This window comes from Tamandua tetradactyla, chromosome 4 (assembly GCF_023851605.1).
Source record: "Tamandua tetradactyla isolate mTamTet1 chromosome 4, mTamTet1.pri, whole genome shotgun sequence".
Lineage (NCBI taxonomy): Eukaryota > Metazoa > Chordata > Mammalia > Pilosa > Myrmecophagidae > Tamandua > Tamandua tetradactyla.
The window spans coordinates 12,853,825-12,993,132 of record NC_135330.1 but is presented as its reverse complement, the minus strand read 5'-3'; the positions used below and the strand labels follow the sequence as shown (position 1 = coordinate 12,993,132).

The 139,308-nt window shown below is 48.6% G+C and overlaps 5 protein-coding genes and 1 long non-coding RNA gene across 14 annotated transcripts; 5 read left to right on the top strand and 1 right to left on the bottom strand.

The window, feature by feature from the left end:
* The first annotated feature begins 42,258 nt into the window (after positions 1-42,258).
* SLAMF9 (SLAM family member 9) lies at positions 42,259-47,233 on the top strand. The gene is made up of 4 exons (XM_077155727.1): positions 42,259-42,401; positions 42,854-43,195; positions 44,061-44,333; positions 44,860-47,233. The coding sequence occupies exons 1-4, from the start codon at positions 42,356-42,358 to the stop codon at positions 45,063-45,065; spliced, it is 867 nt and encodes a 288-aa protein (XP_077011842.1). The 5' UTR covers positions 42,259-42,355; the 3' UTR covers positions 45,066-47,233.
* Positions 47,234-49,381: 2,148 nt separating this feature from the next.
* On the top strand, positions 49,382-68,672 carry IGSF9 (immunoglobulin superfamily member 9). 4 transcript variants are annotated; one of them, XM_077156607.1, is made up of 21 exons: positions 49,382-49,491; positions 51,971-52,230; positions 52,474-52,662; positions 57,777-57,929; positions 58,640-58,794; positions 58,994-59,111; positions 60,731-60,872; positions 60,967-61,112; positions 61,193-61,335; positions 62,617-62,757; positions 63,300-63,416; positions 63,624-63,774; positions 63,967-64,090; positions 64,347-64,522; positions 64,772-65,022; positions 65,184-65,268; positions 65,386-65,562; positions 65,810-65,852; positions 66,140-67,003; positions 67,229-67,356; positions 68,276-68,672. In XM_077156607.1, exons 2-21 carry the CDS (start codon positions 52,173-52,175, stop codon positions 68,455-68,457), a joined length of 3,543 nt encoding a protein of 1,180 aa, XP_077012722.1. In that variant the 5' UTR covers positions 49,382-49,491; positions 51,971-52,172; the 3' UTR covers positions 68,458-68,672. The 4 variants fall into 4 exon arrangements, with proteins under 4 accessions (XP_077012722.1, XP_077012720.1, XP_077012721.1 ...); XM_077156605.1 differs by lacking the exon at positions 49,382-49,491 and adding an exon at positions 49,882-50,086; XM_077156606.1 differs by lacking the exon at positions 49,382-49,491 and having other exon boundaries at positions 51,565-52,230.
* Positions 68,673-70,732: 2,060 nt separating this feature from the next.
* On the top strand, positions 70,733-78,408 carry TAGLN2 (transgelin 2). Of its 3 annotated transcripts, none has more exons than XM_077156602.1 (5): positions 70,733-70,865; positions 76,058-76,256; positions 76,712-76,886; positions 77,174-77,276; positions 77,600-78,408. In XM_077156602.1, the coding sequence occupies exons 2-5, from the start codon at positions 76,077-76,079 to the stop codon at positions 77,739-77,741; spliced, it is 600 nt and encodes a 199-aa protein (XP_077012717.1). In that variant the 5' UTR covers positions 70,733-70,865; positions 76,058-76,076; the 3' UTR covers positions 77,742-78,408. The 3 variants fall into 3 exon arrangements, with proteins under 3 accessions (XP_077012717.1, XP_077012718.1, XP_077012719.1); XM_077156603.1 differs by lacking the exon at positions 70,733-70,865 and adding an exon at positions 71,241-71,371; XM_077156604.1 differs by lacking the exon at positions 70,733-70,865 and adding an exon at positions 73,330-73,449.
* Positions 78,409-81,351: 2,943 nt separating this feature from the next.
* CFAP45 (cilia and flagella associated protein 45) lies at positions 81,352-116,438 on the top strand. 4 transcript variants are annotated; one of them, XM_077156598.1, is made up of 13 exons: positions 91,785-91,863; positions 94,388-94,500; positions 97,036-97,161; positions 99,369-99,511; positions 101,465-101,609; positions 101,976-102,146; positions 103,297-103,475; positions 105,240-105,369; positions 108,988-109,134; positions 111,634-111,747; positions 112,334-112,527; positions 115,671-115,895; positions 116,225-116,437. In XM_077156598.1, the coding sequence occupies exons 3-13, from the start codon at positions 97,156-97,158 to the stop codon at positions 116,301-116,303; spliced, it is 1,533 nt and encodes a 510-aa protein (XP_077012713.1). In that variant the 5' UTR covers positions 91,785-91,863; positions 94,388-94,500; positions 97,036-97,155; the 3' UTR covers positions 116,304-116,437. The 4 variants fall into 4 exon arrangements, with proteins under 4 accessions (XP_077012712.1, XP_077012711.1, XP_077012714.1 ...); XM_077156597.1 differs by lacking the exons at positions 91,785-91,863; positions 94,388-94,500 and adding an exon at positions 81,352-81,453; XM_077156596.1 differs by lacking the exon at positions 94,388-94,500 and having other exon boundaries at positions 91,753-91,863.
* Positions 116,439-126,347: 9,909 nt separating this feature from the next.
* VSIG8 (V-set and immunoglobulin domain containing 8) lies at positions 126,348-134,034 on the top strand. Its single transcript, XM_077156601.1, has 7 exons — positions 126,348-126,762; positions 130,328-130,503; positions 130,945-131,146; positions 131,268-131,489; positions 132,283-132,411; positions 132,668-132,875; positions 133,752-134,034. The coding sequence occupies exons 1-7, from the start codon at positions 126,714-126,716 to the stop codon at positions 134,032-134,034; spliced, it is 1,269 nt and encodes a 422-aa protein (XP_077012716.1). The 5' UTR covers positions 126,348-126,713.
* LOC143680029 (uncharacterized) lies at positions 127,580-133,939 on the bottom strand. Its single transcript, XR_013174020.1, has 4 exons — positions 133,810-133,939; positions 130,378-130,572; positions 128,297-128,440; positions 127,580-128,105 (listed from the first exon to the last, which is right to left on the bottom strand). It is a non-coding gene; the product is annotated as an uncharacterized LOC143680029 (long non-coding RNA).
* Positions 134,035-139,308: the final 5,274 nt, after the last annotated feature.

The window sequence follows — 139,308 nt, the reverse complement described above, 5'->3', positions numbered from 1 at the left end:
AGCTGTACGTAGATCAGGGACTGGGGTTTGCAGACCTGTGAAGAGTCCCGAGCCCTTGAAGCTTGCCTGTGTTATTTTCGCTACTTTTGTCATATGGCTGTAATAATTGGGGGTAAAGCCTTTAATATGGGGTGGACTGTGTACTTGTCTTTAGGACAGTGAGACAGAAGGGAGCTGGGAGGTTTTTTTCTGGTCTAGGGCCTCTGTTAGGAAGAGAATGGATGGGCCGTGCTAGAGAAGAAAGAAAAGCGAGCTGAGTTCCTGAGGCTCTGGGGGCGAAACACTCGTTGGAACCATGCAGTTTCCAGACCGAGTTAGAGTTCCTGTTCAAAAGAGTCACCCAAGTGGTAGAATTTCAAACACTGTGGCAGGCTGCGGGGTAAACATTTTGGAGCAGAAGACAAGGATTGAAAAGCAAAACAAAAAACAGTCTCTGGTGTAGAGGGTACAGGTGCTGCTGGGCCAGGGTGTGGGAGGGTGAAGCTTCCAGCTCACTGAAAGGAGAAATTAGCAATTACTCCCTCCTGTCCTGGTCCGGAACCAGTATTGTGTTTGAGGCCAACTGAATTTACTTGGTCAGGTTAGCTGTCTCTGTTGGTCAAGAATTAAAGTTGCTCCCACGGATGACCCTTGGCCAGCATCACGGAGGAAGCAAACACATCAGCATCACAGCAAAGAGGGAGCAGATGAGTTCTAGGGGTAACTGGAAAAGTTGTAGACACTTCCTCTCTACTGTTCCACTCAGGAAACATTCAGCGACTCCAAGGCAATGCTGTCTAGTAGAAATATAATGCAAGCCACATACGCAATTTAAAATTTTCTAGTAGCCATTTTAAAAAAGGTAAAAGGAAACAGGGATGGTGCTATGGTAGTTCAGTGGCAAAGTTCTCGCCTGCCATGTCAGAGACTCGTGTTCGATTCCCAGAACCTGCCCATGCCAAAAAAAAAGGAAACAGAAGAAATCAATTTTAATAATATGTTTATCAAATCTGATCGATCAAAACTATTATCACTTCAACATACAATCAACATAAAAATTATTGAGCTGGTTTACTTTTTTTTGTACTAGTTCTTCAAAATTTGACGTGTGATTTAATTTATAGCACACCTTTATTCAGGCTTACCATATCTCAATAGCTATGGCTTGTTGCTACCGTGTTGGACATTGCAGCTCTAAGAGAGCCAAGGATAATGATGAGTGAACATTCATTCAACGATTATTGTTACATACATCAAATAATTTAAACCTCATGTAATACTCTGAGATAATTGCTAACTACTATCATCCTTATTTCATATATGTGGAACTGAGACGCAGAGAATCTCAGTAACTTGCCCAAGGTGGCACAGCTAGTAAGTTGAGTGGCTAAGTCAGGCTTAAACTAAATGGTTTGGCTCCTAACCATCACCCTCTCAGGCCTTCACAGCTTCCCTCTACAGCTGTTTGCAAGGTGTGTTGTGTACTTCTTTTATTCTCCTGGGGAAGGGGGTCAATAGTTTTCTTAAAATGGGTCTGGATCCCACCAGGAATCACAACTGTATAGAGTAGTAACTTCCCCTTCTCCCTCAAACAGATTATAGCTTTCAGCATTTTAATCAGTGATATTCTGCATTTTGATCAAAATGCTTCTTTACTATAATGCTTTCAAAGTCCATAGGAGCAAAGGATTTCAGAAGGTGTGAGAAGGTGATTTAGACAGGAGGAAATTTTAAGAGGACTCAATCAATCACTTGCTTGCTTGCTTGCTAAAGTACTCAGAAGCCTGACTGTTGGGACTTTAGAAGGTTGTAATTATTTCCTATTGCTTCTGTAACAAATTACCACAAACACAGTAGTTTAAGACAGCACAAAATTATTCTCTTACAATTCTTGAGTTCAAAAGTTCAAAATGAGTCTTAGGGAACCAAAGTCAAGTTGTGAGCAGGGCTGGTTCTTTCTGGAAGCTCCAGGGAAGCTTCCTGCTGTTTTTAGCTTCTAGAAGCTCCCTGCTATTTTTAGCTTCTAGAAGCCACCTGTATTCTTTGGCTTGTGGCCCCTTTCTCCACCTTTAAGCCAGTGCCATAGCGTCTTCTATCCCTGATACTACTTTTCTCTGCATCCTTCATTGCGTGGCCTCTTCTGACTCTGATTCCTCTTGAATTCCTTTTGTAGTGATTCTTGTGGCTACATCAGGTGCACCCGATAATCCAGGATAATCTCCCCATCTCAAGATCCTTAATTTAGTCACATCTGCAAAGTCCCTTTTGCTACATAAATAACGTTCACAGGCTCAGGGATTAGGGTGTGGACATTGTTTTGGTGTGTATGTGGGGGGGGGGAGGCATTATCAGTTATTACAAAAGTTGATTTTATTTTCTTAATCAGGCAAGGAAAATTCTCAGCTGAGACCGTAGATTCTTTCCACTTCCCCCTCTCCTCCTCATTCCACTCAGCTCACCCTTCTCCTAGAAGACTGCATCTTCTTGCTGCATCAAATGGACGCGCCATCTCCTGCATCTTATGTCCTTCCCCCTACCCCGATCCTTTGCTGCCAAAGATGATTCTGCTGGGAATTGCATGTGCCTGTTTCACTGACAGAGCTAGGAGTGTGTGAAGAGCCCTTCTTCTTACTTTACGCTTCTCATATTGGAGGAAAGGGGAAGGGGGCTGGGCAGAACCATTGACTTTTTAGAGTCACCAGGTAGAAGGGAACTGAAAAGGCCATTTAGTCTTGCCACCATGATTAACTGCACTCTACAGTGTCCTGTCAATATGGACTGTCAGTCTAAGCTAGGCCCCTACAGGAAGTTGCTTTATTCCTATTATCTTTTATGAGACTTTAAGTGTTTTATTGCAAGTAATAGAAACCATCTTAAATTAAAGCAAAGAAGTGGCTCAGAAAAACCTCTCCTTGAGGAGATCTGATCTCTTGCTTTTCTTGGTGACTCAAGGACCCCTTCTACCCTCAGGAAAGGGGAACCTTCCCTGTCTTCCTCTAACTCCCAACACATATTCATGATGGTTATACTTCAGTCTAGGGCTTCTCGAATACCTACCTGTCATACGTGCTTCATCCCACCTGAGGAATGGAGAATCACAGACCTCTGATAGGACCTGGGGGACAGAGATTGGGGGTGAGGCTGAATGGATAAGAGAGGGGCATTGTCAGGGAACTGATGACTGACAAAGATATTGGTACAGAAGCTAGAAACTTTATTTTAATGTTCTTGTATGTAATATACGTGTGTGCGTGCTTGTGTGTGTATACACAAATACATACATATAATTATACTTAATATTACACGAAATTTGAGTACCTGCTATGTGCCAGATCTTGTGCTAGTGTTGGGAATACAGAAATGAATTTTTTTCTACCCTAAAAGTTTCCCTCAGAGACTGCAAGACACTTTGATAAATGCCATATAAGATATAAATACTGAGCACAAAAATAGCACTGAGAGGCATGATTTTCTCTGTTCAGAAAATTTTATACAGAAGAAATCTCGAAGTGGGTCTTAATAGAAATTCAAAGATTACTAGGAGAGGCGTGTATGAGGAGAAGACAGAAGGTACCAGAAGGATGTTCCTGGAAGAAGGAATTATGTGGGCAGTGGCCCGGAGTGTAAAAAGCACAGCTAGTTCTGTATGGCTGTCAGGAAGGGGACTGGGATGGGGACAGGGCAGATATGGAAGTGGACAGCTGAGTAGAGGCTGAGTCTGAAGACACGTAAGTTTTAAAATTTTATCCCATATGAGTGATCAGAAGTCTTAGGATGAATGAAAGCAGAGAGTATGACAAGGTACGATTTGGGTTTTAGAGAAAGAGGACACTAGCATGTAAAAAATGGGTTGAAGGGAGGTGAACCAGGGTACAGTGAGATCAATTGTGTCAATTAGGGTCCTTAGAAAAGCAGATGTCAACACAACATTAGACATGCAAGATACTTACCTGTAAAAGATAAGGAAAAAGAAACAGAAGTAGGTGAGGGGTGTTTTCAGACCATAATGCAGGTCTGACATCTGTGAAAGGAGAGAGGGCAGTAAAGAGGCTAGGTAGGAAGGGTCTCGGACTGCAGTGCAGCTCAGAAAATCTCCGTCAGGCAGATGGGGTGTGCCGGAACACAGATTGCCTATTAGAAAAGTCTCATGCCAGGCAGAAATGGCCTGGCTCTAGTACCCATGCTGTGCAAAATCGTTGGCTGGGAGCAGCCTGGGGAGAGTGTGGCCTCAGTGCAAACACCATGATGCATCCGGAGGTACAGCAGCTGGAGCCTATCAGTCAACTCTGCTCCTCACAGCAGGTTCTCTTGAAGGAAAACCTGAGCATACCTCCATGGCCACCGTGAAAATGGATGCAGCAGCCCAATCTGAATTAAGGCCGTAACAGTGCGAATGGAAAAAAGTTTTTGCTTAGTCTGCCAAGGCTGCTATGACAAATACCACACAATGGGTTGATCGAACAAAAGCATTTACTGTCTCACAGTTGTGAAGGCTATAAGTCCAAAATCAAGATGATGGCAAGATCTCCTTTCCCCTGGAGCTGGTAGCATTCTGGTGATGGCAGCCCTCCAAAATTTGGCAAACTCTCTCTCCCCTCTGGCTTCTTCTGACTTCTAGCTTCTACTGGTTTCTGGGTTCTGCTGACTATGGCCAAATTTCTTTATGAAGCCCCCATTATACAGATTAGGGCCCACCCGGATTCAATTTGGCCACACTTAAACATGATCTTCACAGATTCTATGCCCAAAAAGATTGCACGTCTCAACTGATGATAACACCTTCAAAGGTCCTGTTTACAAATGGATCCACACCCACAGGAAGGTGAAGACTCGAGCATGTCCTTTGTGGAGGGAATGATTCATCTGTGAATAAGAAGTTAAAGAGAAATTTACCTCTTTAGCACCCCCTGACCTAGGAAGGCTGTTTTCTGCCAACACCCTGGAGGTGCTTAAGCTGATTTTCCCTGTCTGTGTGGTTGCTGTCTTTCTCTCCTTTAATCTGTTTGGGGCTGGAAGTTCTTCTCTGCTTTTCTTGAGTGCACCCCAGCCTTGGTAAACTTCTTCACTCCTCATTGGCCTGTGATAGGTCATTTGACTAGAGCCTTTCAATTTTTTCTTCCTTATACTTTAGGATTTTTCCGAATGCCCAGTTTCTGTTTTCCTTTTCCATTAATCTCTTTGTACTGCTTGATCAGCTTTTGCTTTTAATTCCATTCTTTTCCACATTCTTGAATACCTGTTCTATCAATTATTCAGAATCTCTCATGCCTCCACTGTTTGCAGATGTGCTTGGGGCTACTACTCCATGATTAAAAATATTCAAACTTGTATACATTTTTTTAGTTAGTAAGCTGCCAGATTGCAATATACCAGAACTGGAAAGGCTTTTAAAAAGGGGAATTTATTAAGTTGCAAGTTTATAGTTCTAAGGCTGTGAAAATGTCCAAATTAAGTCAAGGCTAAAAAAGTGTCCAAATTAAGGCATCCAGGAAAAGTTACCTTGACTCAAGAAGGCTGACTGGTCCAGAACACCTCAGGTGGAAAGGGACATGGCAATGTCTGCTAGCTTTCACTTAGCTCCCAGCTTCTTATTTCTCACATGAAACTCCTTGGGGATATTTTCCTTCTTTATCTCCAAAGGTCTTGTGCTGTGTGGGCTCTGTTGGCCCTTTTCAAAATGGTTCCCTGTTAAAGGGTTCCAATAAGCAACCCCACCTTGAATGGGTGGAGACACATCTCCATGGAAACCATCTAATCAAAAGTTACCACCCACAGTTGGGTAATTTACATTCATGGACACAATAAAAAAGATCCCGCCCAGCAATGTATATATATATATATAGTTTTTAAAGAGGATTTGTGTCTTTCCATTTATTCTTCAATCATTCATTTATAACAGTGTGCATTCACGTGTATTTATTTTATATTTTGGGTTATAGTCTAAAGGTATGTTACTTGTTTTGTATCCCAAGCTGTTCCAGCTTTGGCCATTGGTAGCTTTTTCAGGTTGGCTCCTATATCCCTTTGACTTTCCCCAAGGCTTTTGTTTTCTGAGTACTTCCTTGCCTTCTACAACTGCAAGATGCTCTTGGGTCAACTTGTATTTTCCTGCCTTTGCCAGAGAATCAGCCATTTCTCCATATGTAATCAGTTATTCACAGTATCATCACATAGTTGTATATTCATCATCATGATCATTTCTTAGAAAATTTGCATCAATTCGGAAAAAGAAATTAAAAGAAAACAGAAAAAAATAATACATAATATACCCCTTACCCCTTCCATTGATCACTAGCATTTCAATCTACCTAACTTTATTTTAACATTTGTTCCCCCTATTATACATTTATTTTGATCCATATGTTTTACTCATCTATCCATAAGGTAGATAAAAGAACCATCAGACATAAGGTTTTCACAATCACACAGTCACATTGTGAAAGCTATATCATTATACAATCATCTTCAAGAAACATGGCTACTGGAACACAGCTTACATTTTCAGGTATTTCCCTCCAGTGTCTCCATTATATCTTAACTAAAAAGGTGATATCTATTTAATGTGTAAGAATAGCCTCTGGGATAACCTTTTGACTCTGTTTGGAATCTCTTAGCCATTGACACTTTATTTTGTCTCATTTCTCTCTTGCCATTTTTGTCTAGAGGGTTTTCTCAATCCTCTAGAGAAATGCTGAGTCCCAGCTCATTCTAAGATTTCTGTCCCACATTGCCAGGAAGGTCCACACCCTTGGGAGATATGTCCCATGTAGAGAGGGGGAGGGCAGTGAGTTTGCTTGTCATGTTGGCTGAGAGACAGAGGCCACATCTGAGCAACAAAAGAGGTTCTCTTGGGGGTGACTCTTAGGCCTAATTTTAAGTAGGTTTAGCCTATCCTTTGTGGGATTAAGTTTCATGTGAACAAACCTCAAGATTGGGGGCTCAGCTTTTTGCTTTGGTTGTCCCCACTGCTTGTGAGAATATCAAGAATTCTCCACTTGGAGAAGTTGAATTTTCCCCCTTCCTCACCATTCCCCCCAAGGGGACTTTGCAAATACTATTTTATTCACTGTTCAAATCACTTTGGGATTTATAGGGCATCACTCTAGATAAACCTACAAAATCTTATGCCCTACTCCAGGTTCCATGTACTTATGATATTCAATTAAGCTGTCCACATAAGCTATATCAGGAAATGCACTAGTCAAAATATAAATTTTGTACCAAATAAACATTTTTTGCTTTAGTCTCACACATATTTTAAGTTTTAAAATATTAATTACCATTTTCAACACCCTGCAGTATTGACATTCCTTTGTTCTTCCTCATGCAAACACGTTTTTAAATTTGCACATTTACTCACTCTCATTATATACTCTAGGCATTCCTATATTATAGCATCTCAGTCTTTATCTTTCCTTCTGATTTCATTTGTGCCCCTAGGCCTCCTACCTCTATCATTCTCACATTCAGCTTCATTCAGTGATCTGACATTTTTGTATTACAGTTAGGTAGTTTTATGCTATTCATTTCTGAATTTTTATAATCAGTCCCGCTGCACAATCTGTATTCCTTCAGTTCCAAATACCCTTTATCTACCCAATTTCTAGCTCCTGATGACCTCTGTTCTTATCTGAAATTCTCCAAGTTCATTCATTAATGTTAGTTCATATCAGCGAGACCATGCAGTATTTGTCCTTTTGTTTTTGGCTAAGCTCACTCAGCACAATGTCCTTAAGATCCATCCATGTTGTTACATACTTCATAACTTTGTTCTGTCTTACAGCTGCATAATATTCCATCATATGTATTTATACCACAGCTTGTTTAGCCACTTGTCTGTTGATGGACATTTTGGCTGTTTCCATCTCTTCGCAATTGTAAATAATGCTGCTATAAACATTGGTGTGTAAATGTCTGTTTGTGTCTTTGCCCTTTTGTCCTCTTGAGTAGATACCTAGCAATGGTATTGCCGGGTCATATGGCAATTCTATACTTAGCTTCCTGAGGAACTGCCAAACTGCCTTCCATAGCATTTGTACCATTTGACATTTCCACCAACAGTGGATAAGTGTGCCTCTTTCTCCACATCTTCTCTAGCACTTGTTATTTTCTGTTTTATTGATAACGGCCATTCTGGTGGGTGTGAGATGATATCTCATTGTGGTTTTGATTTGCATTTCCCTAATAGCCAGGAAAGTTGAGCATCTCTTTGTATGCCTTTTGGCCATTTATATTTCCTTTTCTGAGAAGTGTCTGTTCTTTTGGCCACTTTGTAATTGGGTTGTCTGCCTTTTTGTTGTTGAGTTGAACAATCTCTTTATATATTCTGGATACTAGACCTTTACCTGATATATCATTTCCAAATATTGTCTCCCATTGTGTAGGCTGTCTTTTTACTTTCTTCACAAAGTTCTTTGATGTACAAAAAGTGTTTAATTTTGAGGAGTTCCCATTTAGTTCTTTCTCTCTTCAATGCTCATACTTTAGGTGTAAGGTCTAGAAAACTGCCTCCTAGTATAACATTTGTAAGATATTTTCCTACATTTTCTTCTAACAATTTTATGGTCTTAGATCTAATGTTTAGGTCTTTGATCCATTTTGAGTTAATTTTTGTATAGGGTGTGAGATATGGATCCTCTTTCATTCTTTTGCATGTGGATATCCAGTTCTCTAGGCACCATTTAATGAAGAGACCGTTCTGTCCCAGGTGAGTTGGCTTGACTGCCTTATCAAAGATTAATTGTCCCTAGATGAGAGGGTCTATATCTGAACACTCTATTCTATTCCATTGGTCAGTTTATCTATCTTTATGCCAATGCCATACTGTTTTGACCACTGTAGCTTCATAATACACATTAAAGTCAGGTAGCAATGAGACCTCCGACTTCATTTTCTTTCTCAGGATACTTTTAGCTATTTGGGGTACCCTCCTCTTCCAGAAAAATTTGGTTATTGATTTTTCTATATCTGAAAAGTAAGTTGTTGGGATTTTAATTGATATTTTTGAATCTGTAAATCAATTTAGGTAAAATTGACATCTTAACTATATTTAGTCTTCCAATCCATGAACACGGTATGCCCTTCCATCTATTTAGGTCTTCTGTGATTTCTTTTAACAATTTATTGTAGTTTTCTTTATATAGGTCTTTTGTCTCTTTAGTTAAATTTATTCCTAAATATTTATTCTTTTGATTGCAATTGTAAATGGAATTTTTTTCTTGGTTTCCCCTTCACATTGTTCAGTACTAGTGTATAGAAACACTACAGATTTTTGAGCATTGATCTTGTAACCTACCACTTTACTGTACTCATTTATTAGCTCTAGTAGTTTTGCTGTGGATTTTTCAGGGTTTTCGACATATAGTATCATATCATCTGCAAACAGTGAGAGTTTTACTTCTTCTTTTCCAATTTTGATTTAGAACTTCCAACACAGTGGTGAATAACAATGGTGATAGTGGGCATTCTTGTCTTGTTCCTGATCTTAGGGGGAAAGTCTTCAGTTTTTCCCCATTGAGGATGATGTTAGCTGTGGGTTTTTCATATAGTCTCTTTATCACGTTGAGGTAGTTCCCTTCTATTCCTATCCTTTGAAGTGTTTTCAACAAGAAAGGATGTTGAATTTTGTCAAATGCCTTTTCTGCATCAATTGAGATGATCATGTAGTTTTTCTTCTTTGAATTGTTGATATGGTGTATTATATTAATTGATTTTCTTATGTTGAACCATCCTTGCATACCTGGAATGAATCCTACTTGGTCATGGTGTATACTTCTTTTGTGCTGCTGGATTCAATTTGCTAGAATTTTGTTGAGGATTTTTGCATCTATATTCATTAGAGAGATTGGTCTGTAGTTTTCTTTTTTGTAGTGTCTTTGTCTGGTATGAAGATGATGATGGCTTCGTAGAATGAGTGAGGTAGCTCTCCCTCCTCTTCAATTTTTTTGAAGAGTTTGAGCAGGATTGGTACTAATTCTTTCTTGAATGTTTGGTAGAATTCATACGTGAAGCCATCTGGTCCTGGACTTTCCTTTTTTGGGAAGCTTCTTAATGACTGATTCAATTTCTTTTCTTGTGATTGGTTTGTTGATTTTCCCTATTTCTTCTCATGTCAAAGTTGGTTGTTCATGCCTTTCTAGGAAGTTGTCCATTTCATATACATTGTCATATTTATTAGCATAAAGTTGTTTATAGTATCCTCTCATTACTTCCTTTATTTCTGTGGGGTCAGTGATTATGTCTCCTCTTCCATTTCTGACCTTATTTATTTGCATTCTCTATTCTTCTTTTTTTCAACCTCGCTAAGGGTCCTTCAATCTTACTGATTTTTTCAAAGAGCCAACTTATGGTTTTGTTGATTTTCTCAATTGTTTTCATGTTCCCAATTTCATTTAGTTCCGCTCTAATCGTCACTATTTCTTTCCTTTTGCTTTCTTTGGGGTTAGTTTGCTGTTCTTTCTCTAGTTCTTCCAAGTGGACAGTTAATTCCTCGATTTTTGTTCTTTCTTATTTTTTAATGTAGGCATTTAGGGCAATAAATTTCCCTCTTAGCACTGCCTTTGCTGCATCCCATAAACTTTGATATGTTGTGTTTTCATTTTCATTTGCCTTGAGGTATTTACTGATTTCTCTTGTAATTTATTCCTTGACCCACTGGTTGTTTAAGAGTGTTGTTGAACCTCCATATATTTGTGAATTTTCTGGCATTCTGCTTATTATTGATTTCCAACTCCATTCCTTTATGATCTGAGAAAGTGTTTTCTATGATTTCAATCTTTTTAAGTTTATTGAGATTTGCTTTGTGACCCAGCTATATGGTCTATACTTGAGAACGACCCATGAGCACTTGAGAAAAAGGTATATGCTGCTGTTGTGGGGTGTAATGTTCTATAAATGTCTGTTAAGTCTAGCTTATTTATTGTGTTATTCAAATTCCCTGTTTCTTTATTGACTCTCTGTCTAGATGTTCTGTCCATTGATAAGAGTGGGGAATGGAAGTCTCCAACTATTATGGTAGATGTGTCTATTTCTCTTTTCAGTGTAACCTCAACAAAAGCTCCTACTTACAATGGATTCACACCCACAGGAATGAATCAGATTTAAGAACATGTTTTTGTTTTGTTTTGCACGGGCAGGCACCGGGAACTGAACCTGGGTTTCCGGCATGGCAAGTAAGAACTCTGCCTGCTGAGCCACTGTGGGCCACCTGAACATGTTTTTGTGTTTTTTTTTTTCTCCTATGGGGGTACATGCAGCTTCAAACCATCCAAACTTACTTTAACTACCAGTCTTCAGGAGTCTTTGTTTCTTAGTAGTGGGATAAATGGGCAGACATTTGGTCCATGAGGTTGGGTACCTTTCTATCACTAGTCAGTTTCAAGAGGGAATATATGTAGTTATGAGATGAAGATACCAAAAGAGGTGAAATACCAAGGCTGGTGATGAGGAATCAGGGGAATTGGCCACTAGGAAGGGTGGCTGAAGGAGGAATACTGAGCTAGATGAGAAGGTGCGTCTTCCCGACTATGAATAGAACCAAGGACCTAGCTCATTGTGGAAAGGAGTCTGCATCCCAGAAGTCCTTCCTGGGAATGTGCCCGGTAATCAGTGTTCCATCGGTTGGTTGGGGATGAGCTCTCAGCAGAAGAAGAAATTGGGAAAGAAAGGAAGGCACGCTGATTGGCCCTAAACTTCCTTTGCCTTGGTCTTGCTCAGAGGGTCCCCATATTCTCTCTCATTCTTATCTTCCATTAACTTAACAGGCATAACCCGTGCTCCATCCAGAATTGATCATATGATGTTCCTAAAACACTTTGTGTTGTTTTAGGCACATATTTTGTGCCTTTGTCCATGCCAGTTCCTTCATCTACAGTTGCTATTTTACTTACCGATGTCTCCAAATCCCTTTTTGGTGACAATCTGGAGTCCTCCAGCTGAATGGGATTGCTCCCTTCTCTGAACTCTCACAGAGTTCTGGCACTCTGCTTTGTGTCTCCATATGTATCTTGACCTATATGGCTAGAATGTCTCTGAACAAGGACTGTTTTACGTAATGTGTGTCCACACTTTCACCAGGTACTGTGCCTTAAATGTAATAGCATTGAATTGAAGGAGAAAAAGATTACTTTATGTTATTGTCTCTGGGTTGTGGTAGAGTCCCATGAGGGACTCTTCCAGTCAGGAAGATGTTTTTTGGACCCTTGGCTCTGCCTTTTGAAGCTTAGATTGATAAAACACATGTGCATGTGCACGCACGCACGCACGCACACACACACACACACACACACACACAAAACCCTTTAAATGCTTAGGCTTGCACATTTACCAAAATTAGCTCATAGCATCTTGCTTATCCAGGGAGATTTACATTTTTTTCCAGATCATTTACAAGCATCTTAGAACAGTTTCTAAACAGAGATATGATGTGTTTTCCTTTCATCTTCCTATCAGTATTTGCATATTAAAAGAAGAACTTGGAGAAGGTAGTGAAAACCAAAAAGAAATCAGTGAAATTTCATGTTTGGGTGTGGAGGTGGAGTTCTAGAGAGATGAGAGTGAGAGGGGCTTTTTAGAAACAACTCAAATCATACCATCTAAGTAACCTTCTACCCCTCCTATTTTGTAGCCAATATTACGACGTCCTCTGACCCACACCAGTTTTACAAGGTTTTCTACTCATAGTCATGCTGTGAGTCACATGCATGTGAACATGACTAAATAAAATTTAAAATAAAATAATACCGACAGCCTTAATGAGGCAAGTTTAATTATGTACAAGGCTAATGTAGTGCCTTGTGATAAATAGGCGTATATGGATCACCTATCCTCCCAACCAAAAGAATCTGTGTTTTCACACAAATTAGTATTTCTGGTGTCAGCTTAGGGAAAAGATAGTACAGGGAAGAGAAGCTCTCTCTTCTATAAGAGGAAAGAGCCAGTTCCTGTTCTAACTACATGTTTGCAATACTGCCCGCTTTAAAAGGGACAAAGCTCAGAACCACCCGACTTGGTCCTGGAACAAGAATCTCCTGATGGGAGGGCGGCTGACCACATACACCTGATGTGTTTAAGACCTTCCCTTGGGATCTCCCCTTGATTACCACTGCCAAAGTCTACCAGGCTAGACTTGGAGGAACTCTGCTTCCCATTAACACACAACTGAGAAAGCAAGATGGAAACTTCAAAAAGGACTATTTTCTGTAAGATATTGTTTATGCATCTTTAGCTGCCTTCCTGCTCCTGGCCTGTCTGGATGCCATCCTAGTTTCTGTCACTAAGGGGACTATCATTGTCCATTTAGCTCCTTCAAGTTGGATTCAAGCCAACTAGAGGTTAGCAGATCTTTCCACAGGCTTGAGACCCACCTCATCAGATCTGGTGTCATATCTAAAGATCCAACATTTCCCTAATAATTGACATGAAAGTTTAGTTCTCTAGTATGAAATTTCTTGTTCGCCTTGGGGCTTGTCCTGCCTGCTGCATCATAGAAGGATGAGGTGGTGGTCATTTAAGTCTCATTTGTCATCCTTGACTTGTTCCTCCTGAAGCAGGGAGTAAAGTGAGTGGGGAGAGATATGCCATGAGCTGACTCCATGGTGACCCTAAAACCAGGATGGCCAGATGCTATACAGGTATGTTTGTGGGAAACTTGTCAGGAATTATGCCAGGGTGGAGTGTGGGAGTGGTGGAGCTGGCACTCTTCAGCCCTGTAAGAAGAGGAACTGAGGGAGCACACATCCTTTTATAGCCACACTTCCCGTATTTGGGCCACTCTTTTTGTCAAGAAGTCCTTCTTATTGTCCAATCTAATCTGCATCACTCTTCTCCATTGCAGGCTCTGTGATGGGAAGTTTGGTGAGTCTTTAACTTCGTTTTTCCACATGTTTCTTGTGTCTGTCTGTGTTCATGTTCCATTCTAATCACCCAGGTTATGTGGAAATGTCTGAAGGGATGGCTGGCTGACTAAGGCCATTAAAGGCCCTGAGTCTGAATCAGTCAGTAAGGCTGGCTCCATTTTATTGAGCTGAGGCTTTTGTGCTGGTCTGTGCAGGGTTGTATCCCTGATCTGAAGCAGAGAGAGATCTCAGGCTCTCTTTCCTCCTTCAAAGAACCTTGAGTCTCCCTAGTGTACCTGGGGACCAACAGTTGCTTCTGTGCACATTCTGCTTTTCTTGCTCAGTCATATTCATATCAGACCTTCCTAGTCCTAACAGCAGTAATTGTAAGATGCTGGGACTATTAGGAGTTAATCATACTGAAACACAACTCATCTCTTCCATACCTAGTAAGAGATGAGGGAGCAAGAGTGAGAGCGAGAGAGACAGAGAGAGAGAGAGAGGAAGGAGAATCCTCAGAGATGCCAGAACAAACCTTAGAAAAAAACTTTCTTTTTCTCCCTGAATAAAGATGACATCTGCTAACCTCAAATGGCTTCCAATACTACCTGAGACCACCATCCCGTAACTCCAAGCGAATCAGCCCAGCCATGTTTTTACTCTCTCTCATCTTCGCCCACCAACAAAAATGCAAGTCCTCAGCCTTCTCATCTACTCACCCTACATTCTCTATGCTACAATTGCTTGAATTCTTGATTCTATCTTTTATATTTCACTTCTTCCCAACTGTCCCCATTGGGTGCTGAGAAACTCAATTCCTTAGGATCTTCAACTGCAAGGAATGGATCGAGCCATACCACACTCTACTGGTTCCCAGCATACTCTTAACTATGTCCTTGCTCAAGAGGCTGCGTCTTTTTGAAATGGCCTCTCACTATATACCCCTTTCCTCAACACTTACTTATCTTTCAAGATGACCTATTTGGATCTTCTTCCCTAGATAAAATGACCAGTTGCTCCTTTGTATCCTCTCTGTGACATCTGTAATACTCTGTTCCTATCTTTCTCCTCTCATCTACTAGACTGTGAACCAACATATACCTGAGTGCCTAGCATATAGAAGGTTCTGAATAAGTGTTTGATGAATGAATAAATTAATAAATACTTCTCTGCCTTCCATTGACCATACATTAGAACCATACCCTTGACAAAGAGAAGCCTCAACATATACATGAATATCCAGACTCTGATGGATTAGATTATCTATGCTACTTCTGGGGGGCAGGAGTTCAGACCAAATGCTCTGTGGTTAGTGCTAATGGAGGGATTTTAGAATCTGGTCCTGTTTTCAGTGACTCCTGAATGATGGAGATACCCTGTGGTGTAGGGACACAAATGTGTCCTTCTTGCTCAGAATAGAATTCTAGAATTCTTCTTTATAATCCTCAAGCTTGTTTTCCACCATAAGTTTGGCTCAGGAGGCTTTTGAGACCCCAGGAATCTCATTTACTGGAGAGCTAAGGCCTGGGGAAGTCCTTAGCCTTCCTCCATCAGGGCAGAGGACTCACACTCCAGATGAGAACAGACAGTTCAGGGCCTCCCCATGACTGGGATGGAAAGCAAAGCCCCTGCTGGGGGTGGAGATTGTTGTGAAGCCCCTGCTGGAGGTGGAGATTGATGTAGGACATTGATGGAATCTGGACCTGGGAGAGTCTTTGAGGAGGGAGGTAGGGGGCAGCCAGCATGGGCCCCTCCAAACCTTGGATTCCCACTGCGGTTCTGGACCTGGAACTGTCATGGGAGGTGGGGGCTATCTGGTCAGCCTGGACTGGGGCAGGATGTTAAGTGGGAAAAATGGAAATCTGTTCAGGAGAAATAAGACAGCTATATTAGCTAGGGTTCTCTAGAGAAACAGAATCAGCAGGAAATATCCGTAAATATAAAATTTATAAAAGTGTCTCATGTAACTGTGGGAACATAGAGTCCAAAATCCGTAGGACAGACTGAAGCTGATAACTCCGATGGAGGGTCTAGATGATCTCCACAGGAGAGGCTTGCCAGTCAAAGCAGGAAGAGAGACTGTCTCTGCTGAATCCTCCTTAAAAGGCTTCTAGTGATTAGATTAAACATCACTCATTGCAGAAGACACTCTCCTTTGCTGATTACAAATGGAATCAGCTGTGGATGCAGCCAACATGATCATGATGTAATTCTATGAAATGTCCTCATAGCAACAGACAGGCTAGCACTTGCCCAACCAAACAGGTACCACCACCTGGCCAAGTTGACACATGAACCTGACCATAACAGTCCATGCCTTGTCATCTTGGCAGCTATATCCATCACCTTAAACTATACCTAATTTCAAAATAGAAAACAATAAAAGACACATTTTTTTCCCTCAGCTAACAATACTCAACTGTTCTACATATACTCAGAAATACATTATATCTCCCCAGAATAGGGTGCAAGTCCTTGGGTAATATTCATTCTTAAACTTGATATCTTACAACTTAAATAGTATAACATGAACAAAACAGCATTACAGTCCTCATTTCTGTAACTGATCATGTGGTCGTAGTTCATATTTATCACTACCTTCTTCCACTACTCATTCCATCTTCCCTTTATCCTCAGTAAGCACTTCAGCTGGCCATGGTTCTTTATCTGGTAGGGTGACCCAAACCTTCATTCCTGAAGTTTCAGAGCCATTGGTAGTCCTGCCTGGATTGGGTTGTTGTACATTTCCAGTAATTTTAATCATAGGGCTTGGCAATACTAAACGATGCCCTAGGGGATCTCCTATATTCCAGGAAAACTCTTCTTTACCTCCATTGTGTAGTTGCAGTCCTATTTCCCCCTGATAGTCAGGGTCAATCACCCCAGCCAGTAATGTAATCCCCTTCTTGGTTTGTTGATCCAGGGGCATGAGTAGCCCAAAGTGACCAGGTGACAGTCTTAAGTTCCAGTTCAATGGAATCGTTGTTTCTCCCGGTGGAAGCACTTCCCCTTTTGGAACTAAAACCTGTAGACCAGAGCTCAGGTTCACAGGAACAAGAAGCAGAAATTTTCCTAGTGGATCACTAGGGGTAATAGTGAGTGGTCCCACTCCCATTTCCACCCCTTGGTTCCTGGACCGATGGATCCTGGCTATGGAAGAAACAGCACCATACAGCGGAAAGGGTCATCTCGTCTACTTGATTATTAAAACCTTCCTCTGCTGAAGTCACCCTCTGGTGTGCATTCACATGGGTCACAAATATCTTCATGTTTTTATCCCACTCAGAAAGATCTATCCACATACTTCTTCCCCAGACCTCTTTGTCACCAATTTTCCAATTATGGTCTTTCCAAGTCCCTGACTCTCCTGCCAAACCATTAGCAACAGCCCATGAGTCAGTATACAAAACGCACCTCTGAGCAGTTCTCCTTCCAAACAAAATGAACAACCAAGTGCACTGCTCAAAGTTCTGTCCACTGGGAGGATTTCCCCTCACCACTGTCCTTCAAGGACACCCCAGAAAGGGGTTGTAATGCTGCAGCTGTCCACTTTCAGGTGATACCTGCCTATCATGCTGAACCATCTGCAAGCCAGGCCTGAGTTTTCTCTTCCTCAGTCAATTCACCGTAAGGAACTCCCCAAGAGGCTCCAGTATGGGAAAGAGAAAATGTGGCAGAAGTGGAGACCATGGGCATTTGGATCACTTCTTCATGTAACTTACTTGTGCCTTCAGAACCTGCTCTGGCTCTATCTCTTATATACGATTTCCATTTTACAATAGAGTGCTGCTGTGCACGCCCAAATTTATGGCTTGGTAGGTCAGACAACACCCAGCTCATGATGGGCAACTCAGGTCTCATGGTAACTTGGTGGCCCATGGTTAAGTGTTCAGTCTCTACTAAGGCCCAGTATCAGGCCAAAATCTGTTTCTCAAAAGGAGAGCAGTTATCTGCAACAGATGGTAGGTAATGCTTTGTTCCAAAACCCTAAGGGTCTGCATTATGATTCTCCTATAGGGGCCTGCCAAAGGCTCCAAACAGCATCTCTATTTACTACTGACACTTCCAGCACCATTGGATCTGCTGGATCATATGGCCCAAGTGGCAGAGCAGCTTGTACAGCAGTGTGGACCTGTCACAGAGCCTCCTCTTGTTCAGGTCCCCACTCAAAATTAGCAGCTTTTGTGGTCACTCAGTAAATGGGCCAGAGTAGCACATCCAAATGAGAAATATGTTGTCGCCAAAATCCAACTAGGCATTGTGACCTCTTTTTTCATCTTAAGAGAGACCAGATGCAGAAACTTCTCCTTCACTTTAGAAGGGATATCTCGACATGCCCCATACCACTGAACACCTAGAAATTTCACTGAGGTGGAATGCCCCTGCATTTTTTTTAATTAATTAAAATTTTTTTTAAATACCAAAAACACCAAACAAACACAAACATTCTTAACTTTTGATCATTCCGTTCTACATATATGATCAGTAACTCACAATATCATCACATAGTTGCATATTCATCATCATGATCATTTCTTGGGACATTTGCATCTATTCAGAAAAAGAAATAAAAAGAAAACAGAAAAAAATTCACACATACCATAACCCTTGCCCCTCTCTTTCATTGATCACTAACATTTCAAACTAATTTATTTTAAAATTTGTTCCCCCTATTATTTATTTTTATTCCATATGTTTTACTCATCTGTTGATAAGGTAGATAAAAAGAGTATCAGACACAAGGTTTTCACAACCACACAGTCACATTGTGAAAGCTATATCATTATACAATCATCTTCAAGAAACATGGCTACTAGAACACAGCTCTACATTTTCAGGCAGTTCCCTCCAGCTTCTCCATTACATTCTGAATAACAAAATGATATCTATTTAATGCGTAAGAATAACCTCCAGGATAACCTCTTAACTCTGTTTGGAATCTCTCAGCCATTGACACTTTATTTTTTCTCATTTCACTCTTCTCCCTTTTGGTCAAGAATGCTGAGTCTCAGCTCTTTCTAGGGGTTTTCTCAATCCCTTGATGCTTAGTCTCAGCTTATCCTAGGATTTCTGTCCCACGTTGCCAGGAAGGTCCACACCCCTGGGAGTCATGTCCCATGTAGACAGGGGGAGGGTGGTGAGTTTGCTTGTTGTGTTGGCTGGAGAGGAGAGGCCACATCTAAACAACAAAAGAGGCTCTCTTGGGGGTGAATCTTAGGTCTAATTTTAAGTAGGCTTGACCTATCCCTTGTGGGGTTAAATTTCATATGAACAAACCCCAAGATTGGGATCTCAGCCTATAGCTTTGGTTGTCTTCACTGCTTGTGAGAATATCAAGAATTCAACTGGGGAAGCTGGATTTTCCCCCTTTCTCACCATTCCCTGAAGGGGACTTTGCAAATACTTTTTTATTCACTGTTCAAATAACTATGGAATTTATTGGGACATCACTCAGGACAAACCAACAAAATCTCAGATCCTACTCAAGGTTCCATGTACTTATGGTGTTCAATTAAGCTATCCACATAAGTTATATTAGGAAATGCACTAGTCAAAATATAAATTTTGTGCCAAATAAACATTTTTGGTTTAGTCTCACACGTAAGTTAAAATTTTAAAATATTAATTACCATCTATTTTCAGCACCCTGCAGTAATGACATTCCTTTGTTCTTCCTCATGCAAAAACAGTTGAAAAATCTGTACATTAGGCACTATCATTATACACTCTAGGCATTCCTAGATTATACCATCTCAGTCTTTATCATCTATCTTTCTTTCTGATTTCCTTTATGCCCCCAGCCCTCCTCCCTCTATCATTCTCACATTCAGCTTGATTCAGTGTTTTAACATAATTGTATTACAGTTAGGTAATATTGTGCTGTCCATTTCTGAATTTTTATAATCAGTCCCGCTGCACAATCTGTATCCCCTCAGCTCTAATTACCCAATATGTTACCCTATTTCTATCTCCTGATGGTCTCTGTTACCAATGAAATTCTCCAACTTTATTCACTAATATCAGTTCATATCAGTGAGACCATACAGTATTTGTCCTTTTGTTTCTGGCTAATCTCACTCAGCATAATGTCCTTAAGGTCCATCCATGTTGTTACATACTTCATAACTTTATTCTGTCTTACAGCTGCATAATATTCCATCATATGTATATACGAGAGTTTGTTTAGCCACTATCTGTTGATGGACATTTTGGCTGTTTCCATCTCTTGGCAATTGTAAATAATATTGCTATAAACATTGGTGTGCAAATGTCCATTTGTGTCCTTGCCCTCATGTCCTCTGAGGACATACCTAGCAATGGTATTGCTGGGTCATATGGCAATTCTATATTTAGCTTTTTGAAGAACTGCCAAATTGCCTCCCACAGTGGTTTTACCATTCGACATTCCCACCAACAGTGGATAAGTGTGCCTCTTTCTCTACATCCTCTCCAGCACTAGTCATTTTCTGTTTTATTGATAATGGCCATGCTGGTGGGTGTGAGATGATATCTCAGTGTGCTTTGATTTGCATTTCTCTAATGGCCAGGGAAGTTGAGCACCTCTTTATATGCCTTTTGGCCATTTGTATTTCCTCTTCTGAGAAGTGTCTGTTCAAGTCTTTTGCCCATTTTGTAATTGGGTTGTCTGTCTTTTGTTGTTGAGTTGAACAATCTCTTTATAAATTCTGGATACTAGACTTTTGTCTGACATATCTTTTCCAAATATTGTCTCCCATTGTGTAGGCTGTCTTTTTACTTTCTTGATGAAGTTTCTTGATGCACAAAAGTGTTTAATTTTGAGGAGTTCCCATTTAATTCTTTCTCTCTTCAATGCTCGTACTTTAGGTGTAAGGTCTAGAAAACTGCCTCCTAGTATAACATTTATAAGATACTTCCTACATTTTCTTCTAACAGTTTTATGGTCTTAGATCTAATGTTTAGGTCTTTGATCCATTTTGAGTTAATTTTTGTATAGGGTGTGAGATACGGGTCCTCTTTCATTCTTTTGCATATGGATATCTAGTTCTCTAGGCACCATTTATTGAAGAGACTGTTCTGTCCCAGGTGAGTTGGCTTGACTGCCTTATCAAAGATCAATTGTCCCTAGATGAGAGGGTCTATATCTGAACACTCTATTCTATTCCATTGGTCAGTATACCTATCTTTATGCCAGTACTATGCTGTTTTGACCACTGTAGCTTCATCATATGCCTTAAAGTCAGGTAGTGTGAGACCTCTGACTTCATTTTTCTTCCTCAGGATATTTTTAGCTATTCAGGACATCCCGCCCTTCTAGTTAAATTTGGTTATTGGTTTTTCTATTTCTGAAAAGTAAGTTGTTGGGATTTTAATTGGTATTGAATCTGTAAATCAATTTAGGAAGAATTGACATCTTAACTATATTTAGTCTTTCAATGCATGAACATGGTGTGCCCTTACATTTATTTAGGTCATCTGTGATTTTTTTTTTTTTGACAATTTCTTGTAGTTTTCTTTGCATCGGTCTTTTGTCTCTTCAGTTAAATTTATTCCTAAATATTTTATTCTTTTGGTTGCAGTTGTAAATGGAATTCTTTTCTTGATTTCTACCTCAGATTCATTACTAGTTTCCACTAGTTCATTACTAGTGTATAGAAACACTACAGATTTTTGAGTGTTGATCTTGTAACCTGCTGCTTTGGCTGTACTCATTTATTAGCTCTAGTAGTTTTGCTGTGGATTTTTCAGGGTTTTCGACATGTGGTATCATATCATCTACAAACAGTGAGAGTTTTACTTCTTCTTTTCCAATTTTGATGCCTTGTATTTCTTATTCTTGTCTGATTGCTCTGGCTAGAACTTCCAACACAATGTTGAATAACAGTGGTGATAGTGGACATCCTTGTCTTGTTCCTGATCTTAGAGGGAAAATTTCAGTTTTTCCCCATTGACGATGATACTAGCTGTGGGTTTTTCATATATTCCCTTTTTGAGGAAGTTCCCTTCTATTCCTATCCTTTGAAGTGTTTTCAATAGAAAAGGATGCTGAATTTTGTCAGATGCCTTTTCTGCATCAATTCAGATGATCATGTAGTTTTTCTGCTTTGAATTGTTGATATGGTGTATTACATTAATTGATTTTCTTATGTTGAACCATCCTTGCATACCTGGGATGAATCCTACTTGGTCATGGTGTATAATTCTTTTAATTTAATTGTGCTGCTGGATTCGATTTGCAAGAATTTTGTTGAGGATTTTTGCATCTATATTCATTAGAGAGATTGGTCTGTAGTTTTCTTTTTTTTTTTTTTTTTGTAATATCTTTTTCTGGCTTTGGTATGAGGGTGGTGTTGACTTTGTAGAATGAATTAGGTAGCTTTCCCTCCTCTTCAATTTTTTTGAAGAGTTTGAGCAGAATTGATACTAATTCTTTCTGGAATGTTTGGTAGAATTCACATGTGAAGCCATATGGTCCTGGACTTTTTTGGGGGGGAGCTTCTTAATGACTGATTCAATTTCTTTACTTGTGATTGGTTTGTTGAGGTCGTCTATTTCTTCTTGAGTCAAAGTTGGTTGTTCATGCCTTTCTAGGAAGTTGTCCATTTCATCTACATTGTTGTATTTATAAGCGTAAAGTTGTTCATAATATCCTGTCATTACTTCCTTTATTTCTGTGGGGTCAGTGGTTATGTCTCCTCTTCCATTTCCGATCTTATTTGTTTGCATCCTCTCTGTTCTTCTTTTTGTCAATCTTGCTAAGTGTCCATCAATCTTATTGATTTTCCCATAGAACCATCTTCTGGTTTTATTGATGTTCTCAATTGTTTTCATGTTCCAATTTCATTTATTTCTGCTCTAATCTTTGTTATTTCTTTCCTTTTGCTTGCTTTTGGGTCAGTTTGCTGTTCTTTGTCTAGTTCTCCCAGGTGGACAGTTAATTCCTTTATTTTTGCCCTTCCTTCTTTTTTGATATAGGCATTTAGGGCAACAAATTTCCCTCTTAGCACTGCCTTTGCTGTGTCCCATAAGTTTTGATATATTGTATCTTCATTTTCATTTGCTTTGAGATATTTACTGATTTCTCTTGTAATTTCTTTCTTGACCCACTGGTTGTTTAAGAGTGTGTTGTTGAACCTCCATATATTTGTGAATTTTCTGACACTTGGCCCATTTTTGATTTCCAACTTCATTCCTTTATGATCTGAGAAAGTGTTTTGCATGATTTCAATCTTTTTAAATTTATTGAGACTTTCTTTGTGACCCAGAATATGGTCTATCTTTGAGAATGATCCATGGGCACTTGAGAAAAAGGTGTATCCTGCTGTTGTGGAGTGTAATGTCCTATAAATGTCTGTTAAATCTACCTCATTTATTGTATTATTCAAATTCTCTGTTTCTTTATTGATCCTCTGTCTAGATGTTCTGTCTATTGATGAGAGTGGGAAATTGACGTCTCCAACTATTAATGGTAGATATGTCTATTTCTCTATTCAGTGTTTGCCTCATGTATTTTGGAGCATTCTGGCTCAGTGCATAAATATTTATGATTGTTATGTCTTCTTGTTGAATTGTTCCTTTTATGAATACATAGTGTCCTTCTTTGTTTCTTTGAACTGATTTACATTTGAAGTCTAATTTGTTGGATATTAATATAGGTACTCCTGCTCTTTTTTGATTGTTATTTGCATGAAATATATTTTCCCAACCTTTCACTTTCAACCTATGTTTATCCTTGGGTCTAAGATGTGTTTCCTGTAGGCAGCATCTTGATGGGTCCTGTTTTTCAATCCGTTCTGCCAGTCTATGTCTTTTGATTGGGGAGTTTAATCCATTAACATTCAGTGTTATTACTGTATAGGTAGTACTTTCTTCTACCATTTTGTTTTTTGGATTTTATATGTCATATCTAACTTTTCTTCTTTTTACCTTTACTGATAGTCTTTCTTTCTACACTCTTCTCCACACCTCTCTCTCCTGTGTTTTCATATTTGCCTCTAGTGCTCCCTTTAGTATTGCTTGCAGAGCTGCTCTCTTGGTCACAAATTCTCTCAGTAATTTTTTTTGTCTGAAAATGTTTTAATTTCTCCCTCATTTTTGAAGGACAAATTTGCTGGATATAGAATTCTTGGTTGGCAGTTTTTCTCTTTTAGTGATTTAAATATATCATCCCACTGTCTTCTTGCCTCCATGGTTTCTGCTGAGAAATCTATGCAATCTTATTGGGCTTCCCTTGTACGTGATGGATTGCTTTTCTCTTGCTGTTTTCAAGATCCTCTCTTTCTCTTTGACCTCTGACATTCTGATTAGTATGTGTCTTGGAGTATGTCTATTTGGATCTATTCTCTTTGGGGTACGCTGCACTTCTTGGATCTGCAATTTTAAGTCTTTCATAAGAGTTGGGAAATTTTCAGTGATAATTTTCTCCATTAGTTTTTCTCCTCCTTTTCCTTCTCTTCTCCTTCTGGGATACCACAACATGTATATTCGTGTGCTTCATATTGTCATTTAATTCCCTAGGCCCCTGTATTTTTGTTGGATTTATCTCCTATCTTCTGACATGCAAATGCCTTACCAATAAATCTAGAGTAGTTGCTACTTCTTGCTCACTAGGTCCTATCAACATGATATCATCAATATAATGGACCAGTGTGATGTCTTGCAGGAAGGAGAAACGATCAAGGTCCCTGCAGACAAGATTATGACATAGGGCTGGAGAGTTGATATACCCCTGAGGTATGACAGTGAAATTTATTGCTGACCTTGCCAACTGAAAGTAAACTGTTTCTGGTGATCACTACTAACAGCTATTGAGAAAAAAGCATTTGCCAGATCAATAGCTGCATACCAGGTACCAGCAGATGTATTGATTTGCTCAAGCAATGATACCACATCTGGAATAGCAGCTGCAATTGGAGTTACCACCTGGTTGAGCTTATGATAATCCGCTGTCAACCTCCAAGACCCATCTGTTTTCTGCACAGGCCAAATAGGAGGGTTGAATGGGGATGTGGTAGGAATCACCACCCTGCATCCTACAAGCCCTTAAGAGTGGCAATAATCTCTGCAATCCCTCCAGGAATCTGGTATTGCTTCTGGTTTACTATTTTTATAGGTAGGGGCGGTTCTAGTGGCTTCCACCTGACCTTTCCCACCTTAATAGCCCTCACTGCATGAGTTAGAGAGCCAATGTGGGGAGTCTGCCAGTTGATCAGTATGTCTATTCCAATTATACACTCTGGAACTGAGGAAATAACTACGGAATGGGTTCAGGGGCCTACTGGACCCATTGTGAGACAGACCTGAGCTAAAACTCCATTGCTCACCTGGCTTCCATAAGCCCCCACTCTGAGTGGTGGACCAGAGTGACGTTTTAGGTCCCCTCGAATTGATGTCACTCCTGAACCAGTGTCTAATAATCCCCAAAGTATCTGATCATTTCCTTTTCCCCAATGCACAGTTACCCTGGTAAAAGGCCATTGGTCTCCTTGGGGAAGGCTTGGAGGAAGATAAACAGTATAAATTTGTGGCAGTGTGACAGGGTTCTCCCCCAAAGGGATCTGGCCTCCCCTTCACTTACCCAGGGCTCTAGGTCTGTAAACTCTCAAGTCTGGAAATTGATTAAGGGGCCGTTACTCTGTCTTTCTGTAATTCAGGTTAGACTTCTGTTCAATTGACCTAGAACTCTTTTGTTTATACAGCTCAAGCAAGAATTTAGTAGACTGCCCTTCTATTGCATTTCTAGGTACCCCATGATTTATTAGCCAATGCCACAAATCTCCGTGAGTCATGCAATTTTGACTCCTGCTTTGAGTTTGCTGTCTATTATAATAGCCACGTCCACCCTGTCTTTGGTGATTAAGTGCTACCACCTGGCTATCTGGTCATCCCCATTGTGTTTAAGGATTCCAGCTCAGTGACAGCAGTTCCCACAGTCATATCTGACCTACAGAGAAGTGCAACTACAGATCTCTTCAGGGATGATGGTGCTAGTCTCAAATTTAATTCTCACTGTTCTGGTAAAAGGTACATCCTCCAGACATTCCTGGGGTATAAGAGCAGGCTTTGCATGATAAATCCACTCTAACATTCCAATCTCTCTAAGTCTCTGGATCCCCTCATCTACATTATACCAAGGCAGTTCTGGCATTTCAACCTCAGGTAATGTCGGTCACCTTTTGATCCATGTTTCAACCAACCATCCAAACAAACTGTTAATACCTTTTCTAACTGCTCGAGCTATAACATTGAATGCAGAATCTCTGCTTAGTAAGCCCATATCAATAAATTCAGCCTGATCCAGCCTTATATTCCACCCACCATTATCCCACACCCTTAAAATCCAGTGCCACACATATTCTCCTGATTTCTGTCTATATAAATTGGAAAACTCACACAGTTCTTTTGGAGTATTGCGTACCTCGTCATGGGTGATACTTTGTACCTCACCTTTAGGGGCCTGTTGGGACTTTTGTCTAGTTTTAGTTCTGGAAAAAATGAGGAGTGGGGGTGGGTCATGAAAAGAATTAGAAATATTTTCCAAGCCATTTGCTTCAGGGCCTTCGTTTGCAGTTTCATCTGGTGAAACAGGATTAATCACTCTAGGGTTAATCCCTTCAGGAGGAGGTTGGGTGGCCAATTCCTCAAGGCAGGCTGGAGGTGGGGCAGCTATGTCCTCAAGGCAGACTATTACAGGGTTATCTAGAGAAGAATCAGCATGACCTAGGGGTTCAACCTCACCACTGACATCATTAACAACCCATATGTCGCCATCCCTTTTTTCAAGGTCCTGTTCCTTTCCAATCAGTGCCCTCACTTTAACAACAGACACCATCCAAGATTGAGATTTCAATTTACGTTGTAAAGTTGCTACTCTAACAATAAGTTCTGAGTCTGATTTTCACAGATTTCAAGTCTATGACTACAGGAAATAAGATTTTCCTTCAGGACACTCATAGAAACGCGCGTCAAATGGCACGTAAGCTTCTCGTTTGAAGCCTTAAGTACATCCTTTTCACTTATTAATTTTATCCAGTGTATATAACAGTAACCAGCCAACATCTCTATAACTCCTATTTCCACAAAACTCCATAAAGGTGTCAAAAACATTATCCCCCAGAGACTGGCTTTGTACAAGCAAAGCTTTAGAAGAATCGAATGGTGATATTTTGACTATCTCTTTTACCAACTCACCCCATCGATTGGCAGTATCATTCTGAGTACAGGAATCAGAGTCCTTAGTGCCTTTGAGTACAGTCAGAGTAGAAAATAAATTGTAAAAACTCGTTTTCTTAAGATTCTATTTCTTAAGAACCACTCCTAGTACCAAGTTGTATTATTTAGGGTTCTGTAGAGAAACAGAATCAACAGGAAATATCTGTAAATATAAAATTAATAAAAATGTCTCACATAACCATGCGAATGTGGAGTCCTAAATCTGTAGGACAGGCTGTGAAGCTGATGACTCCAATGGAGGGTCTGGATGAACTCCACAGGAGAGGCTTGCCGGCTGAAGCAGGAAGTGAGCCTGTCTCTGCTGAATCCTCCTTAAAAGGCTTCCCATGATTAGATTAAGCATCACTCATTGCAGAAGACACTCCCCTTTGGCTTATTACAAATGGAATCAGCTGTGGATATAGCTTACGTGGTCATGATCTAATTCTATGAAATGTCATCATTGCAACAGACAGACCAGCACTTGCCCAACCAGACAAACAGGTACCACAACTTGGCCAAGTTGACACATGAACCTGACCATGACAGTGATAGAGTGATTTCAGTTGGAACCATACATGTCAGGAATGAAGGAAGCCAACCTAGTACATCAGGGAGTGAGGAAAAGGAAGAGGAGAAAGGAAAATGGAGAGGAGAAGAGAGAGGGGAGAAGAAAAAGAGAAGACAGAGGGGGCATAAAGGAAAGCAGAGGCCCTGGACCTGGGCTGGGTGAAGGACTGAGGCCACTAATCAGGGACAGGGGCCTCCATCCCCAGCAGGTGATCTTGGTCTGGGGTCAGAGGAAGAAAAGTGGGTCAATGGGACCCACAGGCACAGGGTAGACTCTCGTTCCTCTGTCTCTCAATCTAGCTGTTCCTCCAAAACTGAGCCAACCCTGTGTTTGAAGGAGATGACCTGACTCTGCGATGCCGGGGAAGGAGGAACACAGGACTGTCTCAGGTGAAGTTCTACAAAGACAGAGAAGCCTTCATTTTCCTGAGACAAGCCAGCATCTGCCTATGGGGAAAACAACAGTGAAAAGCAGTGGCCAGTATAGCTGCACCGGGCAGGTTTATATCCAACAACTGGTACACAAACCTCAGGGACTGTGAAGGTTCAAGTCCAGGTTGTCACCATCTGGGAAGGGGAACTTGGTAGGGGGAGCATGGGGCTACTTGGGAGGCAGTCTCTAGAGGTCAGCACTAACTAGACCCCTCTGTTTGACTGCTTCTGGGTGCTGAGCCAATGCATGGGGCCCTGAGGGGTCTCCTGATGCTGTCCAAATGGAAAACCCCCTACACTCCTGCCCCATAGGACCTGTCAGAACCCAGGGGAAGAGGAGAGAGATGCCGAGGTGGTAGAAGAGCCCTGAACCAGAACTGCCAGTGACCCCCCTGAGGCCCTGGGCCAGGCCTTCCCTCTCGGGACTGGATGGCCTCTAAGGCCCTCTGGCTCTGACATTCTGGGGTTCCAGAAGGGCTCTGGTTGTATGAGAGTCAGTTCAGAGCTAGTGGGGCAGGGTGAAAGGACAGGTCCTGGGAGATGAAAAAGTCTCCTGTTTTAGGCCTGGGTGGTGACCTGGGATGAGCTGAAGCTCAGTCCTCAGCCTCGGGGGACTTGGTCATCTGAGCCCTGGGCCTGCCTCTCCCAGAGCTTCTCCCACCTTCTCTGCTGAGCCCCGTCCCATCTCCTGAGCCCCGTGAGGGGAGCCTGGTGAGACTGAGATGTCAGACGAAGCTGCACCCCCAGCAGCCAGACTCCTTCCACATGGTGGCCACACTTGGCAGGACAGGGGCCTCCACCCAGACCCCAGATCTCAGGAGCCAAGGAAGGAGTCTCTGGGCTTTACTGGTATGAGGTGGACATGGAGGGTGGCTGGGTCCAGAAACAGAGCCCTGGGCTGGAGATTAGGGTGTGGGGTAAGTGGGTGAGGGAGGAGATGCTCCCCAGGGACCTGGGCCCCAGGTAATGGACCCACCGGGAGTGGGGGAGTGGTTCCCAAGGGAGGAGGGAGCCACATCCCTCAGCTCAAGCCGGGCTGTCCAGCTGACCCCCCAACCCGTGTGTGCCACCCCAGCTCCTGTGTCACAGCCTCTGCTCACCCTCTGACCGAGGTCTGCTGGCCCAGCTGTGGGGGACATGGTGGAGCTCTTCTATGAGGAGAAGAGTGAGCTCACGAACTCCCCATGGATGGTACGTCTTGTCACCCAACCGTGCCCGGCGTCCCTGTGGACTGAGTTCCCTTCTCACTCCTTGGATCCTCACCAGCCTAGCAAAGAGGGGGAGAGCTTGGAGGAGAGAGGTATGTGGAGGGAGAGGAATTTTAAACCTCATGGGAATAATTAAGGGCCAGCAGGGCCTACACAGTGAGATGGGTCCCCTTTTTTCACCCACAGAACTTGTGGATCCTTCTAGAGAACTAATACATGGGCTCTCACCAAATCTGGACCATTTAGATTTTGGCTTGAGACATAGGCCACATCTCTCCTACAGACGGGCAATAGGAAAGGGTGGGGGTGGAGAGATAGACTGAGGCACATGCAGGAACATGAGTAGAGAGAGGCTGAAGGCATCCCGAGTGTGGATGGCCCAGGAGACCTGAGGAAGTCAAGCACCTGCTGCTTGGCCACTCTTCTCTCCGGGCCTCTGCTCAGAGCTTTACATTTCCTGCTCCCCTTGAAGCTAGGTGGGCCATGGGCATGGATCTGTAAGCCTTTCCATGGAGGGCTTTTCCATGGCTCCCCTTTCCCAGGACTCTGTGGAGTGCTGGGGAGAACGGCAGCTCTTTGCTCACGCACTTCCTGATGAGCCATGAGAGCGGCTCTGAGGCTCTGGAGTCTGGGCACCAACTCTAAACTTGACTCAGCGTCTTTCCCCAGTGGCTCTGCCAAGAGCCCCACCCCCACCTCTACCCCACTCAGGTCCAACTGGGAATGAGTTACCCAATAAAGTGAGGAAATGGAATGAGTCAGTCGGCCTCAATCTCTGTCAAGCCTCATCTGAGCTTTCCTTGGTCTCAGAGGGCACCAGGAGGTGTCTCTTGTCCTCTCCCTTGGGGTGGAGCCCCCTCCCCCAGCACAGGGGACCATGAGTGGCACAGTCAGCTCACAAAGGGGCTGAAGGCCTGTGGGCAAGTGGAGACCCTGCTTGAGTTCCTGACTCTTCACTTCTGCCCCCAGGCCTCGTTCTCTAGCACATCATGTCAGCGAGGGGCATGAGTCAGAAGTCTAGTTATGCCGGCACTGATTTGATTTGATTCGTTGATTCATTTCTTCCTGCTTTCTCTTTACGTTGTTCTAAAAATGAATTTAATCTATCTTTACACAATGCATACAGTGTGGCAAGGTAAAACTCCAACCTGTGAGGACAATGGAGTTAGAGGAAGGCAGGGTGGGAACAAGGAACAAGGTCAGTGTCCAAACTGCAGCCTTTGGGGTTTTATCCATGGCTACGGGAGGGAAAAAAGGTGGCCCTCTGCTTCCCAGCAGCAGCTTAGAAAGGACAATGCGGACTGCTATAAAATCACAGGACCGAGCAGGGAGCTGGTCCTGCTGCTCCCGCCTCTGGGAGGCATTTTTCCTCAAGAGGACTCTGGGTGATGATATCACAGGACGTCTTACTGCATCTTTTCAGTAGCTCCATTGCCTATTCTTACTTTTTAACCTCCTTCCATTCAGGTTTGGGCATCTCAGCAAAGGGGTCCTATCGGGCCAGCCTGCGTGGTCCCTCTGTGATGCGGCTTGTTTTTCAGCTTTCTGTTGATCAGACCCAACGGGGGTAGCGAGTCTCAGTGCTGGCAGGAGGGCCTCTGCTGGGCGAGCCATGGTTACTGATAAGGAACATATGGTATTCTCTTGAGTTTCTAAGGGTGTAAAAAGGGCAATAAACACTACTGTCAAGTATTTTTGAACAGGATGAGGGAAGGCTTTTTTTAAAAAACACACTTTAAAAATTTTATTTTTAAAAACAGTTGTAGGTTTACAGAAGAATCATGTAGAGAGTACAGAGTCCCCATTACACCCATGTGTAGTTTTCCCTATTATTAACAGTTTACACTAGTGTAATACATTTGCTACAAATTATTATTTGTAGTATATTGTTTGTATAATAGAATGTAATTATTTGTATATGTTATTTGTATACTATAATAAGCAATATTATTACAGTTATATTAGCAACTAAAGTCCATAGTTTAAATGGACTTACTATGGACATGGACTTTTTATTGTGGGAACATATATACAACATAGAATTTCCCATTTTAACCACTTTCAGGTATGTAATGTGATGCTGTGACTTGCAGTTACATGTTGTGCTACCATTGACACCATCCATTACCAAAACTCTTCCATCACCCTAAACAGAAATTCTGTCCCAATTAAGCACTAACTCCCCATTTTCCACCTCTACTCCTGCCCCTGGTAATCTGTATTCTAATTTCTGACTCTATGAATTAGCATATTCTATTTATTTCATGTAAGTGAGATCACATGATATTGTCTTTCTATGTCTGGCTTATTTCACTCAACCTGAGGTCATCTGTGTTCATGTTGTAGTATGTATCAGAAATTTATTCCTTTTTATGGTGGATAATATTCCATTGTTATCCGGGTTGCTTCCACCTTTTGGCTCTGGTGAATAATGCTTCCATGAACATCAGTGTGCAAATATCTGTTCAAGTCCCTGTCTCCGATTCTTTTGGGATTGCCTGATCAGGTGGTAATTCTGTACTTAACTTTCTAAGGAACCTCCAAACCGTTTTCCATTTTACATTCCCCTTAGCCATGCCCAAAGTTTCCAATTTCTCTGCATCCTCTCCAATATTTTTAGTAATTTAATATTCTCCAATTTTTAAGAATAGCCATTCTAGTGGGCGTGAAATGGTATCTCATTATGGTTTTATCTGCATTTCCTTGTTGGCTAATGATGTTGGGCATCTTTTCAGGTACATATTACCGTTTGGAGTCATCTTTGGAGAAATGTCTATTCAAATCCTTTGTCCATTCGCATATTGGGATGCCTTTTTTTGTTGAGTTGTAGCAGTTCTCATCAGATACACAGTTTCCAAATATTTTCTTCCATTCTGTGGGTTGTCTTTTTTTTTTTTCTTTTTTTTTACTTTTTAAAATTGTGAAATATAAGATACACACAAAAAAGCAATAAATTTCTGAGTACATTTTATTTTTTTCATGTTTTTTGTACCAAGTACATTTTAGCAAGTAGTTAAAGAACAGATTTTAAAGTTTAGGATGGGTTACGGTTCCATGGTTTTTTGTTTTTTCTTCTAGCTGTTCTAAGACACTAGAGACCAACAGAAATATCAATATAATGATTCAGCTGTCATTCTCATTTGTTAAATCCTATCTTTTCTGCTATACTACTCCTTCTCTTTGAATAACATATATACAAAAAAGCAAAAAATTTCAAAGTACATCAGAACAATTAGTTGTAGAACAGATTTCAGAGTTTGGTATGGGTTGCAATTCCACAATTTTAGGTTTTTGTTTCTAGCTGTTCTAAGGCACTGGAGACTAAAAGAAATATCAGTACAATGATTCACCACTTGTACTCATTTGTTAAATCTACCTTTTCTGTATAACTCCATCATCACCTTTGATCTTTCTCCCACTCTTTAGGGGTATTTGGGCTATGCCCTTTCCAACTTTTTCATGTTGGAGGGGCTGTCGATAATATGGGTAGGGGGATGGAACTAGTTGATGTTCTGGAAGGGCTGGTCCCTCTGCATTTCAGGACTTGTCTGGTCCAGGGACCCATCTGTAGGTTGCAGGTTTTGGAGAGTTACCCTAGTGCATGGAACCTTTGTAGAACCTTATATAATGCCCTAGGTATTCCTCAGGATTGGCAGGCATGGTTTTGGTTGGGGTTTGGCAAGTTATGGTAGGTAGCAATGTCTCACTGAAGCTTGCATGAGTGACTTCCAGAGTAGCCTCTTGAGTCTTTTTGAACTCCTTCAGCCACTGATACCTTATTTGTTATTCTTCTTTTCTCCCTTTTGGTCAGGATGACATTGTTGATCCCCAGTGCCTCTATAGGTTGTCTTTTAACTTCTTGCTAATGAGTTTTGATGCACAAAAGTTTTTCATTGTGATGAAGTCTAATTTATCTGTTTTTTTTTTTTTTTTCTTTTGTTGCTTGGGCTTTTGGCACAAAGTCTAGGAATTCATTGCCTTATAGAAGGTCCTAAATATGGTCTGTGTTTTCTTCTAGCAGTTTTATAGTTTCGGTTCTTATATTTAGACTTTTAATCCATTTTCTAGTTAATTTTTGTATATGATGTGAGATAGGGGTCCACTTTCATTTTTTTAAAGGAAGTTTATTGGATTTTTATTCCATTTTATTTATGAAACATATCCACATACAAGCATAAACATTCTTACCATATGATCATTCCATTCTTGTTATATAGTCAATAACTCACAATATCATCCCAGAGTTGCATATTCATCATCATGAGCATTTCTTAGAACATTTGCATTAATTCACACTGTCATTCTTTGCATGTGGTTATCCAGCTTTCCCAGCATGATTGTTAAAGACACTACCACAATCACCACCACCACCACCCCCCACAAACAGGAAATTATTTCATAAACCCAAAAGGTAAAATAGGGGAAATTCCAGCAATTCAAATTTAAATGAGGGTGGAAGACCTAGAGTCCTATCTGCTCAATACTGTCTCATTTCTCTGCCCATCTGGCGTGCCCTGAGCGGAGAGGGCACCACAGCTCCAAGGAGTGGCCTCAGGGTTTAAGCAAGGTGCTGTGAGGGGCTGTACCCTCTTAATTCTACCAGAACAGTCCACTTCTATCTGTTTTACATATTGGGTTTCTTATAATGTTTCTTTTGAGGAAAGGGTTGTGTGGATTTTTTTTTTTTTTTTTTTTTTTGCCTGAGCAGGCACCGGGAATCAAACCCGGGTCTCAGGCATAGCAGGCGAGAACTCTGCTGGCTGAGCCACTGTAGCCCACCCTGTGTGGATTTTTAAAAGTTTAGAAACCATTGTCGGCCTTCAGGTAATACCTCCTCAGATGTGCTTTTGAAAAGTAAAGTGTTAGGAGCTATAGACCTTCCCTTTCCCCCCAGAAAGCTATTCTCAGTCAGCCAAGTTGACTATTTCCAGTGCCAGGAGTCGTCAATCCTAGGAACATTCTCCTCTCTACCTCTTCTTCCTCTACCCACAGAGTGGTTGTGACAGCTGTCCCTAAACCCTCCACTTCTCTTTTTCACTCTCCATTTCCTCTTCTAGTAGACTGATCAGGGGAATCCCCAAGGCCTTCCCACTTCTCAACCATTTCCACAGATGGAAACAAGATGTCTCATTGTTGGTGTGCTGTTACCGCAGAACCTCTTGGATCCAGGATGTTTTGAATCACAACCAACGACCTAAACTAAGCTCTGAGGCCACCATCTCAGACAGCCCCTCTCTGCCCTAGAAAGGAGTGCCATGGGTGCATGAAACCAAGAAGGAGTCTTCCCTGTCAAGAGGTTTTATATCTCATAATGGGAAAGATGCCGCCTGAATTAAGAAAAAAAAATTAATTGGGGGAGAGGATTTAGGGGAGTAGATATCCTTGGAAAGAGAGAAGATGAGATTGCCTTCTGAGACCTAAAGATTGAGTCAATAGTTAATGGATCAGAGATCCAGGGATATGCAAATCATCCCTACAGAAATACATGATCAAATGAAGGTATTTACCTTAATTGAAAAATGAAATGGGGTAGGAGTGGACACATTGCTATAGGAGTATCACAGAAGCGAACCCTGTCAGCGCCATCTGAATTCTGCACAGAGACATTGTCAGCCAGGCTGTTATATCCACTCAGCCTGGCAGTAAGAGTCAAACTACATAGATGAGCACAACAGGGTGTCCAAGCCCGGTGGCCATCAAATTGTTGACTCATACATCATTTCTTTCCCTCTGACTTCATACTCGCCAGGCAGCCTTCTGGATTGAGTTCTCATGCTGACTGTGTACAGGGAAGCAATGCCACATTCAGGGCAATGGAGTGCCTGTGGCATATCTCATCTGGACACCCTGACCGAAGTAGCAAAGTAGACTTCGTGCCTCCGTCACTATTCCTTTAGCTTGCTTTGCTCTTTATTTTTCCTGGTACTTATCACTAAACATTGTATTATATATTTACTTATTGTATATTACTAACCTCTTCCTCAGCCCCAATGACAATGTAAGCTCCATGTTTTTCCTGTCCACAGCTATAGCCTCATACCTAGAACACTGCCTGGCACTTAATTGGAGCTTAATAAATATTTGTTGGTGAATGGGTAATTTTAGGGTCAGTTGGCATCAGTGTTGATAAAAATGAGGCAACCTTCTAGATTCTGATCAACTCTGGGACAAGGATGAGCCCATGCTGCAGAGGGCTGGAGTTTGAACAGTGCTGAATTCACTAAGACAAATACCATCATGTGCAGACTGGGGGTAACCAGCTGGCTCCCCTCAGGCTACTCCCTGTTTCCTTCACACCACATTCTTTGAGTGCCTCCAGTCTCAAATACAAATTAATATAAATATAAATTAATAATGACACTAACCATCATAATATTTACTGAGGGATTTCTATGTGCAGAACTATTTTCATTTCCTAGCCTGCTCAAGCAAATAACATGAAATGGGTCAGGTAAAACAATGGGAATTTACTAGGTCATGGTTTTGAGGCTAAAAGAAATTTCAAATCAAAGTGTGTGATGGTTAGGTTCAGGTGTCAAGTTGGCCAGGTGATGGTGCCCAGTTAGTTGTCTGGGCAGGCAAGCATTGGCCTAACCAATGCTGCAAGGATATTTCATGGCTGGTTAATAAATCATCAGTCAGGTGATTGTGGCTATGGCTGACTACATTTACAATCAACTAAGAGTGTGTCTTCCACAAACGAGAGAATCCAGATAGTTGGAGTTGATCCAATCAGTTGAAGACTTTTAAGGGAGAAGAGAGGATTTTCACTGTTTCTTCAGCCAGCCAGTCTCTCCTGTGGAATTTGTCTAGAGCCTTCATTGGAGTTGCCAGCATGCAGCCTGCCCTACGGATCTTGGATTCTTGTGTCTCCACAGTTGCATGAGACACTTTGAAAAATCTCATATAGATTTTAAAATTTTTATTAATAAAACCAACCAACATGCAACACAAACATTAACATATGAACATTCCATACTAGGTGTGCAATCAATGGCTCGCAATATCATCACCTAGTTGAATATTCATCACCATGATAAATCTCATATTTACAGTTATCTCCTGTTGGTTCTGTTTCTCTAGAGAACCCTGCCTAATACTAGGTACCATCAAAGAGATGCTTTCTTCCCAAAGACTAGCATTCTGGGGCTGGCTGCCGGAGATCCTTGGCTCTTCTGTCACATGGCAAGGGACGTGGTGGCTTCTCCTGTTCTCTCTTCTTTTCCAGGTTGTGTTGATGGGAGCAGGCTCTCTTGCTTCCTGTGATCTTCTCTCTGTCTTAATTTCATTCTGTTTGTAAAACACTTCAGTAATACGACTAAGACCCATCCTGACTGAGGTGGGTCACACCTTACCTGAAGTAGCCTCATCAGAAGGTCTTTCTTACCGTGGGTTCACAACCACAGGAATGGATTAAATTTAAGAACATGTTTCTTTTTTCTGGGGTACATACAGCAGCAAACTGCCATAAGGACTATCACCAGATAAAGCTCTATTGTGTCCCTAATTCATTTAAGCAAGTACAATCCTTCTGCAAGATACCAGGAGAACAGATTTTGGCCCTACCTTTGCCATTAAATTGTAAGGGCCTTAAAGAAGCCCTTTGGCACCTGAACCTCTGTTTTTATTTTTGTTTGTTTGTTTTTTTGTAAAATAAGGGGTTGGACAAGATCAGTCATTTTTAAACTTTTTTCTCTTTTAGCAACAGTACCCTTTTTTTTCAAATAAGTTCTGCTTCAGAACCTTCATATGTAAAAAGATAAAAGCAGAACCTCTCAGGGCAAAACTCCCTGACCTTGAACCTGCTTTCCTGCAGCCGTCCTACGAGACACCTCTTCAGAGCTTGAGGACTCCCCGGACACCAGATTGAAAGCCCCTTGAGCCCTCTCATGCTCTACCTGCAGCCCAGCCCAAGAAGGAAGTAGAAATGTCGTTTGGTTTCACAGCTCTACTCAGGGGAAAGAAACCTTTGTGATTGGAGACAAAAGACTGGCCTGGGGAGCTCCTCTCTGCTTCCGCAAAACAAAAGAGCAGGTACAGCGTAGGGGTTCTTAAACTTGAGTGTACGGTGGAGTTACCTGGGGATGTTGGTTAGCAGGTGGGTTTACAGTATCCCCTGAGCCCCAGCCCCCATCCTATTTCAGTGGGTCTGGAGTGGGATCAAAGGAGTTAGCATTTTAACCAGCCTCCCAAGTGATTATGATGCAGGGTATATAAAACCTGTATTTTGAGAAAACCTGCATAAGGGAATGAGAGCACCTACAATCTGGAGGAACACACTGAGTCAATTTTAGGAAAGAATGACAGACAAACCATGCCTTAGAGGTAAATTGAGGTAAGAGTGTGTGTGTGTGTGTGTGTGTGTGTGTGTGTGTGTGTGTGTACGCATGCGTGTGTGTGTCCGCTGTGGGGTATGAGATGGTGAGAGACAAGAAATAAGTTGTTCTGGCCCTGGGTAGGGGGTTCAGCCCAGCGTGATGTATCTCTGCACACATACTGGGCCTATCTGGAGAACAGGCTATTGGCATGGAAAATGTGGAGCTGGAGCACAGCCCATCCTGGCTGTACATCCTGCAGGAATGCCAGCTGTCTCAGCCCAGGGGCTGATTGCTGCTGCCAGCTAAGGCTCTCGAATAAGCCTATTCATGTTCTTATGTTAGAAACTTCCTCAGTATTCTCTTCATAGCCACAGACCCAGGCCAGTGACACAGAGGCCCCTTGTCTTGGCAGAATGCCAAAGCCACAATCATTAGGCTTAACTGGCCCCCTGTAATAACCCCAACTCACATTCATGGAACCCTCACCATGTGCCAAGCTCTGTGCTAAGTGCCTACACAACAACCCTGGAAAGTGGGTATTGTAAGGATCCCATCTCGCCAATGAAGAAACCCAAGCAGTTTGGTTCCAGATGCATGCTCTTATCCACTGCCCATCCTACTGCCTTCTTCCAGCTCCTCAGACCAATTAGTTGACAACAAAAACTAAGGGCAGACTTAAACTCTTACAGCTTAGCCATCTCACTGGGATTCCTTTCATATGATTTTGCTCCTGTTCTAAAATAACCACATAATTTATCATCCAAACCAGAACACTTCTGAGAGTGAAAGAGGCCTGAATAACAGGCTTCAATGGAGACTGTCCCAAGAAACTTGGATACACGGTCACCTCATCTGTTTCAAACTTTGTTCCTGCCTCTGACACATACACTTTAACCTTCAGTTTTGGCAAATAACTTTGCCTGTAGTTTGCAGAGAAAATTGAAACCAGCAGACAGGAGTCCCCCACCCCCTTAACTTCTTGCCACATACAAACCTACTTACCTCCCCCTCTCTTCCTCCTCTCCTCTTATTATAATGCAATGCCTACCTGCAGTCTAAGGCCAAGCGTCTTCCTATATTCTGAATCTTAGATTCTCCCATCTTCTCCTTGACCTTGCGCCATTGATCGTCGCATTTCTTTCCTTCATCTCATTTTAACCCCCTCTCCCTACTGGCGCCTTCTCTTCAGCACTTAAATATACTTAAGTCTTTCCCATCTTTAAAAAAAAAATCAACAGCAAAAAAATTCTCTTCCTACCTCATGTTCTTTCTCCACCTCCTCTCCTGTATTTTCCCTCCCTCTCAAAGGTAAACTTCTTGAGGCAGTATAACATAACTTGCATGTTTAGAAAGCTTACAAACTTTTGAACAGGTATCCAAGGCCCCTGTGAGACATCTACAGTTCTCCTTTCATCTCAACTACTCTCCACCTCCCTCTCTCCACCCACCCTGGCCTCTGCCTCCCTGGGTCCTGCTCGCATCCACCTCAGGGACCTTGCACAGTCTGGCCCCTCTGCTAAGAATGTCCTTTCTCTTCCATTTCATAATGACCCTTTTGGGTGCACTTCAATAATTTGCATATTGTTTCAGTTCTCTCCACCCACCTTTATGTTTCAGCTGAGCAATGATGCTTTTAACCCTGATACTTAGACAAGAAAAAAAGGGACGCCACATATGAAGTGCCCAGGCAGACCCAGAGATGAAGGCATGTATGGGTCAACATGCTTTGCCCCAGGGAGGATGTGATTCATTTGGCCCTTACTTGTTAATGGTTCTTCCAGGACCATGGCTCTACCATGGGCTCTACCTTCCTGATCTAATGGGAACCCGAGGAGAAAGTTGGGTCAAAGGTTTGACCCTATATTATCCTTGCAACCTCTTTAGTAAAGCAGGACCAATTTTTCACTGGTTCCTCTTTCCCATGGCTGTTATATCAGGAGAAGGGGAGGAAGGTTTAATTCTCATTCACTTCTGTTGTTCCTAAAGACCCAGGCCCAAGAGAGACGGGATCTAAGTTGTATTGGCTCAACTACTTTATTGTATAATGTGTCTTAGCTTGGGTTCCTTTGAAAGCATACCCTTCAACAAGAACTTGAGTTTTGGAAATCTTTCTGGTAGATGACCCAGGAAGATGTTGATGAAGTGGGGAAAATGAAACAGAGAAAAGAGAAAAGCCAATAAAAGGTACATGAATAGCTGATGACTGCTGTGGGCAACTGTGGCTCAGTCCCTCTGAGGAACTCTGTAGAACATTTCTCAGAATGGTCCTGCAGAAGGGCAGGACATTTATCCACTGATTCAGCCCTCCATTGCCTGAGGGTTGCTTCTGAGGGGATGCTCACTAGCCCCTCTGTTTCCCAGCTGCACCTGCATTTGGGCTAAGCAACTTTCCACTGCTTTAGGGAAAGTCCTGAAGCAGAAAAGCTGGTTCTGCCCAGGGGGCAAACATCAGTTCAGATTCTGTCAAGAAAGCGTCCAACATCAGAACAGCATTAAGTGGGTCATGGGGCTGGGAACAAGATGTCAGAATGGGGCTCCTCCTCCCTTGGCTATGCTGACAAATACCAAGACATCAAAGGCAGTGAGAGAGATTCCCTACTTTCAGAATTTATAATGGAAATCAAAGAGAACATGTCTGTGTGGGGAGGCGCGGTGGGTAGATGGGGTTATATGGAAATACTTTCTATATACTTTCTACATAGCTTTTCTATTAACCTGCAATGGCTCTAGAAAAACTTGTAAAAATTAAAAAAAAAAAAAGTAACAGGGTAAGAAGTAGAGACAGGTCAAGGCTGCCAGTAGCCACTAGTATGGCCAGTTGCATGAGGGCTGGCTCGGCTCTGCTTCTTTCACCACCATAGTCCCTGCACCTATGCCAGCTCCTGGAACACAGTAGAAGCTCAATACATGTTTGTTGAGTGAAAAAAAAAAAAAAAAGAACTTGTTCAGCTGTAAAGAGCATGGCAACTGACAACTTCTAGCGGTGCACCTCCAGGAGCCAGCTCTTCCTGGGTGGCCCCCATCCGATGACTGAGGGTGCTGACAGGGCTAATGCCTGGACATAGCCTCCTGGCCAGTGGGCCTCCTTGAGGGGCCATCTCTGCTCAGAGCACCCTGCTGAGTTAGTGGGGGCTATAGGGGCCACGTCATAATCTGAGGCTCTCCCTGCCCTGTCCTGCGTCTTCCTCTTTTATCTTTCACAGACGTTACCCCCATGAAAGCTCTTCCACTGCTAACTCCTGCATCTGTTGCTCAGACAGCCTAACACAACACTTGCCCTTTAAATTCGGGACATTATCTGTCTGGCCTTGTTTTCTTTTCTTGCCTTACTTTTATTATTATTATTTTTTTAACAGCGGGAATGATTACATCAAAAAGTTTTTGGACTCTGACTGATCTGTCTTTTAAAAAAAAATCCCAATACCTGAGGTTTGATCCTCATGAACCGAACTTTTAAGAATTATCCACTTCACCTTCTTCTTCTTCTAGCAGATCATACTGATCCTTGAGGTCTCAGGTTAAATACTGTTTTTCCTTGAAGGCTTTCCCCGATCCTCCTGATTCCAACTTTGCTAAGTCCCCTGGTTACAGGCTGTCCCTAATTTTCCTTTGGTAAGACTGTGAGCTCCATGAAGTGAGGATAAAAAATTTTAGGGCACTGCTAATCCCTCAGCACTTAGGACAGTGTCTGGGTCATAGAAGCTGCTCAATAAACATTTGATTAAGGGTCGAATTTGATAACCTAAAAATTGAAATGTTGATATAGGACCTGAATTGAATATACATGCTTCCACTGTACCCTTGGTCTTGAGATACTTCTGCTGCTTCCTTCTCCCAGCAGAGAATCACAGAATTGAGGTTTAGAAGAGCCTTAATGATTATCCACTCTGCTTGTCCATCTGATGCCAGAGATGGTGCAAAAATTCCAAGTAAATGATTGTCCACCCTAGCTTGAATACTATATATAGATATAGAAGCTACCTCCAAGGCACTTCATTGCACCCCGGCCATCTCTGAGGGCAGGAAGGTTTTTTCCTTACTTTGATCCCTTGAATCTGAATCACCCTGAATCGGATTTCCTGTAGTTTTGATGAGCATCATATTCTCACTAAATGAGTTAAAGTCTTTCCATAATATTAATTACCTGGACTAGCTCTCTGGTTAAAACCGCTTTTTTTTTTTTTAAAGAGGGCCACACATGCAGACACACCTCCCAAATAGTCTCTCTAGTGGGAATATAACTAGCTTTAAATAGAAAGACTTCATTTATTCATCCATTATAAAACTGTCAATCGAGCGCTAACATGTTTCTAGCGTGGGGGCAGCAATAGTGGGCATATGGAGGAAACAAGAGATAAAGTCTGCCTGGGGAGATACAGATGTTTATAAGGTTTATAAGATCAAATGATCACAGCAATATAGCAACTGCCAAGACAGTTGAGGAGAGAAGGCTGAACACCAAATGACAAGTCTAGATCAGGCAGGTCTGTTCTAATTGATTGGGGTGGGTGGTGTGTGTGGTGGTCCGGGAATACAGAAGGTGGGGAGTCCAGGGAGCTTCATCTAGGAAGCAGATTTCAGCTGGACTTGATGGACAGGCAGTGAGAGGGAGGGAAAACCATCTTGACAATCAGATTCTGAAAGAGAACTCTCTCCTGATGGACAGGGTGGAGGAAGTTGGAGGGCCACTGGATAGGGTGAGGGTCACTTCCTTTTCCTCAGGGCTGTCAGTCGTTCTCTCTCCAGGAGCCTCCCGACAGTTTCTTCTTCACAGCCTTGGAGACGAACCAAGTCACACCTCCCAGAGCACCAAGCCGCTGACATGGGAGCCCTGGCTTGGCTGTTTCTTCTCCTGCTGCTCCAGGAAGGTGAGTGAGACTGCCAGCACCAGCGCGTGCGTGATCATTTCCTTCCCTCTCTGTTCTGCTGGGGCCTTGGGCTAGCAGGGTCCTTTCTTTGGGGCTGAACACTTCAGTTTTTCTGGAGCAATGAGGAATAGGCTATGGCTTCAGGGCAGGATTGAGAGGTGAAGAAAACTGGAGAACTGAAGGTGGTGGTGGTGGTGTGGGGCGGAGGTGCAGCCCCAGGGAGGCAAAAGATAAAGATGAAATTTGGCCATTGAGACAGATGGAAGCTATCCCCCCGGTATGCACTCAACTCAGGTGCAGCAGAAAGCTAGAGCCAGAAGAGGCAACAGGAGGACTAGATTAAGCAATAAAATTATCTTCTCCACCCTTGAGACCACAGCCTCCCTGCCAAGCTCAGCAGACCAGAGACACCAGCTGAGCTGTTTCCATCTCTCTTCTTCCTATTTTTATAGCCAAAGGGGATTCTGGGGATGGTGTGGATCCTGAGGAAGTGGTTGCAGTCCTTCAAGAGTCCATCATCCTCCCCCTGGAAATACTGTCAGATGAAGAGGTTGGGAGCATCATCTGGTCCTCCCACATAAGGCTTGCCACTGTGGTGCCAGAGAAAGAGGGAAATGCAGCTAATATTATGGTAACCAACACTCGCTACCAGGGCCGTGTGAACTTTCTGAGTCCCAGCTACTCCCTGCAGATCAACAATTTGAGCTGGGAGGACTCAGGGCCTTACCAAGCCCAAGTCAACCTGAGGACAACCCAAATCTCTACCATGCAGCATTACAATCTACGTGTCTACAGTGAGTCTGGGCTGGGAACCATGGAGCTGCCTTCTCTGGCTCTTTTGAGCTTCCTGTGTCTTGGAGTAGGAATCTCAGGATTCTGGTTTATAGTTTGAGGGGCTGGGACAGGAAGGAAGATCATCTCCTGTCTGCCCTACCCTTTATTGTTTGAGCTGCAGCCACAGTTGGAGTGACCTCAAGCAACGGGTGTTGAGACACTGAGGCTTTTTCTATTGAGGTGCCCAGTGCAGCAAGAGGGATCATGGGCTCCACGCAAACCCTCTAGGGAACCTGAGTGCACTGCAATGGTTTCTTGGGGAAGGCTCCTGCTCACTAGCTCTTTGGCCATTTCAGTTCTCTACCAGGGTGTCTGCATCCTGGGGATGAACACCGTCTTCATTCTGGAGGCTTTCATCCCCACGTGTGCCTTGAGGGGCCCTATTCAATATCTCTTCTCTACTTCTCTACTTCTCTCAAAGAAATTTGAGAAGAACCCAAATTTCTTCTCAGTGCCTGTCACATTACCATTTTACCTTGAATCTTGAAGAGACACTGATTAAAATATAAGCACTCCTGGGAAGGGTGATATTATTTTATGGGATCTGGGAGGCAGAGTAGGGCATGGAGGAAGGTCGGGTACAAAGTTGAGCGAGAGACAGAAGGCAGAAAGAGAAAGTAGAAGATGCCAAAGGCATAGATACCTACCTTGGTATCTATCCTGGGGACCCTGGAGTCACAGGTTTTACGGTAGCTGGAATTTTGTTTGTCTTTATTTGTTAGAGGTGAAGAGGTTCTCAGATGACAGTACCGAGTCCCCAGCGTTAAGGAAAACTGAACCAATACCTGATTATTTAGAAAGTCTTTGTGTTCCCTCCTCATCTAGGACGGCTGTCAGAGCCCCGAGTCACTGTGAACTTTGAGATCTCTGGGGAAGATGCCTGCAACATATCTCTAGCATGCTCTATGGAGAAGGCAGGCATGGATGAGACCTACCGCTGGATATCCTCGGGGGACAGCAGTGATGCAACCCATGAAGGCCCTATCCTCAGCACATCCTGGAGGCCTGGGGACAATGCCCTCTCCTACACCTGCAAGGCCAGCAACCCTGTCAGCAGTGCCAGCTCCCGCCCCATCCCAGTGGGGCCCTTCTGCACAGGTACCAGGAGACCAGAGAGAGCCCTTGAGCTACTGGAGGAAATTTGCCTCAAGGCCATTCTATAGGGGAAGGAGCCACCATCTCCCTCCCCAACTCATCCCAAGAGAGTACATGGAATCCACAACTTAACCTTTTCCCACAGAGACCTGACGCCTGAGTTGGAGAGGGAGCTCTCTCTTTTCCTACACCCCAAACTTCCAAAGGTCTCTTCTTTTCCCCTTTTCCTGCTCAGCTTAAGATTATTCCCAAGATCTATTTCCTAGATCATGGAAGAATTTTGTATTATACAAGAGGACCCAGATGAATTATTATTTAAATAGAGCATTTCCTTTATATACATATATAAACTTTCATGACATTTTATATATATATATTCTATGAATAGAGCTGGTAGTCACCCAAGCGAAAGAGATACTTGAAAAGTGACATCAACTCATTGTGACTTGAGATCCCTTCCATGGAATTTGGGGTAGGCATCTGTTGGATCTCTCCTCTGACATGTTTCTTTCTCTTTTTTCCTTCTCAGATCCTAGCTTCCCATCTGAGAAAGCATCATTTCCCTTCTGCCTCCTGATCAAGATGTTGCTCTTCCTCTTGCTTTTGGTAATTCTGGCTGTGGGACTTTGGATCATCCGAGTTCAGACAAGATGCAAAATGCCAAAGATGAAGAAACTCAGAAGAAACAGAATGAAACTGAGGAAGAAGGGGAAGCCTGGTCCCAGCCCAGCCTGACTCCCTCTTGGGCACTCCTATCCTCAGCCTAGTTTCTTCCCAGCTCCTAGGACTCTTCCTCTAGTCTCCCCTAAGTGACTCAGGGATAGATATCAGAGTCTTAGTCCCTAAAGGAAAACTGTCTGGCAATAAAGTCAGATCAGGGGACTGCCAATCTGAAGGAGCTCTGTCTAGTCATTCTATCCTTGCTGGGCAGTACTGTGGCAAAACCCACTTCCTTAGATTTCCTTCTATTCTAAGTGCCCCTCCTCCAAGCCCAAGGGCTTTCTCAAGCCTTGTTTTGAGGAGGAAAGTGAGTCTAAAAGACCCATTCCCAATGAGGTTTGCACAAGGCATTCTGCAGCACACAGATCATTTACACTTTAAATAAGAAATGTGAGATGCCTTTTAACTCAATAACCTGCGACACTTAAATGGGAGAATTTGGGGCCCTTAGAATCCTGCATGAAAGTGTTCTTTGCTGAGATTCCTCTGCTCATGTAACACCCCCCTCACCCTGGCAATGCATGTACATGACTACCTACCCACTCCCACCCCGTTCCACGGGAAATGGGAGGCAACCTAGGGCAGCCGTTCTCTGGTTCTGAGTTGAGCTCGGTGTCCTCTCAGTCAGTATGCCAGCTACTCTGGACATTTGGTGCCTCCTCGAAAGACTCTACTGGAACAATAGCCAAGACCTTAGATCCTTGACTTCTCTTTGTGGTTAGTATTACTGCCCTCACTGTCCCTGTCCTCTACATTTCCATGTCTCAGAGCTTCTTTTAGGAATCTTGTGCTTGGTTAATGCTTCCCCCCTTCCCCCACCCCCCACCACCAAAGGCCCTTGAGTTTATGTTCTTGCTCTTTCTCTAACTCAGTGATCGACCTGAATTCCTCACTGAGGACTGATGAACCAATCCCAAGTCTTGGTCATTCTCCTCAAATCAGATCTCGTGGATGTAAATCGATGTGGGTCTTCTTGTAGCTTCTGTGTCTGCAGCTGCTGGAAGGGGAGGAAATATATTGGGGGGAGAACTGGAGGTCACCCAAGTGGAAGAATATGTGTAGGCAATGATTGGATATGAGGAGGCGGGTGTGGGATACAGGGGGGGGGGTGTACTGGGTGAGAATTCAATTGCGGGTTCTGCTTGCCTCTACCCTGGGATACTTTGTTCAGCCAACGACCATTGAGCCACAGTCCCTTTCCACAAGGAATGCACACCCTGGAAGGAGAGGCAGACACAGGTGCAGATGATGGGTGTTCTTACAGAGACATGGCTAAATCTAGCACCTTGACCTCAGTAGAGGGGGGACTGGGTGGTAATCCCGGGGGGTTTCAGAAGAGGACTCAGACAGGTAGGTTAAACCATGCAGCAGGAGGTAGGCTCTGACATTTCTTGGGGTCCCTCCTTCCCCCTCTGTCAGTGAGGGAAGAGATGCTGATCTCCAAAGTGTCACCCAAGAAAAGGAATTTTAATTCCATGGCAGGAGCAGTACTATGCATTGGAGAATCTTGGAGACCAAGGATCCTTGCTCTTGGGGAAGCATGACACCTGACCAGGCACTAGGCACGGTTGGTAGGAGGACTCTGAGAGTAGCTTGGGATATGGGAGGAAGCCAAGGGCAGGGTCTCTCGACTAAAAAGGGAGCAGGGCAGAGGAGACAAGCAGGGGCTACCTGCCTAGGGTTTTGTGCATGAGGTGGAGCCCTTTGGGGCTTGGGAAGGAATTAGAAAGGTTGGGAAACCTAAAGCTGGTTGAGCTAGGACTGGCAACCTGTTCTTAATTCCTGTGGGCCTGAGGTCTTGTCCCTTTGGAAGACAGCACTGGTTCCCTGTGCCAGTCTTAATAAGGCCCTGAGCAGTCCCACCTCCCCAAAGGCCTGCAGTTCTAGAACCAGGCCTGCAGCCCCCAATTCTTCCAGCTGCTTTAGTCCCTTTCCTAGGAGGTACCATTTTTCAGAGCTTGGGCTTAAGACTCTGGGAACTCTGAGATGCTGGAGAGTTTCGCCATTATAGTGGCAGAGACTGATGGGAAAAGATCAACTTGAACCCGTTTTCCAGGCACTGATGCCTCACATATTTCGGAATCTGCCACATGGAAAGTGAATAAAGGAGTGAATGGTTCTTATATGGCTGGGACCTTCTTCTCATACCCATTTTCTGAATAGCTCAGCGTACCTGGAAGAGGAAGGCGGAGACCCCAGAAGGCTGCATGTAAGTTCAGAGAGGGCCCAGGCCTCCTCCCTCCCGGGAAGCCAGGATAACAATCACCTGACAGCATTCCTACAGTTTGTCCCTCACCCTTTGAAGTGGATGAAAGCAAGCTGGGGAGGGAGGGGCTAGTATTTGAGCCCCTCCCTAGCGTCAGGCCCAGGGTTAGCACTGGGGAGGCAGGAAAAACACTGCCCTGTAGGAACTCTTTGTGGAGTGTGTAAAGATTCAATTACAATAAGGTGTGACAAGGCTGTGGGGTGAAGGTGAGGGTGTGGTGGAGGGAAGGTGAATTTAACCCCAGCAGTAAGTCCAGGGAAAGGAGAAAAAGGTCATTCTAGTCAGATGGAAGTGCCAAGACAGTAATATGTGAAAGAGCAAAGTTAAGCTGCAAAGTTAAGTTTTGGGGCCTGCAAGGCCAAAGGACTGCGTGACAAAGCGGGAGGTGAGAGATGAGGTTGAACAGGTAGGCAGGCGTCCTACTGAGAGACTAAGGGCTGTGGGGACCTTCAAGGACAAACCAGGCATGATCCACACCCTCATGGAGCTCTCACTGGGGAAAAGACCGACACAAACAGTTAAATGACGATATATGGAAAGCGTACTTCTTTCCCTAGTCTGGCTATGGGTCCAATGCTTAGGAACAGGTGGTCAGCAGAGTTCTGGGCACTGACGACGCTTCCTGGTCTCCTTACCCGCAAGTGGAAGACGTGTGGGTCTCCTGGGACCTTGGTTAGGTGGAATCTATGTGGGTTGAATGAACTTTCCCCGAGAGTAGTGATCATGGATCCAGGAAAACCTTTAGTTTTGAGTCTCAGGCAGGGATGCTTTTTAAAAATCAACTTTCACTTCTGCAGTGGTAAGGGAACCTGTTTTAGGGCTAGGTTCCTTTTCTTACAAAAACCCTGACAAAATACATTAGAATCAGGGAAAAATGACCCTAGCAACAAAGTTCACAAAACAACTTCCAGGGAAAAAAAGAGACTATATCATAAACTTTTAAATTTTAGCCTTTATAAATCCCAATCTACAAAATGTTACTTTAACATCCACATAAGGAGAGATTCGCTTATCCTGAAAAAAACAACAACAAAAAAAACCCACAGGAGAAAGCGGAAATGAAATGTTGGGACCAGAGGTGCAGCCAATTCTCACATAGGGGAGGCAGCTCTTTCCTGTGGTCAGTGAGGAGCCAGCTTTGCTTTCACACTGGGTCCATAACAGCCTTCCATATAGTTTTACCAACTGTCAGGTTAGCAAACTGCTTGTAAAACAATGTTGAACAGGTGCTACTTTGGGGGAGTTTGCTGAAGGGATGGAGACCACAAGCCCCCTGCTCCTGCACCCCCCCCCCCACCGGGGGCTGTGGCAAAAAGCACCCAGACACTTACACCAGGAACAGCCAGAACTGACTGAAGATGGCCTGGGCTACCTCAGGGGGCCGTGAGCCGCTGGCCCCAGATGTGGTCAGCTGGGGGCCGTCTGACCACCTGGGGAAATGATGCGGCAGGGATCCTGGCGTGATCCTAACCATGAGATGATGATTCTGTGAGTCAGGTGCCTGGTGGATGCCCTCAGTGTGAGTTGCAGGAATTCAGACTGGGGTGAAATCAGTGTGTTGCTTTCAGGGGAGGGATTTGAATAGGAATGACCCGGACAGGTAATGATTGCTTAAGCCTGGTGGGGAAGACAGAGGACAACCCTGCATCTCACCTGCAGCGCCAAGCTTGGGGCCCGAGATTCTAGAAAGGTCTGAGGAGCAGAGATGCCAGATGCCTTTTTGCCTGAGTTTGAGGTCTCCAAGGTGGAAGAGCTGATGGTCAGAGGTTCCACCCGATTAAAGGTTCCAAATAGTTCTGAATTTCAGCTCTTGCCAGGTCCTAGATGGGAAATCTTGTGCAAGATTTCATTTGCCTCGTGGAGCCTCAGTTTTCTCAGTCAAATAGAAGTATACTAACTTTACTAACTTTTTGTGAGATTACCCAAGAGTCATAAAGCGCCTAGTCAGGGATCTGGCACAGTGCATGATCATTTATTTCATTCCTCCTTTTCCAATCTCCCGTGCCAGGGTGTCCGTCCGCTCACCGCAGCTCTGGGCCCGTGTCCCTGGGTCGTTGGCGCTGGGAGCTGCTGGAGCGGGAGCTAACTGCAACCCCGAGCTCGGAGCGCAGCCTTCCCCGGCAGCACGCTGTGGGAGGCGCCTGGGCAAGGACTGAGCGCTCCCCGCACAGACAGGTATTTCCAGTCCGGCGAGAGAAGAAATGGGTGGAGGTGGGGATGGCGAAGGGGGAAGAGATCCGACGAGCCCGGGAGCTAGATGGATCCCTTGGGAGGAGGGCGGGGAGTGCAGCCCTGGTGTTCCTGCCCCCGGGGCTCAGATTTCAGCCTTAGCTGCCGCCTCTCACGGCTCTCTAGCCCACTGAGCAGGGGAGAGGGTGGAAGGTAGGTTACGAAGGAAAGAGGCGTGCGCGGAGTCGGCCAGGAGGCCAGCGCTCGCAGCCCCCAGGAGCAGGGGCCTGACCCGCGAGCCCCTCCAGCTTCCGGCGGGAAGCGGCAGGCGTGCCCGGCCGCGCTCCGTTGAACAGTGCTCCACGAGGGGGCGACCTGACCCCACGTGCCACCGCGTCCTCCTCTCCCGAAACTACAACTCCCAGGCCCCTCGGGGGTCCCGCCCGCCTCGCCTCGCCTTCCGTGGGCTCCAATTGGCCGCCGCGGGAGGGGGACTGGCGGTCTCCAGGGCAACCGGAGGCGCTCGGGGCATCCGAGGAGGGGAGGCGGGTCCGCCCCCTATTGTGTGGCTGGGAGAGTGGAGCCGAGCGGTGCCGAGCAGGTGAGGGCAGGGGCGCCGGGCTGCGGAATGGAAGCCGGGGTTCTGGCCGGGGAATGGAGAACAATGCGGGAGTTCTGGGGGCCGGGAGAAAGCGAGAGAGTTCTGGAGAGCAGTGGAATTCTTTGGGGAGCAGAACTAGGGAAGTTCTGGGAGTGAAGTGGAATTCTTGATGAGGGGGGCTGCTCCCGAATGCTGGAGGAGTTCTGGAGATACACGGGGGGAGTTCTTTATGGATTCTAAGGGGATGGAGGAGGTCTAAGGGGCTGCAGAATACTAAGGGAGAAGGGAACTGTTGGGGGTGGGGTACCAGAAGGGTTTTGTGGCTGAGGCAGGAGAATTCCCAGGAGGGGAATTCCAGGAAAGGGAGGATGGGGGAAAGTAGAGGTGTGTGTGTGTGTGTGTGTTGGGGGGGGGGGGGTGTGGAAGAAACGGAAAGGGAGTTTTTTGAGGGGCAGAAGACCTTGTGGATTGGTGCAATTGGAAATCAAGTGCAAAAAATTGGAATTCTGGGATGGTAGTACCAGGAGAATGCGGGGTGGTGGGGAAGGGCTTAGAGGGGTCAGATTAGAAAGGTGAGAAAATGGTGGGGAGTGGTGAGGAGTTCAGAAGATCTAAGGAAATGCAGAGGTATTCTTAGGATACCTGGATTACTAAGGTTCATGGACAACTGAGCCCAGAAAGAATTGGGGGTTCCTGTGTACTTGGGAAAAAGATGTTTTAGAGAAGTATAGGTGAGCTGGCTGGCTGGGGGTGATGGGAGACGAGGAGACTGGTTACTGGTGATTTGCCAGGACTAGACCTACAGGGACATTAAACAGAGGCAAGGATCAAGCTGAGAGCCCCAGAGGATGTATTCTAGCTAGTCCAGAGCTATGAGGCTAAGGGTTGGGTGGAGTCCCCAAGGCAGAGTCCAGCTGGATTTGCCAGGCCAAAAACAGGGCCCCTGGGCCCCTGGCCCCTCCACCCACTTTTGGGACTACAGCTGTTCAGAGGTTCTACTCTGCATGGCCCAGGGCTCAGTTGTCCACCCTAGAGGCTCCCAGCCTTGTTTTTGGCTTCTCACGGACCATGCCCTTGGGGTTGGTTAAGGGAGAGTCAGGCCAACTCTGGAGCCCTGCGGATACTGGAGGGGAGTGAGTGGGAGGAATTTGGGTGAGGCACGTGGGTCATGGTGCCTGGCAGAGGAAGGCAGCCTGCCTGGCAGAATCATGAAGAGGAAGTGGTGCCAGCCGCCAGCCCTGGGACCTGCCCAGACCTGGAAGATACTGTCTGTGCCCCCCCATACCAGCAGTTGGGGGAGGGAGCTCTTCCTCACACAAATGCCTGACTAACTCACTGCCAAAGCAAGAGCACTGTTGGGAGGCTGAGTGGAGAAAAAAGCCCACGAGGTCCCTTGCGTCTAGGGTTCTTTCCAGAGACCTAGGAAATGGGGCAAGGGATTGTGTAGGGATGCTTTGGGGGCTAATGTCTGGGGAGGGGGGTGGGTAAGAGGTTTGATTCTAGACCAGGCTTTGCCCTTGACTGCTCTGTGTTCCTAAGCAAGACTCCAAGATCTGCAGGGTCCTTAATTGTCCCAGAACGGGTGGGGATGATGAGAAGACTAGTACTGCTTGGCTGTCTGCTACCTTGTTAGCATCAGAAGTGAGGGAAGAAAAGGGAGAGGAGGCTGGGACATGGGGACTTTTCTGGTGCTGGGGCTTCAAGGTCTTTGATCTTTTTGTATCACCACCCCCCATTACTGGGGATTACTGCTTGCTTCTGCTTCTCTGTCTCTCTCTAATGTCTTTCTCTAACTGTGGCTTCCTAGGGTCTTTCTCTAACTGGGGTTTCTTCTGGGCTCCAGTATTGGCTGACAATGCATGTTGCCTTGCATTTTGGATTTAGATCTGGTGGGTCTCCAGAGAACAACTTCATCTGGTGTAAAGTGAGCCAAGCCCCAACTGCCCAGAAGAGTGAGAGCTGAAATCTGTTACCTGAGGCCAATCCCAGGGATTGACCCCGAGCTTGCTGGGCTGTGGACATCCCTCGGCCCCTCCATCTGGGCCCCTGGGGACAGGAGGGGCTAGGCAAGCAGGCCAGCTGGGCTATGGTTTGGTGCTTCGGTCTGGCCATCCTCAGCCTGATCATCAGCCAGGGGGCTGACGGTGAGCTGGACCCCCTGGGCCCAAGAACTCCTTGGTATGGGGTGGGGCTGGGGGCTTCCCCAGAGGGGTTCTCTGTGGAGCACTTGAGAGGAGGGGGGGTGGAATAGGGCTGCTTCTGGAGAAGCTGGGGATTGCCCCCATCACCCCAAGGTATGTGGGACCCCGCAGAGATACCGATGGAACCTCCCCTCCCAGTTCTGACTCTGGTCCTCTGCTGTGCCCTCATGCCACCCACCTTTGCAGGTCGAGGGAAGCCTGAGGTGGTGTCAGTGGTGGGCCGGGCTGGGGAGAGTGCGGTGCTGGGCTGTGACCTGCTGCCCCCCGCCGGCCGGCCCCCGCTGCATGTCATCGAGTGGCTGCGCTTTGGATTCCTGCTTCCCATCTTCATCCAGTTCGGCCTCTACTCCCCCCGAATCGACCCTGATTACGTGGGTAAGAGTTATCCTAAGTGGGTAGTTGTGAAGTATCATCAATAAAGGGGGGCTTAGCGAGGGTGGGGCAAGACCTCTTCTTAGCTGCATTGTCCCCCACTTCTACTCCTTCTCCAACTCCCCTGCCCTAAATTAACTCTGCTCAAGAAGCGTGGCTCTGCTCCCAGGCAGTTAATTCATTGACTCGTTCATTCATTTACACACACACGCGCATGCATTGTAGTTGTGCTATTTAGAACTCCACGTGGGCTGTCCAAAGGAGACCCTGCAGCCTTATTCTCAAAATCCATCCAAATCCTCTAATCCCTCTTTCTAGAGCTTATCATGAAACTTCCTAGACTCCATCTTCATCTTCTGTAGTCTCCCCCCTTGGCCGTATGCTGGTGCCTGGCTGTGCTATCTGCTCACTCCCCCAGCTCCCCATCCCACTGTCTTAAATGCTAGCTCAGGGGTTTCCAGGCTTCTGTTTGGGACTCAGCCTGATTCTGAGCACAGACGAGTATGTATGTAGAGAAATGGGCTAGAGAGGGCCACCTAAAGATCAGCAAATGGACAGGGCTGGGCTGGGCTGCTGCTTCAGAGGGGTCCCGTACAGATCTGAAAATAGTGTATAGGCGTCACTGCGGTCCTTCTTACTGCCCCCAGCTGTCTTCCTAGGATGGCTCAGTTTTCTCCTAATCCCAAATGGAGCTTTAATCTCTGCGGTTCCGTGTAAGGTTGAGATTGAGATCAGAAGTTCAGTGTGTGGACCCTAAGCATGGGTCTGGGGCTGCAGGGACTTCAGGCTTTAGGGCAGGACAGTCTTTTTCCTATCTCTTTAGAGGAGGAACCAAGAACAGGCACCTGGAAGGATGGCAGGTGGGTGGGGATGAGGGTGGGACAGAGCACGACTGCCCTGTCTGTCTTTAGTTGGAGTCCTAGGAGAAGCCCTGGGATTGGCTGAGCTTTCAGGGTGGGTGGCCTGAGTAGAGGGTTAGGAGGCCCAGACAGGTGCTGGAGAAGGGAAGGGTTTATTTTCAAACTGGGGGCAGTTGTTGGCAGAGAGCCTGGTGGGAGGGTATGTGGCCATACAAGCCCTGTGGGAATTGATGAAAGCTGGCCCCAATTAGGACAAGTGGGAGAAAAAAAATCAACAGAAACGGCTGTGCCCACCCGCTCTCCTTCCCTGCCCTGCCTGCCCCTGCCTGGGGGGTTGGGGCTGCTGGGCTGAGGCTGGACAGATTCAGAATGTCGCCTGACTGAGGGCAAAGCAAGAGAGAGGTGGAGGAGAGGAGGAGGGAGAAGGTCTTTCCCGGGGATTTCACCAGGGGCATGTGAAACTCTTCTCCCCCTCATCTGTTCTCTGTCCTGTCTTGGGGTCCCTGAGGATGGCTGGAAACTTTGCCTACTGTGGGGTTTCTTTCTGTTCTTTGAGCTGCTAGGGCTGTGAGCAGTCACCCCTGGGTCTTTCCTCCTACCCCTACCCTTTGTTTCCCCACCCCCACCCCGCCCGCCAGCCTGGAGCGCCCCTGGAGCTCCCCGTCAGCCCAGAGCCAATCTAGGGAGTCACAGGGAAGGCCCCCTGAGCCCATTAACCCTTTTCCTGCCTCACTGTGTGGAAGGGGCCTCTCAGCCTTTGTGCAGGGGACTCTGAACTGCAGTTGCTTAGCAACAGGAGGTGGAGGTTGCTAAGGACAATGCTGTACTGTCATAAATCCTCTGGGCAAGTGAAGGGGAGATGGGCTGGGCACTTTGTGTGCGAGGCTGGTGGCCTAGGATGTGTGAGGAGCTGGGGAGAGAGACCGTTTGGACCTTTAGGGGTGACGCTAGAGGAAAAGCTTCTGGTCTGTGGACACGAAGCCATCTAGCAGAGGACACTGGGTTTATGGAATAGTACAAAAGTAATAAAAAGCAGTATAAAACAAATGGCAAGTGAGTACTAGGATGAATCAGCTGCTGTATGTAAGTTGCCCAGCACAGTGCTTGGCACATAGTGCTCGGTGAACAGTGACAGGCTGTGTCTGGGACCCAGGCACCCTGAATAGTAGGCTATTCTACTCCCGCTTTCCTGGGGTGGACTTTAGACCAATTCTTCTAATCCATGGGATGGGCTTTTGGTCTTTGACTTTTGTACTTTTTTGTGGGGGTGTCTCAAGATGCCCTGCACAGTAGAAGGCAAGTGACATTTCTCTCTTGTCCTGAGTTGTTTGACAAAAAACAACGACCTCATTTTCCCATTTGGAAACTCCTTTGCTCCCTCTAGTAATCTCCCCTTACAACCCTTTATCCTTCAAAACCCTCTGCTTAATCACATCCTCTCCCAAAGCCTTTCTTACTCCTCTTGATACACGGACTCTTGTGATGTCTAGGCACAGTCTGCATCATTGTTTGAACTTCTCTGAGTGTATTTGTGTATGTGAATTTGCACTAGTGTATGTGAGTGTGGGTTTCCCACGTTGGGAGAACTTGCCTGCAGAGCTGAGAGTCCTGTTTCCGTGGCAGCTCTCTTCATGTGGGAAGGTGGAGAGTGCAGCAGGCTCTGTCCCTGTGCATGGAGGTGGGCCCCCGGAGGTGGGCCTGGGACTCAGGGTGCCTCGGGTCTAGCAGTCCATGTTGCATAGAAGAGTTAGGACATGCAGTATGTATTTTTGGATATTTTGATTAACACACATCTGGAATTATCGCCCATTGGCTACTAACCTCTCCTACGTGAGACTATACTGAATGTGCTCAGTGCTGAGACTGGATCCTAACACCAGAGAACGATGGAAAATACACTGTAGTTGAAGAAGGCTTGGCTTTGTCACTTCCTGGCTATGTGGCCTTGGAAATAAATGTAACATCAGTTCCTTCATCTATAATGGAATTTTTACGAGGATTAAATATGGTGACAATGCTTAATATTGCATGATATTCAACGCTCATATTCAATGCTCAGTATTCCTTTCCTCTTCTTCCTTCTAGAAGATCACCATAATGAAAAATTACTATCATAGAGGACTTAGAAGAGGTTGCAGTCGGGGGTCTGCAGGGCTGGATGGCAAGGTAGATTAGGGCTACTGAGGGGTCCCTCAAGAGGGTGGAAGGGCGTGATTATGTTAAATATTTACCTGGTAGGGTGAGGCTTATCTCTTGGGTGGGTATTTAAACACCTAGCCCTTTAAACAGGTCCACCCATTTCAGAGAATCCACACCTCTGGGACGCTCTTGGAAGAAATAAGTCCCTTACCTAAGATGATAAAGCCAGACTCAACTTGATCGTTCGTTCTTTCCCTGATGGCTTTAGGCATGGGAGACTTATATTTTAGAAAGCTCCCTCTAACAGGATGCACGGGTAGTTTAGTGGTTAGAATGCCCGCCTTTCATGTTGGAGACCTGGGTTCGATTCCTGGACCATGCACCCCCTCCAAAAAAAAGTACAGAAAGCTCCTTCTCAAAGGAGAGTAGAAGCATGTTGGAGGGTGGCGGGCTGAGTGCGCTAGCAGCTTCACAATTTCTAGTATGAGGTAGTGTTTAGGGGCACAATCGACTTGTTTGGAGTGGGTGGGCACACTGCTAGAGGACCTGCCTTGGATCTGCATTTGATACCCCATAAGATTTAGAAAATGTAATTTTCTAAATTATATTTGGAGTGGGGATGGGCAATGGATGAATGTAAAGATTGGAGGGGGGGATGCTGAGGGAGGGAGACCTAATAGGCTGTTGGAATAACCCAGGTGAGAGATACTCCAGGTCTAAACTAAGGAGACAGTTGTAGAAAAGAAGAAAAATACACAGGGGGTAGAATTTCAAAGGTTTAATGACCAAGTAGACGTAGTGGTAATAGAGAGAGGCATCTAGGTGATAACAGGTTTCTGGTAGGGTGCCTGGGTACGCCGTGGTGCTGTTCACTGAAGCAGGGAGCTCAGAGGGCGGAAGAGTAAAGGTTGATGATGTGTTATCAGGTAAGGGATAGGCATAGGGCCGAGACTTGAACTCAGGCAGGTTTCTGATTTCAAATCTGGAGCTCATTCATTTATTCCAGCAACCTTATTTGAGCACCTGCCGATGGCAGGCGCTGAACTGGATGCCTTCCCTACATTATCTCTCCCTTCCACCCCACCCCACATTTTTTTCTCTCTCTCACTTTACAGAGGAGGGAACAGATGTTGAGAGAGAGGTTAAGGAACTTGCCCAAAGAAGTGCACAAAACTGGAAGCTTGCCTTGGTCTCACTGGCTCCTTAGCACGTGCCTTTCTCACTTGGCTGCACTGCCAGGGACCTAGGAAGCTGCCAGGGGGTAGGGCAGGGTAGGGTGCTGAGGCCTTGGGGAATGGGGGGCAGGCGGCAAACCTAGAGCCTGGCTGTGGCTCACTAAAGGTGGGAATGGGGCGTCTGCTTGTGCAGTGGCTGTGCAGCTTTGTGGAGCTCCATGTAGTCAGCCGAGGCCTCCATGTCCTGGGGTGTGTAGGGGATGGGGTGAGGCTGCTGCTGACTCGGCAGCCAGGCTGGCTGAACTCTGGCTACTCTAAGGCGCTTAGATTGCTGATAATAGCTCTGAGGGATTAAGGGGCTTTGGCAGGGAAGTTCTGTTCCCTGCTATGGCCTCAAATACTGCTGGGAATTCCTGGGTCAGAGTCCTCTGGCAGGAGGAGCGCCGCTGGGTGCCCACTACCTTGTCCAGTAGTTGGGGGTGGAGTGGGGGCAGAGATCCTGGAATAATTCACAGGAAAATGCTGACTCCTTAAACCTTTTCTCCTCAACAGTCCTGGAAGCTGGGCATAGTTGGGTGGAATTCTGTGCACCTGCTGCCCCACTGGGTTCTTCTTTATCTAGACTGGGCCCCAGCTGCTAAAAGGCAAGAGAGCAGGTGGGCCATGGTGGCTCAGCAGGCAAGAATGCTTGCCTGCCATGCCAGAGGACCCGGGTTCGATTCCTGGTGCCTGCTCATGTTAAAAAAAAAAAAAAAGGGCAAGAGAGCCAGAGGGGCTGGACCAAGGAAGCTGCCCCCCACAACCCCAGCCCCATCTGTGCCTCACCAGGCCCCACTCTAGAGACTGAGTCTGTTCCTCACCTCTTGAGAAATAACTAGGGGACTAGGGGTTTGGAACAACCATGGGACCCCTTCAGCCCCCTGATTCAGGGCTCCTCCCCCAGGGCGAGTGCGGCTGCAGAAGGGAGCATCGCTGCAGATCGAGGCGCTCCGGGTGGAAGACCAGGGCTGGTACGAGTGCCGTGTACTCTTCCTGGACCGCCACAGCCCCGAAGACGATTTTGCTAACGGCTCTTGGGTGCATCTCACAGTCAATTGTATGAAGCTGGGGACCAGGAGGTGGAGAAGGGAAGGGAGCTGAATGGTGGGGACCTCGGGTTGCGGGGAGAAAAGGGGAAGATAGAAATTCTCTTTCTGTCCACATGCAGTTCTAGTGCCCCACCCTTCCCGGCACTCGGTTTGCCTGCCCGTTCTTTGTATCCAGTCCCCCACTTTCAGTTCTTCAAATCTAAATCCATTCAGCCTCCCAGGCTCTGTCAGGAACTTCCCCTTCCTTCCTCTCCCCTGCTCCTCCTGCCTCTCACCTCTACTGGGCAGGGGGTGAGCTCTGATTGAAACGTAGCTTGCACGCCCGGAGTACTTTGCTTCTTTCAAAACACCGTTTCACCCAGTACTTCATTAATTCTCAACCCTAAAAAGCAGGGAAAGTGGGGACATAGAGAAGTTAGTTCCGATGCCACTGATTCATGGCAGAACAGTGTAGAACAGGCCTCCTGTCCCTACAATAGTGCCCTTCCTGAGTGTGCTTGATTGTGAACATCAACCCAGTTGCCACCTCAGCTGGCCAGTGTATGGGGATGAGCTCGTGCAATTCTCACTTGGCACTGGGTGCAGCAGACAGGGTGCCAGGGCAGGGGATTCCTGTGGGACTGGTAGGCCTGGTGGGCTGAGAGCTGCAGTGCTGAGTGGTCTGCCTCTTGGGGCTGATAGCCCTCCTGGCAACCCCTCATACCTCTCTCCCCGGCAGCGCCCCCTCAATTCCAGGAGACACCGCCCTCCGTGCTGGAAGTGCGGGAACTGGAGCCTGTCACCTTGCGTTGTGTGGCCCGCGGGAGCCCGCAGCCTCATGTGACATGGAAGCTCCATGGACAGGACCTTGGCCAGAGCCAGGGCTTGGTGCAAGTGAGCCTTGGGGCTGGGGCAAGTGGGAGCCTGGGAGTGGCGCTGGAGGATGGAGGGGGCCAAGGCTAGGCTGGGAGATGGCCAGGGGGAGGGGCTACAGCTTGACTTCCCAGAGGCTGGGGTGCTGCTTCCCTCTGCTGGCCTGTCTCAGAAGTGCAGGGTGTGGGCCGGCTGGGCCCTTCCTCACCATTTCCCATAGGTGCAGAACGGGACCCTGTGGATCCAGCGGGTGGAGCGAGGCAGCTCCGGGGTCTACACCTGCCAAGCTTCCAGCACCGAGGGCAGCGCCACCCACACCACCCAGCTGCTGGTGCAAGGTGCTCTCTGCTGGGGGTGTGGGGGGGATGGCTGGGAACCTCAGGGACCCCAGTGGGAGAGAAGACTGACCCATGGCTGGGGGCTGCACGAAGCAGGAGCGGGAGGAGGCCTTGTGCCTTGAGGACCGGGGCCCATGGAGTGTGAAGGAGCTCCCAGTGAGCCCTCTTGTGCTAATCTTAATTTTAAAAGGATCAGTAAATGGAGGAATAGATATTTGGTGCCCTGCAGTGTGGAATCGTGGAAAGGGCATGAGTGCTGCGGTTAGACTTTCTAACCGTGAGCTATTTAACCTTCCTGAACCCATTTCCTCCACTATATAAAGGCGTCCACATCTACCTCTCAGGACTATTCCAAGGATTTAATTAGGTAACTGCTGAGCCCAGTGATTAGCACATAGTAATTCCTGGCCAAGACCTTCCCTTTGGAAGGAAAGCTGACAAGTATGAGGTCTGGACTCTGCTTTCCCAGAGCATATTATTTACGTGGGGAAGTGAGAGTAATCTGTGAAGGAGAGGACCGCTGCTACCCCTGGCACTGGGGGGAGGCAGGACTGTGTAATTGAGTATAGTCTCTGACGTCAGGAAGTTCTGTAGATGAATCTTGCCTTCCCTGCTGACCTCAGGCATGTCACCTAGCAGTCTTCTCTGCCTCTGAGCCTTAATTTATTCATCTATAAAATGGGGACAATCATTCCTACCATAAAATGTTCTTAGGAAGAGTGAATGAAATGATGCAAGTAAAATGCTTACCATAGTGGCAGTAAGTGCTCTATCCATGTCAGCTTGTGTGCCATCACTGCTTATTACTGACTGCTCATCAGTGGAGCCCAGACAGGGGACAGAGCCATGGAACTGCAGTAGTCAGAGATGGTTTTGCAAGGGATAGGTGGCTTGGCCAGACCCTGAGGAAAGGGCATTCCAGGCTGGACAGAGCCAAGGCATGGAGATGGGGGCGAGCATGGCAGGGGGAGAGTGAGCTGACCAGACTGACCTGAGAAAGTCTGGAGGAGTAATGTATGAAGGACACATCGGTTGGCCAGGTAGGGAGGGTGGGATCATGAAGGCCCACACAGCTGGATGAAGATGTTTGAGCTTAACACAATAGGAAACAGGAGCTGTTGGAGGTCCTTGAACAGAAGTGTTCTCTGGCCTAACGTGCATTTCTGCAGGACTAGCAGCTGTACGCAGAGACTGGGGAGTCTACAGGCAGGGCTTGCTACAGCATCTTGGGGTAAGGGATTGGGTACCTGAATCAGAGTAGGAAATGTAGTGATTGAAGACTTGGCATATGTAGGTATATAAAGGATAAATGAGCAGATAGTTACAACTGACCCCCACTCCCTCACCCCCACATACACAGTTCCTTGGCACTGGAAAATGGGTGAATGGGATTCCCCCCCGTGAAAGAGAGACAACTGGGGAAAGGGAGCTTATCTGAGGTAGAGGATGAACTTTTGTTACATCCAAAAGTCAGGTCCTGTTTCAGTCCCCCAAGGTCCTGTACCAGCTGGCCCCCCTACTCCAGCGGGGAGAGCTGGGAAGAGCTATAGAAGGTGACTGTATGGGTCTGGGAAGGACTTTAGGCGAAGTCTACTTCCCTCTCCTTGTACTTCGCACAGGACCCCCAGTTATTGTGGTGCCCCCCAAGAACAGCACTGTCAATGCCTCCCAGGACGTTTCCTTGACCTGCCGGGCCGAGGCGTACCCTGCTAACCTCACCTACAGCTGGTTCCAGGACAGCATCAATGTTTTCCACATCAGGTGGGGCTCTGGATGAGTGTGCGTAGGGACTGCTGGATGGGGGAGCCCCTTGGCTGAGCAAGGCCAGGACCTCTGCCCTCACATGTCCTTACAGCCGCCTGCAGTCCCGAGTGCGCATCCTGGTGGATGGCAGCTTGCGGCTGCAAGCCGCCCAGCCCGATGATGCTGGCCTCTACACCTGTGTGCCCAGCAATGGCCTCCTGCACCAGCCCTCAGCGTCTGCCTACCTCACCGTGCTCTGTAAGACCCCAGTTCCTTCCCCAATCTCCTCCCTGCCCAAGCCCTCCTGCCCTGCCAACGTGCCACTGCTTCCTCACTAGACCCAGCCCAGGTGATGGAGATGCCTCCTGAGACACCCTTGCCAATAGGCATGCAGGGGGTGATCCAGTGTCCAGTTCGGGCCAATCCCCCACTGCTCTTCATCAGCTGGACCAAGGATGGGCAGGCCCTGCAGTTGGACAAGGTACAAGCTTGGGTCAGGCTGACAGAAGGTCTTAGAGTTATTCTGGCCAGAAGGACAGGTGGTATGCAGTTAGCTCAGTTTATTTCAGTTCAGTGATTCTGGAACATACATTTCTTACCAGGTGCATTGGGTGGGAGCAGGGGAAGAGTGGCACCCATTAAGGAGGCTTAAGCTTGAAGGGGAAGGGGTGATGGGCAGGATGGCAACATCTAAGGCCAGGGATGGAGTGTCTTCCTCTTACAGCTGGTTGAACATAGATCGACCAGCAGCCTCCAGGACTGTGGTGATGGCCTTTGATGGGTAGACAGACATTGCTTCAGAAATTGAGGCCCAGAGGTACAAAATATAGTATAGTGCGTTTAGAATAGTCCTCCAGTTTGGCGGGAGCAGGAGTGTCTGCAGGGACATGAATGGTGCAGAGAAAGGTAGAAAGAGAGGTTGGGGCTAAAAGCACGAACTGTGGGTGCCACACTGATAGTACCTCATTCCAAGGCAGTTGAGATCTTTTGTCTGCAGATTAAATTCCTTGAGGGCTAGTATTGAATCTTTTAATCATAGTAGGGTTTCTAGGATAGTAGACACTTTTATTGAATGTTTAAAAAAAGGTCTAAAGGCATTTGGAGCCAGTGAGGTTTTTTGGAGCAATGATTTGATACCATCAGAGCTGTGATCAGATGCTGAGTTTGTCAGATAGAATGGAATGGGAGAGACGATGTAGGGAGAGGGGTTCAGAGACTGTCAGAATGCCGGAGTGGGAGAGGAAGATGGAAGATGATGGGTCCTCATGCCCAGGCATAAAAGGACTTCTCAGGATGATGGACTTGGCAAGTATTAGTTAGGGGGAGGGAGGGAGAGAGAGGAGCCAAACTTTAGAAAGGAAGAAGATGGGGTCTTTAATAGAAACAGGGACACCAGGAAAGACTGACTGGTTTGGAGTAGAAGAGGCTGAATTTGGTTGCGGAGGGTTGAGAAGGCAGCTCGGTGAGGACCCAGCACGCAGGGCAGCGTGCCCCATAGGGCTCAAATCCAGGTGGCACCCTTCGGATTGCATTCTTTGAGTGCTGCCCCCTGGAGTTGCACAGTCACAGCCTTCATGTAGGAAAGAGAGAAATTGGGGGGCAGGGACTGGAATTCAGAGGGAGGGCAGGTCTAGGGGTGGGAGTCATGGAGTCATCTGCATAGATGTGGGTGTCTGATTCTGTCTGCCTCTCCTGTCTGTGCCTCTCCATCTAGCTCTTCCTTTGCTGATAATTTAGTTCACTATCTCCTCTTTGCCTGCAGTTCCCTGGTTGGTCCCAGGGCACAGAAGGCTCACTGATCATTGCTCTGGGGAACGAGGATGCCCTGGGAGAATACTCCTGCACCCCCTACAACAGTCTTGGCACTGCTGGGCCCTCCCCGGTGACCCGTGTGTTGCTCAAGGTGAGGCCCAGGGAGACCCGGGGGCCTGCAGCAGTGGGGCAGCTGAAGATGTATGGGGAGGGGTTTCCACATCTGTGGCTTTCCCGTGGTAGTCACAGTGGCAGCTGTCAGACGTCATCCCCAGAGGTTTTAGCAGAGATGGTGGAGGTGGGACATCAGTCACACACATACCCACAAAGTAAGAGAACAAAGGGTAGACTAGAAATGGCATACTACCTGCCCCAATTTTCTCTGACCTTGACCATGCTGCCTCCTCCTCAGGAGCTCTAGGGAGAAAGAAAGGAAAGCACAGGTGAAGGTGAAAGGGTGTTTTTAGAGTTTGGATATCTCCAGGGAGTCCTGCTCCAGCCCACCAGTCCTTGTCTAGCTCACCATTTCCAGAGACATAAAGCTAGAGAGAAACTGAGAGATGGAGGAAGAGTGAAACAGAGACATCACTTTGATGTGAACTGAGCCCCAGAAAGGGCAGATAACCTACCTGAGATAGCCAGGGAAGAGAGGCTGGGAGAGAGGCTCCTCTGAATGCCAGATCTGGCTTGCAGGCTCCCCCGGTTTTTATAGAACGGCCCAAGGAAGAATATTTCCAAGAAGTAGGGCGGGAGCTCCTCATCCCCTGCTCTGCCCGAGGAGACCCTCCTCCTACTGTCTCCTGGGCCAAGGTAAGGCTCCTGGCCCTGCTCCGTGTATACTGATGCTCACTGCACCCCTGCCTCTCTATCCCCAGGCCGGTCTGTGGGAAGGAGGTTGTAAGAAAGATGGCTGTTGGAGGCAGGGTGGGGGAGGAAACAAGCTTCTGGGACAGAGAAGTGGCATCCTTGGTGAGGGGTGGCTGCGTGTGTCCTCAGGGCTGACCAGTCGTTCCGTAGGTGGGCCGGGGCCTGCGGGGCCAGGCCCAGGTGGACAGCAACAGCAGCCTGATCCTGCGGCCGCTGACCAAGGAGGCCCACGGACGCTGGGAGTGCAGTGCCAGCAATGCTGTAGCTCGCGTGGCTACCTCCACAGATGTCTATGTGCTGGGTTAGTGACTGGGGAGTGGGACAGGGGACTGGGGAAAACCGTATGGCTCAGGAGACAGGGGAATCCTTTTCGGAGGCCCCTGGGGAATCATGGACATGCAGTACGGAGGGCAGAGGCCCTGGGGCTCCCCTTAGCTCTTCACGTTCCCTGATGCCCTGACCACCATCCCTCCCTCCATTCCTCTATCACCAGGCACCAGCCCCCACGTTGTCACCAATGTATCTGTGGCACCTCTGCCTAAAGGAGCCAATATCTCCTGGGAGCCTGGCTTTGATGGTGGCTATCTGCAGAGATTCAGTGTCTGGTACACCCCATTGTAAGTGACCCTGCCCTCTGCGCCAGCCTCACCTGTTCTTCACCCAGAATCTCTCTGCTCTTCCATTCTTTCTCCTATCCCTCTACCCCGGCTCTGCCCTAACTCTGCTTCCTTTTTCCCAGAGAATCTTAGGTATTCAGGGCCCCAGTCTTGAGACCTTGGATGGCTGAAGTTGGGGAGGGCGGAGGTCAGTTTTCTGGACCCCAAATTTTCCTGGTTTTCCTAGCTGATGCCCCCATTTCCTCATGTCTCCCAGGGCCAAGCGTCCTGACCGAGCCCACCATGACTGGGTGAGCCTGGCAGTGCCTGTCGGAGCTGCTCACCTCCTAGTGCCAGGGCTGCAGCCCTACACCCAATACCAGTTCAGCGTCCTAGCTCAGAACAAGCTGGGGAGTGGGCCCTTCAGTGAGATCGTCTTGTCTGCCCCTGAAGGTGAGACCTCTCACCCCACAGCGGCAGAGACAAGGGTGAGAAGGGCTGGTAGGGGATGGCCAGGCATAGGAGGACCTGGATGGGAGAGGGGCAGAAGCGCTGGGCAGCGTGGGGTCCAGAGAGCACTGTAGAAGATGATTTGGGCCTGTCCTCATTTTGGGGCTCTGGGAGAATGGATGGGTACATGGGAGCTGTGGGGTGGGGAGGATAGGAGATCCTATCTCTGACCTGCCTTTCTGTCTCCATCAGGGCTTCCTACTACCCCAGCTGCCCCGAGGCTTCCCCCAACAGAGACGCCCCCTCCCCTATCTGCCCCCCGAAGTTTGGTGGCAGTGAGGACACCCCGGGGGGTGCTCTTGCATTGGGACCCCCCAGAGCTGATCCCCAAGAGGCTGGATGGGTACATCCTGGAAGGACGGCAAGGCACCCAGGGCTGGGAGGTGCTAGACAGGACTGTGGGAGGCTCGGAAATGCAGCTGCTGGTGCCAGGTCTCATCAAGGTATGTGTGGGAGGTGGGCACAGGGCAGGGCGTGTTCCCTGCTCTATTCCCAGAACCTGATCTCACCCCGAGTGGACCACCTTCACTTCTGGCCTCCTGTCTCACCCCTTACGCCCGGCTGGGGCTATGCTGAGCCCTAACCCCCTTCCTGGCACCTGCAGGATGTTCTCTACGAGTTCCGCCTTGTGGCCTTCGCAGGCAGCTACGTCAGCGATCCCAGCAACACGGCTAACATCTCCACTTCAGGTGAGAACCGGGTGGCAGGAAAGGGCCCGGGGAGTGGGCAGGTGGGGGTGGGGGTGGGGTTACGCGACTTGCCTGTGAAATCTCGGACACTGACTCTCGCCCTGGCCCCTCGCCCAGGCCTGGAGGTATACCCGTTGCGCACCCAGCTGCCGGGCCTCCTGCCCCAGCCGGTGCTGGCCGGCGTGGTGGGCGGGGTCTGCTTCCTGGGCGTGGCTGTCCTCGTGAGCATCCTGGCCGCCTGCCTAATGAACAGGCGCAGGGCTGCCCGCCGCCGCCGCAAACGCCTTCGCCAAGGTCTGTGCGCGCGTTGTCACCCGGCCGAGCGCCGCCCCCCTTGGAGGACCCTCCATCAGCCCCCCACCCCACCTATCCGACGAAACCATCCCTTCCTCCTGCGTGGTTCCGTCCTTGCCTACCATCCTTTTGCTATCAGAGGGCTTCTCCGTGGGGCCGGGTTCCTAGCGCGGGGTGAGAGGGCCTGTGCCTGGGGTTTGGGAGGCGCTGATCTGTTGCCTGTGTCACCTGCCGTTCTCATGTGCAGATCCTCCGCTTATCTTCACTCCGCCCAGGAAGTCCGCTCCATAGTAAGTCTCTCCACCATTGCTTTCCACCGCCTTCCCATTCACCGCGCACCCAGCTGCTTCTGCATGTTGGGAGGGGCACAGAAGTTAGGGGGAGGACCTTGGGCAGTCCTGTAGCCTGTGCCTTGGCTCTGCCCCCACCCCTCCACTCCTCCACCCTGTTGGTCCTTGACTCGCTTGCTCTTGCTAGCTCTCCTCTGTTGTACTCCAAACCTCTCAAGGCCTGAAGCTGGGTCCTGGGAGGGGGACTGGCCCCCTACCACAGACCCTGACTTCCTGACCCTCCCCAGCTCTGCTCCAGCCTCTGGCAGTCCTGACAGCGTGGCGAAGCTGAAGCTCCAGGGTTCCCCAGTCCCCAGCCTGCGCCGGAGTCTGCTCTGGGGGGAGCCCACCAGCCCCTCCAGCCCCCCTCCAGATCCTCCACCCAGCCGGGGGCCCTTACCCTTGGAGCCCATTTGCCGGGGCCCAGATGGGCGCTTTGTGATGGGACCTAATGTAGGGGCCTCCCAAGAAGGGTCAGACCCAGAGCTGTCTGAACCTCAGACCCCAGCCTGGCATCAGGCCCCATCTTTTGACTGCAGCAGTAGCAGCCCCAGTGGGGTGCCCCAGCCCCTCTGCATTGCAGATATCAGCCCTGTGGGTCCCCCTCCAGCAGCCGCCCCCAGCCCCCTGCCATGTCCCAGTCCCTTGCTCCAGTACCTGAGCCTGCCCTTCTTCCGAGAGATGAATGTAGATGGGGACTGGCCCCCCCTTGAGGAGCCCAGACCTGCTCCAGCCCCAGATTTTATGGATACCCGGCCTTGCCCCACCTCATCTCTCCTTTGCCCCCCAGAATCCCCCTCTTTGTGCTCCAGGACAATGCTCCCTGGGGCTACGGTAGGGGCTGGGGTCACCCCAGAACTCCCTTACACAGCACCGGGTGACTGGACACTGAGGGAGAGGCTGCTGCCAGGCCTTCTCCCTACCGCTGCCCCTCGAGGCAGTCTTACAAGCCAGAGCAGCGGGAGGGGCAGCGCTTCCTTCCTGCGACCCCCCTCCACAGCCCCCTCTGCAGGAGGCAGCTACCTCAGTCCTGCTCCAGGGGACACCAGCAGCTGGGCCAGTGGTCCTGAGAGGTGGCCCCGAAGGGAACATGTGGCAACAGTCAGCAAGAGGTGAGGGCAGTCCCTGGCCATCCCTGTTCTTTCTTATTGTCTCTTAGCCTCCTTCTGGTGCCATCTGCCTTCTGTGCTCCACCCTGGAACCAGGGTAAGCTTTTGCTGAGATCCAGGAATCTTCAGGAAAGCCGGTGGCTCAACATGAGTTTGGGGACCCCAGGTCCAGCTTTTCTAACCAGCTAGATTCCTCCACCCATGCCACGCATTTGTCTCCTTTAACAGGAGGAACACATCTGTGGATGAGAACTATGAATGGGACTCAGAATTTCCTGGGGACATAGAATTGCTGGATACTCTGCACCTGGGCTCAGCAGGCCTCCAGCTCAGACCTGAAACTGAACCACAGCTAGGTATGTGAACCTTCCTGGCCTCATTGTCCCAAATCCCCCTGCAGCCTTAGCGGTGCAGTCTGTTCCTAGTTAGGCCCTGTCCTGCCTTGGAGCCCACTTTAGACTGTGTGCCAGGCTGCTCTGTCCTGGACTATATCTTGTCCCCCTGGCTCATCTGCACTGGAAGGCACTGGGGAGCTTTCCATCTGAGCTCTTCACTCAGTGAACTTCAAGGTTTCTTCCTCCTCTTATTCTCCTGCCCACTTCTTTATTTTTATTTATTAATTTAAAAAAATTTAACAAACTAAAACATTAGCACATGATCATTCTGTTCTACACATATAATCAGTAATCCACAATATCATCACATAGTTGCATATTCATCATTTCTTAGAACATTTGCATCAATTCAGAAAAAGAAATAAAAAGACAACAGAAAATTTATAAAAAAATAAATAAAACAGAAAAAAAAAAGATTATACATACCATACCCCTTACCCCTCCCTTGCATTGATCACCAGCATTTCAAACTAAATTTATTTTAACATTTGTTCCCCCTATTATTTATGTTTATTCCATATGTTCTACTCATCTGTTGACAAGGTAGATAAAAGGAGCATCAGACACAAGGTTTTCACAATCACACAGTCACATTGTGACAGCTGTATCATACAATCATGTTCAAGAAACATGGCTACTGGACCACAGCTCTACATTTTCTGGCAGTTCCCTCCAGCCTCTCCATTACATCTTGAAGAACAAGGTGATATCTACTCAATGCATAAGAATAACCTCCAGGATAACCTCTCCACTCTGTTTGGAATCTCTCAGCCATTGACACTTTGTCTCATTTCCCTCTTCCCCCTTTTGGTGGAGAAGGTTTTCTCAATCCCTTGATGCTGAGTCTCAGCTCATTGTATCTCTTGCCCACCTCTTGCAGGTGCTAAGACCCCAGAGGAGGGCTTCTCCCTGAACACTGCCCACGCTGCCGGCCCTGAGGCCCGCTGTGCTGCCCTCCGGGAGGAATTCCTGGCCTTTCGCCGCCGCTGTGATGCCACTCGGGCCCGGGTCCCAGTTTATCGACAGCTGGTCCCCCAGCCTGAACAGGCCACTCTGCTGTGAAGAGTCCTAGTGCGAGCCTGGGCAAGGGCACGTGGGCCCTGCAGAGGAAGCCCCCAGCAGACCCGGTTCTGTTCTGACCTGGGGCCCAGGCACTGACCCTGAGGGTGGCCTTGGGCTGGGATATATATGCTGCCCCCTAAGGGTGGGTCTGGGGATTGGAACAAGGTTTTGAGGTTTTGTGTGTGTGTGTGTGTGTGTGTGTGTGTGTGTGTGTGTGTGTGTGTGTGTGCGCGCGCACGTGCGTGTGGTGTGGTGTGGTGGTGGTGTTTATAGTGTGGGTGAGGTTTTTTACAGATGAATAAAATTTGAAAAATTTTTCTGTGTGTTGTTTGATCTTGAATGTGAGGGAGAGATGGGAAAATTAATCTCACCAAGTGGAGATGCATCACTGAGTGCCTACTGAGGGCCAGCCATTGCCCTTGGGAAATTTGTTCTAGTCAGTGAGGCAGACAAATACCATAGGACATGGTAAGTTCTGTGATAAAACCATGTGTTATTAAGTTAGCATAAAGGAAGGAGTTTAGTTCGACTATGGAATGCTTACAGGGACAAATGCTATATGTGGGGAACACCTGGGTGCCTTGAGGCGCATCCCCACATATACTGGTTTGTTAAATACTGCTGGAATGCAATGCATCAGAAATGGAACAGCTTTTAAAAAGGGAATTTATTCAGTTGTAAGTTTACAGTTCTAAGGCCATAAAAAACGTCTAAACAAAGGCATCCAGAGAAAGACACCTTGGCACAAGAAGGCTGATGTCTGTCACGTGGGAAGGCACATGGTTGGCGTCTACTGGTCCCTGTTCCCAGTTCTGTGGCTTTGAATTTCTGATGCCAGTGGTTTCCTCTCTTAAGTATCTGCGGGCCTTCACTCAGCCACTCCAGGGTAAAACTGGGTTCTGGCTTACTTAGTATCCTATGGGGAGGCACATGGCGACACCTGCTCTCGGTTGGCACTCCAAGCATCTCCAAATGTCTGTGTTCAGCTAGTAAACTAATTAAGACCCACCTTGAATGAGACTCAGATCTCCGTCTAATCAAAAGGTGATGCCCACAATTGGGTGTGTCACATCTCCATGGAAACAATCCAGTCAAAGGGCTTCCACCACAATATTGATTCAGGATTAAAAGAAACATGGTTGCCCCATAGGGGTGGATCAGAAAAACTACATGGCTTTCTGGAGTACGTAACACCCTCAAACTGGCACACCACAGAAAGCGGTAATAACAGTAATAGCTAACATTTGAGAACTCACTATGTGTCAGGTGCTGCTTTAAATTCTTTGCATGTCATTTCATTTACTCCCCTCCAGAATTTTATGATGCAGGTAACTACCATCAGCTCTATTTTATGGACTAGGAAACAAGCACAGAGTGCTTTAGTAATTTGCCCCAAAGTCACACAGCTGGTAAGCAGCCGGATCGGCCATAAGCCCGTCAAAAAAGAGAAAGAGCACTCCAGGCAGAGGGACAGAATTAAAACGCTTGTCCCACCAAGGAATTACTTGGTGCTACTGGAATACAGGCTGATTAGGGTTGGGGGGAGGGGACAAAAAGATGGTGGGGTGGGGACTAGTTGATGTCCTTGAAGACTCAACTAAACAGGGGACTAGATGCACCATATGTAGAGAGGACACTCTACTGGTGGGACCTCAGCCCAGGGAGCCTCTCCAACCCTTGAACGCTGCTTGCCCTCCACCCTTAGGGGCCTCAGAATTCCTGCCAGCCTGCTCCACTGAGGCCGCCTCTTCTCATCCCTCCCCGGACTTAAGCAGATCACTGAGGAGGAGATGAAAAGTGGGGGAAGGAGTCAAATCTGAAACCTGGGTCACAACGTTGACCACGCCCCCTTGGGCTGCGGGCAGGGTTACCTCACCGTGGGTTCCTGCCCAGGCTTGAAGATGGTGGCCAGCAGGAACGCGTGGAGGTGCTGTCCCGGCCTGCAAGCTCCGGGCCTATCACACCCTCGTCAGTTGGTGGGTGGTGGTGGTGGTATCTTCTTGTGCCTCCATTTGCCTCGCCAGCCTTTTTAAACCAGGAGGTTTCTTCCCACATAAACACGCCAGAGTCTTGAGCTAGCCTGGCAGGAAGTTACCAATGGCCGCAAGTCTATGGGCTCTCGTGGGTGAGAGGTTGAGGTACTCACGGATGGAGACCTCTGCAACTGTGCGTAGAGACCCCAGACGCCCCGGGCTCTCTAACCCAACCCCTCGCCCACCGCCTCTATCACTTAAAACATTCCCTTCCGCCTCCGCGCTGCGGCGCCTTTAAACCCTCTCGGCCCTTGCCCCGCCCCTGGCCCGCCCCGTCTGAGGCGGAAGCCTCCTGAAAACCCCCCGCCGGGCCGCGGCGCCCCACTCGCGCTGCAACCCCTGCCGGGAGAGCTCCGCCGTCCAGCCCGCTTGGAGGTGAGCAGGAGGGAAGGGCCCGGGCGGCCGTCGGGGCGAGGGCTGGGGCGGTAGGTACGCGGGTCTGCAGAGAGCAAGAAGCCCGCGCTCGGGATCTGCCCGGAGCATTTAGGGATCGAGGGCTGGGGCCGGACGGGGGTTCCAGGACTGTGCTGCCCCGCCCCACGCTGTCCGCACCTGTCCCCGGCCCTGGCCCGACACTGTTGGGCCATGAGGTAAGGCCAGGCTTGCCAGGGCGCAGACGGAGCGTCCGTCAGGTGCCGACGGAGCGTGGGTCCGGAGCCGCACCCGCCCGCCCCAGGCCGGCCCTCGCAGGGGGAGGAAAGGAGGGCGGCGGGGGTGAGCGGGCGGGTTGCGAGCCACGGCGATTGCCCCGCCCGGCTGCGAGTCCTGGTCCCGCTCCGTGAGACCCGCGCGACTCTTCACGGTTGCAGAAGCACGTGTGGGCATTGCCTGCCCCCTGCCTGCGTCGCCCAAGCCGCGCTGCACGCTCCTTTTCCTGCCAGGTCGCTTTTCTGGGGACCCGGGGTCATGGACCGGGGCTGGGGCAGGGGGGCTCGTGTGCCGGTCCCTCGGCGGCCCCGCTTTCCCCTGTTCGGGCTGAGAGTCGAGGATTCGATCGCTCCTTGGGAGAGTCCCCCGAACTCGGGCGTCTGGGGGGCCGTCACCCTGACGGCGCCCGGGATGCCCCGCGTGCGGGAGGCGGGGAGTTGCCTTCTAGGCTCTCCTGCCCCGCCCGAGCCCTGCTGCCCCATCCCCCCCGTGCCCCCCGCTGCTGGGAAAGCCGGCGGTGGCCGCGGGCGGGCGGGCTGCCCAGACCACTACGTCACCCCAGCGGCGGGCGGGCGAAGGGTGACTCATCCCACAGTAACGGTCAGGGTGTGGCGGCGGTGGCGGGGCTTCCATGGGGACGGCCGAGCAGGGCCGGAAGCGAATGGCCGCCTTGCCCCCGCCCCCAGCCCCCTGCAGGCGTCTTTGAGCTGGTACTAAGGAAGTTCTGGGGTGACCTGGTACCTGTGCGGCAGAAGGAAGCCAAGTGCGGGTGCAGGCGGACTGGGTGAGGGAGGAAACCTGCGGCATGGACGGTGCTGCCCCAGTTCCGTCTGGGCTCCAGAGCACCAGACAGCTCCCCACCTCCAACCCCCTTCCCGTTTCTCCCTCCTGCTCCACCAGGAAGATCTAAAACTTCAGGGAGGGGCCAGCAGAGCCTCACCATCCCAGAACCAACAAACTTCTTTGTCTAACAGCAAACTCACCCCACTCACTACAGCGCCTCGATGCCTCTAATCCTTCCTTCCCTCCATCTCACCTCCTTCCAGAATTTTCAGGTACTGGGCTCTCTAGCTCAGAACACTTTTTACATTCCCAGAGCCTTTTCTCTTTTTCCATACAACTTCTCTGTGTCTGCTTCTCTGCCCCCCCAAGTTGAAACTTCCCTTCTACCTCAGTGCTCTCCATATACCTTCCTTAACCGCCTCCTTGAGAAATCCCTTGCACCTGGCCCTATACCCAAGGACCCGCCTCTGTCCCCAGCACTCAGAGCCTTCTCATCACTCTATCTGCATTGAGTGGGTGTTTCTGCCTGGGGCCCCCACCCTGCCCCCGTTCCTGTGTTTGGTACACAGAAGTCATGGCAACGGCCCCCACCTCAGTCCCTCCTCCCGCTCAAACCGTGTGGCTTCCTGTTTGTTTAGCCTCAACTTTCTCTTCTGCTCACGACTTTTGATGGTGAGGGGACTCTTGATAGGTCTCCCAGCAGTTTTGCTTCTGCCTCTTCTATGGTGCTGCAGTTTGTGGGCAGGTACCCCCGTCACGCCCTTTCAGAATAGCCCAACCCCAAATCTGGGTTGGGAAGTTCTCCTGTGTCACATCTCCACAGAGCATGGATAGTCCCTTTGCCTCCCCAATTAAATTCCCGAGCTAGGAGTCCTCAAGTGTTCCCCCCGCCTTTTGTCTGCCTTTCCTTTGGCATCGCTGTTGGGTGGGGTGAGGTAAACTTCCAGCCCAGACTCTGGGTGGGGCTGAGGGCTAAAAGTGCCCCTTGCAGCTCCTCCCCCTTTGCCCACCGTTGTGAACCTGTGGGTGGGGGCGAGTGTTGTTCTTACGGCTGTGGTCAGCTCTAGGGCTTAGATTACAGCACTGCCAACCCACCTCCCAAGTTGTCCAGCTGTTCTCTTCCCCTGGGATCCCCAGCTCAGGGCATCTCCCACGCCTGCCTTCCAGCTGGGCATATGGCTTCTCCCCGTCCTGGTAGGCAACTTGCTGTTTTCCCTCCCTTCAAAGGAAAACAGGGGCGTCTCTAGGGTGGGCGCTTTCCAACTCTAGCAGCCGCAGCCCATCAGCTCTGGCTGGTTCTTGGGGGTGGGGAGGAGGAACAGCTGCTGGCCAGGCTCAGCCCTCCTGGGGCCGCCCCTCCCCAGAGCCCAACCCTGTGGCTCCCGCACCTCGGGGCGGGGGCTACAGGCTAATGGCCCCAGAGTGGAGCAGAGACACTGCAGCTGGAGGCCGGGGCCCTGCCCTCTGTGACAAGGTTCTGGACTGGGGGAGGGGCCCGCAGCGTCCACCCTCTGCCGTGTGCTCAGAGGTGGGTGTCGGAGGCTGGGTCTGCCTTCTCTCTGGGGGGACATGGGAAGGGTCTGGTTGTTGGCTGTGCTCTCTTCTACTAACCCTCGTGTCCAGGTTAATTATTCTCCTGTCATTTCATTCCCTGTGTCATAGTGATTCCCGAGCTTGAGGCCGCTTGGCCCCTTAGGGACACATCCCTGAGGCCCAGGTGACCCCAGTGAAACTGCTCCTAGAAGAGAGGTCTGGAAACTTGGGCTGGGAAAGGGGGTACTTATGGTGGCAGCAGCCCTAGCCCCCTCCTCTTCCTGCCCAGTCTTCCAGATGTCTCCTTCTGCATCAAAGCTTAGAGGTTTATATAGACTGCGGGGGCTGGGGTGGGTTGCTGGCTGAGGGGGAGTGTGCTGAGCCGTGGGAGCTGGGCTGGGCATGGGAGGGAAGCTTCCCTCCCTTTCTCCTCGGGCCTGGCCACTCACTCCCCTGCCCTCCCCTAGCGGGTGGTCAGGGCGCAAACCAACATTTATCTGGCCCTGCTTTCAGCCCTGGGGGAAGTGGGGGGTGGGTTACTCTTAATGTAGTTTAAAAATAACTGATTTATGGGGAGGATCTGTGCTGGAAACGTGCAGCTTGGTGGAGTCGGAAGGAGCAGCTATGCTGGAGGATGGGGGAGGGGATTGGCCTGAGACACCCCCCGCCCCCATTAAAGGCCTGCCTGGGGCTTTGGGGCTGGGAGGTGTGAGTGTCCACAGATGCTGCTCCTGTCCACTGGCTTCTTGTATAGGAGTAGAGCCCCAAGGCCCGTGGAGAGGGTGGTGGGGTTATTTAACCTGGGGCGCTTTGGAGGGCCCAGCCAGAGTGACTTCATCTCTCAAATCCGGTCGGGCCAGGCCAGGTGTGGGCGAAGGGCTGGCTCCTTTTCCTCTTCTTGAACAGGTGCCTGTCCTTGGAGATCCTCTTTTGTGAGGGCTGGCCCTATGTCAGAGCAGGAGGAAGAGCCCATCCGGGGAGGGGTTAGGGCAGGAAATGGGACTGTGTTCCCTTCTCTGGTTTGGGCTCCCCCCGGGCATCAGCAGTACTCCCCGCACTCACTGGACAGGCCTTAGGCATGGGTCCTGCCTTAGGCATGGGACCTGTGGTGAGGGGGTGGGTGGGGACAGGCTGCCTGCAGTGAGCTCAGGCCAGTGGTCAGGAAACCACCTAGGTCTCACTAACCAAAGTCCTCAAATTAAGTTAAAGAAACCTTCCTGTGTATTTCCCCATCCTTCCCTGTTTTCCACGGTTTCCCTGAGAACACTACCCAAGGCTTCTATTGCTGTTGGCAATAGCAATAAACTCAGTGGCTTAAGAGTACACAAGTTCTAGAGGTCAGACGTCGAGCAGGGGTCTCACTAAGCTAAAATCAGGCACGGCTGCATTCCTTCTGGAGGCTCGAGGAAGAACCCATTGTCTTGCCTTTTCCAGCTTCTAGAGAGCATGCATTGCTTGGCTCATGGCTCCACATCTGTTTCCATCGTCACATCTTCTCTGACTCTTGACTTTCCTGCCTCCGTCTAAAGCTTATAAGAACCTTTGTGATTACATTGAGCCCACCTGGATGACCCAGAGTACTCGCCCCATCTCAAGACCCTTAACCTAATTACATTTGCAAAGTCCCTTTTGCCATGTAAGGTAACATATTCACAGGTTCTGGGAATGAGGCCATGGCCACCTTTAGGCACCTGTGGTTGTACCTACCATAGCTCTTAAAGGGAAATAAAATTCACTTTTACTACCTTGTTTCTCATGGGAAGTTCCTTTTGTCTGCTGAAATCATTTAAGGGCCTCCTCGGACCTACCTCTTTCAGGAAGCCCTCCCAGACTAACTTGCAGATATTCTTAGATTCTTATCTAATATTCAGATATTCTTATCTGAATCCCTGCAGCACGTGGTCTGAACTGCATTCATTGTGTACAGTCTTTATTCTTTTGTACTAAACTTTGTCTCCGTGATGCACTGTGGGCAACTTTAGGATGAAGGATTTGTGTCTTTTCTACCATCCTTAGTATGAATAGTAAATGCTCAATTAAAAGCTAGTGGTTGATTGAGGGTAGATCCATCCAACCCTCCAGCTCCTAGCACAGGTTTCCCAAGCTGCTCCATTTTCTTCCTCCTCTTCCTGAATAATTCTCCTTCTAGGGCTACAAAGATCAGGGTTAGGGTTAGAATGAGCAGTTTGCCTTTATTAAACCTGAGCAGCCAAATGGGGTTGAACTCCCAGTCTTGGACTCATTGACCCCTTATTCTACTCAAGTAGGTTTTATACTTCATTTTATATTTCTTTCTAGTAGTAGAAGCATATGTTCAAATAAAATCTACTAGGGAACCTCAATATAATAAACAGACAGCTTTTCATTGGGATGCGGGTCTCCAGAGACAGTCTGCATGGCTCCACGATACCACCCAGGCTTCTGAGCAGTGCTGTTCTGGCCCATAGCCAGGGTCAAGGCAAAGATCTCTCTCACTTGGCAGCAGCTCTGACCTCACCTTTGCGGCCCACCCTGGGGTAGATGGTGTGTGTCACTGCAGGCAGAATACCCTGTCCTAGGGGCAGCAGAGTGCTGACTGCAGGCCTGGTGTGTCTTCTCCTCAGCTACCCACCACCCTGCAGCATGGCCAACAGGGGACCTGCCTATGGTCTCAGTCGGGAGGTGCAGCAGAAGATCGAGAAACAGTATGATATGGACCTGGAGCAGATCCTGATCCAGTGGATCACCACCCAGTGCCGCAAGGACGTGGGCCGGCCCCAGCCTGGGCGTGAGAACTTCCAGAACTGGCTCAAGGATGGCACGGTGAGAGCTCGGCCCACCTCAGTCTTGCCAGTGCTGGGGGAACAGGGCTAGGTCTGAAGACTGAGGGCACCCATCCCAACTTCTTCCTAAACCTGAAATCTTTATCATGCAGAGAATCCACACTTTCTTCTCTCTCCACCAAGTGAAGGGTGAGCGTAACTGTACTTTCCCTGCAGCAGGAAGGTCCTAGGTGACACTAGGGAAGAATATCTCTTAAGAAAGAATCGTGGGAGAGTCAGAGAAATACTGGAAGAGCCAGGAAAGACTAAACAGTGGCTTTTCATACTGGGCTTAGAGGCAGGGGACTGGGCAAGAAGGACCCTTGGGGCTTCTTCCAAATGCTGGAGTCTGAGCAGCCTTCAGGTAGAAGAAAAACCTCTCTGGTCCCCTGCCTCTAGTGCATGGGGGCAGTAGGCATGTCCTCAGTCTCTGCAAACCCTCTGTTCTTCACTCAGGTGCTGTGTGAGCTTATTAACGGACTGTATCCTGAGGGTCAGGCCCCTGTCAAGAAGATCCAATCCTCCACTATGGCCTTCAAGCAGATGGAGCAGATCTCTCAGTTCCTGCAAGCAGCTGAGCGCTACGGCATTAACACTACCGACATCTTCCAGACTGTGGACCTCTGGGAAGGTGGGCCAGGGCCTCGGGAGCTGTTCTCTGGGAGACCAGAGACTGGGCTGGGCCATTTGGACCAGGGAGAAGGGACAGGTTTTCCTTGAGGACAAAGAGGGCTATATGCGTGTGTTTTATGGGGAAGTTGGCCATGTTGGGGTTTAGGGTAGAGAAAGGATATGGGGAGGAAGTGTAAAAAGAACTAGGAGGCCAGGGTTGCTGGCTGGCTTAGCGATGGAGGTAGAACTCTGGCATCTAAGGGCCCTAATCCTGTCAAGATCAACACGTCCTCTTCTCCTTCCCAGGGAAGAACATGGCTTGTGTACAGCGGACACTGATGAATCTGGGTGGGCTGGCGGTAGCCCGGGACGATGGGCTCTTCTCTGGGGATCCCAACTGGTTTCCTAAGTAAGTATTGCTGGGGCAGCTGCAGCACTCAGACAGGCACAGCCTCCCTGCCCCTTCCTGTCCCAGCCGATGTTTCTCTAGCAGCTGGCCCTTTACAAAACACTTTGACACTTGTCATCTCCCTAAATCCTCACAGCTCCCTCTGGGATGGCAAGTGATTGTCCCGTCTGAGAGATGAGGAACTGGCTTTGGAGAGCTTAAGGGCTCTCTCGGGGGCAGAGGGGGAGCCAGCGCTTGAGCCCATGGTGAAGCTGGTGCTCAGGGAAGTGATTTATGGGAGCAGCCTCTGATCTCCTCCTAACAAGCACTCCCTTCCCACCCAGGAAATCCAAGGAGAACCCCCGGAACTTCTCTGACAACCAGCTGCAAGAGGGCAAGAACGTGATTGGGTTACAGATGGGCACCAACCGCGGGGCGTCTCAAGCAGGCATGACCGGCTACGGGATGCCACGCCAGATCCTCTGATGCTGCCCCCACCCTGCCCCTGCCCGCCCGTGAATGGTTAATATATATATATGTGTGTGTGTTTGTGTATTTTAGCAGTCACATTCCCTGACACTCGCCGGAGTTCTCAAGCTCCTCTCTGTCAGGGTGGGGGCCTGGCCCATCCTATCATCTCTGGGGGTGCCCAATGGCAGCTTCTCCCCCATGCTTATTAATACATTCCCTTCTCCAAACCCACCCAAACTGGACCAACTGGCCTCTTCTTTTTCCCTAGGACCAAATTTTGGGGGCCTCATCCCTTGCCCAATTCCTTTTTTCTTTCTCTCCAGCCTCTATTCCCAGGGCTGTGTGCCCTCAATCCATTCCTTGCCTTCTGGACTTCTGATGCCAAATGGCCTTCCTTCCACCTCCCCCACAGCTGTGGCTGCAAGGACCTAATTTATAGGGAGGGGCCTGTGGCAGCTGCCACCCCAGCCACAGCTGGACTGCGCTCACCACACATCGGGGGCAGCCCTCCCCAGTGGAGGCCCCCTTGGCTTCTCATTTTCCATTCCCCTTGCTGTGGCTAAGGGAGGGGGGCGGGATGAGGGGACAGAGGAGGGAGGGCTGCCCTCCAGGGTTTGGGGCTTGAGGAATGTGAGTTTTGCTGATTTAAATAAAAAATTCCAGTCGTTTTTTTTTGGATGGACTTTGGCTGTGTCTGGAGCTACTGTGCCCATGGTGGAGAAGGGAGAGGAATGCTGTGAAAATGCAATGAACGGTACAGGGGAAGAGGGCCTTGGGATGCAAGATTGCAGTCTGAACCCCTGTCTTAGATTTCCTCCCCCACTGTGTTTCTCATTTGGTTTAGGTGAGGGTGGTTGGGTGGAGAAGAGACAGCTGCCCTTGTGCTGGGGCCTTGAGGTGTTGGCAGCGTCCACAGAGAGTTCGCCCAGCTGGGGTTGGCTGTGGACACACAGGAGTCCCGACCTTGCTGCCTCCAAGTGGGAGGCTCCTCAGGCAGCCTTGGGGCGAGGTGACCTCCGTTGGTTGGGCCAGCTTGAGGGCCTGGGGTCGGGGATTGCTGTGGTGAGGAGGAGCTGGGAAGCCGGGAGATGAGCAGGAGTGAGTTGGTGGCAGTGGCTGGAGGCTTGTTGATTAATTCCAGGCATCTGAGAGGCTGCATGCAGGAAGCGCCTAGGAACAGAGCTTCCCTTCTGGATGGATGACCTCAGATCAGGATAATCATTATGGAATTAGGTTGTCCTCAGCCCTGGCCCAGATGTGAATGTCCCACCCATGGTTTCCAACCCCCAGGTTTCACTTTTATCCCAAACCTGCGCCTTCCCAAGGAGAACCTGAGGACCCTGGGTCAGCCTCCCATAGCAGCTCTCACTCCCATTAGCCTCAGGGGCCTGTCCTCTAACGTCCCTCTCCCTGTTTCTACTCTAGGAGGGGAAAACCACAGTACTGTGGCTGAGGGTGACAAATCATGCAGTGGCTTATGACCAGAGGGTTTTCATTCTCCTTGTCCCCACATATGCTCTTCCTTAGTCCTCTACCAAGGAGCCTGCTAGGTGCCAGACCCCATGCCAGTGCTTCCCATGAGCCCACAGCTTAGTGGCTCTCAGGCTTATCCCAATACCACGAAAGAGATGGGATTTGCTTGCTTGCTGTACTCCCATGGGCTGTGGCACAGGTAAGATAGGCCGCAGTTTATGTGCGAATTCCCAAGAGATTAGCTATCAGTCGACCCCTTTATCTGCCATTCAGGAAGGCTTTGTGGAATGCAAGTGCCTGAGAATGATGTCATTGCAGAGAAAGCATGGAATTCGCTGATATTTATGCAAAAAAAAAAACCCTTTGCAAGCTCCCCTAATTTAACTATTAATAGTCACACGCCACAGAACTTCCTGAGACACACAGTGTGCTACAGTTTACCAAGGTGGAGAAAAAGTTCTCACAATAGGGGTGAGGCTCACCCATGGGGTGGATATTCCTGTTTTTGCTTTTTCCCCAAATTTGTCCTCAGATGGAGACATGGGTCGCAGAAGGGACAAGTAACGTGCCTAAGGCCATAGCAAGTAAGTGGAGCAGCAGGGATTTGATCTGCAAGCGTGGAGAGCCCATCCTGTTTCAGGCTCTGCAAGAAGTGGAGCTGGAGAGGGATTGGAGGAGAGAGATTGGGCCAGTTCCCTCCTTGGTAAACTGGAGATAATAATCAATCCCTACCTCACTGGGTTGCTATGAGGATTTCATGAAGCTGTATGTGGAAAGCACTTTGCATAGGGCCTAGCACAGAGTAAGTGCTCAAGAAGTGGAAGGGTGGGGGAGAAAAGTGGCAGTTTATATGAACACTGAGCTGGGAGAGTGATAAGACAGAGAATACCCGGGGGCACCGTGAGCTTTCACCACTGCCCACAGATGGCCTGACGGACCCTGTCCTTCAATCTCTGGAATAACTTTAAGCCAAATACCTACCTCAGCTGTGGGGCTGGCCTGCCTTGTGGGTGTAAGTGCCACTGACCAGGAAGCTCCTTTGGGAATCTTGAGGTCTCTCCTTAATCCATGGCACTGCAGGTTCAGCTCCTTTCCATGGAACTGGCTTCTACTGACACCTCGAAATTTGGTTTCGTTTTGTTGTTGTTGTTGACTTTTTAGCATTTTGTCCCATCTGAAGTAGCAATTCATCCCAAGTTTGGCCTCGCTGCTCTCTCCTGGCTTTTTTGGCAGTTTTCCCCACCTTGGCCTTATCTCTTGTGGGTTCCAGCCCTGGGGTCAGGAAAAAGAATGACACATCCCGCCCTCATTCTCCATGGCCTCTGCACGGGTGTTTCATAACACACTGTACTTGCAGGACCGTTGCTGATCCCTGGGTCATCCTCCTTCTAGATCTCCACATGGCGGAGATCTTTATTCAAATCTCCTTGGGATCTGTATTCAAATGTCACCTTCATAGCAAAGCTTGTCTTGACCAGCCTGCCCCCCTCCAGCCTACACCCCATCCTCCTTCCCTGCTTTGTGTTATCGCCAGCTATGCACACAATATACTTTACTTAGTTATTTTGCTTCCACCCATATAATGTACATTATACAAGGGGAGGATTTTTGTTGGTTTTGCACCTGGAGAAAGGTATCCGGCATGTGGTGTCAGGTAAATATTTGTTGAATGAATGAATGAATGAATGGATATCACACTATTTTCATGCTTCTCAGTTCTCTGGCTTGGAAACAAGGTTTCCACTCGGCCCAGGATCCCAGCAACCCAGCCTGTCACTGGCTCTGAGATGGAACCCAGCTCATTTGTCAGCTTCCAATGCTTCCTTATTGTTCCTTTCCAGAAGGTCAAGACCTGAGACGCTCTGCTCCCTTTAGCCAGAGGGATGAAAGTCAGAAAGGATGAAGGTGGTGTGTGTACTCGGGGCAAATGGAGGGTGCACGGGCGATTTGGGAAAAAAGAATAGGAGGAGGGCAGGTAGAAGAGGGAGGGACTAATTTCAGTGCATTGTCTGAACTGCTTGTCTTCAATTCACTCCTTGTCCTCAGCCTTGAAGTGGAAAATCACTGCGGAGGTGGAGAGTAAGGAGGCTTGGCCTTTGGTGGCCAATGCAGAGGCGAGCTGGGGCAGGGAGACGTTGGGGGGGGGGGGGCGGGCAGAGGAGGCGGTGTAGCAGGAAGACGGTTTCAGAGGCTCCTCTGAGTTGGGTTCGCCTTCTGGTGAAAAGCATCCAGATGCGTGTGAGTGTGCATTCAGGTGTGTGAGAACTCCGGAGGATCTGTTCTGGGGGTGGAGGGAGGGAAGAGATGGATCTGCGACTGTGTGTGTAGGCTTGCCTATTTGATTACCAAGCACTGGGGACTGTGGGCAAAGAGGCACGAAGGAAGTGTGGGTCCTGTGTGCCTGGGCGTAAGCATAAGCCTCTGTGTGTTTGTACCTGGCTCTGTGGAGAACAATATGTCCCACTCCTGCCTCTACTGAGGGAAACCTTGAGAGCTTGGCAAAAGGCCCAAGGGGCAGTGGAACAGGGAAAGGGTTGGAAGATCAGGCCCCAGGGAGAGAACAGTAAAGGGCCTGGGATTAACTCTGTTGAAGAGAAGGCTAAAAGGGAAATTAGTAACTGTCTCTTTGCAAAGAAATGGTTTTCTTCCCAGTGGCCAGGGAAGTAGATTGGAAGAAATTGTGCCGTAGTGGCAACTAGAGAAATTTAGGTAAGACAGGGGAAAACATTCTTCTTCAGAAGGAATAATGTCTTCAATAAAACGGGGCATCTCATCATCTGGAGGTGGGAAAAGGACAGCTCTGCCTGGGCGGGCTCATGCACACACCCATTTTTTTTTCATTCCCGTGTTCATTCATTCAACAATCATTGAGGTCCTACTCTGTGTCAAGCCTAGGGGGGATGTGAAGATGACTAGTACACGATCTCTTTGCTCAGATTGCTAGTCCTGTAGGAGAGAGAACACATTGATGGGAGTCACGATAACTCAGGGAGCCAAGGATAAGTGCCTCTGCAGAAATTCAAACACGGTTCTGTGGGTGCCTCACTCCCAAACCTCCCCGAGCCCTGGATGACTCCCTGGGTGGTGGCCGGTAGTGGTATCAGGGAAGTTAATGTGTCCCACGGATCCTCTCCCTGCCCTGCCCAAGAGAAAGGAGCCCTCACTGGCCCTGTGGGGTGGGGGCTGGTAAAGAGGCCTGAGTCAGGATGAGGGCCTGGGACTGGGTGGGACTCAGGGCAGATCAGCCTCACGGGGGGAGGGGTCTTACAAACACCTTCTCAGGTACTGGGGCTGTGCCCCGTTTCCCATCACTGTTGGCAAGACTTGCATTTTGAACTGTTTTTCCATTAGAGAAGTATAGTTTAGTGTGGGACTGAATCATAATGATGATGTTGGTACTGCCATTTTTCTACTAGTTACCATGCTAGGTGCTTTACCTATACTTTGTATTTGTCCTTTCATTATTTCAAAAGATATTTTTTGAGCATCTATTCAGGGCATTGCCTGGATGCTGGGGGAAACAGCAGTTAGAAAGACGAATATGGTTCCTGTCCTTCTGGGAGGAGCTGGATAAGCAAAGAGGTATTTCTAACACAATGTGGCATGTGGCAAAACAAGGGGAGTCCAGGTGCTGTGAGAATCCAGCCTCGTGGGGAGGGGCTCCGGTGAAGGTGTCTGGAAGATGGCAAAGTCAGAAGGGGAGGACAGTGGTGGTGAGGAGGAGGCAGGGGTATCCAAGGCAGGAGATGCGGTGTGTGTATAGGCTGGAGGCAAGAATGTGCTGAATGACTGGACTGTAGAATATATGTGTGTCTAGAGGCATTAGAAGTGGGGTGTTGAGATACGTAATTGAAAAGGAAAGTCAGGGCCAGGTCATCAAAGCGGCTTCATAGTCAAGTTAACAGTTTTGGCCATTTCATTGAAAGTGTGGGGAGCCACTGAAAGGTTTTAAACAGGGGGATGAGAAGATGCAAGTTGTGTTTTAGAATGTTTCTAGAGGATGCAGGATAGAGAACAGCCTTGGATGGAGGGAAGACAGGCAGGCAGATTTTAGGAGACTACTGCAGCCAGGAGTTCAGGCTCAAGTGGAACGTGAAGAGGAGAGAGGTCAAGGAAGACAGACTTCTGGCCTCAGCAACTGTACAGTAATGACTTTTGCCTTTAAAACGAAGTTTGGACTTTTGTCCTTGCTCCTGGGAGATAACCTCTAAATCTTCTGGACTTTCCCAGCGATTGGACTGTCTTTGGTTATTCATGGTGGGCCAGGGCTCCTGCCTGATGGATCATATGCTGATGAGAGGACAGATGGGGCCGGCCACACCAGCAGCCTCATGGTGGCTAGCTGGCCACACCAGAAGGACCAACCATAAGACTAGGAGCTTGGGGCTTTGAGCCACATCATGTCATAGGGGACATGGGCAGGAGATTGAGTTCAACTATGTGAGCAGAGATTCCATCCACCATGCCTATGTAATAAAATCCCAGATAAACTCGGGACACTCAAAGTTCAAGTGAACTTCCATGAATGAGAAAGACATTTCTGTGCTTGGAGAATGATGAGCTCTGACTCCAGGTGGAGAAGACACAGAAGCTTACCTTTGAGACCCTCCAAGACCGCGCCCTATGCTCTATTCTTTTGGCTTCTTCTTATTTATATCCCTTTCTTATAGTAGTTGTTAGTACAGTTATTTCAATGAGTTCTGTGCATTATTCCAGTGGATTATCAAATCCATAGGGGTGGTGGGAAACCCTAAATTTGTAGCCAGCTGATCAGAAGTGTGTGTGGGTGGCCTGGGATCCTGAACTTGCAGTTGATTGCTGAAGAACTGTCTGTAGAGGTTTGCTCTTCTCCTGTGGAGTCAGGCCTAACTCTGAGTGGTTAACAGTCAGAATTGAATTGAATTGAGGTACTGGACTAGTACCTGAGTACTAGTTGGTGACTGAAATTTTTGCAGTCTTTATAGCAACTGAGCGATTGCTGAGTCTCGCTGAGATAGGTGAGAAAAAGCTTGGCATCAAGTTAAAATATTATTCTCTTCCATCTTCCCTCAAGGAAACTGAGGCTCAGAGACCAGAAGTAACTTGCTGAACTTCCCAGCTAGTGCAGAACTGGGATATAAACTTTGTCAACAGAAACGTAAGCTTTCTGCACACCCTCTCGCTGCTCTGGGGTAGGTTCAGCCTGCAGCCCTGGTGAGCTGAGGTTTGACTGTGGGTGGAGGCCACGGTGACAGCTGAGGAAGGGAGAGGTCAGGCCTGGGGAAGAAGTTCAGGAAGTTCAGCTCCGCAGCAGCCACCCCTCCAAGGCAGAGGAAGCACTGGCGACTTCAGAAAGGAACTGACAGAGAGGCTGAGGTCCTGTTCTCTGGGGTTTTTGTCCTAAAGCTTTCTGACCTTTTCAAATCCCCTAAGAATGCCCAACTTCTAGCTCCACAATAAAAACCATCACAACCACAGGGAGCAGCACTGCTGGCCCTTGCATATCCATTATTAACTCCAGGGAGCCTTGCATTGTCTTGGTAAAGCTTTAGCATTATTATATCCTTCAGAGAGAAGAGAGAACCAAGACCTACCGGCTTGAAGTGATTTGCCCAAATGACCCAGGATCCTTGAGAGTGGAAAGCACACTTTGTCTATTTGTATGGCCCACATTTGTCAACAGTGCCTGGCACAGACAGAACTCAAAGTTCATGGTTTTGAAACGGTTCTGCATGTACTAGAAGCTGGGTCTTTGGATTCCTGGACACTCTCTGGAAGTTGAGAAAATATCCAAACCCAAGGATCTCTGGAGATAGAGTTGGCTGTGGATTCCAGTGGGTACAGAATGATCTGAGGTGCCCAGTCCCCATGCTCTATCTGTCCCCAACCCTGCCACATGGAGTCCCAAATTCTTGGACCTTTGTCTGTCCTCTGAGTGAGGTTTGCAGACTACCAGCATTGGAATCACCTGGGATGCTTGTTAGAAATGCAGATTCCAGTTAGACCTTTAGACTTACACACTGAGAATCTATGGTGGTAGAGGTGGTAGGGGATGGTGTCTTGAATTTGCATTTTAAACAGGTTTCCCCTATAATTCTGATACAGTTTCGCCCTGAGGTTCAGTGGGAAGTTTCTCCAACTAGAAAATTTTGGTCTGGGAGGGACCTGGCCTGAAGCCTTCTCTGGGGAAGCAAGTGCCACTGAACAGGAGTTGTCCCCACCCCCCACCCTGCACTGTTTGGGGACTGTGGCTGCGTTGCCAGGGGAACCAGGCTGTGGAACTTCCTGGCTTTGGCGGTTTTCCCCTCCTTGGCCTTATCTCAGCATCCGCCACCCAGTCCAGGGCCCGTGCTGGTCACGTAGGAGAAGCTGGTGCCAGGCGCATGAAGGCGTGTCCAGGGCTACGGCTGGCCCAAGTACTTGGGCAGGAGGGTGGACATGTGGTTCTGAAGAAGGCTGGAGGCTGCAGATTTGTTAGGTTTTTTTCTGAGGGCTCGGAATAGGGGTGCGGAGGTCCTCTGGGAGTGGGGGGGGGGTGCGGAAGCTGCCACCAGCTTGAGGTGCTTCTCGGCCAACCCTCCAGTGATTCATCTCCTCTTCCATTCCTCCCCTGGGCTGGGGGAGGTGGGCCCTCATGACATCGCTGTGCATTTCTTTTGGGCTTCTGCCCTGTGCCCTTTCTTCCGTCCCTTCCTGCCCCCCCATCTGGTGTCCCAGGGATGACCCCACAACCTCCAGTCCCACCCACTTTCATCACCCACTCCATTGCCTGCCCACCCCAACTCTTCCTCTTTCTGCCTCCCCCACCTCTCTGCCCCATTTGGGGCCTGTCACTCTCTGGATAGCATGGAGGTCTAAAAGTGCTCAAAATGCCAAAAAGAAAGAGAGTCTTCAATAAAGAGAGAAGGCAGTCGAGTTTGAGCAAAATAATTTAAGTATATATGTTTTAAACAAAGTAGTTTTGGGAAGAATTTAAGGCAGTTTCGAGAGTTCAAGTATTTCAGGAAGCAGGGGAACAGTGAGATAGCCTCTCTGGCAGCCATGCAAGTTAAAGGATTTATGCTCTGATTCCTGATCATGTTTATACTACACCAAGGACAAAGGCTTGCCCCCATACCCCCAGCCTCTGGGAGAAGGAAAAGGGGAGAGAATGACAGGCACTGTGCAAATTGGTTTTCGAGCCTGGTTTAAAAGAGCCTCAGCCTCTGTTTCAGGCTGTTACCCCATCTTACAGATGAGGAAACAAGGTCGAGGGGGAAGTCTCTCGGTTACAAGCGCTGAGCCAGGTGTCAGAGTCTGCTAGTCTGTCCAAAAGCAGCCACCGTGTTCCTTCTTCCACCCTGCTGCCCAGGGAACGGAGGGCCCAGGAGAGCTTCTTCCAAGGCCCTCTTAGAAGGAATTATCATCCATGAACTAAGCCTAGAGGAGACGTACTTTATTAAGAAACACATAAGCACCCTGTAATTCCCTTCGTGGGTGGTCAATCATCCCCTGCATGGGAGCAGAAGCTGTGCCGGGCAATGGGGACACAGGCAGTGGGGCCCCCTGCCAGGAAGTATCCCCCAGGACGCGCGCAGAGAAGGAGTTCTGAGAAAACGTGAGAGAAATAGACCGTCACTAACAAGGAGATACAGGCGCTTAACCCGAACTCTGCCGCAGCAATGTGGCAACCCCAACTCTTTTTTGCCCATTCCAAATAGCAAAGTGGCCCTGCTCCCCCCAGCCCCATCCCACCTTCTACCCCTCTTCTGCATCCGAGCTGCCGTCCTGTGCAGCTCCCATTCCTGTGCTTCTAGGCGTAGAGAGAGAGAGAAAGAGAGGGAGGAAGGGAGGGGAGAGGGGGGAGGGAGGGAGGGAGGGAGGGAGGGAAGGAGAGAGAGAGACAGAGAGAGACAGAGAGAGAGAGAGAGAGAGAGAGAGAGAGAGAGAGAGAGAGAGAGAGAGAGAGAGAGAGAGAGAGAGAGAGAGAGAGAGAGAGAGGGAGGGAGGGAGAGGGGGAGAGAGAGAGAGAGAGAGAGAGAGAAAAGCAGGGAACGGGTCTCCTTTCTCTTTCTGCTTAGACAGGAGACATGATCAAATGAGCGGCCAGACTTTTCATTTTAACCAAATGGCTCCTCTGGGCCTTGTCTCCCAAGCTCCTCCCATTTAAAAGTGCTTGTTTAGTACTGAGTCAAAGTTGCCACCCCTGGACTCTCCTCCCCACTGTGGTTCCCGGCCCTGGCCAGCAAGCCAGGGCTTATTCTGAAACATCTCCGGGAGCAGTGACCTGGAAGGAAGGGTCAGGCAGCCAGAGGTGGGGTCAGGGGCTGGCCAGGGGACGGAGACCAGCCCTCTTCATCAGGCATCTTTAGCCTCTGAGACCTTCCCTGCAGTTGCTTGGCTTGCTGAGCAGTGAGAACGGGTTGAAAATGGAACACAGCAAAGGAGAGTGACATGAGAGCTTGGCGATCAAGGTAGAGAAGGAAGAAGAATCCAAAGATGTGCAGCAAGTAGAAATGAGAGGAAGCAAAGGAAGGGCATAAGGCAGAAGGTGGAAAGGAATGGAGAGGGTGGGGGTGAGCTGGGAGCCGAGACTTAGGGCACCCCAGCCCTGCCCAATAGGGCTGCACTTTTGAGCCAAGTGTTTAAGAAGGAAAAGGTCACCTCCTTCCTCCCTACATATCACGGTGGAAATGGGTTTTGGGAGGCCTGAAGCGTCTACAATTTTGGAGGCTCCATTTAAGAAGAATAATACAAAACTATTAACACAAAATTAGTTACCACAGTAAACATTTGTTTAGAATAATAAATCACAACATATTACAAATGTAAAAAAGCTGACAACAAAAACAATAAAATCTTGAAGAGTAACATAATATTTGTAAGAACTGACTGCCTGAAACAACTCTAAAATTGTTTTGTACCCCTAGCTGTTTTGGCTGTATATTCTTGCATTGCCTCTTCACGTGGGAGGGATTTTATAATATTATTTTTTATAGAAAGGACAGGAAAATAATTCAGGCTTTCCTGAAAGAATAGAAAAATAATTCAGGCTTTCTTCTGACATGGATTGATCAACACTTCTATTATTATTATTGATAGCTTAGAATATTTCACTGTGCTGCTTGTTATTGGTAAAATTATGTCAAGTTTTATGATTGCTTTCAAACCTTGGGAACATCTGTATTAAATTTCTTTCTTCTATGAATTATAAAATTTCAGGGTCTTGTTCAGTAAGTAATCTTAGATGTTCTTTGAACTGATGACACTCATTAGCCAGTTTGTCACATGTCCTCATTTTGTTGTAGTATTGTGAGTATTATGCAGTCTTTGTCAGTGTTAATATTTATGTCAAATCAATAAGAAATTTAATATTTTCCAATATGTCCATATTATTTTCTTCCCATTAATCAGACAATCAAACAATCCAAGTGCCTATTTATTCTATTCAAAATTAATCTATTCTTTTTCATTGAATTACTTTTTGGTATAATTTAAATTTTGTTACGATTTGCTTCTCAATTTCAAAACAATTTCTACTGATTTTTTTTTTTTCATGGGCAGGCACCAGAAATCGAACCCAGGTCTCCAGCATGGCGGGTGAGAACTCTGCCTGCTGAGCCACCATGGCCCGCCCAATTTCTACTGATTTTATCACTCACCTTTACCACTTTTGGTTCATAATCCATTAATTTTCCATAACACATTGATCTGGATTTTCTTTAAAAATAAATTTAAGAGTGACAAAAGAAGGTCTCTTGAAATATGTCCATTCAGAAGCCTGTTGGATTGCACGTGTTTTATCGAAACCTTCAAAGAGGCTTTTCAAACTTGGTTGTGTTTTGGTTTCTCTTCCTAGGGTTTGAAAGTACATTACGGAGTCCTCATGTATCATTGTTCTTATACTGCAAGGTGATAGGCAGAATAATAGCCTCCCCAAAATGTCTACATTCTAATCACCAGAACCTGTGAATATTTACCTTAAAGGGCAAAGAGATTTTGTAAATGTGATTAAATCAAGGAGCTTGAGATAGAGAGATTATCTTGTATTAGTTGAGTCGGCCCAATCTGATCACATGGTTCCTTAAAATTGGAGCTACTTTCCCAGCTGTAGGTTTATGGAAGCAGGGTAGAGAGACTTTGAAGCTGGAGGAATACGGCCACAAGCCATGGGAGATGGGTGGCCTCCAGAAGTTGGACAAAGCAAGGAGGATGGGTTCTCTCTACAGCCTCCACAAAGGACCAGCTCTGCTAACACTTTGATTTTAGCCCAATGAGACCCCTGTTGAACTTCTAGAACTGTAGAGATAATAAACTTCTGCTGTTTTAAACCACAAAGTTTGTGGTAATTTGTTACAACGGCAACTGAAAACTAATACATGAGGTTTAAACAGCTTTATAATGGGAAGACCATCTCATTGGACTTAGAAAAATTCAAGAATTTATGTGTACATAAAATTCTGCATTTATGAGAGGAATGCCAAAAGAAAAATATGTAACCGTTGGAAAAATGGAGGTAGTCAACAACAAGTGACATACTCTGGAGGCAGCTTTTACTCTGATGAGAAGATGATGTATTTAGATATGTGCTGCAGTCTCGTGTCTCTTCTTGACCTGAGAGAACTTCAGTGTTGACTAGGCATTGACAAGAACAGAATTTTTTCAGCTTTAGATGAATGAGGGTTAGAATAATTTTTTTTCACAGACTGGCTTCTGGCTTTGTGCATTCCAAACCTTGTTTCTTCCTCCACTTCACAAACACTTTCGGTGTTGGGCAACGTAGCACAAATTCACACTGAGGATACGGTTGGCACTTTCTCGTCTGGACATCAGGTGAGTTGGCATATTGGATTGGTGGAAAGTGCTTCAGGAAGCTGTTCCTACACCAGGACAGCAGGCAGGTGATGGAGAATCACACAAACATGTCACACTAACCTCCCAAATAAATGCATCCCTAACTCAATTTACTTTTGCAAATTTACAAAAACACATGGTGAAGTGGACACACTGATAGGGACCCTAACTGGGTTTTGAAAGGAACTCATGCAAATGCGAGGCCTGAAGCATAAGCATTACTGTCTTTGAGGTAATTTGCAAGAAATTCCTGAAGGACAGTCCCCCTATTGCACCCTGTTATTCCCCTCTTTCTTGCCTTCAGAGAGGCAGGCTGGGCTGAGAATAGAACACTGACTTTGAGTTTAGACACTTACATCTCTGGGTCTCAGTTTCCTCTGGGGGAAATATCTGACCTACAGTGGACTAGGTACTTTGTCTTCCTTTTTTTGCTGAGCTGCAGGGAAGAGGAGGTTGTGAGGCCAAGTTTGGGAAAGGAAGGATGTCAGGGACGGAAATCCCCTCCTCTCCCTTCCAAACTAAGCAAGGATTAGCTTTCTTTCTTCAGGCCTGACCCTGCAGAGTAGCTGCTCTCTCCACCTCTTCTTAGTCAACGTTGGGCCTGGGGCTTTGGAGGCACAACTTTGTTCTCTTGAAGATGACAAAGGATATAGGGGCTGGCAAATTTAGGGAAGGGATATGAAGCCTGCTGTAGTAAGTTCTTTAAAAATAGCAGGAGGTGACCCTTTCCCCTTTCCTTCATTCTCCCCAGACTTGTCAACAGCTCTAGAGTCCCCTAGTCTGCAACCAACCCTCCTTCAGCACAGCGTATGTCTCAGGATGTGTTGATTGGCTTTGAAGCACCAGAGTGAAGTTGGAACAAGCTTTAGAGAGAGGTTTGGGAGCAGGGCAAGTAGCTCACAGAATTGCAGAGCCACCACTTCTTTTTGACCCAAGACTTCAGGAAATAATCACCGGAGGAAGAAGAATTTGATGGGTAGGTTGGGAAGCCTTTGTGAGGTTTGGAGCAGACAAGTTGGGGTGGGGGTGGGGCGTCAGTTTAATTTTACCCCTGCAGGATGAGAGGCACAGAGGCCAAACCAAATTGGGGAAATCATAAAACTCCTGAAACCCCTTCCAGAACGGTATATACTAATAAACTGGGAGGCCGATTGGTAGGCAGGTCTTCCTGAGCCATTTTCAGAGGTTTTGGTTTCGTAGTTTAATGTAAGTAACCTCTCTGGGTGGACGTCTGAGACCCATGTTTTAATGACCTCCTTTGGAAATTACATACACATCCTCACCGGCTGGAAGTTCTTTCTCTGGTCTAACCAGACTCTTTCCTGTTTTCCAATTTTCCTGAAAATTGTTCCGTCTGGTTCTGGTTGGTTCTTTGCAGACAAAACCCTCATCAGGGTTTGGCTTGGCCCCTGATGGACACAGGGCATCGGTCACCGTGGCAACCGAGGTGGGTGTCTGAGGAAAACCGTGACTCTGACCCGGGAGGGGCCGCCGCAGTTGGACCCACGAGGCCCGTTTTAGGCTCTCTGGGATCTGATCCCGACCCCAAAGCTCAGCCCTAGTTAAGAGCGGGGCGCGCCGGGGCGGGTCGGTACGTCAGAGCCGCAGTGCCAGCACCCGCGCCAGCGCCAGGCGGGAACGATTCACCCGAGGGATTCGCGTTCCTGAAAGCAACCCGCGCGCCGCAACCCCGGGCCCACCCGAGGTGGGCGGGGCGAGGGCGGGGCCGGGGCCGGGGCCGGGGCACGCGGGCTGTTGGTTGCCATGGTGACGCGTCAACACCCACTGCCTTGGTGGAGGAGCCCGCGGCCGAGGCTGCGGAGGCCTGGAGTCGGCGCGTGTGGCCCAGATGGTGAGGCCCGGGTGGTCGAGGAGCCCCGCGGACGGGTGGGCCTCACACGTCCCGAATTGCGTTGGGGGTCTGGGCAGGGAGCGCGCGGAGCCAAGGAAGCGCAGAAGTTGGCTCTGGATCCGAGGGTCAGTAAGGCCGAGGAGCCGGGAGGACACCCCAAGAAGGAATTATGGAAGACCTGAGGGGTGTCCAGAGGAGGAATTAGGGGTCGGGTGGATAGCGATTGGAAATGAGGCGTGGAGCTGGGCCGGGGAGTTGGAGAAAAAGGGAAGTCCCGACGCTGTGTGCCACTCCGCCTTCCTATCAGGCTGGGGCCTCCTTGGACTGGGAATGACTGTGGGGGATGTGATGTGGGGAAAACACCGGTGATAGGCCAGAAAATGGGTTATAGTACCTGTTTTACCACTAACTAGCCGGTGACCATGGGAAATTGACCTGCAGCCGGTGAGCCTCAGTTTTCTCTTCTCTTCGCTGGGCCTTGAGTTACTCTACTCTAGAAACTCAATGAACACTTGCCACCGAATGAATGGATGGTTAAGTGAGTGAAGATATTACCAGGTTTTCAAGGCCAGGAAGAAGGACTGGGGACTGGGATTGGGACACATCAGGCAGGTCTGGGGTTCCCAGCGATGGGGAGAATGATTAGGTAATGAAGGTTGAGAAGGATAATGAGGTGGGGAAGGAGCTAGGAAGGGAATGATGGGGAGAGGGGCGGAGGATAGGTGTTGAAGCTTCGGTTATTGGAAATAATCTTAGAATTTCTGGGCCATGCCAGCTGGTGATGGAGGCTGCTTGGGTGTACTTGTGGACATACATCAGGCCCTGAGCTTGCACAACTTTTCTGAGGCTCAGTGGTTCAAATTCAGGGTCCCTAAGTGGGGATTTCAGAAAAGCTTTGTTGATTATGAAATAAATAAGTCTGCAACAAAAAGCAGATCCCAACGTTTGAGGATTCCCTGCAGTGTTGCAATAGGGGTCCCCTTTGGCTTATGCTTCTTATTTGCATTAGCGTCCCCACTTCCCCCAGCCGCTTTCCAAGTGCATCAGTGTATGTATGGCTCTGAGAGGCCCAGCATCGTGCCTGGCATCTCAGGGGATGTAGTAAATGTTAGTTCCTTTTCGCCTGTGTTTTAAACATCTCATATTCCCAAGCCCTTGTTATTTATTGAGTTCCTCCTGAGATGGACTCGTGGATGTGCAGGCCCCGAGATGAGGGATTCCCTACGCAGGGGTCATCTGGGCAGGGGTTTGGCTGGCTGACCGTGCCCTTCTGAAATCCTCATACAGGAACAGTCGCATGGAGAAGTTAGTGACCCACTCTCTTGGCAGGTCAGGGATTTATGTTTGGAGGAGAGGAATAACAGCATCCTCCAGAAGGAGTTTGGGGTGCTAACTGCTGACCAGGACAGCATCTTAAAATGGCATCCCGCAGATGGCCAACCTTACCCCAGGAAAGGAAAGAGGTTAACTTGAGTGGCTCCCTCCGGGTGAAAGGCAAGGGGCCTAGTGCAGGGGAATCCCTGTCTTCTAAGAAACCAAAACCCACAGAAAGAGAAGTAGAATCAGGCCAAGCGTTTGAAGCCTGAAGTTGCCAGCCTGCACTGGACCTATATGCGAAAGAGGAATGAAATCTCAGTGTGGAGAGAGAGCCGCGGGAAAGAAATGCCTTTGTTCAGTCGACAGGCATTGCACTTACATCAGGGAAAGTTCGCAGTGACCTATACCAGCCCCAGCCCAGCTTTGTCTTGCTGGATTTGAGCCAAACATCCTGGATCTCTGGATGTACAATACTGTGTTCTTTTTTTTTTCTTTTTCTTTTGGGTGCATGGTCCGAGAATAGAACCCGGGTCTCCCACATGGAAGGCGGGCATTCTAACCACTGAACTACCCATGCACCCAATACTGTGTTCTTTCAAGGGCTGCACTCTTCTGTCTTCAGACTCAGGATACCAGGCCCACTGGCTTTTCGTTTCATTTTGTTTTTAAATAAAAATAGTTTTATTATTGTTTTCTGGTCATCAAAATTGTTACCTACTAGTTGCAGAAAATTATTCAATTTAATAAACATCTTAAGATGGTAAAACTTACCTGAAATTATTGTTAAACATTTTCATGAAAATTCTTTCAGTAATGCATTCTGGGTGCATGCCCTCCATATGAATATTTTCACAGCAATACTTAATGTGTTTCTCATCACCTGGCTTTCTTTAAACCTTAATTATGTTATGGAGATCATTCAATATCAACAACTATAAGGTGAAGTCATCATCTGCCTGACCAGCTAATTTTTCTGCATCAGAGTCTTTTGCAGAGTCCTATCTGTGGCTGAATTCTTGTGCTCCTGGGATGGGATGGTTTGTGAAGAGAGAATCAGCTGGGTCACCAAGATGAAAATATCAGAGCAGGGGTGGCATCTTTATCTGTCCCCATCTCTATCTTCTTCACACCCCCTTGGATCTCAGCTATAACCGCCAGTTTTGGTTCCTTTCTCTTCCTTCCCTGCAACTGCTGTCTCCCCCACAAGACTCACAGCTCTCTAGGATCAGCTTCCTGAAGATATTTATTTGGTCACGCAAGAAATAAAACCGACTCTCTACCTCCATAAAGAATGTTTTAGTTACTGTTTGTGGCCCAGAGGTCAGTATCATTCTGTTTCTGCTTGGTTCTTCCTTTTTCTCTAGAATTTGTACAGTGACCTTCCCCTAAACCCCTTCTGACTCTTGGCAAAACTGGTTATTCTCACCCTGGCATAAAGGCCTGTGGCTTTAAAGTCAGCATTCCCCAAATAAGGTTTCTCAGTCACTCAGCCCTGGACTCAGTGCTTCCCTCTGCCCTGCCCAGTGGCTCCTTTTCGGGGGTCATTTGCTTTCCTCCCTCTGCTCTGACTTCTAGGCTCAGGCAGTCGAGCATCTCTTGTTGTGGCTTCCTCTTGACCTGGGCACCAAGGGCACAGGAAAGAGGAGATGCAGGCTCAGCCCTGGAAGAACATGCTGCCTTCTGGAGCACGAGGGAAAACCCACAGGAGCCCTTGAAAAGAAACAGGGAAAAAAGTGCAAAACAACATTATACTTTCCATCTGAATTTAAAATACAAAAAACAGTGCAAACCATAAACATGATTCAGAAAATGCAGAGTGGTGCAGCGACCTGCAGTCAGGCAGGTGGATTCAGAAAAAGCTTCCATCTGCAGCCCCTGAGAAGTCATCTTGCTGAGTTTCATTCATTTATTCTTTATCGAGTGTTAATTGAGCTCCTGCTCTGTGCCGGGCATTGTGCCTTTTCCCTTAATTATACACAGAACTCACACTGTCCCTCATGTCCAATATTTTCCACCTTTTCCCAAAGCTTAATCTCAACTCCATCCACTGCAGTTTCTATTCATTCCCTCCTATTCCATTTTCGGTGGAAAGGGGAGCAGTTGCTCACCACCCACCATATAATAACCCTTCAGAGTCTGCTGTTAGGCATCCTCAGGGCTGTTATATTTAACTTTTAATCAATCCAAGCTTTCCTGCTCTGCTGTGTTGGGACTGACAGGATGTATTGGGAGGATTTCTAAGTCTTTCACCGGCTGTGCTAGGCAATGAGGGAAAGGGCACATACAGCAGTGCTGATAGCATGCTCAGGGCCAGCTGGAGAATAATCTCCCAGTTTACTGTGAAAACTTGATACAGGTGGAACAGGTGCTGGGGTGTCTGGAAGGGATAATAGATCACTAAGAGATGTTTCAAAATATTGTCCAGTATTTAGTGACCTGGAATGCACGGTTCATTTCCCTGTCTGTGTGTCCCCATGGCTGCTGACTGATTCCCAGGCTTCGAGGAGACCCAATGCATGTAGCCCACTCCACCAAGACAGACTAGCCCAGAGAGCTGTGGGTGAGGGGTTCCTTCAAAATGAGGTTTAAATCAGCTTTACATTGAGCCCAGAGTCGCCCAGCAGTACTTGCAGAAACCACATCCTGGAGATTGACTTCTACTCTTGGGGCCGAGCTGAAGCTGGTTTAACCTTTGGGAATGGAAATTGTATTAGTCAGTGTTTTTGGTTCTTAGCAACAGAGCCAGAACTCCAGTTTAAGTAGAAGGAACTGTATTGAGGATTTTGGATTGCTCACAGACTTTGCACCAAGGCTGGAAAATTAGGCAGGAAAAAAGGGAGGCTCTGTAGTGGAACCAAGGCCAAAACCACAGCCTTCAACCGGTCTGGCAATGACCGCTGATGCACAGTTGTGCCACTAGCACTGCCAACTTTGGACCTGGGGTGCTGCTGCCTCTGTCCTTATCATCATTGCCCAGATGCTGCCTATGGCTGCACTGCTGCAACTGCCGGAAGTTTTCCTGGTTCCTGCTTTTTTGTCAGGGTTGGTGAGCTGACGGACTAAGCCTAAGGTCTTGCCCAGGCTGGGAAGCAAATATCTGGTGTTTTTGGCTTTTACCTTCAGAGATGAGCAAATATAGAGCAATACTGATGGAAAAGAAAATGACTAATGCCCACTAAAGGGGTCATGGAGTAAAAGAGCCACATAGTGGACATTGCAGTCTGATTTGCCCGATTGTAGCTAGTAATCATTCAGCATGCAACCACTGAAATTTATGGACCAAGCATGTGCCAAGCAGTGGGCAAGGTATTTGTCCGTCCTTTAATCCTCTGGACCCAATATAACCTTGCGAGATTATGGAGACATGAGGATATTCAAATAGGAGTGAAATCTGTGGAGGGGCTTAGAGCCCAGGCTGAGGAGGTTGGAGACAAAGAGGACACTATGCATTTCTGGGTAGGCAAGTCCGAATTACAAGGCAATTTGCAATTTGGGGAACTGAGACTGAGCAGAAAATGAGGTGAAGGCGTTGCTCCTCTCTTGCTGCCATCCCCATTTCCTTCTTGCCTTATGACTGGTTTGTCTTTCTTCAGCTTCAGGGACTAGAGAAATGCTCCTTCTCACAGAGCTGGTGTGCCTTGTCCCTACCCAAAGACTCCTCTGCTCCTGTGGGATGCAGTCCTCCTGTGGCCCTTTGCCCCCTGAGTTTCAGGGTTCACCCAGGTGCTTTCCCCAAGCGGTTTGTCCACACCCTTGCCCACTTGCCTCCAGCAGGGGCTGGAGAAGTGCTTGCTCTGCCCAGGTCCAGATGTCTCTCAGCACTGATGACCAAAAACTTTCTGCCTCTTCCTCCAGCCATTAAGCACAACTGGCGCCTTGAGCTCCTCTTCTACCGCTTCCAGTAGGTCAAGGAACAGGACTCGCTATCGGACCAAAGCCGTGAGCTCGGAGGTGGATGAGAGCCTCTTTGGGGCTATGAAGGTAACCCTCACCAAGTCCCTCCAGGTAGCTGCCACTGGGGGCAGTGGCTGGCCAAGTGCTGCTGGGAATAAAGCTAGCACTGGACAAGCCACGTCCCTCTCACAGGTGGCTCAGACCAGAGACAAAGGGCAGTTCTGAGACCCAAGCAGCAGAGCTCTGACATCTAGTGGGGTCGATGTAAACGAGGGCACCTGGCTTCCTCCACCCCTGAAATCCTCTTGTTTTCACAACATTTAAAATCTGTTGTAACGTCAAAAGAAAGGCACAAAAGGACAATATTGTACAATCTCAATCGTATGAAAGACCAGAAGATGCAAATTCATAGAGACAGAAAGTGGATTACAGGGATGGGAAATGGGGAATTAATGGAAAAAATTTGGTAATTAATGGTGGTGGCACAACAGTGTGAATGCCATTTACATCACTGAATTTTATACTTGGAAGTGGATAAAATGGGAAATGTTATATTGCATATATGTTACCACTATTTTTTTTTTTAAATATATTTAAAAGGGAGACTCAGCTGCAGGGAGCTCAGTAGCTGCTGCTGATGAACAATTTTTGTGGCCACTGGACCAGTCTTGCAGACACAAAGCATTTTATTTGCCCCCCCCCCCAAACCATCTAAGAATACAATCAAAGTAAAACACAAATACATCCTCTTTCCCCATGTGCCCAGCTAAAATAATTACTTAGCTTTGGGGGGATTTGCAGATCTTTATTTGCAGATCTTTAATTGCAAATAAAGGGCAGTTACTTTAGTCACGGAGAGCTAGAGAGTTACTTTAAATAACTTTGATACACATAAAGTTCAGTAGGTAAGAAGAAGAGAGGGAAGGAGAGAAAGACAGTGGAGAAGGGCAATGAGAGATTTCAGGGAGAAGGAAAAGAGAAAGAGAGAAGGAAGATGCGAGGGGTGGCGCGAATGTTTCTGACAGTGGGCCAGGCGGGGCTGGGCAGGGGGAGGTCCTCTGGTTCCGCCTCACCGTCCTCATTACGAATTGAAAAGGACCTTCCAGACGTCTCCAGATGCACGTCTTTCTCCGTTTAGAAGGCTCCCGATCTGCAGCAATTTTCTCATTGATAAGGGAAAAAAAATCAAAGGAATGCAATTTCACTTACAGACGTTTTTTCAGTGTGGATCCCTGGGGGGGTTTTCTAGTCAAAGCAAAGATAGATTTGGGAATGGCCTAGTTCTCCAGGAGGAGTCGTGCTGGCTAGCAAAAGCAGGCAGTCAGCGAATCGCCTGTCCCTGGTTCAGGTTCTTGGGCCTTCCTGCTGGCGGTGAGTCAAGGAGGGCTCTCGGCTGGCAGCAGGGGGCAGAAGTGCCCTGTGGCCTGACCGTGCCGTGCCCCCCCCACCCCGAAAGCACAGGCTGGCACCAGGTGGCAGCAATGCTCAGGGGAACCATCTGTGCAAAGCGTGATTCTTGGGACAGGAAGGGCCCTCCACTGGGGCCACCTCTCTGCCTTCAGACGGGGCTGCAGTTCTTACAGTGTTAGCATGACGTGGAATTTCTGCTGTGTCAGAACATTTCCTGAAATAAGCAATTTCCTTTTCTTGTTGGCTAACTCCTTCATTGTCAGACAAATTTGAAAAAAATCATACGTATCTCTGTACTCTTCTGAATTCTATCGCATTGACTTCCTCACTGCACAAGAATTTTAAGGGCAGATCTTCACTAGGTCATTTAGCCATTTCTAACTCAAGATGGTTCTTTCTTTCTTTCTTTCTTTTTTTTTTTGCTTCAGAGTAAATCAATCATCAGGAAAGATTAAAAATTACCAGCATCACAGGTGGGATTGATCTGTAACAAATTGCATTGTTTCACACCCTCAGTGGGGTCCTGGAGAGAGAATAATTTCATCTTTCATAAATCATGGAGGGCGGAGAACCTTGAGACTGGAAAATTTTTCATTCCTAATGGTTTCAGACTGATGATAGACCCCTGGCAGCCCTCAGCCCTCACCCCACCGGGAGTGTCCATCTTATAGACAGGCCTTGTTCTCGGAAGAGCTGGCCAGCGCAGGATGCTTCGGCCAGGTTCAGATGACGAGCCCCAGCAGCTTTCCTGGCTGCTCTTGGTGCTTCTGCAGTCTGGGTCCCCGGCAGCCTCCCCTGCGTATTGGATGGGGTGGGAGCCCCCGGACTGGGGAAGGTAGGAAGCAGAGTGGCCAGCTGTTGAGCTGCCCTTTCCGGCCTCGCAGCCCCTCACCCAGGCCTGCAGTGACAGCCCCATCGTCCTGCTCCGAGAGAAGCACGCCATTCGGAAAACACTCACTGCCCTGGGCCTGGACTGCAAGCCAGACACCATCCAACTTATCACCCGGGACATGGTCCGGGAGCTCATGTGAGTATTGAGGGCGAGGTCCCCGGCATCCCCGCTGGCCTGACTGCCCTCTGTGCGAGGATTTGCAGGGAGGTGGAAAACCCGCCCTGTTTCATTCTTAGTCCCACCCCTATTCCTTTCCTATTCATTTTTTCCATTTTTGTTTCCTTGTCCTCCTTCTTTCTTCTCTATCTTGGCCTCACTCATTTCCCTCCATCTTCTATCAGTTACTGCTATTGCCCTTTAGTCTCAGCTATTTCTCCTCTCTTTCTCTTGTGGGATCTGTGGGGCTGGTAGAGGGGAGGTGCTTAGTTGGTCCTCTCCTGAGCCCCGTCCTCTCCCATCTTGGTCAAGGGAAATAATCCAGATGAGTCAGAACCTTTTTGCTGCATTAAGAATCTGAAGCAGAGGGAAACTGACCAGATGCCTAATTAGCCTCCCAGCTTCTTCCCAGACTCTGAGGCCATAAGAGGAAATTCACAAGGGCTCCTTGGGTTCCTTTGGGATTAGCTCAGCACTGCTTCCTGACTGGAGCTGCCCCAGGGCCTGGGTCCTGTCCTGTGGGGTTTAGGCCCAGCTCAGCAGTGCTAAATGAGCCAACACCGTCTGCTCAGCGGTTTAGCCCTCACGCCAGTGCTGTGCTCTCTGTAGCTGCCCTGCCTGCTCTGGCTCCCCCCACTAGAAACATGAATTCCCAGGAAATGCCGCCTGTACCATGAGCCAGGGAGGCCCAGCGGGGGGCATGGCTCCAGGAGTCGGGTTTGACCCAGCCCTCACTGAGCAGCATCTGGTCAGCTCTGGCATCAAGCGACCAGACACGATCAGTGACCCTGCAGCCAGCCCTGGGGCCTGAGAAAAAGTCCCTTCGTAAAACAGTCCAGTCGTGAAAACAAGTCGGAGACAGAGTTGCTGGTTATTTTTTTAAGGCTGTCGGGCTGCAGTCTCGGATTCAGATCATTCCTGGTCATTCCAAAGCCAAAGGCTATTTTAGGCCACGCCACTCAGTGAGCCACAAGATCTTGGCCAAGCCCCAGACCCACTCACTCACTGGTGTGCCTCCTGGAATGGAATCCTTACCCCCACCCCCACCAGCTTTATTAGGTAGGAAGCTTCACTTCCTGTCTCAGACTTTCTGCGTCTTATTGCCATATACCTGTTAAATGGCCTCACCCAGAAGCAGCTTTATCCCCCCCCAACTACTCCCTCCCCCATCTTTAATGTATGTCATTTGTTTGTAATCATTATAATTAGCTATTGGTTTGTTGAATGCGTTGGGCAGCCAGAAAGGAGAGGTCTGTGGCCATGTCTCCAGCTGCTGTTGATCAGAGATTTTAATTAATATTTAGGGTTCAAAGCTTCTCCCTGGGCTGGATGGACAGGGATGTTTAGGTTTCCTGCTGGCATCCATTTCAACCTTGTCTGGCGTCCCTTGCGCTTTTTATGTCATCCTTGAGAAATAATCTATTTTTAAAATTCAGTCCAACAGCTTTGTTTTGAGTTCCCGCTCTGGGCCATGCGCTGTGCCACATGGACTAGGCTAGCTGGGCAGTTACGACGGTCCCTGTACCCAAGGGGCTGCGGTCTCACAGAGGGCGCAGACGCCGCGCCCTGCCCATAGCTCAGGCCGTGAGAACTACGTGCAAGGGGGGCTCAGAGGAGGAGGTGGCCGATTGGGTCTGTGGGGGAGGGTCATGCACGGCTACATGCAGGAGGTAACCCTGGAGCTGAACAGCATCGAGAAAGTACCTAACGTGCCTCTTTTTTAACCACTGCTGCTCCCTCTCCCCTGTCTGGGACCCCTTAGAACTGGTGGACCCCCTCGCGCGGTCGGCAGTCCGTCCTGTCCGTAGCTGAGTCCGTGCCCAGGGCTGACAGTGCTGATGGGAGGGGAAGACCCGCAGGGCAGCCTGAGCAGGGGGTGCTGGGAGCCGGTCCTCTCATTCTCCCCCTAACTTTGCCCATTCCTTGTGCCAGTGTTCCCGCCGAGGATCCCTCTGGGGAATCCCTTATCATCACCCCTGAGGAGTTTGAGCGAATCAAATGGGCATCCCACGTCCTGACCAGCGAAGAACTGGAGGCCAAGGAGCAGGCCTTCAAGACGGAGAAGGAAGCCATCATGGTAGCTCACCTCTCGCAAGCCCGGTCCTGCCCACGCGTGCAGAATAGAAATGTGCTGGGGAGAGAGAGCTCAGCTTTTCACGAAACTGGGGACTTGAGTTAGAGGACTTTGAAACGAGGAGCGAATTGTGTACTATAGGGAGGAAATTGAAGATTAATATCAGAGGAATAGCTGAGCTACGGGAGCAACTGGGGGCAAGGGGAGGGGTGGGAAGGAAGGCAGACTGTGCCATTTCCTGGGTTTTAATGGCACTATGGGCTAAGGTGAAAATCCCATCGGGTCACCTGCGGTAGCCAGGCTCAGGCCCAGGGCACAGCTCACAGCACAGGGAATAAGGTCCGGCTCATCCGGACTGGTCTCCCTTAGGATGCAGTGACAATGCGCAAGAAAATCATGAAACAGAAGGAAATGGCATCGAAGAACAACAAGAAGCTCAGCGACTTGGAGGAGGTGGCAAAAGAGAGGGCGCAGAACCTGCTGCAGAGAGCCAGCAAGCTGCGGATGGAGCAGGAGGAGGAGCTCAAGGACATGAGCAAGGTGCTTTGCCTTTGTGCCCTCCTGGTTCTTTTCTCCTCTTACTCTTACATTGATTGCACAGTTTAGGCGCCACCTGGAGATGGGGCAAGGAGGCGTGAGATGGCGGGTTGGTGGGTGAGACCTGCATCTGCCACAGTAGTAGCTGTGACCCGAGGGAGGACCAGTTTGCCACTTGCTAGCTGTGTGACACTGAACAAGGAACTTGCCTTCTCTGAACCTCAGTTACTTAATTTGTAAATGAGGATGGAAAAGCCACTTAGAATTCTTGGTGGATTAAATAGGCTAATATAGGGGACAGCCCTTGTGAACTGTAGATTGATAAATAAATAAATATGAGGGTATTAATTTTTATCCTGGGTAATACTTTTATTTTTGACCTGCTTGCTCAATTGTGGCCACATATAGTGGTCCAGGCAATTGAATTCTCTTTGAAGTACCCAAAGTGCCGAGAATCTAAAAGACCAGAGGTTCATGTGAATTCTGTTGAACTTGTTTGCATGTGGTTCTTTTCCAGACCAAATGAAAAATGCTGACTGTCTGACCCCTTCATCTCCAATTTCTGTCTCGCATATTTAAATAATCTCTACCTCTACTGCTGTTTATTTCCAGAGCTTTTAATTCTTAGTTCTTATTGATAGGCCCATGATTTTGCATCCCCTTTTGTGTCATATCAGGCACTTCCAGCTTAAAATCTAGTGGCCTGAATATTTTACTTTCTCTGGGGAGTAGAACTGTGGTCTTAACTTGGTGTTAAGTTAACTTGGGGTTAACTGAAATTTTATGGAAATTTTCTCTGTGTGTGTGTGTAATTGAAGGAGAGGGCTTATAGCTTACTTCAGATTCCCAAAGAGTGATCCATAATGCCCCCCAACTCCCCCACCCTGCCCCAGAGCAGGACCCAGTGCCCTGAATGATGCTATTCTGGGCCTCTCCTTGCCCACTTGCTAAAGAGCTCAGTAAATGTTTGAGTTAAACTGTAAATATAAGAATGCTTTTGCTTCTGGACTTCTGAGCAGCCATGCACACCTCCAGCACACTCAATAGTATTCTGCTCCCATTTCTGTCCTCTTGAACTTCCATTTTGTCATAGAGCATACCTCCCTATTCTTACCCCCAGATCTAGTGCCACAATTTCATCTCTACTCCCTAGATCATCCTCAATGCCAAGTGCCATGCGATCCGGGATGCCCAAATCCTGGAGAAGCGGCTGATCCAAAAGGAAATGGAAACAGAAGAGAAGCGATTGGATCAGATGATGGAAGTGGAGCGGCAGAAGTCCATTCAAAGACAGGAGGAGCTGGACAAGAAGAGGAGGGAGGAGAGAATCCGGTAAAGAGGCAGCTGTGGGACCTCTCTCTCTAAACCATTTCCATGTGTCTTTAGGTCCAGGCAGGCAGGCAAAGAGGGACGAGATGAGAAGGAATTATTTCCACCATCTATTATTATCTCCAAAACCTTTATGAAGTGATTTGCAAATCATAGAACTTTTTCAAGCTTGGAGGTTAACCTTTAGAGATGATTTCCACAATCATAACACCTGCTTCAACAGGTTGACCCCAGTTCAGCCTCATTTCTCACCACTTCCTGTCATCCACTGTACACTCTTCCCCGTGCCCCCAGCATGCCAGGCCTTGTCCTAAGTTCATAACTCTTGTCTCTTCACTCTGATTTGAATTCCCTTCCCTTTCCTCTTCCCTCTAGAAAATGCTTTCTCTTCCTTCATTTTGTAGCTTTGCTGTCACATCCCCTGAGAAACCTTGCTCAGCATACCAGGCATGGCTCCGTCCTCTGGACCCTGACACGTGCTGTTTACACTCTAGCACACCACTCCTTGCACTGAACTGCGTCTTTTTACATGGACCTCGCTGACCCTCGTTGAGGACAGGGTCTCATTCATTTCGGTAGCTCCAGAGCCTAACCCAATGTTTGGCCTGTAGTAGGTGTTTAATGAATGCTAGAATGAATAAATTCAGTCCCCTCCATTTTGCAGGAAAGGACAAGTCCCTGGGAAGGGAAATTTTATCATTGTAGTAGTTTAGATTTGGACAGTAACCATAATGTACATGAATTACCTCTATAGATAGTCCTCGTACCCCACTGAATGGCGTTTCTTTCTCCCTACTTGTATCCTTGTTCTCTTGTCCCATTCATCCCTATAGTTCTAGCCAGGTATCTGGTTGACTATGGCATACTCTTAATAAAAGTTTATTTAGTGACTAAGTGACTGTCCATCTTCTGTCTAAACAAGAACAGTGATGGGAAAATCTTTGTCTCATTAGGCAGCTCTAATGATCTGAACTGTTTCTTATATTGAGTCCAAATCTGCTTCCATGTAACTTTTACTCGTTTGTCCCATTTTTTTCCCTCTGGAATCTTGAGGCCATTCAGGTGCTCTATCTAAATGTAAATTTCATCCTCCTTCCCCTTGATTCCTCTCCTAATGCGTATATTCTTCTATTTACTCATATATCATGGAATCCTGTTTTCTCTGGATACTTCCAGGTTTATTGACTCCCCAGTAAGACATAGGAAATCACAGCAACACCGATTCTAGAACCTGGTTTGGCTGTGTCTTACAGTTGGGTTGGGGGCAGTATGTGAGGTGTTGGGTGGAGAGACTTCCTTAGACTCAGCCCCTGTCCACCAGCAGCTGACAGAGATAGGACAGAAGAGAGACAGTCACCAAACTAGGGAGGAGGGGTGAGAAGAGTAGATAAATTGGGTGATAGCAGAAGCTCTGGAGCAATCAGAATTCCTGGGCTTTTTAAGTCTGGGCAGCTAGCAAGGCTCCATGATGACTCCGGGAAGATTTGGGAGGAGGGAGGCTTTGGAGAGAGCTCTTTACATGCTGGAAGGCAGATGGTGTATCATGATGTGGGGTGCACTTTTGGGCAAACACACAAAGAAAAGGAATTTCAAGAAATAGTAAGCGCCAGAACCAGGGGCTCAGAAGAGAGACAGCGGACTCCCCAGGGAGCATTTGCCAAATTGTCCTCTCGTGCATCCCATCTTGGGGGCTTATTTGGATGGAGGTTGGAGTAGGGATATGCGAACCCTTGGTTTCTAAGACACTGCAGCATTGTTCCTTCCCAGAGGAAGACGGCACATTGTGGAACAGATGGAAAGGAACCAGGAGGAGCGATCTCTGCTTGCTGAGCAGCGGGAGCAGGAGAAAGAGCAGATGCTGGAATATATGGAGCAGCTCCAGGAGGAGAACCTAAGGGTAACAGGCTGGACAAATAACGCTGAGTTCCACCAGCAAGGGTGAAAAAGCCTTCCGAGATTCTGGGGTTCCAGGGTGTGGACTGATTTTGTGTCAGGCACATACTCGTTTCCCACCATTGCCATCATCAACTTTTTATTGCCGTGTTAAACATTTATTGGTCCGTGGCGCCATGCTGGGGGATGAGCAGTGATTTTGATGGATTCTGGACCTACCTCCCAGGAACTTGGAATTCAAGACCAACATATCAATGTGAAGGGGCACAGAAAGGAAATACATGACCACATGGCTATGCACAAATACCTTTAGGGATGCTCTATAGTATTTCCTCAATCATCTAGGGAGAGTATAGGTGACAGGAGAATTGTCTTAGTTCCAGGCTCCCTGCTGCTACCTCATTCCAATTAAGTAGCATTCCAAAGTTATTAATTGTATGGAGAAGCCAAACCTTTTTTCTCTCCCTGTTAGCCTAAGTCAAATGAGTAGGCAGATCCATTGCAAAAGAAATGAGTACATACCTGCCCAAATTAAGCAGACTTTAAAAAGCCTCTTCTATTTGCCTTAGCTGATCTGCTGCGATATACAAAAGTCCCTAAGGCAGTTGGGGACGTGGCAGTCATTTGGACCATTTACTCTTTTTTTTAATTCTGAACTTTTTATTTTGAAAATTTTCATGCATACACAAAGAAAGTTGAAAGAATTCTACTACATCCATAAGCCCTTCACCTAGACTTAATTGTTAGCAATTTGCCTTAGTTGCTCATCTCTTTCTAGATGCGTATACATATTCGGTTGTTGTTAAACTATTTAAAAATAAGTTACAGGCATCTTGACACTTTGCCACTAAATGTTTTAGCCTGCGTCTCTGTAAAACAAGGACATTCTCATACAAGTCCACAATATTATCATACCCCCCTCAAATAAATCTAATCCAATGATTCTATAATATCAGACTAATATTCATTCAGTCCACAAATATCCCCAGTTGTTCCAGTTAAGTATTTACAAAAAGCTGTTTTCTTTTTTCCAAATCAGGAGCCAAACAAGGTTTGCACATTGCAATTGGTTAAGTCTCTGTCGTCTGTTTTGCTCTAGAAGAGTTCTCTCATTTGTTTATGTTTACAGCACTGATTTATTTTCAAGGCACCAGGCTAGTTGCCTTGAAGAATATGACACACATTTGTATTTTTCCTCATAGTGACATTTAACATGTGAATACTTTTCTTTTTCACCCCCTCCCCCATGTTTATGATGATTGAGTTGTCATCAGCATTTGGTGGTGGTGAGTGTTGGGGGTGGGTAGTGGCGTCCTGAGGCCCTCACAGATGGCCAGATTTGTACTTATGCGTGCTTCTCTGAGCACCTGGGATGTGAGGCGCTGTATAAGGGGCAAAATGAAGATCGTTTGGATAGTTAGGGAAGGAGAGGAGACACGAAGCTTTGTGAATTGCTCAAAAAGGGGACTAATAGAGCCAAAAGACAGAGAACTTGGGTCAAGCTAATTAAGTTTCTGGCTCATGAGACAGAAGGAAGATGCCAGGAAGTAGAGGCACAGGCAAATATGCAGGGGAGGGACTGAGAAATGATGACTGGAAATTCCAACTAGATTGTGGGGAGTGAGAATTGGTGGGCTCACTGAGTCTCCCAGGAGAAAGTTCCAAATCTCAGTGAGTCAAGACCATTACATTGATGTTATGCCATTGTCCATTTGATGTCCTTCATCTCCAGGAAGTATTAGGCAACTTTAAGATAGAGACCTGTTCCTCCCTAGCTTTTGGCTTGCCTTATCATCTCAGGTGGTGCAAGGTCAGTTTTCCCTTCCCTTGCTAGCAAGATGGAGAAGGCTAGAGCAAATTGGGTTGCCTTTGGAAAGACTTCAAAGATGAGAGACAGGGAACATCCTTTAGTTTCTTGGAAATGAAGTGAACCAAAAACAACAACAACAACAACCTACAAAACCCAACAAATAAATAGAGAAGTAAACAAATAAACACGTGATTGAATATGTGTTAGATCAGAGGTCAGCAGCTTGTTTTGAGGGTCAGTGGGACTAAACAATGCCTGGAGTACCAATGGCAGACCTAAAACTGGTGGGAAGAAGTTAAAAAGGATATGAAGAAGTGAGAGTTGGTGTGGCAAAAGGGGCGAAGCAGAGTGAACAAAGAAATAAGGATGTGAGAGATGGAAGGCTGACAGCTGTGGCTAGTGCGCCATGTAGACTGCCTTCTTGCCTCCTCTTAGGGAGGAAGTTCATAACTGAAATGGACCCAGCTAAGAAGCAGAAAGTACTATTCTGATCTAGCTCAGACGGTGTCCTAGTGGAAGGAGCCCTGAACTGGGCAGTGAGCCAAGATGGGGAGAGCCTGCCCAAGAGGAAGACACAGAGCAGAGTTGCCTTGATTGATGAAGCAGGGCAGAAAGCTGGGCTGAGGAGGAGCGGAGAGGCCAAGGAGGGATTTAGTCTTTGGAGAAATGGAGGGAGCTGGAAACAGCGTGGGAGGGGGATAAGAAAATGGATAGAAGAGTTTAAAGCAAGAACTTTGAGTTGGATGTGGAGGAGATAGGGAGGTCTGCTATAAAGATTGGGCTCAGAAGGGGTCTGATCCCTGGTCGCTTTCCAAGTCTGGGGGCTGGGAAAGGCAGCGGCTCCTTCCCTAAGTGAGATCTTGTCACTCTGGGTCACACTGGTGGTCTGATGGCCATCTGTCATTGTGTTTCTGTGTGTCTAAGACCTTTGTTTTTTCTTTCTCACATGCACTCATATCACTCCCACCTTCCTTCCCTCATGTAGTAACAGTTTATTGAGTGTTTACTGTTTTCCTCATGCTGGGCACATGTTGTTGGGGAAGAGAGGACATATGCTCTCCAGCCAGGACAGGATGTGCACATAAGAAAAAAGTAGAGACCTGCCAGAGAGTATATAATCAAATCTCAGGTGGGGTGGCACCAGTTCAAGTGCAGAGGGAATCCAGAGTGGGGAGATGACTGAAAGTTGGAATAATTAAGTGAAGTTTTCAGGGGAGGTTGGAACTTGAAGTTAGGCAGACAAGATATCAAAATTCTGGCTCTGGGGTTTATTAGTTGGCTCTGAGCAAGTTACATAAACTCTAGGGCTCAGACTCCTCACCTGTACAAGAGAGATAAGAAGGTCTACCTTCCAGAGTTTTGGATGTATTTAGGTATTAGAGATAGTATTTGTAAAGTGCCCAATGATTAGAAAGTACTCAATTAGGAAAATACCTATTATTTTAATCATCACTGTTGAATGGAGACTACACAGGAGAAGGAAATTTAAGGCAGGAGGAAGGCAGCAGGAGCAAAGCCACAGGAACGGGATTTAACTTATGTCATAGAAAGTGAGTAGGATTTTAAGAGTCTCCACTTTGTGAAAGTATGTAGTAGACAACAGTGTCGGGTGCTGCCAAGAAGTCAAATTGGATGGTGCCTGGAAAGAGGCTATTTAGCTAGAAGAGGTCATTGACGACCCTTGAAAAGATGGCTAGGCTGTAGGCTGTGCATTTGTCTCTCTGCCTCCCTCGGTGTCTCTCTATCCCCAGATGCCAGTATCTTGCCATCTTGTCTCCTTCTACTCTGAATCTCTCTTCTTTATGCTGGCAGGACATGGAACGAAGGCACCAGGAAAAATTGAACATGCAAGCTGAGATCAAGCGCGTCAATGACGAAAACCAGAAACGGAAAGCAGAGATGCTGGCTCAGGAGAAGCTGGCAGACCAGATGGTCATGGAGTTCACCAAGAAGAAGATGGTAGGAACCTGGTTTCTCATACCATGGGACTTCTGGCCACAAATAGAATATCTATCACGGGGAGAGACCGGCCTGAGAACTAAAGAAACTCCAACAAAAAGGCAGCCATGTCTTCATTCTCAAATTCATATCCTTAGTTCAAGGGCCTGGCTGCTTTTTCTCTTCATCTTGGCCTGCCCACTTGCTCATTAACAGAGGGTAGCTTAGAAAGGACAGCCAAATTAGTGTTTTATTATCCTCATTAACACATTTGATTAGAAGTTGAGATGCGGATCATGTACAGGCAGGGAAGAAAATTAAAATTATTGGTGAAAGTAAAGTTTTTGTGGATTCCTCGTGACTTGGATAATTATATTCCTACTAATCATGAGCCAGCTGCTTCATGAATTTCTGGTGAGAACTCCTGTATTGGGCGTCCTGTATTGGGTGCTAAACTCAGAAAATAAAGCCCGTTCCCACCCCCATCCCCCACTGTAGAACCTATAGGAACAAAGTCCCGTGGAGTGGCCAGCAGTATCCACAAACATGTACAGATGGACGTAACTCAAGAATATTTTAAGACTCATTCTGAGGTTGGCTTCAGTAATGAAATGATTTGGTTCCATGGAGAATGGAGGGTAAAAGATGACTTCAGATTTTAGGCACGATTTAAATGGAGTAGACATGGATTTCTGTAGAGGGGGGGAAGCTGTCAAGATGGTGGGGAAGGCATTAAACTCTTCTTGCATCTGTCCTGTAACCCCCACTAGTTTTGAAGTTCCAAGATAACAGATGCCATATCATGCTTCCTTAGGCTCCTCTATAGTAGTGATTCTGAACAAATCAGGGGGGGCGTGTGGGTATAGTTTGAAAAGGCGTATTTGCTTTATCTATTTATTACAAATACAGACTACAGAAAATAAAGTTCAACAATGCCAAGTTTTTGGCTGGCTTTCTTATAGGATATCAGGGATATTCAGGCAACAAAGTGAGGAGGCAATATTGGGGACACAGATGCTTCATGCATAGTGACATTACATAAGGGCCACTTATTGAGATCTTGGTACACAGGCTCTTAAAGTGCTTTCCATGGGTCATCTCATTTAATTCCTAAACTATGTGGTCGTCATTAATGGATTCAGAATACATAGAATGTTTCAATGTGTGTCCAGTATCCAGCAAGGCAAGAATTCCTCTATCCCCATTTTCCAGAGAGGAAACTGAAGCTCAGAGAGATCAGTGATGGAATGTGGGTTGTACGGCACTGAGTGACTATTTCCCTGACTGGGTGAAGGTGGTGATAACCCTGTGATGTGTAGGAGTTGGTGAGCAGGCTTACTGACTACAGCAGAGTTTGTGTGTGTGTGTGTGGGGGGGGGGGGGAGGACAAAGGAAACGAGGGTGGTGAGATGATGGACAGCTGAGAGCAATTTTGGGAGATGCCTCAAACCTTGAGCAGAGCTGGATGTGTAGAATGACTAGCAATCTCCATAGATTTCTGAGCAGCAGAAGAATGTGTCTTGTTTTTGAACATGGAAAGGACATCGGTGGGATGGAACTGGGACAGTTGGAGCCCGGTAAAGGGATCAGGCACTTGGGCATGCCCACAGTCCACTGGGAATATCCAAATGTATCACAGGCACTTCCCTGAGCTTAACTGTCTTCTCTGTTCCTGCCGTCAGGGCTGCTTCTTCAGCATATTATAGGCAGAGGTTGGTTGTGGAAGCATCTAGACTTCCCTGCCCTGCTGTCAAGGGTAAGATGGAACAGTGGGGCCAGCTTGACACACTGCTGTGCACAGCCGGGTAACTCACTGCGCTGTACAAAAGTCTGGGCACGTAAACAAGGGGGGAAGGAACATTCTTTATGGGATTGGGAGACTTCTGCCCAATCTGCTCCACTAGTCCATGACTGCCCAAGAATGGTAGTGGGAGGTGGGTTTGGGAAGCTTTTAGAGATGTGCCTGTTTTTTTGCAAGATGTGATAAAGGGAGCTAATTTCGATGGTTCACTTCCTAGGTAACTGCTGAACGCTGTGGGAGTGACCAAAGCATGGTGGTCTGTGTGCCTGGGGACTAATGAGATAACTTCTATCTGCTGAGCTTTACAAGCCAGGAAGGGAGCCACAAGCATTACTTCCAGAAACGTGGCCCAGTAGCCTTGCACTTGGAAATTGCATGTGATATAGTGGAAGGAGCATGAAATCTGGTTTAGAACAACTGTGTTCAAATCCTGTTTGGTAGTTTCCTAGCTATGCAGTCTTGGGCAAGACCCTTGGTCTCTGAGAACATCTATAATATTTATCTTATGAGATGTTGTGAGGACCCTCTGAGATAAGACATTTTGTAAACAGGGGAGCATTTCATAAATGTTCAGTATTTGTATGTGGATGCATTTTTGTCCTAGCTTAAAAGGAGACAGGAAGTGGTAGGGGAGATACTGGACAGACCTTTACAGGGACTTTCTCTCTGCAAGTCTGCGGGAATGGGTTCTATTTTATAAGGTGTTTTCTTCCTGGCAGGCTCGAGAAGCAGAGTTTGAGGCTGAGCAGGAGAGAATCAGGAGGGAGAAAGAGAAGGAAATCACCCGCCTGAGGGCCATGCAGGAGAAGGCCCAAGATTACCGGGCTGAGCAGGTACCTGTGCAATCTCAGCTTCCCTCTGCCTCTCCCAACCCCATAACTATGTGACAGTTTGTCAGATGGCTTCCATAGAGCAGGTGTAGAAGAGAAGATGTGAGTTATCTAGACTTCAGTAGTCTGAGAGCTGTGGGGTAGGTCTGCTCTCCATGCCTGTGGTGGCAAGGTCTGGGCAGTGCATGATGCACATAAGGTTCAGGAGAAAGTCTGGATAGTACTTGAAGAACTTTAGACCTTAACCGTTAAAATCTGTCACCAGAGGAAACTGCAGCCTCTGCCTCATTAGCAGTTTTTAATATGGGAAGACATTGCAGGGCTGCCGGGAGGTGTCTGAGCTACAGGGAAAGAACTGGATGAGTGAGGTGGAGGGAGAAGACCACCCCCCCAGGGTACCTTCTGGCCTGAAAGGACTATGACAGGATTCCATGTATTCTTTCCTGAACAACTTACTGCCAGAGAAACTCACGGTGCTTCTCAAGGCAGAATGTGCCAGTCTGTAAGCAGGTGTCTTCTCAGAGGCACCTGGTTGGTACCTGAGGTTGTCCTGCAGCCTCCTTGGTCCTCCCGGCCTCTCCTTTCCCAGGATGCCTTGCGGGCCAAGCGCAACCAGGAGGCTGCAGACAGAGAGTGGCGCAGAAAGGAAAAGGAAAATGCGCAGAAGAAGATGGAAACCGAGGCCAAGCTGCGGAAAAGTCGGCTGGAGCAGGTGGCTTTCAAGGAGCACACTCTGGCGGTCCAGGTGCAACGGGACCGGGACGAGTTCGAGAGGATTCTTCGGTAGGAGGGCCTGGAGGCCTTGGCTTCCTTTCCGTTGTACTGCAGCAGGGATGGTCCCTATTGGACCGTCTCACAGGGTACAGACAGGTGCCCACCCATCTTGACCGGCACCCTTCTACCTAGATGGATGGCTAAAATACTTCAAAGCCACCCACACCAAGGATTTTAAGATTAGAGAGTTGGAAAATAGCAGCTGGAAATGATAAAGGAATTGGGGATTACTGGAATTATTTATCCTGGATCAGCCAAGATATGTGATGGTGTAGGTGTAGCCTCCATCCTTCCTGCCCCACAACACACACAGGTTAGGGATGAAACTGCAGTAGGGGGTTTAGGAGAGAGAGAATTCAGCAATAAGAGTTGTGAGCAAGTCTTCAAAGGAGGTCTTTGCTATTCATTCAACAAATATATATTAAACCCATAGGTTCAAGGGTGCGTGCTGGATGCTACAGGAAGTATTAAGAGATAAATAGAGCTCTGTCCTTGCCGGTTCTTGTAGTACAGTTGTTAAAGACTCATACATATCCGGATGGGCTTCACCTATATTTATCCATATCTCCTTTCTTGCCTGCTCTAGCCTGTCATTTTTGTTCTTTCTCTTGGCTCAATGGCATTTCCAGCACACAAGTAGAAGCTTTCCTTGCTGGTCCCTACTCCCCCTGGCCCCATCATGGAGCTAGGTAACTAGTCAGCAGTGGTAACTGCCGTTGGGTTTCCTCTCTACTCTATTTTTTTTATGAGCCAGATCTGCCACTTCCAGAGCTGGCTTCTGGGGGTGCTCTGCTGGCTTTAACTGTCCTGGACTTACTGAGAATGACTCTCTTCTTGCTTTGGCTCAGACTCTATAAGATAAGAATTTTTCAAAAGGAAACAAACCAAACAAAATTTAAATTGGGTGGATACAAAATTACGCTTCAAACAAGTGAAGACTGGATAGTGTGGCCGAGCTCTCTTGGTCTGCACACTCTAGGTCGCCTTTCTTGGGGGACAGTTAGTCTCATGGCAGTTAGTCTCAGTTAGTCACATGGCAGACCAGCCCGCCCAGACCCCTAGCCAGAGGCAGAGCTGAGCTGGAGAAATGCCAGTCCTTTCCAGAATCAGATTCCTGATCTTTTATTGGACTGTGGGCCCTTGGCTTATTTCCACAGAGCCCTTTTGCTCTGTAGCTTTTCCTGCACTCAAATGTTAGGCTATAGTCTCTGAACACCTGTGAAGAAGGTAGCTTCCTAAAGATCCTGAAGACTCTGTCCCTGGGCTCTAGACTATCCTTCAGATGTCTCCCCTCCTTTTCTAGAGGCCTCTATGTCCTTGGACATCTGTGTTGCCTTTAGAAGGCACTAATAAATGTTGATGGAATGGAATTAAAGTCCTACTTTTGCTGCTGACCCATTTGTCTCTCCTTTGCCTTGTTTGCCTGAAGCATTCACACTAGCCAGATATTAAAAGTAGGCCAGCCCTTTGGAGAAGTTCAGCTTCACCTGTTGTTCTAGGGTAGCATCTAGATCTAGTGTCTTCAAAGCCATGTGACCACCATGGTGGGTGTCTTCCCTCTAGGAGTGTCTCTATCACAGCTATCAATTCAACATTTTGTACTTCAAAAGCATGTCCTCCTGTGTCACCTGTATATGGGCTTCCTGCTTTTGGGACAAGGGGTGACTTTTCAATCTTGGCCCATTGACTAAGTAGAGATAGCCAACTGACCCTACCCAGTGGTTCTTAGAAATGCCTGGGAATTTAAAAAATGTTGATGACCAGACACCATCTCCAAAGATTCTGATTTAATTGGTCTGGGGTGATGCCCAGGCATCAGTATTCTAATATGATTCTAATAAGCATCCAGGCCCTGTTCACTGTCCTAATCCTGAGGGAAGACCTGGCTTCTCCCTCACTCATAATTTCAACCGCCTGCTGCCCCAGTGGCTCTCCAGTGGCACATACAGGCCCCCATTTCCATCCTTATCTCTCTACCCAGAAGAATGGGAAATAACAGAAAACTGGTCTATCCATAGGCAAACAATGACAAGGCAAAGAGGAGAGTCTTCACGTGATCGCTGATGTGTCTGAGCTGTGGGGATTTGGAGTCTAATTTTGGAGGGACAAGGAAGCCAGCAGTTCTCTTCTGATAAACTGGGAAGGCTCTGTAGAAGATGTACAATTTTAGGACATGGGCGAATGATGGAAAAGAGTTGTGGGAGTTCAGAGAATAGCCATGTATGGTGGATCTTGAAAGATGGCCAGAGGGAAATGAGTGTGTGAAGTAGTGCTTTTAGTAACTTCGCTGGGGTTTGGGTGACCCCAGGGGAAAAGGGCAAGGGACAGATCCTTGCCTAAGATGATTTTACATTTATTTCTGTTCTTTATTCTTTGAGAGGAGGATTAGATATTAGCTCAAGATGGCCTATTTCCTCTGGGATGTGAGTACATCTCATTTGTGTTTTTATGAGCTTATTTGGTCACCATTAGCAATTTTCTCCCTGATCTTAGGATCCGTGAAATATCCTTGGCTACTGAGGGGAATTAGGAGAGACAGTTCAATAAGAGAACTAGGAAATGGCAGGTTTAGCTCCTTCCTTCTTCCAGTAACTGATGAGACCTAGTTATTGGAGACTTCACCACTTTTCAAATCTATATCTTTGTTGGTTTAGTTAACGTTTTTGTTTTTGTTAGTGGGGAAAGCAAGCAAGCACACAATAAATCTCAGAACAGGTGGAGAGAAGTAATGTTTTGTTACAACGGAAGACAGTAGAAACAGTGACTCCCAGTGGGTGAAACCCTGGGTACAGGACCAGCGACATGATTTACAGGGCCCAGTGCAAAATGGAAATGTGGGGTCTCTTGTTTAAAAAGTATTCAGAGTTTCAGACTGGTGACAGCTGAACATGAAAGCAAACCCAGGACCCTCCAAAGTACAGGGGCCCGTGTAACTGCACAGGCTGCGCGCCCACCCACGGGGCCGGCCTGGCTGCGTGGGCGGGGGAGCATGCGTGGTGGCCCCTTTGAGGCCCATCTCTGAGCCATGGAAGCCGAGCGCTGGAGCCCGGTGGGCCTTGCTTTCCGAAGCACGTCCAGTGGAGGAGCCCATCAAGGAGGCTCCCCCAGCGCCTCTCCCCAGCCGGCTCCAGTCCCCTGTGTCCCTCCTGCAGGGCCCAGAGAGAGCAGATTGAAAAGGAGCGGCAGGAGGAGGAGAAAAAGGCCACCGGGCGCCTCCAGCACGCCAACGAGCTGCGGCGCCAGGTGCGCGAGAACCAGCAGAGGGAGGTGCAGAACCGCATCGCCGTCTTCGAGGAGGGCCGGCGCCTCAAAGAGGAGGCCCAGAAGCGACGCGAGCGCATCGATGACATCAAGAAGAAAAAGATTGAAGAGCTGAGGTGCTCTGGAACCACGTCCTCCTCTTGCTCCTCCTCCTTCCCCCAGGGCTGCAGAGTGTGGGCTTCTGGGGCTGGAAGGGACAGCGACCCGCGCTCAGGGAGGACACCTGCCCTTGGGTGAAGGCGCGCACGGGCTGTGGCCTGCTGAGAAGTTGCAGCAGAAAGCCTTGCGGCTGGACGGCCTGGTCTTCCTGGGAGCTCCCTGGTGGGATGCTGGGGCTTTCACGTGACTGTGCGTGGGGGGTGGCTGTGGGTGCAGTGCTGATGACCTGCTGCCTCCCTCCTGATCTGATACCTCCTCTTCTACTTGCCCTGTGTTTTCCCTGCAGGGCCACTGGCCTTCCTGAGAAGTACTGCATTGAAGCTGAGCGCAAAGCTAACATCCTGCCAGCCACCTCTGTGAAATGAGCCCCTGAGCCCCTGGCGATGCCTTTGGGGAACAGAGACTGCCCAGTCTCTGGGTGTTTGTATTTGCTGCTAACCTAGACATTTCATAGCTACATATTAAATCTAGTCTTCTTCTCTAAGGAACAGCCCGGTTTTCTTGAGGGCATGAGGCTGTCACCGGGTACTGGCGTGGAGAGCAAAACTGGGAACGAGGGCCCTGGGCAGTGGCGGATGCTCAAGGCAGGGAGTGGTGCTGGGGCATGCTTCTGGGGGGAGTCACTCCCACGATTGCCCCTCGTAAGCCAGGTGCCCCTTTGTCCGGGAGGCTGCTGGCCTTTCTGTGACCCCTTGGAATGCTGTCATCAAGTCCACTGCCAGCTCAGTCCCTGCCCTGCCCCGTTTAGAGACCATTTCAGAACACTGAGGCAAGAAGCTGGAGATGCTCTCAGGGAAAGGCTGGGGCAAGGGCTGGGCTGGGTGGAGCTGGGGAAGGAGGTACCAGGGCCTGTCCCGGGGCCAACGCCTTGACTCAGACCACATGTCTGGAGGGGGTGGGGTTTGAACCTAGCGCTTGCACCTCCTGTCCCAGCTCTCTTCTGCCAGGGCTCTTTCAGCTCCGGGCTGTGCTGCAACATAGAGTCTGTCTCATCCCCTGATCAGGGCACGCCCGGGGCCCAGCACTGCTCATGCTGCCCTCCCAGTCCCCTCACCCAAACCCAGCTACCCCCCTCCAAACACACACCATTCATATAGACGGGTTCTCCTCAGTCTACCTCATTTCAATACTGTGGCTCTCCAAAGCTGTTCTTATTTGTTTTAGCTTTATTCACTTTGCCCCAAACTGTTCTTTGTTCATTTATTCACTCTTTTAAATATTTACTGAGTGCCTTCCACATGCCAGGTACTTTCTAGGCACTTAGTGAATACAGCAGACCTGATCTGCCCTCATGGAAGCTTCTCACTCATGTCAACATGCTCCTGCTTTCTACTCCCAGCTACTCCCCTCCAAACTTCTTGTACCTTTGGAATAGACTCAGCCCTTTCCGGAGAATCCTGATTACCCAGTTATCAGGGATGGCGCCAAATCCTTGCTTTTGTATGTCTTGGGGGAAAAGGGCTTCCACCCAGTCATCATCATTATCCCGTCCCCCACCCGTAACCGCTCACTCTCACCAACGTGGTGTTCCATTCTCAAATCCAGAGCCCGGGCTCATCTCCCTTGATGGGTCCTACAGAGGCAGAGGACAGCTGCTGGGTGCGTCCTGCGTGTTTACAACGCCAAGTTACAAGAGCCTCGGGCAAGAGTCCACTTTTCATAGGGCCCAGGAGAGTCAGCAAGCTGCTTCCTTGCCTCCTCTTCCTCAGGCACCTTCTCCACCTTCCCCGCCAGGGAAGACTGCTGCCTTGCTCAACCCGGTAGGTGGTCCTGGCAGCTGCATAGGGAGGAAGCTGTTAGCACCCCTAACAGCAACCCCCCTCCCTAAAGGTCCTGGTACTTGCCTCCCTAGAAGACCTGGTACCCTGCCTAGGAGGAGAGAGAAGACCCAGCAATGGCACTGAGGAGCCTGGCCCCCTTCTGTAGCTGGCACACTGGCTCAGATTCTCTCTGTGCATCACCCGTTGCTCAGTTAAACCTGCAGGGACCAAGAAGTGAGCCCTTATTTCAGGGGACCCTCTTTTCCAGGAAAGCCAGAAAGAGCCTTGGGCACCTGGAGTTTACCCAGCTCTGTAGCAAGGTCATTCATCCCAGGGCTGGGAAGAATGGGTCCTCCATGGAGTACAGGTCAAGGAGAAAGAGGGTCCTATGACCATCCCTAACCTCCAAGCCCCGGGAGAGAAAAATGGGCTAAATTCACAGGTTGAAATCTAAAGCTAATATTTGGTCAGAACCTCTGCTGGCGAAATGGGGAGCCTGGCTGTTCCCAAGGCCTAAAAGTAAGACCATCTGATAGGCTTGGGCATAAGGCAGTTATGGGTTACATGAATAGAGGACTGGCTTTAGCGAAGGGAGTACATCGCCATGTCTGAGTAGGTGAAAATGGAGTGGGAGTGAATTCCAGAGTTCTGTCCCGAGTGCTGTCATGCCTATCCCGTTCTACCCCACTCTTAATGGATTCTGCATCTTGGAATTGGCCCCTGGAGCTCACCTCCATCCCACTCATCACAGGAGAAATGTGGAGGAGGGGGTTGCTTTCTTCTCTTAGGATTGCTGAGAAGCCCTGTACAGACTTCAGTGGACTCCAAGACTGGCCTGACTCATCAGTGGGAATCTCGTTTCTAGAAGTGGGAAGCTCCTGAGAGCTGGACAGACAGCTGGGGTCTGAAGGTATCTAGGCAGATCTGGGCATCTTTTATCCCTCCATTCCTCTTATTCAGGAATGGAAATGGGGATAATTATAGGGGAAAGTCCCTCGCTTTACATGGGACTCGTGGAATCAGAATAAATTGTGCTAGAGCCAGGGCCAGGAGGGGATGGTGTGAGCCCAGCTTGCAGAGTGGGCACAGGGCTTGGAGTAAAGAGAAAATCTATATTCTCTGGGGACTCTGATGGAAATAATCAGCCTCAGTTCTGCTGCTAGACGTTGGACCTTTGCATGGGCAGTGCTTTCTGCAAGGATGGCTCATACTCAGAGGTGGAAATGCGCTTTGTGTTCCCCTTCCAAGTTACTGAATAAATTCAGGGCTGACTGGAAGGCTACAAAGCGGAAGAGTTGTACCGGGGAAATCTAGGTATGTGTAGGAAGTACTGCTTGATGCATTGTCTTTGTCAACATAAAGATGCTAGAAGCCTGGTGGGGGGGTGGGGGGATGTGCCCTAAGCTATTGACTTTGTTGTATGGTAACCTGTTCCTTTATATCTTATTTTAACATAATTTTTATGTATAAAGATATATATTAGCCCCCCAAGGACTTCTAGGTTTCTTTCCTCTGTCTTGAGTTTTTCAGTCCGTGCAATGTCAGACTCAGCTAGTCCTGCCTGGAAAAGCAAGTTGTTGGGCTCCACCTTGGAGCACCGAGTCAGATCTGCAGGCAGCTGCCTCCGGGGCATGTGACCCCCAGGCTCCTGGCTGGCCTCCATATCCTACCTGCCCACACGTGCCTGCTGCCCTGTTGCCCACGCCACGCTCTGCTGTGGCTGACAGGTGGCCTCAGAACCTCTGAGACTGCTGCAGAAACAGCCCCAGTTGGGCGTGACTCAGCAGCCTGTCCTGGTGGCTAAGCCTGGCTGACCCTGATTCAGCAGGGTGCTGGGATATCCTCTACCGCTCTTGAAAGCCTCAGTACCCCATCTGTGACTCGGGCCACAGCGGGCATTAATTGGTTTCAGTAAAAGCACTTTGATTAAGCTTGGATGAAAAGGGCTTAGAGAGTTCAAAGTCAGACAGGGCTTTTGGGGTGAGGAAAGGTGGCAGCTGTTTAGGTGACTGTGATGGGGAGACGCTGGTGTCTCAGACAGAAAGGCTGGGTGAGGAGGGCGTAAAGGGTCAGGAATGGAGAGGCAAGTTTTCCCATTCTCACCCCTCCCAACAATTCCTTCTGCAAAAAGTGGGAGCCCTGGCATGGGGTGAGGGGTGGAGGGTGGCTCATCCCAGACCAGAGGTCTCCTCCCAATTCTAAGGTGCTGTCCAAAGTGACCTGCCTCTTCTTCCCTCCTCTTCCTCCTCTTCCCTCTGAGAGATATGCTGGGAAATCATGCCAGGGTTACCTGGAAGACCGCATTTCAAACAACATAGATATCTTGGGCCTCAGAAAAGGCCAGATTGTTTCTGACTTGTTTGGGTTTAAGTAGCTCAGACCTCCTTCCCTCTGTCCTCAGCTCCCATAACTCATAGCTTTCCCAGCTGGGATCTTCTCCCTGACGTGCAAGCTCAGCTTTTCTTCCTGTCCCCTTGGGAGAGGGAATAGCCATCACAATAATGCCCTTTGATGACTCTGAGGTTGGGACAGGAATAGGGATGAGATTTTGGGTAGCTTCTCTGGAGTCACCAGGAAAGGGGAGTCAGGAGGGTATGTGGGAAGCTGTTTGGTGCTATTGAGGGAAGCATCAAATCCTAGTATCACAAGGCCAGATGGGACCTCAGAGACCCTCTGGTGCTTGAATCTCCTTTGCAAACTCTAGCCAAATGTTTGAATAGCCTTAATTTGCATACTTTGAGAGACAGGGAGCTCATTCCCTCACTGGCAGTCCAAACCATCTCAGGACAGCTCTGATGCTCAGAAAATTCCTAATACTGAGTCAACATGTATCTTTTGTGCACCTACCATAACGCCCTGATTCTTCCCTTTGGGACTACACAAAACAAGTACAGGCTGTTTTCATACCACAGCCATTCAGATATCTCCTACCCTAGCTGCTGTGCAGCCTGACTTGGTGTTGGGATGTGCCTGTAGCTCTGCAGACATGGACAACATCTCTTTCACATTGTCAAAGACAGTGATCTGAGTATTGCAGAAAGAGGCTGCTGGAGGGAGAAAGCTGGGGGAAGTGGGGAAACTTCCACTTTATCCCTTGGGCTGGGCCTTTTGCTCTCCTGGCAGTTAACACTTCCACTGGCCTGGCCAGCCCTGGCAGAGCTGCTGTGCCTCTGAGCCCCACCCACTCTGGCGCCACCTTCCCCTATCCCAGCGTCCAGGCAACGGGAAACAAACATGGAGAGCAGAGGGCTGGTCAAGACGGGCTTAGTGGGGAAGACTCTGAACCATGACACAAACCCAGCTTAGCTCTGACACCTGCCAGCACCCACACATCTTCCTTTGGTAACTGCCAGGAGGGAAAGGAAGGCCTGGAGCCTCTAGGGGCTGAAGGTACCTCAGTTCTCCACTGCGGAACTGTTTCAGGAGAATCCAGATAACAGAATCAAAGGAAGATTTTATTTCTGCAGACTCAAAAGTCAAAAAGTCCTACGTGGATTAATTCATCACAAAGATTAATCCATCTCTCTATGCACAGGAGTATACAAACCATCCAGGGCGATCAATCCTAATTGCCTAATCCATCCTGAGAGTTCAGCTTGGGTCCCAGTGAGGTGCTCTGGTGGTTTGGGGAGAAGCAAGTGATTCAATTGTCAAGTTATCCACCCTCTTCAATCTGCCAATAATCATCAGCTGTCTCTCCTGACTTCACTTTTCTCCATCTGCCTCTGGCAGGATCCTCACTTATTTCCCTAAACCTAAAATATTCTCCCAGCCACCCCTTTCCGCCCCCAAGCCTCTCCTGGCACAACTTTAGTTAGCCCTCAGTTCTGTTTAAACTTCACTTCCACCAGGCAAGGGGGCCTTGCCCAGTACTGCCACAGCTGACCAAGCTGTGGGGGACCACCCCTTTCCCTGTCTGTCTCCCAGGCTGTGCTCTATAAGGACAGAGAGTGAGTCCGATTAATCGCAGTTTCCCAACACAAAGCCCAGCCCGAAGCAGGCACAGTTCGGTTCGTGGGGTCTGTGGAACGGATGAAGGCTGTTCTGCAGGAAGTGCTTGGTCTTGGCGAGGTGAAGATACCTTCTGTTTTCAGGGTCTCTTAATTCTTCCTCTGGTTTGTCATCAGGAATTCACACACTCTAATAAGCCAACTCTTCCTTCTTCCACCTGTTCCTCTGATAGCAGTCCAACTGATGGCCATTTGAGATCCAAACACCAGAGGGTCTCTGAGGTCCCTCCTGGACTTGAGATTCAAGGATTTGGTGCTCGTCCCAATAGCCCAGAGACAGACAGTCTTTCCCCAGGGGCCATGCAGAAAAGCCTGCTAGCCCTGGGCAGATTTTCCTGCTCCCTTCTCCCACACATCCTCCAGACTCCCTTTCTTGGACTACCCTTTGCAATGTGCTTTGCCGATGCAGTGGTGAGTTAAGCCAGTTCAGTTACCGGGACTAATTTAGTGTTTCTTGCTCTTAAGAATCTGGGTCAGCGACAGACCATACTGGATGGGAGAGATTTGGGCATAAGCAGGTACCCTCTTAGGATCCCCTTCTTCTGAGGTGGGCCAGTAGGAACCCTGATGCTTGGGAAGCCTGAGAAGGGGCTCAGGCAGTCCCTTAGCTTCAAGTATCTGAAGCTCTTGCCTGCCAGCCCTGAGACAGGCCTCAGTCCCTAACCCCAACTCACATCCTCAAACTCAGCCCCACGTTGAACTCATCCCTCTCTCTATACCAAAGTCTAATCCTTCCTTAACAGACCTCAATGTTCTCCTGATAGGGAGAAGCCCTCTTATCATACCACCTTTAGGCCCCCAAGCCCTTCCCAACTAACCATGGCCTCACCTGGCAGTCCTCCAACCCCAAACTTTCACTGAAATCAGGGTGGAGAGACAGCAGCTGCAGCGGCTCCTTGGTTTGTTGGCCTCCACGGTGCCTCTGTCTGTTCTCTTTCAGACTTAAGTAGTTGGCCACCTCCTCCTTGTCCATGACTCCTGCTCCCAGATGCTTTCCTTAGAGATTTCTCTGTAAGGCAACTCCCTGGACCTGCTACCCACATTCCTGGGTGTTGGAGGCTCTAATCAAATCATTGGATAGCCTGAGTTTACACACCCTGAATGACAGGGAACCCACTACCTCATAAGCCAATCTAAACCATCTCAGAGGGCCAAGTCCACAAGAAGACTTGGGAGAGGGGGGCTGAGGACCTGCTGACTGTGTGGGGAGGGTATTTGGAAAGGGCCATACTGGCAGTCCTGGAGCCCTGGAAGGAGACATGGGGAAATTGGGCTTGAGTCCACAGAGGAGGGTGAGGGACCCTGGGCCGATTACAGCAGGGCCAAGGGACCTGTGTGGAGTCGCCATAAAGGGTAGTTTGGAGGAAGGGTAGGGAAGGCTGAGGCCTCTACCTGTACTACTCCAAAATGTTCTAGGATTGGGCTGTATCTCATGTCAGAAGCAATTCTTGGGCTTCTCTGGATCCTTGTCCTACCTCTTCTCTATGGCTCTCTCTACTGCTCTATGTCTGTTCATTTATTTCTAGGTGTCTGTCTCTGATTTTCTGTCTTAGAATAGTGGCAAATACCAACCAAACTGGAGGTGTGCATATAAGAGGGGCCGCTCTCTCCTGTGCAGACTGTGCAGAGGACAGCAAGGGGGCTAATCTGGAAATCTGTGTTGGGTCCTTAACCGTAGACTAGTCCCTCTGCTTCCTCTGTCTCTCAACCTCCGAATGGGCCATTTGGATGTTGTGTGTTTCTAATTCTGCCTTAGTCTCTATCTCAGCTCCTTTCCTAGTCATTCTCTCTCCCAGTCTCTTTCTTTCTCTCCCTGGGGGAACAGAGGGTACCCTACTAGTGTCCTAGATCTGTCCAGACCTTTATGGGGCCTGAAAAGGAAGTGGGTGGGGAAATGGGGTAGTAACTGGGAGGGGAAAAGTAGAGGGAGGAGTTACAGTAGGGGACCTCCCAGGAGTGAGGCCCTCTTCCTCTGTGGAGGATGGAATCTTGAGAAACATGGTCTGTGGGCCAGTCTCAGAGGGAGGAACCATGTGCTGGACGTATGCTATGAAAACTATGCTGATACCCCAGCGCTCTCACCCATCACAGCACTCCAGAAATCCCTGCAGGGCTCAGGACAGGAAGTCTTCTTTTATAGGCTCCAAATTGCAAGGAGGTGGCAATTACTCCTCAGTGGGCCAAGGAGGAGCAACAAGGTGTCCTGCATCTTCATACTTTGAGGGACCCAGTGTGGAAGCCTTGGAAGTGGCTGCTGTTCTTCTCCGAGCATCTAGGTGTTCAGTCTCCCCAATGCCCATCTCCAAGACCTCCCACCCCAGTAGGTCTATCCTTCAGGTGGACCTCATTTTCTAGTTCAGTTTAGACTCAAAGACCCACTCACTTCTCCAAATGCTTTTCACAGAGTTAGATGAGGGGATGAGCTTAGATTGTTAGGAGGGATTTCAGAAGTTTCATGTTATGGGATTAAGTTGCCTTATACCCCCAGATGGGTTCAGGTCCATTTGGACCCCTGTCCCAAATTTTGGGACCCCAATCAACAGCTGTTGTTGGTATTCTTCCAGAGTTATAAGGGATGAAAAACCTAGCCAAATGTAGATTTAGCTAACAGAGCCTGAGGTCTTTCCAGATCATAACTAAGACCCCATCTTTGATCCCATTAACCCCCCTGCCCTTATATCTTTAGCCCATGTTCGAATCTTAACCACAGTCTAACTCAAATCCCCAATCTTAATTCTAATCCAATTGCAATCCCAATCTTAAATCAATTTCAATCCATCTTTCAATTTAGCCCTAACTGTATTCCCAAGCATAGCCATAACACAAATCCCAGCCATAAACTCTAACCTCAGTCTAGCCAGCTCTAATTTTAATCCTAACCTTAATTCCAATTCCAACTCCGACTGTAACCTCAGTCTCATTCATAATTGCAACAAATCTCAACCTTAGGCCCAGCTCCAGCCTTCACTCCAGCTCTAATACTGGCTCAAATCTGGGACCCAATTAACCCCCAACACTACATTTTGGCTCAATGGAACTATAGCTCTAGTGCCTTTCTTTTCAGTCTCACTCTTTCTAGCCCCACCTGTCCTCTCCTCCATCCACCACTGACCTTTCATCATGGGTGGGCCCTGTTCTGGGAGGAGTCTGGACTGAAAGCAAGATGTCTGGGTTCCACCCAACTCAGTGCAGGTCCAGTAGCATCACTGGAGTTCAATCCCCATGTTTCTCCAGGACTCTGTTTCCTCATCTGTAAAATGGGGATAATGATCCCTGTTCTCCAGATTGCAGGACAACTCCAGAAACATCACAATAAATAAGGAAACAAGGATATTCACTGTGTACATCTGGTAGGCCCCAGAGCACTCTCTTATTGTTGGGAATGCAGGTGGAGGGGTTTGGCATGCGGAGATGTGTAGACTCCTTGAGCTTCCCTATGGTTTTGTCTTATTTTTCCTGGAGGGCTGAGCCCTGGGAGCATCCCTCAGCCTCATAACTCTCCCTAAGACTCTTTCCTCCTTTCCCTTCATGTGCCTCATGTCAGGCCAGGAGAGGGGCATGGAGGAGGACCTTGGACTCCTCTGAGGAAGTCAAGTTGTTGAAGGGACCACTCATGGCCTGCTTTCTACCACCACGTGTGGTGAGTCTGGGAGCCCAGGGGAAGCACGAGGTCTCTTCTGATACCCCCGGACCAACCAGCAAGGGCTGAGACCCTCCACCACTTCCCTCTGCTCTCTGGGACTCTCTACAGGTTATGAGGGTCCTTGGCTTCCCTTCCTGTGCACAGAAACAAGGATACCCAGCTATCCTTAAAAGAAACACACCAAGAGGGGCTTAGCTCTCACAAATAGTGCTGCACCAACACCCTGCCTCCCTCTGTGTCCCACACGCAGCCCAGGCAGGGTGGACACATGCTCCCACAGGCACACTGTTTCCCCGGCCCTCCTGGCACCATTTTCTCAAATGCTGCCTGACACATGACAGTTCCCTCACGTGCCCCATCCACCGACCTCACCCTTCACACACCTTGGTCCCACTCCTCTCAGCCCTGACTGAACTGGTTTCCAAACTGTGTGGGAAGAGGGGCCTAGATCCCCTGTCACACCTCCTGGTCCCCAGGCATCCCCCACCCTTTGTGTGTATCAGGGAGCAGGGGGCAAGTCAGGGGAAGACCCTATTCCCACCTACATCCCAACTCCGCCTCTTTCAGCTCAAGAGGACTGACTCCCTTTGAGTGAGCAGAGGCCTCAGAGGACGGTGAGCTGGGCATCCCTGGCCCCTTTCATCTGCCTGGGCCTTGCCTCCAGCCCCATGGTCCCAGCAACGGGGGAAGTGACCCCTTCCCTGGTGACTTTTCCCATAGACCCCAACCTCTGTGTGCCCTTGTTTTGTTTTTGGGCCCCCCTAAAGTTTCAGGAATACTTGGAGGGGATGGGGATCTGGAATGCTGGAGCCTGCTTGGGGACGGTGTGTCAGAGGCTGCGTCCTGGGGTCAGCGTTAACCCTTCAAGCCCCGGCCTCCCCTCCTCCCCAAGCCTGGCTTCTCCTTCCTCTTCCCCAAGGGAACAAATGAGTGGTGAGGGGGAGCTCTGTGGACGCTGTAAAATGGGGTGACTGTTGTCACCCCAAGGATGGGGCCAGGAGGAAGTATTGGTTTGACAGGTACCTAATTACAAGTCCCGCTGGTCGCCATGTGCCACTCTGGGGATAGGGAAGAGCTTGGGTGAGGGCTGCGTAATGCCTGGGTAGGCCACCCTGTCACCCTGCTAATTAGGGTTCCTGGGACTCCTCCCCAAGGCGGGGACCAGGCCCCCTCCCTCCCATAGAAATAACTCCGGCTGCTCCTCAGCTGGACACTCACTGCACCTTCCTGCCACCCTGGGCAGTGTTTGGGCCCTCAGCTCCCCCTCCCTCCACCTGCCCCCTACACCCACCACCTCTGGCCCCACGGCCACCGGCCCCAGGGATACCCAGCCCAGGTGGAGGAAACACCAAGCCTAGAGACATGGGAGTCCGAGGAGCGTTCCACCTTCTGCTCGTGTGCCTGAGCCCAGGTATGGTGCTGGGCAGCGGGCAGGGATGCCCAGCATAAGGCCAGGTGGGAGGGGAAGGGGGCGGCGAGGTCCTCCCAGAGGCACCTCAAAGGTGGTCTGAGCTGCCCTGGCAGGGTGCCTCCCCCTCGCACCCCCTGCTACCCTGGTTTGGGGCACCGCCGAGTGGCCCTCTCCCCAGGTCAGCCCTGGGCCTGAAGGTGTCGGTGGGTGTGGAGGCCCGTGGGTGGGCTGCCCTGTGTCCGTGAGCCCCGCGGGGACTCGTACCTGTGTGCAGGTGCCCTGTGTGCACATGCCTGCGAACGGGAGGCACCTGTGGGAACTGGACGGGGTGAGGAGAGAGCCTGGTGAGCAGTGAGGTTGGGTGGGGGCTGGGGAGGAGCCCAGGAAGGATCAGTTTCACTAGACTGTGTTGCTGTTCCCAGTGCAAGGGCCCTCCTCCGCCCAGACCAGAGCCAAGGGGAGGGAGTGGCTGGCCTTGGAAGGGCGAGAGATCAGGGATGGGGTAAGTGTGAGCGGCTTGGCTCTGTCACGGTCCCAGGCCAGGGACCCGCAGGTGGCGCACACCTGTCCCCCCACCCCCGCCTTCAGGAGAGGTCCGAGGACCGCAGGGATGGCAGCTCCCAGAGCCCCCTCAGCCCACTGCACACTCCTTGAGGGGAGGGCTCGGGTTTGGATATTGGGGCTGCCTGCTCTGCCGTGCGCGCCCCAGTAAGGGCCATTTTGTGTGAGGCTTGCCGAGTCCCTCCTGGGGTGTGCGACGTTCAGGAGGGGAGTGGGGAAAGACTACCGGAGGGAGGGAGCATTTTCAGCCGCCTCTGTGTGTGTGTTTGCATGTGTGCCCAGGAGCATGGCTCTCAGGAAGGATGCCCATGACATTCTCTCTGGTTGGGATTCCTGCTGGTAGAGCCCACTTAGGAAGTTCTGGCAGTGCTGTGGGGGCCTGGCCATCTCCACGGGTGTGGGGTGCACCTGAGGGCGGGTGAGGACAGACTCAGTGCTGCGTGTATTTATGCACCAATACCCTTTCCCCCCTCTTTTCCCTTCCCACCCCTGTCACTCCCAGGAGCTAGGAGCTCTGGAAGCATCTTAACAATCCAGAAAGGATGTACTAGCTGAGAGTAGACAGTTCTATTGAGGTGACAGCCCCTCCTGAGACAATTAGCCCCCTGTCCTCTTCCTCAGAGAGCTTGTTGTGATTCCCCAGTCCCTCTCTCCATTCAGCTCTCTCTTTCCCCCATGACCTTCTCCTCTCTCTCCAGCTTCTTTCTTCTCTTACATTCCCTGGAAGTACTTCTTCAGTGCCACAGCAATAGGAATCAAGGTGAGACACCAGGAACAACTTCCTAAGGAGAGTGAGGGGGTGGAAAACAGACTGAAACCTTTGGGAGGGGACTGCGAAAGCTTCTAAGAACTGAAAAGCTAGGGTGACGCTCCCTGGCCTGGGATAATCGGAGACACTCAGCCCAGTGCAGGGTGGAGGCACCTTCTTCCAGCTCCAGTCCGCCTCCCCAAGCCCCTCTCCTTGAACACTCACCCTCCTGGCTGGCAGGCCCCCGTGCCATGGGGGAGAGAGAGCCCTCCTGTTCTGAGTTGCTCCCAGCAGCTGCTCCCCAGGGTGGAGGCTCTGCTCTCCACTGGTTCTGGCTCATCCCTGGCATGCCCGGTGCCGCCCCAGGACCTGGCAGAAAGCATCAGGATCCTTATCTCAGGAACGAGAGGGTGTTCTCTTGGCCTGGGGCTGGAGAAGGCATCGCCAGGTCCCGTTAGTGCACCAGCCAGCCTGCTCAACCTGGAGCCTAGTGGAGTTAGGGCCCGGCTGCCGGCTCAGCTGGGGTTCTGAGGGGCAAATGTTGGGGTGTGGAAGGGGTTCCTGCTGGCTTCTCTAGAGCCAGGCCAGGCAAAGCCTGCCAGGCAGGACTTCTGCAGGTATGTCTGGTTTTGAATAAACATACACAGAGGAACATTGTGAGGGTGCAGTGGGCGTGACTTTTGGATTAATATGGATCTGTGTTTGCGTGCAGATGTCTTTCTGGATCTGACAGTGTCTGTGTGTGTGTAGGAAGGGGGATCTGCACAGACATTTTTAGTGTACAGACGTGTAAGAGTGTGTCAGTCAGTTACATCATGCAACTAAGCATGTGAGCTGCTAAGTGTGGATGTGCTCTCAGGAGAGAGCCAGAGAAGGGAAACCAGCAAGTGCCATACTTGAGGCTGAGACTGCAAAGAATGTGTTGACTGTTAACCAAAAGTGCAGGAGAGTGAGCCAAGCAGGGTGCAGGGCTGGGGGTCTGTGGAGGGAGGGTTTCAGGAGACAGGAAGGTGGAGTCCTGCGTGCAAGGGTGGGGCCACAGGTGCACCGCACCTTGGACTCCCTTTTTAGGTCCAACCGGTTGGGACTAGGGCTTGTCTGGGGCTTCAGGGTCGGGAGAGAAGAGCTCAGTCCTGAGCTTCTGGAGCCTGCCTCCTCACCCAGGGGCTGCCCGCTGGTCCACCACGGAAGCCCACAGAGGTTGCTTTTGCCACCCAGAGGGTGTGGGGCAATGCAGGGGCGGCTAGGGAGCTCCTCAGCTATACATGAACCACGCAGTCACACAAAAGGAAGGACACACAGTCCACATCACCATACACAGTCACACAGGCTCGTATGTCCCACACATACGTGTGGCCCCAGTCCCAGGTCTGCAGCATTGCTCACTATCACACACAAACACACCCAGACCGTGACCCAGGTTACAGCTGTTTGCTGCCACACCCAAGCATGCACTATCACTCAGACCACTTGCACATACATTGACACTCACGGTCTCACACTACCACACTCAAGCATACAGCACAGACATGCACTGCCCTACACAGATACACACTCACAGTCACATGCACGGGTACACACAGACACACGGTCTTCTGCTCTGCAGGCTGGAAAGGGACCCAGAGGACACTGTGTCCATCCTCCTGCCTCCAAGCAGGTACACCTCATTCATCCCAGTCAGAAGCCGCTTTTAACCAGCTAGCCTCTTCCATTAGGACGTTTAACAACTGGTGCTCCATATGCTTTCAGACACAGACACAGACACACAATAGCACACCCACACTACCATACAGTCAAGTGCATGCAAATCTTAAGGTACACATAGCAGTTACAATATTCAAAAGCACATGATGCACATGTGTGTACAAATTTGTGCATGCATAAATAAAATCATATACACATACACATGCACAACAGCCACACACACACACAAAGTATCTAGGTGTACTCTTACACAATTATAGTATAGATGCATACACAAGCATGCAGAGACACCAGCACATGAATATGCCTGCATACCCAGATACATGCATACACAAATGTATACAAATTGCACAAATATGCACATACTAATTCAGACACACACACATACAGCTCACACACACACATACACTCAGAGCAACCCCTCCTCCCTATGGAACCCCCACTGAGTCCTGGGTTGCAGCTGATAAAGAATGGCGGGAGGAAGAGGCTGGAGCTGCCCAGCCAAGCCCCTGCCCTACTCCCCTCACCCCACCGACCCTGCCCTTCCCCCAGCATTACTGTCTGCTGTGCGGATCCAGGGGGATGGCCAGGAGGTTCTGTACCTGGCGGAAGGTGACAACGTGAGGCTGGGCTGCCCCTACATCCTGGACCCAGAGGACTACGGTCCCAATGGGCTGGACATCGAGTGGATGCAGGTCAACGCAGACCCTGGCCATCATGAGAATGTGGTGAGTGCTGGGCCCAGGGTTCCTTTTTCCCTACACTTCATGGTGTTTTCCTGTTGGGCAGCCAACACCCTGTGGGGAGAAAGGGACAGACAAGGGAATCAGGACTTCGACCTTCCCCCAGGGCCTCACAGGGAGTGGGGTAACAGGAATGTGGACTCTGCAGTAGTGGGTCAAGCCAGCCAGTCAGTCCACCTCTTCCCACTCCAGACCAATGGAGAGAAACCCAAAGGTCCCTGCCCTCAACAAGTTCCCAGCCTGACCCTGATCTCATCTGACCTTCACATATTCTGTAAGAGGTCAACAGATCAGGCATCATCACTCCTATTTTCCAGCTGAGAAAATGGTCTCAGCAGTTCAGCGAATTGCCCAGGGCAGCCAATCCACCTGACCCTCCTTGGCACTGCCTGCCTCACCACTTCTATTCTCCTTCCCTTTTCCCAGTTCCTTAGCTACCAAGATAAGAGGATCAACCATGGCAACCTCCCCCAACTGCAGCGGAGGGTCCGCTTTGTAGCCCCGGATCCCAGCCAGTATGATGCCTCCATTAACCTCATGGACCTCCAGGTATCTGACACTGCCACCTATGAGTGCCGGGTCAAGAAGACTACCATGGCCAGCCGGAAGGTCATTGTCACTGTCCAAGGTATGGCCAGACTCTGGGCAAACCTTCCCCAGACTTCCGAGCCACGGGCAGCTGGGCCACCAAAGGATGTGCCTCTGCCTCTTGGCTGAGCCCTGGTTCACATCTGCCTGCTTTCTTGTAGCACGGCCTGCGGTGCCCGTGTGCTGGGCCGAGGGCCAAATGACACGCGGCAACGACCTGGTGCTGAAGTGTTTTGCCAATGGGGGCTCCCCACCCCTCTCCTACAAGTGGGCCAAGATCAGCGGGTACAACCACCCCTACCGAGCTGGGTCCTACCACTCCCAGCACAGCTTCCACTCTGAGCTCTCCTACCAGGAGTCTTTTCACAGCTCCATTAATCAAGGTGAGGTGGACGCTGGGTTGGGGAGAGTGAATATGAGTGGAAGAAATATGAGGGACTCTGGGATCTGCTGGGGCTTCCTTGGGTCATTGGCATCACCAAGTCAAGTCTGGAATCCCCGTGGGAGATCCTTCATCTGGGCCTTTGCCCAGCAGTTGCTATTGAGGGAAGAAGAGGTGGCAAACAAAAGTGGGGAGTCAGTTAAAAGCAGTCTGGTTAATTTGGAAAGAGCACAACCTGAGAGAGACAGGACTGGGCTTGAATGCTGGTTGAGCCACTGAGTGGCTCCAAGACTCAGGCAAGTTGCTTAACATCTCTGTGGCTTGGTTTCTTCAGACATGAAAAGGGAATGACATGTAACATCCATGGACATGTGGGGATTCAATGGGTAGAGGTGCATAAAACTGTCACCCAGAGAAACTGCATATTACACACCCTCAAAGGGCTAGAAGGGAACTTTGAGTTCCTCTGGTCTAACCATGTCCTCATTTTCCAAATGAGACCAAGGCTCAGAGAGACCCAGTTTCTTTAAGGCCACATGATGAATTAATGTCTCTGTCTTGCTACTTCCTGAGGAGCCTTTCCTTTATCTCTGCCTCTGCAGGGAGGTGGCTCACCTGGAGATCGGAATGGACCTACATGCGGGTGTCTGTGTGTGTGTGTGGGGGGGGGGGGGGGCAGTCACACCACCTGCCCTCCCTCCAGACTGGGTGTCCCAGCCCCAACTCACGGGGGCCTAGGCCAGGGAGGGGGCTCTGAGACCAGCCCCCAGTCTCATCTCAGCCCTCTAATGCAGTTGCAGGCCATCTGACCAATGGGGATCTGGTGCTGAAGGACATCACCCGCGCGGACGATGGGCTCTATCAGTGCACGGTGGCCAACAACGTGGGCTACAGCGTGTGCATGGTGGAGGTGAAGGTCTCAGGTAGGTGCGGGGGGGGGGGGGGCCCACGGGGCCCCAGGGGCGGGGAGGTTTGAGTTGGGGGCCTTGGAGTCTCCATCCCGCAGCCACCAGGCCCGGGGGAAACACGCGCACCTCTCCCCAAAGCCTCCTCCTTGGGTGCCGTGGGGTCCCCGACCCCCTGGAGCCCGGCCCTCTTCCCCTCAGATCCCCTCCCCTGCTACTCGGGAACCTTGCCGGGCTGCGAAGAAGCCTGACCGGCCTCCACTTCTCTCCACAGGCTACAGGCGCGTGGGCATGATCATCGGCGCCGTGCTGGGCTCCTTGCTCCTGGTGGCCTGCCTGATTATAGGCATCTGGGGGCTCGTCTGCTGCTGCTGCGGGGGCGCCGGGGCTGGCGGCGCCCGCGATGCCTTCGGCTTCCGCACTGGCGGCGGGGTCGGCGGAGGGGCCGGCGGCGGGGTCTGCGACTTGGCTAATGAGATCAGGTAAAACCTGATGCATGCTGCACGCTGCTGTGCGGCAGGGGGCCGGCGCCCTGCCCCTGCCCACCCCTGCCTGCCGTCGGCCGGCTGGGACCCCCTCACCCCAACCCTGCCCGCCAACGCCACGGAGTGCTGGGACCGCAGCATGTCGACCTGCCTCTCGCCGCATGGCTTCTGTCTCTCCCCTCCCCCCCCCCCCCCCCCCCCCCGTCTTCACCTCTGCTCCTCCAGGTCTAGCCACTTCTCTGCCTGTCAATCTGTCTTGTCTAGACTGTAAGCTCCTGGAGGGCAGGGCCTGTGTTTTTGTTTTTGTTTTGGTTGTTTTTGTTTTTTTCTTGTATCCCCTGTACTGCGCCGGTGAGAACTCTGGACATGCTTATTTAAGAGAGTTAAGTAGTGCTAATAACATATTAGAAACAAACTAGAAATAAAAATAGAACAAGACTAGCAGTGCTAATTACTGCATTGCCTTAGTGATGTTGGAAAAGATGGAGAAGATGGAAGTGAAAAGAAAGTGGGCAAAGTCAGGGTTAGGTAAGCAGAGAAGGAAAGGGAAAGCAGCTCCTTCTGGATCGCTGAGGCTCCCTCCCGGTTACAGGTGGGGAGACTGGGGGGCGCCCGGAGGGGGCTGCCTGCCGTGGGCTTTGCGGCCACGTGGCCGAGCCGCGTCCGCAGGCTTGGGGATGCGGCCTCCGGGGCCCGCCGACCCAGGCAGGGGCAGAAGGGCGAGGAGTCGATGCCGAGGGAGAGGAGCGCGAGGCAGGCGGAAGGGGGGCGCGGGGGACGACAGGGTGTCCAGAGCCGCCGGCTCTGCCCAGGCCGTGCCCACGCCGCGCCGCGGAGGAGCCCGCTCACCCGCCCGCCTGTTGTTTTCCACAGAGAGGACGCCGTGGCGCCCGGGTGCAAGGCCAGCGGGCGCGGCAGCCGCGTCACCCACCTGCTGGGGTACCCGACGCAGAACGTCAGCCGCTCCGCGCGCCGCCAGTACGCGCCTCCGCCCCGCGGCGGCCCCGAGGACGTGGCCCTGGCGCCCTGCACCGCCGCCGCCGCCGCCGCCGCCTGCGAAGCGGGCCCCTCCCCGGTCTACGTCAAGGTCAAGAGCGCCGAGCCGGCCGACTGCGCACAGGGGCTGCAGCCGCTCAAGGACGGCCTCCTGGTGTGAGCGCGCTCGCCGTGCCCCGGCTGGGGGGAGGGCGCGGGGCTCTCTGCCTGCAGCTGGGGACGCGTTCGGGCCGCAGGCATTTCCCTCTGGAAAAGCGTAGAAAGGCGGAGCCGCCTCCCTTAAAATGGGAGGGGGTGGGGGAAGGCAGAGAAAGGTTGTCTGGAGTCCTCTCGGCATCCCTGGGGTCCCCCAGGCTCCGGGGTAGGGGGTGGGAGTGGGAGGAGGAAGCGGTGTCGGGGTCAGAGAGGCCGGAGGCTCGCTGTCCCCAGCCAAGGCAGAGGGCCTTGAGGGCCCCGCGGGGTGGGGTGTGGACTGAATTGTTGTGCGCGTGAGAGCTGAGCGCCCAGGCTGCAGTGTTAGCACAATAAAGATACTGTAAGACTTGAGACTGTGGTGGCTGAGGTTCCAGGGGGGTTGGGGGTGGGGTGGGGTTGGGGGTGGGGTGGGGGTGGAGGGCCCCCGCGCCCGTGCACCACCTCCTCCTTCCCTCCTTACATCCCTAGCTGGAAGGGCCTCTCTAATTTTACTCCTTCGCTGTGTTGACAGGGAAACAGACTCCATAAGCTGGACTTCAAGTTAGAATCCAGGTTTTCTTTCTCTTTCAAGGCCAGGAAGGGGAAAGAAGGGGCTGTCAAGGATGACCACTGTGAATGCTCCCTGACCGTTTTCAAAATCCATCTTCCTCCACCCCGCAGCTGCACAACTCGACTTCTTTATTTCTCCCAGAAGTATCCCTTCCTTCTCAGCAGCCAGGGGGGATTGCAGTCCTACTGTCTGGGGTAGAAAGACATTTAAGGTCCATCTTCTTTTGATAGGAAGGGGATTGGCATTTATTAGGCACCAGCTATGTGCCAGATACTTTCAAATACTTTGTCTTATTTAATCCTTATTTTAGTCCTGTGAGGTTGTGCATGGTCTCTATTATACAGATGAAGAAACAAACCTCAGAGGAATTAGGTGTCTTAATCAAAGCCTTAAAGATAGTAATTCAAGATGATCCAGGCATGCTTGACTCCAGGACATCCGGCTGTTTCTCTGGTATTTGAATTCCTTCTACAGCATTCCTGACAAGGGGATCTTCCAACCTCATCTCCAGTTTCTCCCCTGGCAGTTCACTACCTTCCAAAGCAGTCCATTCTGCCGCTGACATCAGAGACACATTTCTTCTATTGAACCCAATGTCCTCATGTGTATTTTTGGTCCAAATTCTCCTCCTAGGGAGCAGGAAGCATCACATTTCCAAGTCAGCTGAACTTAGTGGACCAAGTGGTCATAGTCCATATAGGACGGCTGCAACAGGCACACAACTGGGGCTGGAGGTCAGAAGAGCACAGTACTTCGGTTCTCTGTTCTGCTTGGCAGGCTCTTCCTTCTCTGCTTGTCTCTCTTCTCCTGAGGAGAAGCTGGTCTTCCTAATTCTCTCTGCTCCTATCCCGGGGCCACATTAACTATGGGTTTAGATGGGCCTCAGAGTATCTGGGTTTTAAGTTCCCTAACTGAGGAAACCCTGCTTGGTTATGCATAATGAGGAAGTTCTTCTGGTTTGCTTAGAATTTGCAAAAGGGTGATGACATTGCCAGCTCTGCCTTTTTAGAGCTTGGGAGGAGAGGCTTAGCAATGATGATGGGACAGAGGGAGCCTGGGAAAACCGTCCTGGGGTGGGGAATTGGCAGGAGACTCTTTTCCTCCCGTGAGTTTCTCTGGGATACTGGGGGTAAAGGGAGTGAGAAGATTAAACAGTGGAGGGAAGCAGAGAACTCCAGGAACCATCAGTCCCTTCCTTTATTTGACCGCTTTTGTGAGCAGCTATAAGGTGACTTGTTCACAGATAGAGAGCTAGCTCTTTGCTCTAAGGCAGAGGACTGAATACAGTGACCTTGGGAGACCCTCCCAGCCCAAGGATTCTCCAGCTCAGATATCTGTAAGAAGGCAGGAACAGAGGCAGCCAGCTGGCTCTACTAGTTGGGTCAAATGACACTATCTGCTCCATTCCAGGAACCAGAGAGCCATGCTCAGACTTAGTCTTCACTTGAGGGGTGAGGACAGAGGCTCTGGCAAGAATAGCTTGTTAAAAAGCAGTGAGAGAGATTTCAGACAGACTCAGAAACAATTTTCTATTAGAGTGAGTCAACAGGGAGACCAGGGAAGTTCCTAAATCCGAAGCTGGCATCACAGCCATTATCACTGCATCCACCACCCCAGGGTGGCGAAGGAGGGGAGCTTCTGCTCCAGGGGCTTTAATTCAGGACACCTTGGGCCTTTTCAGTCATTTCTCCTGCATGAAACCGTGTCCAATTTTGAAAGAGCACTGTGGCGGTAAGTGCTTAGCAGTAGGCTTTTGATGGAGAGGGGGACGCCGTGATTTGTAGTGTTTGCCAATTTCTGTGATACAAATGTTCCCATCAAGGCTGATTTCACGCCCCTGACATGATGTGCGGTGTTGAGCAGGAGGAAATACGCAGTAGCAAACCACTGTGTGGTATTTCCACAGTGCAGACACGATAGAAGAAAATAACCTCAAGAGCTTAGATAATGCTAGTAAAATAATTAGGAAATGAGGAGTTTTGAGCGTTTATCACCTTTGCTTTTTTTTAAAAAAAATTTTTATTGGATAGTATAATATATACACGAGGCAAAGAAATAAAAAGCAATAGTTTTCAAAGCACTCTTCAACAAGTAGTTACAGGACAGACCCCAGAGTTTGTCATGGGCTGCCGTACGATCTTCTCAGATTTTTCCTTCTAGCTGCTCCAGAATATAGGAGACTAGAGGGCTAAAATGTTTTTTTTTATCATCACAATCTATTTTTCACCTTTGTTCTTAATATGATTCGTTTCATTGTAAGTTGATAGGATTTCATCTGTAATTGTGACTGTATTTAGGTAGACCATGTCATCAGGCAAAAAAAAAAAAAAGTCTGTTCTCACAAGGGCTATCTCAAGAGAGGGAATCACAGGTACAGTCCTGATTTTTCTTTACTTTTCTATAGAAACACAAAAGTCCAGAGCTGTTTGTCTCAGTTTACTTCTTAGTTATGCCATTTGCATCTTTTCCCAGTCTTGGTGAGACTGATTTCCACTTCCTGGTCACCAGAAATTTTCGATAATTTTTATCTCCTTGGTCTAGGTCACTCTTTTCGTAGCCGTCAGAAACCTAACTTGGCATCTCTAGAATTTCCCTGAATCTGTCTCCCAGGGCATCCAACTTCAGGAGACTCTTCTGAGTCCTTATTCACAGTTCCTTCTCTGATCCTCTTTCCCAGGCTTAAGGAGGTCATCTCCTAGTCATTTGGCTCTTAAGACCCTAATTCTTAAGACCATAAATAGCTTGGAGTCACAATGAATGTTCTTTTGTGTGCTCTGGTTGGAACATACTGGTGTGCATGATGCCGCGTTACATTTCAATTGCCCTGGGACTCATCAGAGTGAGGTGACTTTGGGGGTGGGGGTGGGGGTAACTCTTTCGCCTCACTAGAGAAAAAGGGAGTCTTGGGAATTACCCATTCATTATCCTTATAGAGTTATAAAACTATTTGACTTGTTTGGGTTTATGTTGTGGCCTGCCTGAAGGTAAGGGACTGGATCAGAACTTGAAGCTGCAACTTCCCCAGCAGCTTCCCAGGAAATGGAGCCTCCCCAGGGCTTTTTCCCCCTCACCTGGTGGGAGTCTGGGAAAACCCCGCTCTGGAGTTTGCACTCTTCATCCATCCTATACATCGAGAATAATCATTTCATTTATTCCTGGTGTCTGAAAACATAACTGATTCCATTCAGTTCCTTCTGGTTAGGTTGTGAAGAATGTGCTGAAGGCATGGGCGTGAGATGAGGGACCACCCAGGCAAGGTGGCTGCTTCAGGGGGTTTGGATGAGCTTGGCAGTGGTCCCCATTCCTGCGGGGAGGCGGTGGTGGGGGCAGACAAGATGGCTCTTTACCACCCCTCTGTCTCCATTGTCCTCAGCAGCTTCTTAAAATGCTTAAGCGCATTTTAAAAGGACGGGCAGGATGAAACACTCAACACTAGAGAGGAGAATGAATCCCTTGACCACGGCAAGACATTGAAGGGAAATTGGGGCAAAATTGCTGAGCCTATTTTTTTTTTTAATTTCATTTTTTCAAATACCAAAAAACACGTAACAAATGCAAACATTCCTCTTTTGATCATTCCGTTCTACATATGTAATCAGTAATTCACAGTATCATCACATAGTTGCATATTCAACATCATGATCATTTCTTGGAATATTTGCATCTATTCAGAAAAAGAAATAAAACGAAAACAGAAAAAAAGAATTTATACATACCATACCCCTTACCCCTCTCTTTCATTGATCACTAGCATTTCAAACTAAATTTATTTTAACATTTGTTCCCCCTATTATTTATTTTTATTCCATATGTTCTACTCATCTGTTGACAAGGTAGATAAAAGGCGCATCAGACACAAGGTTTTCATAATCACAGTCACATTGTGAAAGCTTTATCATTATACAATCATCATCAGGAAATATGGCTACTGGAACACAGCTCTACTCTTTCAGGCAGTACCTCCAGCCTCTCCATTACATCTTGAATAACAAGGTGATATCTACTTAATGCGTAAGAATAACCTCCAATATAACCTCTCCACTCTGTTTGAAATCTCTCAGCCATTGACACTTTGTCTCATTTCACTCTTCCCCCTTTTGGTCGAGAAGGTTTTCTCAATCCCCTGATGCTGAGTCTCAGCTCATTCTAGGATTTCTGTCCCATGTTGCCAGGAAGGTCCACACCCCTGGGAGTCATGTCCCACATAGACAGGGGGAGAGTGGTGAGTTTGCTTGTTGTGTTGGCTGGAGAGAGAGGCCACATCTGAGCAACAAAAGAGGCTCTCTTGGGGGTGACTCTTAGGCCTAATTTTAAATAGGCTTGACCTATCCTTTGTGGGGTTAAGTTTCATATGAAGAAACCCCAAGACTGGGGGTGCTGAGGCCATTTTTACAGAGACTGAGTGTGAGGGATGTGGAACCCTGTATGACATCATGAAGGAGGAATGCAGGGAGGAAGAAAACTTACAATAAATATTTGTGAGTTAGCCACATTCATGTATAGAAAGGAAAAAGGCTTCAGTGGTGGAGTTGGCCAGATCTAAGTTCATATTTATTTAATAAACTCCCAAAGCCTTCAGTTTCTTCATCTGTAAAATGGGAGTAGTCATAGGGCTGTTTCAGATAAAGTGCTATCACAGAGCCCGTTACATAGTAGGGGCTCAGCACATGGTTATCCCCAAACCCCTAC

Excerpts from the sequence above, each read along its gene's own strand:
- TAGLN2 (XM_077156602.1), top strand. The coding sequence starts at position 76,077 with ATGGCCAACAGGGGACCTGCCTATGGTCTCAGTCGGGAGGTGCAGCAG. Across the intron at positions 76,887-77,173 it reads GACTGTGGACCTCTGGGAAG|GGAAGAACATGGCTTGTGTA; the intron begins GTGGGCCAGGGC and ends TCTCCTTCCCAG. Across the intron at positions 77,277-77,599 it reads GATCCCAACTGGTTTCCTAA|GAAATCCAAGGAGAACCCCC; the intron begins GTAAGTATTGCT and ends CTTCCCACCCAG.
- CFAP45 (XM_077156596.1), top strand. Across the intron at positions 101,610-101,975 it reads CGGAGAAGGAAGCCATCATG|GATGCAGTGACAATGCGCAA; the intron begins GTAGCTCACCTC and ends GGTCTCCCTTAG. Across the intron at positions 109,135-111,633 it reads AGTTCACCAAGAAGAAGATG|GCTCGAGAAGCAGAGTTTGA; the intron begins GTAGGAACCTGG and ends TCTTCCTGGCAG.
- IGSF9 (XM_077156607.1), top strand. The coding sequence starts at position 52,173 with ATGGTTTGGTGCTTCGGTCTGGCCATCCTCAGCCTGATCATCAGCCAG. Across the intron at positions 65,023-65,183 it reads TGGTGCCAGGTCTCATCAAG|GATGTTCTCTACGAGTTCCG; the intron begins GTATGTGTGGGA and ends TGGCACCTGCAG. Across the intron at positions 67,004-67,228 it reads GTGGCAACAGTCAGCAAGAG|GAGGAACACATCTGTGGATG; the intron begins GTGAGGGCAGTC and ends CTCCTTTAACAG.
- VSIG8 (XM_077156601.1), top strand. The coding sequence starts at position 126,714 with ATGGGAGTCCGAGGAGCGTTCCACCTTCTGCTCGTGTGCCTGAGCCCA. Across the intron at positions 126,763-130,327 it reads GCTCGTGTGCCTGAGCCCAG|CATTACTGTCTGCTGTGCGG; the intron begins GTATGGTGCTGG and ends CCCTTCCCCCAG. Across the intron at positions 132,412-132,667 it reads GGTGGAGGTGAAGGTCTCAG|GCTACAGGCGCGTGGGCATG; the intron begins GTAGGTGCGGGG and ends TTCTCTCCACAG.
- SLAMF9 (XM_077155727.1), top strand. The coding sequence starts at position 42,356 with ATGGGAGCCCTGGCTTGGCTGTTTCTTCTCCTGCTGCTCCAGGAAG. Across the intron at positions 42,402-42,853 it reads TCTCCTGCTGCTCCAGGAAG|CCAAAGGGGATTCTGGGGAT; the intron begins GTGAGTGAGACT and ends CTATTTTTATAG. Across the intron at positions 44,334-44,859 it reads AGTGGGGCCCTTCTGCACAG|ATCCTAGCTTCCCATCTGAG; the intron begins GTACCAGGAGAC and ends TTTCCTTCTCAG.